This window comes from Cottoperca gobio, chromosome 9, assembly GCF_900634415.1.
Source record: "Cottoperca gobio chromosome 9, fCotGob3.1, whole genome shotgun sequence".
In the NCBI taxonomy this organism is placed as follows: domain Eukaryota; kingdom Metazoa; phylum Chordata; class Actinopteri; order Perciformes; family Bovichtidae; genus Cottoperca; species Cottoperca gobio.
Genome location: NC_041363.1, coordinates 17,064,846 through 17,184,498, shown reverse-complemented (window position 1 = coordinate 17,184,498; position 119,653 = coordinate 17,064,846). Strand labels below are relative to the sequence as shown.

Here is a 119,653-nt window from a genome sequence, read left to right as displayed (position 1 = left end):
GGGAGGCACTGCAGATACCCAGTATTAGCATAAATATAATTAAAGCAGCAAAAGCAAAAGTACTAATTTAAAGGAATTGTCAATTTCAGAATCACATATATTATATTACTCCACTCGGCCCAACAGTGATGCATTAATTCACATCAATGTTGCAGCTTGTAGAGGTCAGGTTTATATGCTCGGTATTTTAACATAATAATAATACATCATAATTTGTTAGTTGCTTTATATTTTGCACTAATAATCTGAATCTGCAAAGTGAAACTAAAATGGCCAAATAAATGCAGTGGAGTAAAAAGTACAATATGAAAACATGACAAATATAAGATTTGTCATCTCCGTCTTGTAATTATGGTTTAGGGTGCCATGGATAACACAGACATAAATTAGCCTATACACTAACACTACCACATTTACAGTTATTTTTCTTCAATTGATCAAGTAAACTGATAATAAGGTGGGGAAGTTGTAAGAAGACGTTTCAAAGCCTAATATCTCCAAACCTGGCCAAATTAAACCAAACTGACACCATTGAAGGTATTACGTAAGAAATATGTTTAAGTAAAATGACCCTTTAATTCCTACCATTATCCGTCCTATGGAATATGTAAGGGAATGCAGATGTCAATTTCATAGTTTTCTTTACTCCCAAAACTCTAATATAGCCGACGTTGACATAACATAACACGAGTTGCAAAACAAACAAGTCGGCCTCTGAAGGTACTAAGGCAAAAGCCAATTACTTTTTACGATTTAATGCTAATTTGATAAACAAAGTTAACGTACGTAACCAACGGTCTCTGCTTACGTTAATGTTACACTTGCTGTTAGCTAAACACCATCTTTCATCAAATTAGTAGTTTACTATACAAATAGGTTTTATCACTATCATTTATGAGTGTTTGATGTTGTAATACTCTATTCAGCCACACAAGGCTGAAGTGCTCCACTATCTCATGGGGGTTGATGGAAAGGGGGTTGATACAGTTTGGAAAGCACAGAATCTAAATAAAGAAACAGCGTTGGAGTGAACGCTGACGTTACAAGGTCAGTATCATGTAATCTAATATGTATCAGGTGACTACTAGCACCGTGTATTTTTTGGTGTATTTCCTTTGAGGGTTATGGTCGCTGAAAACAACATTATTTAATTACAAACAAGCGTGTAAAGAGCAACATTTGACCGTCTGCAGTAAGCCAACAGTCTGAACAGTTTGTGCTATTTTAAGCCTGGCAGCTATGTTGGACCCACAGCTTCATGTTGAACTAAAGGGGTAGAACAGGTGTGCAAGGCTGTGTGGTGCAAAAGCATCAAGGCTGTTAAGGGTTGTGAACATATAATGAAATGTAATGTAGTGAACATTATTTAAGGCCTTGTCACACATATCCGTATGGCATAAACGTATGCTGGCGTATATGAAAATGTGTTATTGAGTCCAACTTTTCATCATCTGAAAAGTGTAAATATACAGATATGCATGTCTAACCTATTGATAGCGTATCACTTACTTATACAAAATGTATCAGACGAATACCCAACAAATGCATAACGTATACAAAAATATGGCGTATACAAAATATCGGCAATACGCTGGTGTACGTTGATATAAGGTAAGGTATAAGTAGTATTCGTTAAGAGCATGCTGTGCTACGCTGGGGTGCGTTGTTGAACGCTGATGTTTTGAGCATGTTCAAAATTACCGGACGTACCCAACGTGTGCTTCATAAGATATGCAGACGTTACACATAAGTTACATTACGTTAGACATACGTGAATACGGAATACGTACGTAAATACTTACCTACGTAAATATAGTACGTAAATACCTACGTGAATACAGTACGTGACTACGTTAGAGGTGCGTTAGATATAGGCTACGTCGGCTGACGGTGAACCCTACAGCCAACTTATTGATAACGAGTGGATAACCTATTCGTAACCTATGTTAAGCTTATCCCTGACGACGGAGTAACTTATTAAACGTGTTTCTACAGTACAGCTAGCGTTCAGCTAGCGCTTTGGGAGCTTATTGGGGTTTGAATATAGTATATAGGGTCCCTGTGAGTAGCTCATCCTCACTTCTTCACAGCACGTCTTGATGAATACATCAACCCATCATCAGAGAGCATGCAGGATGCTGAGAGGCTGCGACAAGAGTACATTCTAGCCGTTCTCCAGCATCAGCATGACGTGAACCAAATGACACTTTTCCAGCTGCGTTGGCCAGACGCTCTGATACGTTTTGTATAAGTAAGTGATATGCTATCAATGGGTTTGACATACCTATAATAATTCGTTATGTATTCGTTATGTATACATCAGCTACAACACCGCTGTGGAAAAGTTGGACGTATTTGGACACTGACAAATCTTTTGCTACTTTTCATATATGCCGGCATATGTTTCTGCCATACGGAACTGTGTGACAGGGCCGTATGTCTGGCGTGTTCGGCGTATCGTCTGCGTCCTTCAAACTATCACAACTTACCCTTAATTTATATCAACGTATTGCCGATATTTTGTATACACCAGTATACGTTTCTGCCATACGGATATGTGTGACAGGGCCTTTAGGTAAATATATCTTCTAAAAAAGTACTAAAACCAGTGATACCTGTGTATTCTCTTGTTGTTTAAAGTTGCCAGGTGTTGTGGTAATGATTTCTAATATGATTTGGATGAAATGTTTGCCATGTGTTTAGGTGTTTAGGTGGTAAAATAACCAAATAATCAAATCTATGTATTTTTATTCCCTATATTTTCTCTCCTATATTACCTATTGTTCTCTTTATGTTTCTTTCCCTGGTTCCTCTTTGCAGGGCAAAGATGAAGCTGACTCTGTTTTGTCTGTCGCTTCTTTTGGTTCATATACATTTTTTGCTGGCCAAAAAAACAGGAGGGTTTCATGGGAAAATAAATCTCTTTAAGAAGACCCCCAAAGCAGATAATCGAGACTCCAAGTCCAAGGGGGGAATCCTCAAACAGCCAAAACAACCTGAAAAATTCAACCAAGGAGGCTACCCTCAACAACCAAGCCGACCAGGAGGCTACCCTAACCAAGGAGGCTATCCTAACCAAGGAGGCTACCCTAACCAAGGAGGCTACCCTCAACAACCAAGCCGACCAGGAGGCTACCCTAACCAAGGAGGCTATCCTAACCAAGGAGGCTATCCTAACCAAGGAGGCTACCCTAACCAAGGAGGCTACCCTAACCAAGGAGGCTACCCTAACCAAGGAGGCTATCCTAACCAAGGAGGCTATCCTAACCAAGGAGGCTATCCTAACCAAGGAGGCTACCCTCAACAACCAAGCCGACCAGGAGGCTACCCTAACCAAGGAGGCTATCCTAACCAAGGAGGCTACCCTAACCAAGGAGGCTACCCTCAGCAACCAGGATACCCATCTGGGGGCTATCCAGCTGGAGGTTACCCAGCACAGGGCCCCCCATATGGTGGAGGTTATGGTAGTCATCCAGGTGGATACATGAATTACAACCCAAACAACAAAGTCCTGAGCCCTCAATATGGTGGCAGTTTTGGATATGGGGGCCATGGTGCTGCTGGCGGCTCTCCCTTTTCTCACTCAGTTCAGTCAATGGGCATGTATCCCTCTGATAGATCCAGAGGGTTTGGGCGCAGTGCGGCGATGGCAGCAGCTGGAGGGGCTATGGCAGGGATGGCCCTGGGCTACGGACTAGGAAGGTTCCCCCGTCCTCCCTTCCACTTCCACAACCCCCAGGAGGAGCAATACTACAACAACTACATGTACAGGAAATATGGTGCCAAGTCTACTGATACCAATGACTACAGCAGAGACTACCTGTACAGCCAACCCCCTGAAACCTATGATAGCTTCATGGACTCCTGCATGAAGAGAACAGACCTTCTGCTTGCGGAGAATAAAAAGCCGAACAACAAACCAGCTGTTGTCCCCGCAAGTACAACTACAACTAACACAACTACAACTACCTCAACTACTTCTGTAAATATCACAATTATTGCTGACCCGTACTCTGCCGTTGACAGCAACACAACAAAGATTAACAGCACCGCAGCAGGAAACTCCTCAACCTCTGCCCCTTCAACTCCACACCCTCTCAATAAGTCTGAAGACAATTCTGTGCCTCCAGCTGCACAGGCTCTCAGAAAAGCTGCTACTGATGGTGATGATGAGGATGATGATACAGTCAGCATTGTGGAGATCGGCTATCCGGCACTGATTGATCAGATGAAAACCAGGAGATGTGTTGAGCTGTACATGGTCTACTCTGAAAAGTACTTGCAGAAAAAGACGGAGCTTGGCACCACCGGTAGGGTGCAGGGACTGAAGATGGGCTCGCAAGGTCTATTAGCTGTGGTCATTAGTACGACACTGATGCTATTGAATAGCAACATGCTGATGCTGCTGCACTGAGACATTCATTGGCAGTTAAAGTGATGAAGAAATATAGATATGAGGTGTACAACAAAGAATGTGATAATGATTGTTTCAAGTAAGGTACTTATCCATAGTTGGTGTACTACTTAAAGTAGATTGCGGTCGATACGCACGTGGTCGACATTTTTAGATGGGCCTTTCTTTTCGGTGGCTAAAATACGTTAAGCTGACGGCCCCGTCCACAGTAGTACATAGCTTTGTTCCCATGACCGTACGCTTGTCTGTTTCTCCAAACAGGGGGCGTGCTGACCGCCATCTACTGTAAGTAGTAAACTGACTATATTTAAGTACCTCATACAACCTCACTTCTAAAGATCTGAACTACCCCTTTAAGTAAACAGTGTGGCTCTAGGGATGAAAGTATATATATTACTATTTTTAAACATATAGCCTATACTTGCCTCCCTCTTCCTGTCTATCCAATATTTTGGTAGCTTGTGTTTGCAGTGTAAGATCTCTGATTTACTAATTACATCTGATGCACTGGAAGTGAAATCCATTTATTTTTCTCTGTTTAAATACCATTATTGTCCGGTGTTGGTGATAAGAGTAGTAAAACAATATATTCATAAGAAAATGTGCCATTATTACTTACTAGGAAAGCCAACATAATCACAATATATAACTGATAAATTAACTGGATTAAGGGTTTTTACTGTCATGGCTGCTTTTTATTTTATAGAAACAGGTGGTCATGGGTTCACAGAATTATTCCTCACAGAAAGTTTTTAATGTAGGACTTTCAATGCCAGCAGGTGGTGTCGGCTGTATTCAAGAATATATTAATGTACCGAGCTGCTTTGGGTCCTGAAAGCAACCACAACCTCCCAGAGATCAGCTTCCTCTATTAAAACTCTTTTGCACTCTCTGCTTTTAGGACAAAAACATAATGCTGATAACCAGTTGAACAGCAAGTGGCTAAAATATATAATGTAGTCTGTATGATGCCAGTAGGTCTCCTTTCACAATTTATATTAAAAATGAATAAATTAAACTGATATTTTGTCTAATCAGATTATAAATGCATTTTAGGTTTAGCAGCATTATTTTTTTGACGTAAGTATGTGAAACTATCACTGGTATGACAAAGGTAACCGTGGTGAATATACGACCTAAAAAAACAACCTTTAATATGTGTCAATAGATAGAAACATCAAAAATAAACAGAAAAGGGAAATTGACAGGGGTATTTTATTCCGCAAACTACCTTTTTTTTCAACTTCAAACTTAGGCAGACAAATAGGGCATGTATGATTGAGTCACTGTATACTTAGATATTAGTGCCTTTTAGTGGTGGAAGAAGTGTTAAGATATTTTATTTAAATAAAGTAGTAATGCCACAATTCTACCACCATATCGCAATAAAATAAAAGAATATTACAAGTAAATGCACCATATAAAAGTACAGAGGTATTATCAGCACCTAATAACCTCAAGTACACATTATACAGAATGTCTCATCTCTATCTCTGTCATACATTAACATGTAAGTAGTATTTTAATGTTTAATCTGAATCCAAGGGTAATTTCCTCCCCTATCATACTGCCTTGCATCATATTTTGAAAGCATGCCCTATTTGTTGACTTAAGTATTTCTAATTACAAATAACAAAAAGTTCAATGTGAAGGGTCACATTTAATGTACTTTTTTTCTATCATGTTGAGTCAGTGTGAATAAATGTAATAACTTACAAACAAAATTATGTTTCCTTTGTTGTGGAAATGTACCTATAAGCACTCAGAAATAAAACACACAAAGCATTTGACGAGTTTGAAGCAATGATATATTTAAGAAATATAATGCGCATTACATTCTCAAGAGAGGAGCCAGGAAATATTGACCACTCTCTCCACAAGTTACAGAAGTCATTCACTATTTATGCTTACAGCAAAACTTACACCTCTTTACAAGATTTATTGTTCAGGTGGCCTTAGGTTTTCCACCAACCTATATGGTTATGGCACATGTTGCAAACTCATCATTATATCTAGGGACGGCCCAAGGATTTTGGTGGCCATAAACAAGATATTTTTTTGTGGCCAAGGGCTTTCCACAAGTATACAGAGCAGCCAACCAGTGGGAAAAAGTAGCTAGCTAGTGGGGAGAAAATTGCTGTCCGTAGAAGCTCAAATTTGGTGGCCTCTAGCACATAGTAATGCCACTATTCAATCATATACACTGATCTGAATATTTTCTTATTTGAATGAGTTGCCTACCCGATTGTAAACATGTAGTGAATTATTGTAGCTGATAATTAGTCTTCTTGTGCGTATTAGCCCTCACAAAATAAAGACCTAAAATATGTATTTTGGATTACTATTATAATAATAATAATAATAATAATAACAATACTAATAATACTAATAATACTACTACTAATAATAATAATAATAATAATAATAATAATAATAATAATTATTATATATATATTATTATTATTATTATTATTATTATTATTATTATTATATTATTGGATTACTTTGGTTATGGGAGCAAAATAGGCCAAAATTGACCAATGCATGAAAAATGTTTTTGCCTGTAGTACTTGAGTAAATGTTCTTAATTTCCACCTCTGGTACCATTCATTAAGTGTTGCCTACACGTGTAGGTCCATACTGTTTGTCTAGGTGTGGTGTTTTTCTGTATGAAGTGGACATCATCACAGGGTTGAGGATGCTGGGAAATGTGTCAAGTGAAACCCCGCCCCCATTTTCTGTTTCTATGCGACCCACTTCTCTCTTGAAGTGTTACGTCATATGGAAGCATCCAGTTTCCTAGAGACGTTCGAAGTCCATCAACACTTCGGTGCTGAACACGACCCGGGACGCTGAGGCAGAATAACACGGAGAAAAACACCCAAACAGTCACCACTCAAGGCAAGTCTGGTCCTTTAATTTAGAGTAACCATATCATCTCCGTTTTTATGCTGCTTTGGGGGATTAAATGCCCATTGTTTTTACCTCACGCAACCTACTGTCTGTAATAAAACCGTAGTTCAGCGCTATGACAGTGTTTAGCTAAATTACACTCGATATTTGACGCCATGTTGTAACGGAATAAAAGCAGTGGCAGCAGGCAGGCCACATTAAAGTGAATGCACTGTCAACACAAGGCCAGTAGTATTGTCTGTCTAGAGTAGGCTATATATTTATAAATAATATAGTTCGTGTCTGGATTGCTTTATTCGGAGCTGTCTTTTGACATTTTCTGGAGCACAATGTTTATTGTTGCATCATTATGCAATCATCATCCACATTTGTTATTGTGTCCTGCCACTGCCACGCCTCTTTCCTAGCCATACTGAATGTTTTCAGTGGTGGAGGAAGTATTCAGATAGTAAAAGTACTAACACTACAAGCCCTGCATTCAAAATCTCCCTTGAGTTAAAGTATAATCAGGGAAATGTGAGCTAGTAGCCTATTAAAACTAGAAAATATCCCATGTGACTGTTATACTTTCGCATTTTATATCGTTAGATTATTTCTCATGCATCAATGTAAAAGTAGTATTTTACTGTTGTAGTTGGTTGAGTTGGAGCTTGTTTTGAACTATCCTCTAATTATTATTTTCATTATGAATTAATCGGCTGCTTATTACATTTCTTCATTAAATTCATTGATTATTTTTCTTTTAGTCGACTAATCTTTTTTCCATCTGTATTGGTATAAATTGTTGGGTAGTTTATAACCAAATATATATGTTTGTAAACTCTTCATATGTTCTGTGTGCAAAGATTTGTAAAGTGGCTAAAGCTGTCAGATATATGTGGTGGAGTAAAAAGTGCAATATTGCTTCCGCCATGTAGTGAAGAAAATACTCAATTACAAGTACTCAAGTACTTCTTTTTACTTAACCATAGCCTAATATTTGAGTTATTGTAATTAGATACGTTCCACCACTGCTGGTTTCCCTTCAGAGAGAGTAATATATAAGTATATAATAAGTCATTATTTTCAGTCATGAAAAGTCAAATCGTTAGGGTAAAATGTTATGAATTAAGGCTGAAATTAACTGGCAAATATATTGATTTATCATTGAATTGACCAAAGAAAAACATAAATGTTGACATTATCTCATAATTTTGACTTGTCTAACTCATAATTCTTATTTTGCATCTCTTTATTACAAGAACCTTTTCCCATGAGATCCTTATTTCAGCCAACGCTAATCAATGCAGCTGTTGTATATTGCCTTGCTATGAAAACAGCTTGAGTTTACTTGGTACCACTCCGGTTGAAAGCAAACACTGAAACTGCAAGAGCCATTCATAAACTTAATGCTTGTGTTTGATAATCCAGGACGGTGTGGACTGACAACAGATTACACTATGAGTTTAACTGTCAGATAATACAAGGGCTTTAAAGACGCCATGATGGGCTTTTTCTTATTGATGGAAAAAAATTAGCTCGTTAAAGGCCCTGTCACACATATCTGTATGACAGAAACGTATGCTGGCGTATACGAAATATTGGCAATACCTTGATATATATTAAGGGTAAGTCCAAATACGTCCAACTTTTCATTGGATCGGAAAAGTGTAAATATACAGATATGCATGTCTAACATATTGATAGCGTATCACTTACTTATACAAAATGTATCAGACGAATACCCAACGAATGCATAACGTATACAGAAATATGGCGTATACAAAATATCGCCAACATGCTGGTTTACGTTGATATAAGGTAAGGTATAAGTAGTATTCATTAAGAGCAGGCGGTGTTGCGCTGGGGTGCGTTGTTGAACGCTGATGTTTTGAGCATGTTCAAAGTTACCGGACGTATCCGACGTGTGCTTCATAAGTTATGCAGACGTTACACATAAGTTACGTGACGTTAGACATACGTGAATACGGAATACGTACGTGAATACTTACCTACGTAAATACAGTACGTGAATACTTACCTACTTAAATATAGTACGTAAATACCTACGTGAATACGTTAGAGGTACGTTAGTTATAGGCTACGTCGGCTGACGGTGAACCCTACAGCCAGTGTATTGATAATGAGTGGATAACCTATTCCTACCCTATGTTAAGATGATGCCTGACGACGGAGTAACTTATTAAACGTGTTTCTACAGTACAGCTAGCGTTCAGCATTCTAGCCGTTCTCCAGCATCAGCATGACGTGAACCAGATGGCACTTTTCCAGCTCTGTTGGGCAGACGCTCTGATCACAACTTACCCTTAATTTATATCAACCTATTGCCGATATTTCGTATACGCCAGCATACGTTTCTGTCATACGGATATGTGTGACAGGGCCTTAATCAACAAAAAAATTGTTGCAGCCCTAATAAAATTCTCGAACGTGATGTATGTCATTTTATATAATGATTTTGAGATATAGTAGATCATAGATGCAAGAGATACTGATGATAACGATGTGAAAATCATCTAAAACCAAAACATCTAAAATGACTAAATCAGTCCTGCTCACTGATTTGCAACATTGCCAACATTTGCCCTTAAATCCAGAAATATTGAAGCGATAGCTACTATGGTATAAACAGTAAAAACCTCAGACGTTTGACAGATCAAATATAGTTAAAATGCTATAGGCCTACTCCATTCATATCACCACTGGCAGGCAGTCACTGTTTACTGTGATGACACAGTCACCTGTGGTTTCCTGGCACAGCCTCGCAACATGCACACGTACATAAGGAAGTTACAGTATTCTTTCCATCATGTTATATAAGTCTATAAAATAATATAATATCTTTTTTAAATGGCGATTGTTCCCCTTTTAGTTCATAGCTCACTGTGCCATTTCAAGTCAACCTGGATACCTATTTTAGACTCACAGCTCTGTGTTGAAACCATGTAGTGAACCAGGTGGGAAAGTCTGTGCAAGGTTGCTCAATGAAACTGGTGTTAGGTGCATGTTCTCTTGTACGTCAAAGTGAGGTGAAACTCAAGGATTCCACCGTTTCTAGAAAGACAAGACTAAAGACTATTTAATGGTAGGGTATACTAGTAGCCTCAATTTACTCTTGATTTTGTTTGTTGACATTTTACCTTTTGTCCTTTGGGGGTGCTTTGTTGTAGGAAATTACAGGTTTCTACCACACCCTCACACTTTTGTCAAACAATCATTAAAAAGGGTTCAATTATAAAACCCAAGTATTATTACCTCATATTTCCTTCACCTGCTTCTCTTCTTAATTTCCCTTTTCTCTCCCCGACGCTCCCTACAGGGTGAAGATGAAGCTGAATTCATTATCAGTTTTGTGTCTGTCGCTTCTTTTGTTTCATTTTTCACTTGCCAAGAAAGGAGGCAGCTTTAGTAAAGGCTTCGGCTCAAAGAGGACCTCCACATCTAACCGAGGCAGCACCAACACTAAGAGTAATCCGGGCAACAAAAATAACCAGGGTTCCAACCCTCAGGGTGGATACCCCAGACAGCCTGGACAACCCAATCAGGGAGGGTACCATAACCAGTATCCAGCACGGGGTTCCCCATACGGAGGAGGGTATGGTGGCCAAGGTGGTTATGGAGGTGGCTACATCAACCAAAACCCAAACAACAAAGTCCTGAGCCCTCAATATGGTGGCAGTTTTGGATATGGGGGCCGTGGTGCTGCGGGCGGCTCTCCCTTTTCTCACTCAGTTCAGTCAATGGGCATGTATCCCTCTGATAGATCCAGAGGGTTTGGGCGCAGTGCGGTGATGGCAGTAGCTGGAGGGGCTATGGCAGGGATGGCCCTGGGCTACGGACTTGGAAGGTTCCCCCGTCCTCCCTTCCAATTCCACAACCCCCAGGAGGAGCAATACTACAACAACTACATGTACAGGAAATATGGTGCCAAGTCTACTGATACCAATGACTACAGCAGAGACTACGTGTACAGCCAACGCCCTGAAACCTATGATAGCTACATGGACTCCTGCATGAAGAGAACAGACCTTCTGTCTGCAGAGAATAAAAAACCGAACAACAAACCAGCTGTTGTCACCTCAGACCCAGACTCTGGCACAGGAAGCAACACAACGGAGACCAACAGCACCGCAGCAGAAAACTCCTCAACCTCTGCCCCTTCAACTCCACGCCCTCTAAACCAGCCTGTAGCTAATCCAGCACCTTCGGCTTCACAGGTTCTCAGCAGTGCTGAAGACGATGATACAGTCAGCATTCTGGAGATCGGCTACCCGGCACTGATTGATCAGATAAAGGCCAGGAGATGCTTGGAGCTGTACATGCTCTACTCTGAAAAGTACTTGAAAAAACTGAACAGTGGGGTGCAGGGACTGGAGATGGGCTGGCAAGGGCTTTTAGCTGTGGTCACCAGTGCTACACTGATGCTACTGAACAGCAACATGCTAATGCTGCTGCACTGAGGACTTCATTGATGTTAAAGTGATGGAGAATGTTAAGTAAAGGGGTGGAAAATGATTAGGCAGAGAGAAACCTCTGACCTCTTTAGGACTTTCTTTATTGTGTGCGGATTTCTACTTTGAAATCTTTCTTAATATTAAGGCATTACCTCCTCATGCATGTGCTTGACTGGCACCACACAGCTGGCACATAGTAGGGATGTCCCAACCCGATTTTAAAGATCGGTATTGGGGCTAATCAAGACATTTTTCAACTGTCCGGTATCAGCTATGTTGTGCCAGATCCTATCCTTTTTTTTTTACGTCAGCTTTCACGCAGGTGTTTTTACTCAAGTGCACAAGTGCAGCCGTCATCATCGCTCCAACTCTCCGCTCTCTCCTCTGTGTGTGTTAGAGCAGGGGCTGAGCCCCGCCCGTGGCGAAACACCACAGATACAGCAAAACGCAGAATGAGACTGTTTATGTCAGGGGTGCCCAAAAGGTCGAGGGTAGTGCGAGTAGATCATGCACCGTCCAAAAAATTAATATATATTCCCCCAACGGAACCCCGCGCCCCCTGAAATTCAAGTTTTAGGGACACACACCTACAGTCAGAGACAGAGCGGAGGAAAGGAGAGGAGTGAACTAGGCACCCCCCGTCGCAGCATTTTTTAATACAGGTAGATCACTGTGACCTGGTCATTTCAAAAGTAGCTCATAAACGAAAAAACTGTAGGCACCCCTGGTTTATGTTATTTACCTAATTTATGTGCACTCCTTTCACTCCAGCTCTCATGCGTTTTACTGTCATGTATGTTGCACGCTGTTTCACCGCAGGCGGGGCCCCACCCTGCTTGCATGGACACGGCAAGCGCAACAAAAGCCCTGCGGGCAAAAAGCCAATAAGGGTCATTTGGTAATCTCATACGCACACAAAATGTCAAGAAGATAAAAATAAACACTCAACGAAATACAGTTATTCAGGTAACTCAGGCGAAGGCTGCACTAAAGCAACAAACACTGAAGGGCACTTTTAAAAGGAGAGAGGAACTTCAAAAAGATTACAGAGAGGATTTGTTATTTAATACTTTGTTATTTTGTAAAAAAATAAATAAAATAAAATCAGGATTAGCTTGGATGCAGGGAATGTTTTTCTTAATGCCTTGCAGCGCTATTAAATTGTGAAGCATGTATACATTTGATTGTTTTTTAATAACTTTTATGTACGTATGTAAGTGTGCACTGTGCAGCTGTATTATCTAGGAAAATAGAACAATTGGACCGGGACTTGGTAGATACTTCTATTTTCCACATACTCAATATTAAATCACTCAGACTTGATCATGACATCACTAGCACACAGCATTGCATCTCTGAACTGTTTTAAAGTAAAGGAGGGGAAAAGGTTAGAGGAGAGAGCCAGTGTTGGAACGAAATGCACTTCCGGTTTCCTCTTCTGAAAGAGAAAGTGGCCATTAACGGTACTTTGATACTCCAAACTATTGATGGGGCAGAAATTTGGTCCATTAATGTCCATTTAGAGTTAATTGAACACACTCTCTAGCCATTACAGATACAATTACAACAACAAGTGATAAAAACCTCCACCATCCACCCATAGAAATAATGAGTGGCACTATCACTGACTCATCTTTGTGTGTTCGTGATGTTTGTTAGAAAAAATGTTTTAAACTAAATGTATTTTGTCTCATAGGAATAAGCATCTGGGACAGTTAGTTTGCACCTGTGGGGCTGCTACTTGCTCTGTCATGGTGACGTAACTGATTTGTAACCATGGACATGCGCTTTTAAAGTGTGATATGATTATATTAATTCCAGGGATGTTGATGTTGGAGGACTGTCTGATGTCAAGGATAGTTAAAAGAGTTGGAAAATCAGTGAATATTTATCTAAAACTATCAATTTATACTGAACTTTAACTTGTCTATTATTCTATTAGTCTATTATTACAACTATCTGTGCTTTAGACTGAGAAGTTTGACACTATGAGCATGACTGAGTATTTGTAATGAATCATATCTACTCACTTCTTCGTAGCTTACAACACAAATGGTCTTTTATTATATCAGGTCCATTGAAATACAGAAACTCAAACCAAGAAGACTGACTTTTCTATGTGTACTGCTCTTTGTACAGTGTGTTGTGTATTTCAGATTTATACACATTTCTTCTTTCTCCCTTCTATTGAATGTTTTGCTTCCCTCTTCTTTCTCTGGGTAGCTTGTATTTGCAGAAGTGCTCTTAAAGTGTAAAAACCTCTGATGTACTAATCCTGAGCTGAATTCTTCTCCAAATGTTACTGAATGTTATCTTGCATTATCTGCTGAGGCTGCATATCAAGATATGTACAATACAATACATAAGATTTATCCAATACTCACAATACAATCTGATCATAGAAGCTGATTACTTAAAAAAAAACTCTCTGGAGGTCTAAAATCTCTGATTCCTGCTTCATAAATGTGAATATTTGCATATAAGTAATCGTTAGTCGTCTTTATATACTTTCTGGGCAGTTTAATCTATAGCAATACGTTGTATTCTATAAAACCATCATATGTTTGTAGCAACGCTGATTAAATAGTTTATGTAGCTTAAAAAGGAGGAGAATTTTCTCAACACATAAAGGAACACGTAACCCTTATCAAGGGGGGGAAATCCAAATTAAAATCCTCAGATGTGGAGATGCATGTTCATTGTACAGGAAGTAAAAAGTACAATATTTACCTCTGAGATGTAGTGAAGTATATTGAGAAAGTAGCATAAAATGGAAATACTCAAGCATAATACAAGTACCTTAAATTTGTACTTGAGTAAATGTACTTAGTTACATTCCAGTGTCGTCATGACAACTAAAACCAGGTTATTGACATTTTAGCGACAATCACTAAACTATAATTACAACAAACTCTTTTTCTTTGTTTGACTATAGAAACGTTTGACCAAAAACCTCACTGTGTACCTTTAATGTGTTGTTATGTGTATGCTATGTCATCGTGTGGCTTTGAATGTATTTAAGAATGCACATGTACCGCTTTTAAAGACATGTTTGCCTTTTACTGTGAGGGATCACATTTAATGTGCTGCTGGAGCTTCTACTGAATACTGAGGGTTGACTCGCACGTTTGGCTTGTCTTGTCAAATAAAACATAAACTTTACTGATGTACATTTTTGGATATTTGTTTTCTGACTTTTATAATTGGGTGTAGAAGGAGTGCAGGTGATGTTTTGACTGAAAACAAGCTTTTATGGGGATCAATATGATGATATAATTCATGGATTGAGATCAAATGATTTGCTGTCTGATAAGAACCATTACAAAAGGGGGCACTTCCATCTGAATTTAGATTTTCGGAAACATTGTGTTTACTGGAAACTAATACACAGACACAGTAAAAATATCAAGTCTGTTGTAGCAACATCTAGAACTACATGAGGGCTTTGTGAACTGTTCTTTCTGGTTCAGGTCTCAGCTTGTAATGAAGCATGATTACTGAATGTGAAATGTCCAGAGAACACTGCTGGATGTTAGAAGAGTAGAAAGCAAACACAAGCACTGGTGTAATTTGATCAGCTACATGTAGCTGAGACTGAAGTCTGCAGGCTGTTAAATGTTAGCTGAGTCACGCAGCACAGCCCCCCAGGGTTTCCATATGTTGATTAAATAACAGGCTTAATGCAATTGGAATATTTTAATACACAGTGTTGATGGAGATTAAATAACTGGACTTCAGTTTTCTGTTTTTCTGTCTGTCTGTCTAATGACTTTGGTGATCCTGTAACTTTTTGCTCTAGCGCCACCATGAGGTTCATATTTACGGTTAACTTCAGGATGGAATATCATGATTTAGTTTAGACTTCATGCGTCCCTCAGGATAAATCGTTATCACTTTGGTGATTCTCAGTTTTTTCGTCTTTCTCCATCACCAGGTCAAATTATTTTTTGGTTTTGCATGTACTGCAGTGATACATTTTATTTCAGTTTTTCTCAAAACAAACTCTCGGTCCAGTTGCTTTTTTTCGGGAGCTCTCATGTATCACCAGTTCAGGAAATTGTAGCTGTAAACTTCCAATATTCTGAGCACCTTTTAGGACGTCCTGTCCATGCTCATGCAAAGAATGAATTTAAAACATCATTCTTAATGTTGGAAACATCAGTTGACACAACAATGTGCAGATTAAAGACCATGAGATATGGTTAAAAGCTCCAGAACAAGAAAGGCGATGGGGCTTGTGTTGAGATGTCTCCTGCTGTTTAGTCAAGAATTAAAGCTCAAAACTATTAGTTTTCCTAAAAGTCTAATCTTGTTGCAGCTACTTACAAATGTGTATATATTTTCTTAGGTATCTCAACATGTCTCTTCTCACAATAAAATTCAACACAAATGTTTGTTCTAAGTTATTTTTTATTTTATTTTTAATAATAAACATGGAAGCACATTTAGCTTTTTTACATAAAACTTTAATTAGATTAAATATACAAATACAAGCTATGTACTGAAAATGTAACACTCCCAATAAGCAAAAAAAAAAGTCTAAAATGTTAACTGACGAATGGCATTATCATATGAAGTGTATAGCTGCTCTTAAACTCTGGTCTTCACATGACTTCCTGAGGTAGACTCACTAATTACACATCTAATTTATTCCTGGGCTGTCTCCACAGATTCCTTATGGAGAAAACATATTGATCAAAACAACAATCAACAAAAGTATAAAAAGACTGGCCACTTAGAGGAGAAATGTGAGCGTGGAAAACATTTGCGTATGACTATCTCACATATTTCTACAGGAAGTGGTTTGTTCATCAGTACACCTGCAGACCGCAGCCTGGTGTCACACGGACATGCTGTTGAGGTTAAATGGATTACATTCCTGTCCTCGTGGAGGGTCACTGAACTGAAGTGCAGGGAAAACAAATTGGCCAAAGCTTTTCATTATTCAAGGGGTCATATTTAAAAGGTGACATCAGACTTTAAACCAAAAGCAGTTCCGTCTCCTGTCAGGTAACTTGTTGTTGTTTTCAGTCAGGGTTTGTTTGTATGCGTTTGGCTCCCTGCTCTGTGTCCTCTACATGACTGCCACCCAGTGGCCCATCAGCAGGGACATCAGGGAGCCGATGACGACGATGATGCTGTTGTAGATGGGGCCGCTGGATGCTCCAGTGTAGTACTCCATATCTCCAGAGCCCTCTTGCTCGTAGCCAGGCCTGGGGCCGTAGCCACCACCAGCTCCATATCCCCCTCTATACCCCCCTCCATATCCTCCATACCCCCCTCCATACCCCCCTCCATATCCTCCGTACCCTCCTCCATACCCTCCTCCATACCCAGGGCGGCTCAAAGCAGACCCGATCACTGCTCCTCCTATGGCCCCCGCTGCAGCTGCCCCGGCTACTTTCCCTGCACTGGAGCCGCTGCTCTGCACCGGTCTGTAGGCATGGCCGCCACCCCCGCCCCAGCCGCGGCTGGAGCCTCCACCTCGGTTAAATCCACCTCCAAAACCTCCAAAACCACGACCACGCCGGGCCTCAGAGCTGGGCAGCAGTGTGGCGAGCAGCAGCAGGGAGAGGGCCACTGTGAGGGGGTTCTTCTGCAGGCCAGACATCATTTTGTATCCTGTAAAAATAAGAGAAAGGAAACATTCTTACCAATGTTGGAAAGTAACTATGTCCATTTACACAAGTACTGTAATTAAGTAAAGTTTTTGGTGTTCTTTATTTAAATATTTCCTTTTTATGCTTCTTTATACTTCTATTCTATTATTACATCTTAAGCTACCCTGCAGTATCTAAAGTGATTAACACATTAATACATCAACATCTATAATCCAATATTAAAATGTATATTATTCTGCATTTACCTTTACATTTGGCACTCAAGTATATTTTAATACCAATACTTTTGTACTTCCACTTAAATCCTATTTTGAATGCATGTATTTTACTTGTAATAGTGTATTTGTACACTGTGGTATTACTACTTTTACTTCTTAAGTAAATTACTTAAGAGTACTTCCTCCACCACTGATTATTAGATTATCTGAATATGTTTCTGTTCTTTTAGTTTGTTAGTTAGTTGCATGCACTGAAGTTATCATATGATTCTGGACTCTCCAGCTCTTCAGTCATGGAGGAAGTTATTGTTTTGTGTCTTTTTGTCTTTATTGATAGTTAAGAAGCTACACTGGAAATGGAGAGAGAGGTTGACATGATTGAAATGGTGCATACTATGGAAACACTTTAGTGAATGTACTTGGTTATATACACAGTGCTCATAAACAGACTGACGAGATGTTCTCATTGCAGCTTTAGTCCTGCTGCGTGTTACGTACGTAAATTAAGAGCCGTACAGGTCACGGCTGCTAATCCAGCTTTGAGAAAGACATTTTACACAAGCAGCGTCACACAGTTTAACACTGCCGCTGACGTGGGATCAGATAACTTTCCATTCATCAGGATCTACTGTACGAGAAGCATTCTGGATCTGGATCTGGAAATAAAAGTTTCCTCAACATTTACCCCTAACTCTTATCTGACAGGAAGAATACAATAAAACTTTAGAGCAGCACAAGAAACAAAAAGAAAGAAGTAAATAATACAAATTAAATAAGAACTGATGACATTAAAAAGCTATATGCATAAGGTATGCATTTAAATACCTTACTATATAAAAAAATATAAAACAATAGTGCAAATATTTGTAAAGAAGAAATCCAGTAGTGCATGCCATGTGTGCATTATTTATAGTGCAAGAATAAATAATAAATACAATGTACAGTATGACATATCAAAGTATAATGTTACATATTAGAGAACATTTGTGCAGAATATGTAATATAAACACTATACAATAGTAATAGATTACTGTATAATTTACTTTACAGTGGTTTAATTTTATTCTTCTTTATACTTCTACTCCACTTCAGAAGGAAATATTGTACTTTTTACTCCATTACATTTATTTAACAGCTGTAGTTACTTTTAGGTAATATACATAATATAATATATTTAATATGCATATAAAATATAAAATATATGATCAGTTTGTAAAACATGATGCATTATTGTGGATTAAAGTACCCAATAGTATATTAGGCTGTTAAATTGGCAAACTCCACTAAAGTTATACATTAATACTTTGAATCAATAATAATGGTCCAATAATGTAATAATATAACTGGAGCTATTCTGCATCAGGAGTACTTTTACTTTTCATTCAGGTACATTTGAGTTTAATGCAGGGCTTTCACTTGTAATGGAGTATTTCTATAGAGCAGTACTTACGTAAACAGTCTCAATGCGTCTCCCAGCAGTGAGCAACATGAGGTTATTTGCTCTGTCGTCAACAAACGATACACAGTCTAATCTGTGTCCTTTTAAGAGACGAGTCGAGCTATAATTACACTGGGTCACTTAGTTTGAGAATAATCCCATCAATGACTCCCAGATTACATCTACAGCAGCACTGACTCACCAACAAAGAAGATAAAACATTTAATTATGAATCTCGAGCGTTTTATTACTTTCCAGAGATAGGCCGAGAGGAGCAGCAGAGGAAAAAAATCACTTAGAAAAACAACTGAGGAAAATAAGCAGTATTCAGATCCTTTACATTGGTAAGTAGAAATACCATGGCCCAAAAATAATTCAAGTGAAAGTCCTGAATTTAAAATGTCACTTAAGTAAAACATACTGAAGTATTATCAGGGAAATGTAGTTCAAATATCAGAAGTGCTAATGCATTTTATTTGTTTTTGTTGACTGTAAAGTCACCTTTCATAAATTGTAGTTATTTATTTACTTTTTATTTTATTTATGTGGGTTTTGTTTTTATTTTAGTATTATTATGTTGTATTTTATATGATGCCATATTTGTTGTAATTGGGGAGTGTTCTTATAAGTATGCATAACGTGTTAAATGTATAAAATCAATAATCATGTTTAAAATATTATATATATATATATTATATAATATAATATATATCAAATATATATATATATATATATATATAAATATAAAATATATATTATATAATATATATATATAAAAAAAAAATATATATATATAAAATATATATTATATAATATAATATATATTTATATATATAATATATATTGTATCATATATATATATATATATATATATATATATATATATATATATATATATATATATATATATATATATATATATATATATATATATATACACAAGATATATTATTCTGTTTTTATCACCAATAAAAACTTTGTATTATTGTTCTGGTCCATGGAACCAATTTAAAGAAGTGTGTATACTCTGGGTAGATTAGTAGTATAGTAGGCCTACTGCATCTTTTCCTCTGAAGTGCAGTAGAAGCATAAAATGGAAATACTCAAAGTACAAGTACCTCAAAATTGTACTTAAGTACGGTACTTGAGTAAATGTACTTAAACAAACTGAAAACATTGTTCAAACCTGCTGAACTCAAAAGAAACATTTTCATACCAGTAGTTAGTTAATACCATACCATTAACTAAGAAACAATAAGAATAAACAATCTCACCTGTTGAGTGGCTGTTTGGGACGGAAACGAAGATGACGTTTCTCTTCCAACAGTAAAAACCACACAGTCTGTGTTTGCAGCTCGGACTCTGACAGTAAATATGTTTCAGGGTTAGTCTGTTATCCTCCAGACTACAATCTCCATCAGGTGGAGCGGATCACCTGCTCATTGGCTGTGTGAGCAGTAAGCTGCCGACATCAGACATAAATACCTGAGTGTGTACTTGTTTCTATTTTTGTCTGAATTATTTAACCAGACCACTTAACGAACTCTCCCGAAGCTTCGATTTATGTTATATATATCATCTGTCATTTCATATAATACAAGATTTAAATCTTTTAGAATATAAAGTGACAGATAATATATACATTACATTATATAACATGCCGGGCCTTTCACCCACTGACCTGAACGAGACTGCAGCAGATAAATACAGTACATTTCTATCTTTTTTTCTCAAGATAACTTTTATTTATTAAATAACAATCATTGTACGAAAAAAAACCTACATTTTCCAAGTAGTGGCATGAGTTCTTAACATCTTACAGATCATTATTTTGTAAAAGACATAATACAAAAGCAGGCAGTCACTAACAATAACACACACACACACACACACACACACACACACACACACACGGTTGTTAAGAGATATCAGGCAGACAAGCAAAGCGCTGTACATTTGGAGGCAAATTGTGCTTTGAAATGCTCATTCATACATTTACAACATTCTTCCAACAAAGATGTAGATCGGTATAATTCACAGTCTTGTGGGATTTCACTCGTGTCCACCCGTGAATATTTTTGTTCAGTTAGTCGAACCCGACAGGAGTCATCGTGTGACGAATTATTTTGTTGTTCATCGACCGGACAGTATTTTACTGTGCTTTTTAAAACCTCAACATGACTTCTTCTTGTCATCTTACATAAGGCAGGAATGCAAGTGAGAACAATACATCAGAAAGCAAAACTCCTTTCTTTTATTTTAAATAAACAAAAAGGAGCAGTGTGTAGGATTTTGTGGCATCCAGCAGAGAGGTTGCAGATAGCAACTAACTGAATGAATATCCCCAAAGCGTTTAAGAGGACAGTGGCCTTCAGGTACAGCAGAATAAAGGGCATCTTTCTACATCGTTACTACGGTAGAAACATGGCGGACTCTGTGGCAGAGGACCCGCTCCCTATGCAGATATAAAGTAATAAAAACATATTTATGAATATTATGTTCCATTTCTGCCAATGAATCTCACTAAATCCTACACATTGATGCTTTGAAGGAATAGTTTTGGGAAATATTCGATTTCTTACTGAAGCTACAGCGAGCAGCCAATTAGCTTAGCTTAGCACAAAGATTGAAAATGGGGGGAAACAACTATCCTGGCTCAGTCCAAAGGTAACACAACCAACCAGTATCTCTAAAGCTAAATAATTAAAACTTTATTCCCCGTTTGTTTATTCTTTACAAAAACCGAAGAGTAAAATAACAAATTGCTGTTTTACAGTCGGTTATGTGCCAAAATATGTCCGGACCAAGAAATAGTCCGGCAGGGTTCCTGCATTTTAAGGCAAGTTAGATTTAGGACTTTAAGACCAATTTTACAATAACCAAAATGAAAGAAAAAAAACATCTATTACTTCGGGAGACTGTTGCGCAAATACTTATTATAACATATAACACTTCTACTACTACAACTACCTCATGTCGTTGCTAGCTAGCAGACTCTGAATCTGCTCCGAGTATTAAAATAGATGTTACCAATTGATGAGGTTTTAACATTTAGGACATTATAATACAAATTAAGGCTTTTTATGTATCTGCGGAAACCCCGTTGTAAATCTACAACTTGTTGTTTTTACACTTTGTTTTAGTACGGATTAAATAATAATTAAGTGTTCGTTATCGAGCTTTACAGGTGATGCTAGGTGGATTTTATTACCTTCGGACAGAGCCAGGCTAGCTTTTCTTCCTGTTTCCAGTCTTTGTGCTATGCTAAGCTAATCATCTAACTATCTTTAAGAAAACCTTTCACCATAATGTCAAACTATTCCTTTAACCTCAAACATAAATTGTCGTTAACATTCAGTTTGAATGCCTGCAGAAAAACAGACTCTAGGTCACAACATAACCAGATTATCTGTTCACACGACCTTCAATAATCCTTGCAGTGAACTTCTCAGCGGAGATGAAATGGAGAGGGTCAATGCAATCACACATTATTCAACAAATTCTCAAACAGCGAGCAACATAAAAGGCACGCAGCAGGTCGGTTTCACATCAACTGTGTGGTCTGATGTTGTTCTATTTTCCGGTAAAAGAGAATTTTCTACAGGGCAATAACTTCATAAACTAGATCAAAGTTGTGTCTTTGTGCTTGGAGAAAACTTTTAACAGGCACTTTATTAAGATCAAATTATATGATATTTGTGCTTTAAATTTGTGTGCATCAGTTTGCAATCTGAAGGGTAAACAGAAGACACGACATCCGTCATTCTGCAAAATACTGCAGTGCAAAAAGGTTAAAATTACTGAGGAGTAGAGGACTGCGTTTCTGTGTGCACTGTATGCGATGACAACGAGAAAAGGTGATTGTGTGTAAAGACTATTGCTGAAATGCTGCCACTTAACATGCACATTAATACAGCATGTTAAAGGTTCGTCTGTATGTTGATTGATTGGATGATTTAAAGAAAAGAGTCCATGCAGAGGCAGGAGTCCAGGAGGAGCAGGATAATCGCTGAAACACATACATTGGGGTTGTTGTCATCTGATTCTTGGTCACTCTTTCTCCCAGTTGGGTGGAGGATGTGGTACTTTTGACAGTTTGATGAACAGATCACATACACGTCGGCCCCTCTGGGAGACCACCGAGCTGCTTCTCAATTATACACCGCAGGTACGTATATCTGCAAGTACAAGCAGACAGATGCAGATCGACAAGAATTGAGTGTCTGTGAGGGGAAGATACATCGGTTGTGGGTAAACAAAAACAGTATTCCATTAAAAGTATTGTTACTTTATAATCATCTTGTCAAGTAGTGACATTATGCAGATGCAGTTTATTACACAAGTAAAAAAGTATACAGTATATGCAATATAACGCGGTACATCCCACCACTGCATTTAATAATAATTACAATGCTATACTCATGTTGTGGCAAAACAGTAGATTTTATGTAGTATTTTCTTGTACCTTCTCCTGAGTTTTTGCACTTCTCTGTCCTCCTCCTCTTTCAGTTTGGTGATGAAACTCTGCAGGACAGGCATTTCAAACTTGATATACTGCGCCACCTGGTGGAAGGGAGGGCAAATATAATGACAAAGCACAAAAAAAGAGAGACCTATGTGAGGTAAAAAAAAAAAAAAGGACGTGGGAGACACAGAGGAGAAGAGTAAGACGTGTTCATATCTTTGTATCTCTGTTACAATGAACGTGGTGACTTACGTCATATGTGACTTCTTCTCCAAGGTCTTCTTCCATGAGGAAAACCTTGCAGACCTGCTCACATGGACCCTGCATTACTCTCAGCACCAGAGGAAAGTCACTTCGCTTCAGTTTCACACGCTCTGAAACATCCCACAAAAGGTATCGGTTAACAGAACAGAAATACCTAATTATATATACGTATATAAAACACAAACACACACACACTCACACTCACACACACACACACACACACACACACACACACACACACACACACACACACACTCACCTCCACTTGTATGGACGAGGTAGAGCGCAAAATCATCTGGGCTGTTTTCAATCTTAAACTTATTGAGGAGAACTCGCAGCACCTGAGGCGTCCTCATGCAGCTGTTGATCCGAACATTAGTCACGGAGCCAAAAGAAGGAGTAAACACTGATGTCTGAGAAAAACAAAAACATACATTTAGTTTCATTCATTTATGTGTGTACATAAATACAAATTGCTGCCAAATCCAGCATCTTTTTAAAAGTAGCTCATAAACTCTCTGAAACTAACGAACATGTGCATTATCTGCACACATTTTCTTTACTCTCTAGGGATGCAATCACTGGCATCACCTTATGGTTGTAGAAGTGTCCGTTGATGGAGAAGCGATGGCGTCGAATCTTCCTCTGGTCACTCGGTGACCGCCGCTGGCCGCGTCTTAAGACGCCGGCATCGCTCTTCGTTCTGAGGAGCTGAGCGGAGCTCTCACTGTCCTCTGTCCAATTAACAATCATTATATAAGATTATCAGTTATATTTCAGCGTCTTTAATATTAAATAAAACATGTTGACTTGCCTTTAAATTAAGCAGTGGTGAACAAAGTACTTTGATACTTGTGAAAGTACCACAGTGTAAAAATATTTACAGTACCAAAATTAAAAGTACTCATTCTGCAGAACGTATACATCGTATTAATGATGCAGTAATGTGTTCATCACTTTTAATGTTGCAGCTGTTATAGGGGAGCCTAACTTCAACAACTTTTTAAACTTATATATAAATTGATTTATATTTTGTATGAATAATCTGAATCTGCAAAGTAACTGATGTCAAATAAAGGTAGTGGAGTAAAAGCACAATATAGGGTAGTATAAAATGGAAATACTCAAGAAAAGAACAAGTACCTGGACAAATTGTACTTAGTAAGTAAAGTAAAGTACTTGAGTAGATGTAGTTACTTTTCCTGAGAGAAAGACATTTGCGAGCTTGCAATCTTTTTAAAACAGGTGTTATGTTCAAATGGTGGATATCCTCGCACTGACATCATGACAGTACACATCACATGCACACAACTGGAAACAACATCTGTATTTCTAATGATGAAGCAGGTTTGAGACCTTTTATACATTACACATCACCATTTTCTTATGCAAACCTTATAATCTAATAATTTATGTTTTCATTTCAACTAGTGGAATTAGACAATATACTCCTTTAAGGGTACAAGCTAAATATACGGCTTTAATTCCTTCCTCACGCAAAGTTGCCATTTTGGAGATGAGGTTTCCACCCAACAGTGATGTTTATATAAAGGGTTAATTAGAGATTTGGTGCACAGTCTTTTTTTAAAGCTAAGTCAATTTGATTTTAATGATGTAATGCAACGTTTATTTTATTGTCTTTGTGACTGACGAGCCAACACAAATAAAACAGGTGAAACAGTCTTATTTATTAATTCAGTTGCCTTGTGGTTGATGTATGATCTTGTTCACTGAAAGGGAGTGATATACAGTAAGTTAACATTTTTATACTGAAATAAATAAATAATAAAGCCAATTACCTTCTGCCTGTTCTTCCATCTCCCCGTCGTCCTCTGGTTGGCTGTCAGGTGCCGTCACTTCCACTATGGGCGGGTTCTGCTGTGTCGTCTGTTGACCATCTGTGCTGTTGGGGGAACTTCAAACAGGAAACAATAGAAAGTTCAACAAACACTTCCAGTCTCTCACACACACACATACACACACACACACACACACACACGCACACACGCACACACGCACACACGCACACACTTCAATGTTTGTTGCTATTTTCTTGATTTTATGAATGGTACCTTTTTCTTTGTAGTCTCATTACTTGACGCTTTGGCAATATTGTCTTTGCTTAGTGATGTAGTTACTTGTTACTTTAAAGTTAACAGCCTTTCTCATGAAGTGTTGATGTTATTTTGTCCCCAACTGTCAGCTGCATGCCCGTGAGCTCTGTTATTCCTGTAACAAGAATAGCTTCTTCTGATGAATGTGATTACAGAGCTGAAATGGGGCTTCAAGCCTATTGACACAAATTGATCTGTGGTAGCTTGGGGCAAAATCCAACACTGAGCCAGAGACGTGGGTTAACAGGTTCACTTTTATCTATGGAGCGTTGCCAAAAAGATTTAGCAAACTGTGGAAATCAATTAATTTGACTTGACTTAATATTTCCTCAGACAAACTAGGGACCTAATCGATATCTGCTGTGTATCACCATTTCCGGTCAGCGAGGTGTAACTGGATGTGTCAGGACCTCTTACCCTTGACTGTCCAGATTGCAACCCGAGTGCCAGGACGTAGAGGAGGGGGGCGGTCGGATTCGCTCGTGGTCATCCTGCATCTGAAGCCTGATTGGTCGCCGCAGGCCCCAGAAGATATTCAACAAGCCCTCGACGATCAGCTCCCCCTCTTCCTGTTGAGAGAGAGGAGCTGTGGTAAATGCGCACACACACACACACACACACACACACAATGGATCTTTATTACCCCTTTGGGATACAGCGTATAATGGGAAGGGTATATTAAATTGCAAATTACAGAAAGTAAAAAGGGAGACAGGAAGGAGACAGACGGTGAAGAGGACTACTGTTGAAAAGGAGGCTAAAACACTAAAATAAGAACGCACACACACACACACACACACACACACACACACACACACACACACACACACACACACACACACACACACACACACACACACACACACACACACACACACACACACACACACACACACACACACACACACCTCTCTGTGTCTGAGCTGCAGATTTTGTCCTTCATAGTAGAGGTTGTACGTCTTGAGATGTGAGAGGACTGTTGCCCTGGAGACAAGAGATGTTGAATCACGGAGGAGGAAATGCTGCATGTTTTTGGCTCACTAACTCTAACAAGTCATGTATACTTCACGTTACATTTCACAAAGCATCAGTCGGTTAAGGTTGATGTCCTGCTGTCAAGGCAGCCTTTGAAATAAAGAAGATCTACTTATAGAGACTTGAAAAATTATAAAAAAAAAAAAAAAAGGTAATTCTGTTTGAAAAGAAATCGCAAAAGGTACTATGTTGGCTTTTAATAAAGTTTCAAGTGTTTCAATTAATTTATATAGCACTTTGAAAAGCAAAGTGCTTCACAAAGACAGGCATATAATTATAAAAGCATAAAGACATATGTGCATTGTGGAAATAAAACAAGATTAAAAAATGTTTTTTAAAACAATTTCAAACGTAGGGGATCAGATAAAAAGAGAGAAACAGGTTGAACACTTTTAAAAGCCAGATAATTAAAGTGGGTCTTATGGTTTTGGTGAGATTTTTAGACAGAGAACACTGTATCCTTTACAACAGGAATATTTGGGGATTTTTAAAGCTCTTGGCTGTTTTAAAGTGTCTTGTAAGCCTACAGTATATTTACAGTATACAGTATATGGGCTGGGCACCATGTGGTATTTACTTATACTTCAGTCAAATAAAGTACATACTTAAATCAATCAATAAATGTATGCATGCTTGAAAACTGGTTAACAGCGTAAAGTAAAGTATTCACAAGTTTGCTTTATTATTAACATGATAAACATTCTGAAACCTGTAAAACCAGCAGAGTGGTGCTTTAAAATACCTATTTCAGTTATTTTAAACTACAGACTGAATGTTTAAACATACACATACCAAAGGTCAACATTTATATGCAGGAGTTTGTATACATGTGTGAGAAACAGCAAGCTTTTTAATCCTTACTTCCTGATGAACTTGTTCTCTCCAATCTGAACCCCGTACTCTGTATTATCCATTCTCAGTCAGCATGAGAGGAGCTGAGAGACAAAGAAGCAACACAGACGAGTTAAAACATTTTCATTCATCTGGTTCAGTCTCATGACTCCTCATGACCAGCAGCGAGCAACAGACACAAAGTCAAGAAGCCTGGAGAGGAGGAGGAGGAGGTAAAGCTCCACATAGTAAACAATAACATCCGATCATAACTAGTTTCCTGTCAATGTATTTCCTTCCAACTCAGTTAACGTTAAACCGCCTCTACACAATCAAAACATCTGGTGTGTGATGGAGTAAGACAGCTGCTCTGCTCTCTCTTCCTCCTCTTTCCTACAATATATCTTTTCTTTCCTGCCCTTTAATTCTCTCCTCATGCACACATGCATGCAGCTGTTTTAAATGGCACTCAGCCATCGGCCCGTAAAGTTTCCCTTCCCTCTTTGCTGAATGTCTGTGTCTGTGTGTGTGTGTGTGTGTGTGTGTGTGTGTGTGTGTGTGTGTGTGTGTGTGTGTGTGTGTGTGTGTGTGTGTGTGTCAGCAGAGGAGGCAGGCCAGATGCCCCCGGAAGGAGATGAACAGGTGTAGGACACATGTGCCACTCGCACCGCCAAACCATCTCAGCAGCTTAAACATTTATCTCACAGAAAACTATCATATGCATTTATCCATTATGTTTATATCTAAACACACAGTATGTACAGTCTATCTGTAGCATAAATTAAATAATTGAGTAAAGATTTTAATGACCCATCCAAGAGGATTCATCTCAAACTATTTTCTGGAATGAATCTTGTTTTCTGTCTCTCTGTTTTGAAGGATGTTATGTTATGTTTCAGATTTCGTAGAGCTTTTTAAGAGTAACATTTAAGCACCTTTTACGCCCTTTCAAGGTACCTCAACAAAAAAATAAAATGTTAAAGTCCCATGTCAAACTCAAACTCACCCTGTTTAACTTTCAATTCAAATCCTGGTGTTTGCAAGTTTAGCTCCTAAACTACAAATAATTAACATTCTTGTGGACCATGTTTGAATGTAGGCTTTGCATTTATAGATTATTATTTTTTTATCTATGGATGGAAATGTCTGTCCACCACTTCGGTTCAGACTGAAATATCAGATAAATTATTAAATGGAGCACCATGAATGACATTTTTAGTGAAATATCTCAAAAACTACTAGAAGGAATGGTACGACCTTTTGTTGAGACGTCGACTGGTCCGTGGATAGCATATACTAATCAATTTGCCGATGACCTCCAGCGACCTTTCCTTGAGTACCATCATCAGGTCAAAGTTTAATAGTACTTTGGATTATGACTCAAGCAGGCTTAGCTAAAATAGCGACTCTAACATCAACTTCTTAGCATTATTGTTTTGAGCATGTTAGCGTTTAGCTGTAGAGTAGACTCTTAGTTTTGTGAGTCACTCATCTGGTGTTGGAATAATCGGAAAAGCGAGTTCCCGACTGGGAAAATTCATGTGAACTCAAGAACTCAACACAAGAACAACTTGGCTCAAAACATGGCGTAAAACTTAAGTCTGCTGTGTAATCCATCACAAGTTAACATCAAGTCTGCATTCATTTTTATATTATTAATGTTACAGTTTAAGTGCAGAACACAGTTAGTTCCTCTTTAACATATCAACCAACTAAAAGTTAGAGACAGACATACTGCCATAAAAACATGGCCTAAATATCAGTTACAAGACTAGAAGTGATCTTACCGTAGTGAAGACTGTGTGATGTTTTCAGTCACCAGAAAGAGGGAACTGCAGATGTAGAGACAGAGACGGAGACAGAGACAGACAGAGACAGAGAGAGAGAGAGAGGAAGGTCAAGGCAGGAAGACTCTGTATATCTTGTCAGGTATTAGCAGTTTTGTCACTCTGGTGTCGTCTTCAAACGTCTCTTTCTTGAGAGTTTGACAGCGAATACACGAATAGGAAGAAGTGGGGGCGTTTAAAGGAAGTGCTCCCCTTCCGTTAAATCACTTCCTCCTTTGCGCAGTCAGACACACAGGAAACTGACACTCGCCCTGACATGGCCCAAAACTTCCTCAATTCAAGCAGCTCAGATGAATTACCATGCACACCCAAACAAAGAGTTCACACACAACACACACACGCACACACGCACTGTAAAGAGCTATTCAAAACCTGCCAAGCAGAGTTATGTAGCAGCTTTTAACACACAGTGCCGATATAATAATCCGAGCCTGTCAATCTCTGAAATAAATGTGTTCAGTTATTGTGGACAAATTAAATATTAAACACCAATCAGCCCAGCCCCCTGCCAAGGTCTATTAATATTTCAGCACTTATATTAGCCCTGTCAAGTGCTCAAGATCTCAACCATTCAGCTACACAATGGAAATCATTAGTCTTTAATAACGCCGCTGTGGTCAAGGGCGATTGTGCTCGTAGTGGGTGATGCCAGCGGTCGGAGATGTGGGCGTCTGTCAAACCAAGACAATATTGTAATTGTGCGCACAAGACCAACGTGAACTAACTTCTCATCTGATAACGTCGATCCTTTCCTGATGTCACCTCAGGAAATAAAGATCAAATCAGACATCTAACCTTTAGCTGTAAAATACATTGTGGTAAACATTTTTTAAACAGTCTAAAAAAGGCAAACTATGCAATAAATCATGAAATATCTGATGAAAGAATAAGCAAATAAGACCATGAATCTGACCAGACTTTTGATGCCAATACTTTGTGCTACAAAAAAAACAAAAAAGTATTGACTTTCAATACCGAGTTCCAGGAACGTAACCAGAGTTTTAGAGATACTGAGGTCATGTTTCAAAATCCATTCAATAAAATCTCAATTAAACATTTTTTTTTATTCAGTTAACTGTTCTGTTATATTTCCTCAACATCAAGGTCTAAATGTTTTTTGGTCTGGTGGAAACACACTGAATCCTTCAGTGTATTTTGTTGGCCTAAATGGACACACATTTCAATATATTCAGTCAAAACAATAATGGAAGTAGCCTGAAAAATACCACATCTGAGTTTCAAATTGAAGAAGGCAGGTTCTGAGGACCTTCGTTTTCTAAATGGTAGCTACAGCCCTGTCCAGAGAAAAAGGTAAGTAAGAAATTCTTCTACTCATTTGACATCATAAGCACATTACTTATCATGCGTTTGTAGGATGCCCTCTTACAAACCTAGTTTGGATTGGAAATATTGCCTCAAAGCACCACCAGTTACCCTAAATGTTCCTTAATTTAAGGCTTAAATCAAGGAAAACATACAATTTACGTAGCTTTCATAAATCAACAGCAACACATAAACTTCTACCTTAACATTTGTACTCCATGTTCAGCATCTTCTCAAGATTAAAGCCTTTAAATTGATCTTTTTTTCTTTTTGTTTAACCAAAACAGTTCCAGACCAGTGATAGCTGTTTGTCCTGTTATAACCAGAGGACCTCATCTTTGTGAAAATTATCTGTGTGTCATGTAGACTGAAGAAAGCCACCGTTGTCTCCGCTTTTTGTTTTGAAGCCAACAGCAGCATAAAAATGCAGCCAGACTGACCCACAGCTGACCCAGTCCTGTTTCAGATCAGGGAGCTCTTCTTCTCAAAATGTGGATCTCATTGACTTCCTTAATCCCCCTGTGCCTCATTACAACTTCAGACAATTCTCAGCCTCCATCCTCCCTTCTTTCTCTTAAAATGTATTTACATTTTTCTGATAAGGGGATTCTTTCCTCTCCTGCTGTCTGTCTGGACTGTTTTTCCCATTCAGTTTTCTCCTCAGTCTCCTTTGTGATTCCCTTGTGAAAGACTACAAACCATGCTATTAAAACTCATGACCACAACTTCCTGACTCCCCGCCTCCCCTCCACTCTCTCGCTCTCTCTTTCATTGACACACATGCACGCTTGTTTTCTGCCCTCTTGCCCTGTTGCCTCTGAACCTCCTCTGTCAAAGTCTCTGGCTGAACTGGGCGATGAATAGCTCCAAGTCACCCCCACCACCTCCACATTACTACTGCTTTGCCTCACTATTGTCACCATTGTCATAGCAACACCAAAAACATCTGAGCTCCAGAAACTAGTGCATAACACTGAGCCAAAAATAGTGTGCGTGTCTCTCCTGCTCCTCGTTAGACATACTGGGGTTGTCGAAGAACGTTGCAAGAATCTAAATATGGCTTCCTGATTCTCCAGATTAAGCTGGAACAGTTTGAGCTCCTTTGTTGAGCTGCAACGATTAAAAAGAAGAAATGTATCTGCAGTTATTTTGATAATCGATCAATCCTCATTCCGATAATTTTTCAAAGCCAGAACGGCTAAATATTCACTGGTTCCAGCTAGTTTACTGGAACTAAATGATTGCAGTCTCGGATAAGATTCCTTCAGTGTTCACCCTTCAGAAGGTTTTTACTAGAAGCCAAATTATCCACAGAGGTCTCCTCCTCTCTGAAACAAACAGACCTGGTGAGTAAAACCGGTAAAAACACTAAATAAAGCAGTTTCACAGGTAAAATTAGTGTTTCCCCAGTGGACACAGGACAGAGGGGCTGCAAGCTAAAGCTAAAAACGTGAATTAAGACTGGATAAAAACTCAATTTATGACAGCTTCTGGCAGACAAACAACGTTGACACATGCTTAAAGGGGATACAATCCAAACGGACCGTTACCTTGATTCAAGTTATTGATTTCTCAATGGTTGGAAATATTTGGGATAATGTAAGTACGCAACTCAACAAAATATATAAACATAGGTCTAGTTGTTTTAAGACATTTTAATATGTAAAGGTTACATACTATTATACCTTTAAATGTGAATATTCTCTGGATTTGTAGTCTTATATGATGCTAAACTGAATATCTTCAGGTTTTGGATATTTTGGTTGAACAAAACAAGACATTTTAGGACGTCAATATGGGCTCTTTTTTGCTGTCCATTGCAGCCCTAGTTGACTGGAATGCTTCATTAAAGATTAAGAGTACTCAGTTACTCGTGTATTACCTCCACCTACCTAAAGCTAATGCAGTCTAATACAACAGCCCTGCAAAGAATCCTACCTATAATGTTCAGTTTATGATTTAGGGGTGTTAATTCAACTTCATAATCATTTGGAGACTGATTGTGTTGCAATTGTGTTGCTTTTAATACTTTGTCCTCGACATTGCAGGTAAACTAAACTACCATACAGATTAAGACCTCTCCAAGACAGTTTCAACACAGACTGAGCAGTATAACCTTCATGGAGGCAGGGCTGTTGTAGTACTGTAGTACTGGCAGTGTACATTACAAGCCAGAATATTTTTCACTTTCTGTCTCGCCAGCCTTAAGCGAGCTGAGAGGAATCTATTGCTTGTTATGTAACCTGGTTTAATAACACACAGCTGTATACACACTCCCTGCTGGAAACCAAAGTGATAATAACGGAGTTCGTCATTTTCTGCTCAATTTTTAGACTTCAGTGCTCGGTGCATGCCTTTTATCACTGCATGTGATTTAAACTCACCACACACGCCTTATACTCGTGATATATCAGTCCATACATGTGTCGCATGTGCTTTTATAAAATAAGTAAATGTCGCTATTTTGCATTTAATGTCGTGAAAACATTTTTTAAGTCTTCTTTTAGAACAAACGTTCACGCTATCAAACTACACGTCGCCACATCGACGCACAGACAGCATCACGATAACTGAGCTACAGCGACGGTGCGGTCTGATTCTTGCCGACTTTAGGAGATCGTATCTCGGCTTACCAAACCCGGTGGATGCTGGCTCTCCGGTTCTCCTCTTCCACCTCCTCCTCCCGTCTGTCCTCTGCTCGCCCGATACGGCTGAACTATGCGTTAACGGTAAACTCCTCGGTCAACTCGCTCGCTCTCTCGCCGTTGGAAACAATCACTGGGGCGCGTGCATCCAGAAGGAGGAGAGCGCGAGAGGTCCATCTGCTGTGGCGGAGCTCGCGGCAGAGGAGCGTCGGGGCGGCAGTGAGCCAATCAGAGCGCGGCCCTGACGCCCCTTTGTTCGCGCTGCGTGCGGAGATCAATGAACATGAAAACAATGGGACTGCCGAGCATGCGCACACCGACAGTCTGAATAAAACTACAAATGTTTTTTTAAAGTCCCATGTCAAACTCTTGACCTTTAAAAAAATCTAATAAAAAAAAGTTCAGTATTGAAATGCGTCAAAATGTTGATTTGCTGTCTGTTACATAAATCAAACATTTGATTGCCATAGTTTTTTAATATTCTTTGGAGGAACAAAAAAAAAATTTGAACAGTTATTTTGTCATTTCCAAATTCCAAATTTCTAATTTTCTTTTTCTTAATTTTATTCTTTATTTGTATAGCACCTTTCATACAAGAATTGCAGCCCAAAGTGCTTCACAGCAAAAACATAACAATTAGTACAAGATTAGACAGAATAAGAGCATTTACAGTACAATAATCACAGTGTTGATGTAAATGAGTCTGAAGTACCATTATAAAAATAGCAGAATTAAAATAGTATGAAATAACAGATAAAATAACAGATTTAAAATAGTATAAAATAACATTGGCACACCATTCTTGTAAATGTTTTAAACTATCATAGCCATATTTTGAAAGTATGAGATCAACAATGGTCCCCTGTGGCCCTTCAACTGGTTTACTCCCTTTGCTACCCATTATTTACATTTACAGTGTCAACCTCTTTATTGACCTTTTAACGTATAAAACACAGACGTCTCCGTGAGTCCAGATTCTTTTGGCAAAATCTTGGTCAAAGCCCGCTTCATAAACAAACCCCTGTTTGTTAAGTTTTATGAAACCTATCGGTTAAAGCCAGTTTTTCTCCAATATATTCTTTAATCTTTCACTTTTCCACAAATTGTGTAAAGAACATGTAAACACATTTATCAGAGAAACGTCCTCTTGTTCCTGTGGTAAAACAGTCTATTTGATCTCAAGTTTTTGAAAAATAAACACTCTGAAAATGTATCCTTGTTACCTTTACACATTCAATGTTAAACCAGTAATAATTCACCATTAAAAGGCTAAAGTAAAGAGATATACAATATCACTATTAAAAGGCTAAAGTAAAAAGATATAAAATATCACTATTAAAAGGCAAAGATAAAAAGATATAAAATATCACTATTAAAAGGCTAAAGTAAAGAGATATAAAATATCCCCTTTTAAAGGCTAAAGTAAAAAGATATGTCTTTCAGCTTACTTTTGAAGATATTGAGCGAGCTTGCCTCCCTAATGTCTGCAGGTAAAGTGTTCCATAGCTTTGGTGCATAATTGCAAAAGGCTGCATCCCCAATTTCCTTTTGGATGTTTCTGGGAACAGTTAATAAACCAGTAGTGGATGATCGCAATGTTCTTGGGGGCACAGAGTTGGCAGTGTAACTTGGTGCGGTTCTGTTTAGGGTTTTGTATACAAGAAGGAGGGCTTAGATCTGAGTCTATGATAACACCAAGACTTGTAACTTCAGGTTTAATCAAAGGAGTAAGTTTCCCCATGTTATTCTGCATCATCTTGCTTTTTGTTACAGGACCTACTAGTAGGATTTCAGTTTTGTTCTCACTTAATTTTAAGAAATTATTGCTCATCCATTTATTTATTGCTGACAGACAGGTGGTGATGGAGTTAATAGCTGTAGTATCATTTGGTTCAGCAGAGATGTACAGTTGTGTGTCATCCGCGTAGCTATGGAAGCACACATTGTGTTCTCTAATGATGTCCCCCAGTGGTAGCATGTATAGGGAGAACAGTAATGGACCGAGGCAGCTCCCTTGTGGAACTCCAAAGTGGGCATCATGCTTCTCTGACACATGATCTCCAAGCCTGACAAAATACTTTCTCCCTTTGATATATGTACCAACCAACTTTTCAAGACAATTAATTAGGATGTCATGGTCGATCGTGTCAAATGCTGCACTTAGGTCTAGTAGGATAAGAATTGAGACCTTGTTTGTATCAGAGTTTAGTCTGAGGTCACTAGTTATTTTAGTCAGAGCAGTTTCGGTACTGATGGCATGCTCTGAAGCCTGATTGAAATTCCTCCAGGATGTTGTTTTCTTTAAGAAAGGAGTTTATTTGGACCAAGACTATTTTTTCTAGTATTTTGCTGATGAATGGAAGGTTAGATATTGACCTATAGTCGGTCAGCGTATTACTGTCTAGGTTAGGTTTCTTTAGCAAGGGTTTTATAACGGCTGTTTTGAAGACGTCTGGGAAGATGCCCGTTAGAAGAGACGTGTTTATAACATTTAGGACGTGACTTGAAATGCTGTCGAATATCCGCTTAAAGAATGCTGTAGGTATCGGGTCAACACAAGAGGTGGAGGAGTTACATTCATCACAGTTTTATGAAGCTCAGTTAATGTGATGCAGGTGAATGTTCCCATGGTTACATCACAATGTTTGCAGATGTTCTCTGTGTGTGCATCATAAGTGATGCTGCCTCTGATTGAAGTTATTTTATTATTGAGGAACAATGCGAGTTCTTCACACTTTGATGCAGAGGACTGTGGAGGGGTGGGGGCCGTGTTCAGTAGTTGGTTAATAGTCGAGAATAGTATTCTAGAATTTCCAACATTCTCTGAGATAATCTTAGAAGTCATCCTTTCTTGCCAGCTGCATTGCTTTACCATAGGCAGCCATGGATTCTTTGTAGATATCAGTTATTAATCACTTAATTAGATATTAATCACTAATTCAACAGATATTCAGTATGGTATTCAGCAGAAACCATGTGGCATTGTAGCCCATGGGAAGTTCATGCATTTACTAAAACCACCTACTGACTTACACTCTGAGAATTGTGTCCAGTATCAGTAGAAATAATACATTTCTTAAAACTAGATTTTGCACAAGGATCCCCTTGTCAAGAGAGGGGCTCCAGATTAGGTAAAAAGGCAGGACCCATCTCAAGGCCCTTACTGCTTTAGTTAATATAGTGCATTAGTAGTGCATATTCCCAAACAAGATTACAATTAATTACATCAACACACTAATGCCATTAATTTTAGTCATAGTTATTTTATATACGAAAAGGTACATTTACAGCTATTTATAAAATTAAAAACATTGTTGGCTACCTGAATCATGTCCTCAAACAGGGTTACACTGCAACGTGTGACCCGTTTAGAAATGCTATATTGGTGGGGAAAATGCTTCTACAATGGTTTATAGCTGTAATCACAGGTTAGGAAACTGCTGGAAAACTCTGACAAAGCTTTAATATTGACAGAAGAAGCTGGTGGTTAGTGTGTAAATATTTCTTTACAGCACATAATATTGATATTTACTATTCACAATAGTTAAATCAAACGGTCACAAAACCAGACCGGCTACATGTTTAACTTTTATTACCAATAAAGACAAAAGACTGCATTGATTCAGTAACATCTTGTTAAATATTTTTAGGAACATAGAATAAAACATTTTGTTGCTACCATTAGTTTACACAATTTCTCAATTTTAGCAAACTTTACTCCATTAAATATACATATTGTTTTTACATCTATTTAAAGTTTCTCATCGTGACCTTTAATTTTTACTGGTAATGTGTTAACATGGACAGAAAGCAATGTTAGAGTAAAAAAATATAATATGAAAAAGTCCTAACAAAACACACGAAAGAATTCCACCAAACCACAGATTCAAAATAGGATCAAAATGTATTTACTTTTAAAATAAAAAGTACAACAAAATGGTGCATTTTCCAGCATGAATTAAGATTAAAAGTTATGATTTGTTTCTTACAAATATCGGTTTGCAAAAACATAAAAATAATGTATAAAAAAAACCCAAAAACATAAAACACTTATTACACAAAAGTATATTATTTAGGTCGCACCCCCTTCAAAATAACTGAAAGGGATGGATGTCTTTGTGTTTCACACCTTATGGCCACCTTCTTAAGAGCTGTTGGTGAAACTGACGTGTATGAGATTCAAGGAAGCGTCTGTGCTTATGAAATCCAAAGTGTTTTACTTTAACAACCGTGAGAGAAATAAGTCAAATAAAATCTGGAGGGTAAAAGCTCAAAACAAGAGGAAGTTGCCTGTAGGCAAAACGATTTCCAATGTTAATCTAGCCGTTAAGTGAGAAGGCAGGTTCACTCAGCTGACAACGACCAACAGTATCTTAATAAGGTGGCCAGCCAGTGTCCTGCATCCAGAAACGTCAACAGTAAGAATTCCCGGGGAGAAAACCAGGTACAGTAAACTTGAGGACACCAATACAATTTTACTGCAGGACTGAAGGGTTAAACAGAATGTGTGTGTGTGTGTGTGTGTGTGTGTAGAGGATGTGATGGGAGAAGTGATGGTTGCATGAACATCTGAAACAGAAAGTTCACACATTGTGCATGTGATTTTTATGTGTGCATGCAATGATCTAAAGAATCACTACAAAAGGTTCCAAAAACTGTCAAACCACCTCCATTGTCTCTCCTTTCTAAGAGAAGGAGCAGGAGGATGCGACTGCTCTCTGACCTCTAACTTGATCAGAACCTGCTCCTGCAGCGAGGTCACGCAGCGTGGGCGAGGAAGCCAGAAGCATCAGCTGGTGTGCTAATAACAAATGGCTGATTTTAACTACCACCCGATAACGCTGCATCCAATCTACAGCCATCCAGCTGCCAGTCCTGAGCACAGCACACATTTAGATGATGATGGTGAGGTTTTAGATTTACAGTTTCTGCACACATCATTGGTCACTAGTCGAGCCTCTTTTGTGACTTCAGCACTCCTTTTGTTTCTCCATCATTTGGTCATACATCACAGAAAAATCTAATATTTAGTGAAACAAACATTTAAATCATCATTTCCAAACACTCTGCCACACATCAGTTTCTGTGACTGGAATTTTAGCTATGGTTACCTGTTTTTATCTAACTTTATTACATACTGCATTTTCAAAGTTTTAACTGAAAATGGTACCTCCCCTGTTTGAATACAGGGGCTGTGTTGGAAATCGAATACTAACATAAATTTCTACTAAGTATAACATACTTATGAGTATGTAGTGCATTCCAACTGCATAGTATGTGGCTTTTGTGTACGAGAGAAATAATGCATTGGGTCATGAGTCATTTTTTGGTAACATCCAAATAAAGTATGTGATATACAGTACACGGGTCACTGCCAGTATAGTACTACAGGCTAGCTAAAAGACATCTAGCAAAGTAGAACAGCAGAGCGGAGCAGCACAGTCTGTGGAAATATAAGAGATTTTAACTTTGTCCCATTTTTTATCAAACCCGGCAGACAGCAGACATCTGTAAGATCACAAAAATACCTTTGAAGATGCAACCCACCCATGGCTGGATAACAGGTAAAAAAATATGTTAAGAGTTTTTCCACCAACATTTGCATTATGTGACCGAATGAGATTATCATACTGAGTGCCGAGGTCATAACTGGGGCTACAGCTGACCACGCTATCATACACAAAAGGCCCAAACATTTTCAATCATCAGCCCCTTGTCTTCAGGTCATCAAACAAAACAACGTTCATACTTTATTAAACTAGTGAAATTTTAGGGTTTCATGTCAGTGAGTATTACTCACTCTGACACCCTGATGTTCTTGGCACCATTACATGTGCAAACAGTACTTGTAGCAAAAAGGCCCTGATTATGAAATTTGACTTAACTATCCAGTTCCAACAAGTGTTTTTCTCTTTTTAAAACAACATAATATAAATGGAATGAAATAGAAGCAGCTTACATTGGAAAACATCTTTAGAAAAAGATGCTGTCCCCAGCTGAGCTTCTAAAAGCACCACTGTAGCTGAGGGCGGTCCATCGGCATTGATCGTTACAGGGCATGGACAAGTAAACTAATAAATATACTTTCAACACTGTGCAAAAGACACATAGACCTGCTTCAAGCAATCATTAAACATCAACTTTCTGCTCTTAAATAAATAAATAGCTTTAACAAAAGAGATTTTTTTAAAAGCGAGGAAATTTGGGATGAAAATTTCAAACACATTTTTTAAGTTTCTTAATAACTACAAATGCCAATGCTTAAAGAAACGTTTTGGTATGTGGTAACAGATCAATCAGCAGAAATAAAAAATAAAATAATCTTTAGCTTTTTGGTTTAGTAAAAAACTAAATATTTAGTAGCTGTTATTTTTCTCATTGTGCTACTTTTTGATCATTTAAGATAATATTGTTGCAAAATTGCTTTTTTCCCCAATTAGAAACACTAGAGGCACACAGTGTGGTCAAATTAGAGACTCCCTCTTCAGGATTAATGAGTTAAAGGCTGCTGATTCTCTGAAACTTTCAGTTACTCAGCTAAATGTGCCGCCACAGCCTGAACCACAACAGACATGAACAGTTACAAACATCAGCAGTTAATTAAAGTGAGATAAGAGTGGGAGGCCGAGGATGGGAGGAGGAGGAATGTAAGGGAATTAATCAACATTCTTAAATAAGTTAAAACTGTTAATGACATCTGCATCATCTGTGAGTCAATCCAGAGAAGAAAAATAAATAAACTCTCTCTAAGCCCTCTTATTACATTTAAATTCTCCATATGCAAACAAAACCACTGGTACAATTATGTACAGGCTAACTGAATGTACTGATGTAAAGTGGGTTTGGATAGTGCCAGGGGTGCATCATTTATGTGCAAGTCCTACATTAACTTTACTGCTAAAAGCAGAGCACACCTGTGAGAGAAGATCCAAAGTATTTTATATTCTTTAGTAATAATACGAGTGTTTATGTTCACAGGTGCCTCTGACAAGGCAACATGTCTGTTACTGTGTGCCATTAATGTAACTGCTGACATCACGGCAGCAGAGGTGTTATTATTATTTTAAAAAGTTTGTTTTGTTTTGTGTGTGCCTTCCTGTGTTAAAGAGGACATAAAATAAGCAAATTAACGTTACTAAATAAAAAATAAATGTTGTTCCATAATTGAGTAAAACAAGTTTAGGGTGCGTTTAGTCTTGCTAGTAACTTGCATAATACTGACACATTAGAGAGATGTAAAATGGTATGTTGGAGATATTGTGAATAATAGCGCTCGACTACCTCAGAAAAATGTGAGGGGATGAGAGTTTCTTTAGCGCGAGATGAGCGGACAGGAAGTGCTGAGTAAGGGGTCTCTGAGGAGTTTTACTGAAGAAATGGGGGCACGAGCTGCAGAGTGACCTTCTGCTTTTGAACTCAGTAGGCAGATAGTGCAAAAATAAAAAAATCACAATCAATTTGCATGGCTAAGGGCAGCTGACACACCACTTCTATCTGCATGACCCTGACGTGCATTGTAGCGCTCAAGCTAGTTTTGGTGAGGCTGTTGGTGTGTGAGCACGTGTGTGTCTCTAATGTAGTTGCATAACAAGTTTAGAGGCTAATGATTCATTACAGAAATCTTGCATAATCCTCGATTGACATAATCAATTCTACCGAGTTTTCGGTAGAATATGTTTTGTAATATTGGGCAGTACAAGTTAGCACATGATCATCATCAAACATTCAGCTTCGATTGTTTGACATCCATTTTTCTCTTTATGGATTAAAGTGCAAATAAATTATTGCACAAACCCGTTCTCTTGCTGCATACACACATGCACACACGCCAATTAACCTCTGCATGGTGACATCTTTTACAGCATGCTGTGACTTGCTATAGCATGCTTAAAATAGCATAGTGGAAAGTGGGAAAAAGACTGACACAAGCTAAAGAAAACACATACTGAGGGGGGTGCATCACACACACAATCCAGAATCCTGCATGTCTTCGCTTCTGTCCTCCACTCTCCCATCCATTTATTCTAGTGTACCATCCTTTGCTCCCCAGATTTAGCCACATTTAAGATTTTGCAGCATCAGCCCGTTGGCTATACCCCACTCTCCCCCAGTGCTGTGACTGCCTCCCCTTCCATTCCTCCCCCCTTCACCACATCCCCATGTCCCGTTCTGCTCCTGCATGTTTCCCGTAGCCTCCCCCACTGATAGCCTTGGAAGGTGGGGCTGATGGGGAAGTACTTAAAGACGTCGTGTCTGCGGATAAAGTCCATTCCAAACGGCAGATCATACGATCTCATCCCTTCCAGTTCTGCTGCACTGAGACCAGCGCCACGTTTCATCTTCTTGATGCCTCGTTCTTCTGGGGTACCTGAGGAGAAAAGGAAGACAGATATAATCATAGTCTTGAGATCGAATATATAACCGCTCCAGCATTATCTGTCTTTATACCTACACCTGTACCTGTTAGCGAGGCACAGCTATGATTTTCTTCCTTGAAAATGTTTTGTGCACTCGTTACAAGTGTTAATTTCATCAACAAAAGCTATGACTATACTACCTAATAAATGTGTTCCTCAATTACCCTTTTGTTCCATGGCTAAGACAAGACGGCACCGACATCATTAAACAAACTGTGACCATATCAACATGCAATATTGTTGAAGATAAAAGTCAGGAGGACTCAGAGTAACTTACTTTTTAAAATTGAAATGTAACAATGACAACACAGACAAAAATGCCCAGCTAAAACTTGACTAGATAAAAACAGGATGAGGTTGACTTAATGATAAAAACTGTCAAACATCATCAGTTTGACACGTGGGAAAAATGTGTATTAAACACCTTACCAGGGATAGTATTGTCCAAAATGAAGGCGACCGAACCGCCGACAAACATTGCAGTGGTGAGGAGCACGTTCAACACTTGGTCAACCCCAACTATGCCTGAGAAAGATAAAAGAGACAGGGGATCAGTAACAGACTTTAATATGTCTAAGTTTCAGTAATTTATCGGTTCCAGAAACGCTTTACAAACGGACTTTGTGAATCTGTAACGGTCCTCATTTCAGTCATGTTAGTATGTTCAGTAAATTAATTCCCTTAGACCAGTTTTTTATTTTATTTTTGCCCAGAGTAAGAATAAAGTGGCCACTGAGTGTATACATCACTTCTGTGATTGTCTAAAAGTCGAAAGCGATGCCAGACAGATTCTTATTGTACTTTGCCTTTAAATGCACAAACGGGTTGTTAACGACTGAACATGTTAAACAAAAGTAACTTGTCTATGTTACTCCTGTTCATCACTAATGATGAATAAGAGGTCCACTGCAAGGACAGAGACTCTTTTTTACGAATTTCAGCTGCCCCCCCCCCCTCCACTCACCGGTGACCAGTGGGTTCTGTTTGAGGTAGCTCGGCAGCATCAGACCGAAGAAGATGGAGAAACCCAGAACAAAGAGGTTCCTGGAGGAGTTAAGGTCGACAAACTGCAGGTTGGAGAGTCCCACCGCTGTGATCATACCAAACAGGGTGCAGAACAGAGCTCCCAGGACGGGGTCGGGCAGAGAGGCAAACAGGGCGCTGAATTTACCCACGAGCCCCAGCAGCAGCATCATGGCGGCTCCATACTGAATCACACGTCTGCTGCCCACCTGGAAGACCAATCAGAGATCAGAGGGAGCTAAGGGAAAGAAAGTCAGGGCGAGCTACAAATACTTGATTTACCAATTATAATACACCATTCATTTTATAGCACATGCTTATTGTTGTTAGGACGCTACACATTTACATAGGACATAATATACAGTAGTGGAACTCAACAGCTGAATAAACTAATTAAATATCATTATGTATCATGATGGTGTTTAGGTGCGTCTCAAAGTCCTCCTCAAAGCAGATAAAAAGCAAATCAAGTGTCAGTGCAGGTGTGTGTTACCTTTGTGATTCCCAGGACACCTATATTTGGACTGGAGGAGGTGGAGCCATTTCCTGTCCCAAAAAGACCATCAAGCACACAGGAAATACCTTCTACAAATATCCCCCTAAAGAGACAGCAGAAAAAAACAACACAATTAAGGTACCTTTCAGTAACTTCACAAACAAGCTGAAATATTAGAGCGAATGAAGAAGAACAGAAACAAGATAAGCTGAAGGGTTACCTATTGATGGCGTGGATGGGAGGTGGTGGAGCACAAGAGAGACGTGCGCAGGCGTAGTAATCTCCGATCGATTCAATGATGCTGGCCACAACAGCACTCATCATGCCGATCACACCGGCAAGTGTTACAGTCGGAATGCCCCACTGGACTGTCGAGGTAAAAACACAGAGTGGGTCAGAGCTGAGAAACAGCAAAGACATCTTTAAAAGTTACACTTTTGTTTAGTTTGTCAATTTTATACTTTTCAGTTAAATTTCTAAATTAGTTCGGTTCGATTGGTGTGATTTGCACAAATATTATCTGCCTCTCCCGAAGCTATTTATACATCATTCTGTAGGCAACATAACAATTCCACTTTATGTACTATTCATTGGTTTCTGGCCATAATGTACATTGTTACATTACTGTATATACCATAGTTACAAAATGTGTGCTGTACATCTAATATAAATAGTTTTCACTTCTGTGTTTATGAATTAAGAAAAGGTGACGTGGAAGTAACTGTGTGCAAATACAGAAACGATAATAAATCTAATCTATTTCTTAAAACTGTGATTCCTATTCCTCACTACCTGACTGATTAATGCAACCAAAACCTCTCCACCCCATGGCTACCTGCAAGCTGCGTCCACCACAGTTTATGGATCCGAGGAATAGCATCAACAATCATTTCCAACAGCCCCTTGTTCCTCCTCACAAACACACTTACAGGGGTATGGGATCTTAAACCACGGTGCAGCTTTGAGGATTCCTTGACGTGCGTCTGTGCGGGCGTGGTAGCCGTACTTGTCTACTTCCGGCGGGAAAACGTCAGTCACAGTGAAAATGAAACACATCAGCCATGACACCATGATGGCCATGATGATCTGGGTGAAAAAAAAGAAAAGAAAAAAAGCATAAATTCACATTAAAGATAAAGTGAAACAAATACAACAGTTCACCAAACTCTAATCCTGCATCCTTGTCAGGTATGTCTTGATACATGCCTAATATGTCCCCCAAAATATATGTTCTGTAAAAGAATTTGCAAAAGTAATAAGCAATGTCAAAATGTGATGAAGAAAATATTATGTTTGTTAATAAAACAGACTAATGGATAAAGTTCATGTGTTATTTGAACGAGTAAACACTCTCTACACTCTCTTTCATGAGCTCTCTCGATGTTCCATATGGGAGCGGCTGCTGAGTCAAGTGTTACACCTAGTGGTAAAATTAGGTATACTGTGTTTGGTTTAATATCAAACTGGTTTGAAACAGTTTACACAGGCCTGAGTTTACAGCACACATATTTTGTTTCACTGGGAAATACGTCAAATTACAGACAATAAAGATGCTTTAACTTCCATTCCACTGTGACTTTAAACTGTAATTATTATTCTTTATTTAACATATTTTAACTCTCAGAGACAATAAGTCAAGTTCAGAACGGGTTTAAAAGTGTTGCCAGTTTACAGGGCTACGTCCACTTTAACATTCTTACATGGATCAGGGTCCCTACACCTTTCCAAAGTCAGAGTCACCTTACAACTGTGGTGAATTACATATTTATGGATAGATGGATGGGTGAAGGTATAAATAAAAACTGATAGGTAACTTGTTGTTGATGTGAATTGAAGAGATTTTATATGTTTTATATTTCACCAGCAGAGGGCAGGAAAAGACTGGTTTACACGCTGTACGTAGGCTCGCAGAGGGAAAAACACCTAACCTCCCAGGGAGCATGAAATGAGCTCTGTTGAATACATTGTGACTCAGATGGTAACGCAGTTAGCGGTGGAGGCAGGAGGGCAGAAAGAAACCGCGGTTAATTCATTAAATAGAGAATATTTACTTATAAAAATGTTTGCGCAAAAGGCAACAAGCTGAAGTATGTTTGAACTTTTAGGAAAAGAGTGTGTACTTACAGGAAACATTTTGAAGACCTGCAGCCTGTAGGAAGTCCAGCCTTTCTTGGCCTTGTAGACCGGCAGAGGGAAGTGGACGTCTCTGGCATACTGAGAGAAGAGCAGCACCAAGAAGATAGTCCTACAGAGAGAAACAATCTTCCTCAGTTTCAGTTACTTGTAATTTTCTCGACTGTATATTCTCCGGTGAGAGAGTTAATCCTGTACAAACATGCTCCATTTCCTGCCGTATACGTCCTACTCAGACCCCAGAGGCTTCAAAGCCAATCAATTATCCTAACTGCCAGAGAAGAAGCAAATCAGTGGCAATTACAGGCACATATCCTCCGTCCCTGTGGAGCAAAAGTAGGAGGCTTCCTGCTACAGCGTAAACAGCCGTGACACAGCAAGAACTGATGTCACAGCCCATGAATATCATAGCTTTGAAGTGAATCTTCCCCAATGAGTCAATCCTCTGCGTCTTCAGTCTTTACATGATCCAGTATGTTCTTTGCTTAAGTAAAAAGAAGTATATTTATGTCTTCTTCTTATCACCTTATCTTTAGGTGGGGTTCAAGAAAGTTTATTTAGCTGTAAAGCAGTTAAGTGAATGAGCTACAAAGTATGTACAGTACTCATATTTGTACAAAAGCTTAAGAGGATATTCAAAACTAAATCTTTTGAGTATGAAACATGAGACTGTAAAAAATAGATATCAGTTTCCTTATGAACAGAGAACAATGGTTTTTTGACAGTTTGAGTTTCAGTGGTTTCCAAGGGTGACAGAAAACAATATATTCATAGAAACCTGTAAGTGGATTTCAGGTTGAGGGTTACTGTAAAGATTTCTTTACGCGAGAGTCTGAACTTACAGCATAGCAATGCCCCAGTGTCTTCCAGCTCGCTCCCCCGCGGCCTGGAATCCAGACAGGCCGATGAGGGTCACGGTGGGGGTGATGGTCAGAGGCCCGATGTATTTCAGCAGGAGCCCGGGCAGACCCAGCGCTCCGATACACACCTCGACTAGAGACGACACGATGATAGCCCCTTGGATCTGACAGAACACGGACATTTTAGAGATTTAACGAAGAGTTAACGAAAGACATGTTTTAGAAATGATGAATCGTAAAAGAAAAAAAGGGAGGGAATATATCAGATTTTTGGCAAAGAAATGATGAAACAGAATGTTAAAACTACCGACTTAAACACTGCTGCAGTTTTAAATGATGTTCCCTTTGAATCAACTGAAGCCCATGAAGCACAGGTGCAGCTCAGAGGGACATACGATGATGTTGACTGAAGCAACTGAAAGTAGATTTAATTTAACACTTAAATCTAAATTTGGTTTGGCTTATTTGAAAGCTATTGTTCTGCACTTAAATGATCGTACCTATTTGAAGCTTGAAGCTTGAAGCTACTTGCAAGATTCTTGCTGTTCGGAGTTGTATTTGGACAAAAGCGTCAGCTAAATGAACTTAATGCAATGTAAATAAATACACCCTGCCTTGCTTGAAATAAGGGCTTACTCTAATGTCAAAACAAATAATTACATTTGATTAAATATAATATTATGTTTATTAAGCTTCAGACAAAATGAGCAGTGGCACTAAATCACACAGTAAAGCCCACATGTGTGTGTGATGGAGCTCAGCTCTGATTAATAACATCGTACGTTTGCTTTGGAGTAACTAATCAGCACCTCTGATTACCAATTTCCTGAAATAAATCGTATTTATGGCCAACCTTTTTTATTTTATTCCTTAGCCAAATAACGGGAAATCAAATCAATGAAGCCTTTTGTTTGCATCATGGTTAGAGGAGATTACATAAAATATAACCCTGTTAGTCCTGTCTTCATCCTTCTTCGTGTTCTCTTTGGCCACTTTTTATCACCTGCACGTTCCTCCTGCCCTCAGCCCATCGGCGTCCCATACAACAATTTGATTCGGCTTGATTGAGTTAAGTCTTATTCATGAGTCGTATAAAAAACGATTACTCAACTGGCTCACGCAAACGGAAAAAGGTTAATTCAAATTAACAGCTTCGGTCACGAAAACCAAAACCTGAAGCCATATGCTGACAGTGATGTTGCCATTTAGAAAAGACAGCTTTATTACTCAAGTGGAGATTTGTTTTTGGCTTCACACACTTAAAAACTTCCTTTGCCATGGGTTAGAATATAATAAGAATTTATTTTATATATATATAGCTACAAAAACATCCATTACTATCTCTGCCAGGCGTAAAAATGATGAAAATGTTGTTTTGAGCCTCTCAAATATGGAGATGTCCTGCTTTTCTGTTTTATATCATATTAAACTGAATATCTTTAGTAAAAAACAAGACATCACCTTGGACTTTGAGAAAATGTTTCACTATTTTCTTACATTTTATAGACCAAACGATTAATTGAGAAAATCATCAGCACATTAATCAATAATGAATATAGACGTAGTTACAGCCCTATCTCTGAAGAAAGGGATTGTTGTATGCATCATGTATCACTATTGCTTAGCAAATGACAAACTGACCAGAGCACCGACTACAATGGAGCGCGTCTTCTCATGCTGTTACTAGTTACTAACACAGTGTATGTAACCTGCATATTGTCTCCCCTTCATTCCACTGTCATGCACACACACTAGACACACAGCCTGCCCTGCACTCCCTGTTCCCCACCTACATGACCTCAGACACACCTGGTGGAGATCTGCCCTCTACTGAGTGCACTTTTATAGTTTAACTATAGTCAAGTAAAAATTTCCATAAGGAGTTATTATAATTAAGCTGAATAACATCTTACGCTTATATAGACATTGAATTCAGTTTCCTTCATTCATCAAACAAACTACCTTTCCACAAGAACATGTTTTATAGCAATTTAATCACATCTATCTATCTATTTCTCTTGGTTTCAAGCTCCCCCCCCGCTCCCTTAATATCCACCTTTCAAGTCTTTCATTGCCTCACCTCTCGTATCCTTGGGTGCCAGATGTGTTCTGTGTTGAGGAGCTCTGTGCTGTTGAATAGTGGAACCTCTAATCCTGGAAAAAGACAGATGAAAAATTACAAAACCTAATTAGATTAGTACTTATGTACAACATTAGCTGCATCTCTTGAAATGTGTATGAGAAGTGTTCTATAAATAAAGTTTATTATTGAAACACACACACACACACACACACACACACACACACACACACACACACACACACACACACACACACACACAGAATGGTGGTCTTATTCTCTAGATCAAAAGCTTTCTGACTGACCGCACTCAGAGTTTTATTGAATGGAGTCTGCTCAGACGAGCTTGTTTTAAACACTACGGCACCACAAAGCTTTGTGCCGTCACCACTGCTGTTTTCAATTTACACAAATGAAATGACTACAGCAGTAATGTCAAGCTTTTCAAATATGCTGATGAGATGGCTCTTGTTGGTCTTTTCCTGAAAGACAATGTTGTATATGAGGCTTATTTCAGCAAGGTCACTGAACTTCAGGACTGGTGTCACACAAGTGAACAGGAATTTGATGTGGCCAAAACAAAAGAAAGTATCATACAAACCCAAGGGCCAGTTGGAAAATATGATAAAAGTATTTCATTCCCTATGCCATACAGACATTGAACAAAAGATGACTGCATTAGGGAAAACTTGTTATGTTAGGATGTGCTCTCTTTATTATGAATGTAACTTGCTTTGCTACTACATGCTTATTTGCAGTATTGTATACTGTATATTAGTACGTTTTAATGGTGTGTTGTGTTATGTGTATTGTATGCACCTGTGCTGTACATGGAGATGCCAAAGACAAATTTCTACCGAGGTGGACAAAAAAAGTCTATCCATCCATCCTGCTTCTAGCAGAGGAGCATATCAAGCATCTCTAAATTCACTCCACTGATATCTTCCATGATTGGAAAAGGAATCCATACTTCTATAAATAAATTAGATTTTTAAAGTTCTAGTTTTCCCTTAATAGAATAGGTAATCATTTTCTAAGGATATACATGCAGTCAGTTCTCTTAGCCATTCACCAATACTGTTTCTATTTACATTTGTCCATGATGGTGCTATCATCCGTTTCACCTGAAACAAACAGATCTAAAAAGATTTGTTCTTTCTTCCTTACATCATATTCTTTTGGATAACAACTCAATAAGGAAATATTGCGCTCAGTAGTTAATTGTATTGATAAAATCTCTACCGTTACCTGTGTTATTACACTTCCATTTGTCCAGTGACAGGATGGCTCTGGCTGGTGCGAGGAAGGCGAAAGCGCTGGCCTGGAACAAAGGCAACCTAAACAACGAAAAAGCACAGTTTAAAAATAACATTACAAACGTGAATAATCACATACATTTACAACACAAGGAGTGTCAAAAATGAAAAAAAAGCAAGGTTTTCTTTTTGTGTAGAGTCACCGGTTGACAGCATTTAAGGTACAAGTCATCATTGTGGGATACAGAGTTCATGCTATTATGTAGAGCATGAGAATCCCCTTGGTTGTTTGTTAGATAATATAAGATCAATTAAACACATGATGCGGAAGTAAGATTAGTTATTATTGGCACATATTTCCCTACTTCACCCATTTTCTTCCTCTTTCCCTCAAGCCATACAGTACCATGTTCAACTACGCGCTACAGTGTGGCTGACCTTTGCACATCACAACTCTAATTAGTGGTGATTACAGTAAAGGGTATCAAAAAATCTGATTAGAGACAAAACTGAATAAATACATTTTAATGACATTAGTGGAAATGCCAAGGACATAAATACAAAGGTGTGAAAAGACAAAGTGACAGAGGACATTTATTTTCTTAAGAAAGAGGAAGTGAACACACAGAATAAAATTAGAGTTAGTAGTACAGCTGCAGGAGCGATACGATTGAAAGCACTTCAGACACTTATTCATAATGTCTGATGTAATATAAGTTTGTTGTATTTGTTTTGTTGTTTGGTTAAATGTTGGGTTTTGTTATGCATGTGAAACAGTGTACGTCTTGGGCTGCAAGACAAATATCCTGATAATAAAGTGAAATCAAATGAAAACACCAGGAAAGCTTGTGATTATACTGGGCAGATGTTATTTCAGTAAAACTAAAAAAGGAAAATATGGAAAAGCATTTTGGGGTTGTTTTTTTGGATCGATCTCTCTTGGCATAATGACTCATCAAACCACAATGCATTTCCCCCTACATCCATCTCTTCTACAAGTTTTTGGCTCTTGATTGACCACTTGTGATCAGATTTAAATGTTAAATATGCAAATGAAAGGTATGGTAAACATCAGTTGCTAAAAATGTAATAGAAAGGCACCTTCTGTGTCAACCCCAACGCAGCACTTCCTCTAAGAGGAGAGTTCAATAACACTTATGTTGAAACCAAGACCAGACTCTGCTGTGTCTTTGTTTGTCAGCGCGAGCGAGCGAGCGAGAGAGAGAGAGAGATAGAGAGAGAGAGAGATAGAGCGATAGAGAGATAGAGACTACATTTTGACTTTACAGCCATCACGCCCTCTGCCACTGTTTTCTGTAGGCTTCGCTGAACAAAAAATGTCCCTGTTGTTTCTATGACAACGCAAATATTAGGCATCAACTACAATCTTTATATTAACAAAGGTTAGCAGAAAATCTGTCTAGATAACAATTTATATTTCAGTTGCTGTTTTCTAGCATTATTTATAAATATTATACTATTATACTATATTATACTACTATACTATCACCAACCTGACACAAAACTCTGAGCTGGCTGTGCCGCGCATCAACTAAGTAAAAGCTATAGTAACATAGCACACATGTTGGCACTTACATTTGTGTCTCATTAAAACAGTCATAAACAAAGTACTGTCCAACTTTATCTGTTGACATGTTGCTACGGTGTTTGTATGTGCAAAATAATGCATAATGCATTGTGACCGTACCGTACTGTTACAGTGAACGATCAGTATGTCGTACTGGACAGTCTGTGCTCTGTTGACGTTGGTATGTGGACAGAAATTGAGACATATATTTGTTCCTTATTTGCACACTGGGAAAGTAGCTAACTAAAGCCTGCTTAGACCCCTGACCTAATCTCAAGCAACATTAAGTCATGTGGAATGTTGTTATACACGTCCAAAAGGAGGACGAAGGGAAGTGTGTTTGAGAAAAATGTAAAAAGAATGCATTGCACCATATCAGATGCGTTTGCATCCTAGTGAGGAAAACAAATGTCATGTATCAAATATCCAGTACTTTTCCACAAGGCATTTATTTTTTTGAGTAAGAAATATATATATATATATATATATATATATATGTGTTAAAAAGAACATCAAGTATCTGTCTGGGTTTGTGTCTGAATAAGATGATTTGACCGGAGCAGCAGCTATTGCTGTGGGAGCAATAATGGGCACTCAGAATCTGCCACGACGTGATTAAAATGACTCATTACAAAAATAGAACGAGAGTTAACCTAACTGAACTCCCTTTATTATGAAAGAAAAATAACATGCCGACATGAACTTTCATTAAATCACAGCGCCAAGCGATGGGATAATATCCAAGGCAACAGATTTTGTCTCATGTCAATTTTATTGGCAAGTCTTGGGACTGATAACCATCAGGATTTAATTAGGTAAATCACTGATTACAAAACAAAAAACAGATCACATTACATTTGTTTGACAGCATAAAACTAAAATTGGCAGCAACAGATTCCAGTTACTGGATGAAGAGGTGTGAAGACTAACGAACACCTTGAGGGCAGGGCGAGGCGAGCGCTGAGAGGGAAATAAAACAGAAGAAGGACGGTGGTACGTGTGTACGCTGAATAGGAGGTGAAAGATATGAATGTATTTTCAAAAACCAAACAGGTGCCTTCGTTTAACCCAGGGTCTGCAACCCGCAGCTCAGGAGCCACATGCGGCTCTTTAACCCCTTTGTAGTGGCTCCCTGTAGTTTTGACATAAAAAACGTGGAACTAAATATTTGTTTGTATGTATTTTTTTTTTATTGTTTAAAAGCCAAAGAAATGAACACCACCACCGCGTGGATGAAAACACACTGTAAACAGACATAATTAAAAACAAACTGGCCTATTTTTTCACGTTTACTCTTTATAAGCTATTAGGCTGCAGCTATACATTTTTTTATTTCAAAGTGGGATACTTTTTTTATTCATAAATGCAACAAATATAGTATAACTATATATATATACAACTTATAAGCTGTTTATGTTGTGCGGCTCCAGACAAATCTTATTTGGTGGAAGAGGTGGCAAAATGGCTCTTATGATAGTAAAGGTTGCCGACCCCTGGTTTAACCGAATGTAATAAATCTGGGAAGAACTGGGTTAAATGAACTATTCCTGACATGTGCATACTGCTGAAAGCAGGGACTTCCCTCTTAGATAATAGGCCACCAACAAAGACATGTGACTGTGTGTTTGATCGACTAAAGCTTGTCCAGAAGTGACGCAAGAGCTGAACTACATGTAGGCCACTCCTCTGGTCTTCAGAAAATACAAGCTACTTCTGGGGAGTTCACTTTCCTCTCTTACAAAAGAGAAACTGCAGTCACATGAATGAAAGAAGGACCTTAAACTCATCACTCTCTGAGTTGATAACCATTTAAAGTCCTTGTTTCATACAGTTGCTATAGAATTAAAAACAATCCTTTAGAAAAGTCAGAAACATAATATATCCCTGCAAAATATATTTCATGATTTATTTTCAATACAAATGTATATTAAAAACGGACTGTTCTGAAATTATGGGAACCTACCATGACACACACACACACGAAGAGGAAGGATGGCAAAAGAGGAACTTCATGTCGACAATGACTCTTGTCTTTAAGTGGTTCTTAGAGATGAGAGGGAGAAGAAAGGGGGGAGGGGGAATAAAAAGGGAGGAGGTGAGGAAGTGAAAGCTTCACCTGGGTTACAAGGCCTTCTTGATTTTAAGGGGTGTAAGATTTTCTTTCTTTCTTTTTTTAAATATACAGTTGGCCTATATGTCTGGATTTCATTGTTTATGTGAAGAACACTAAATGGAGTTCTTATTTTTAAAGTTTAGATTATTATTATGTCAATAAACAGATTTAAAAACGATATAAAAGGATAAGGGCTCGGTGAAGACCTGAACACAAGAATATAAAATTCACAGAACCTTCCCTCGCTGCTGAACAGCGTCGTCCTGCATTAGAAAAGTAAGCCGTTAAAAGAACCAAAGAGCTAATAGAACAATGGCCAAGCTTCATGGAGAAGAAAACACTGAATTTAAATTAAAAAACAGGAAAACTCATCTCTGATGCAATATTCAAGGAAATAATCTGCTCAAACTTCATCCAAATCACTCGTTTTATAAAAACTTCCTGTAGGTTATTACATTCACTATTGGATTAATTGTACAGTTTATCAGTTGGTCTGAATTGTTATGTATTGAATATAATATGAAGTATCCATAAAATATGTCACTTAGTCAGGAGTCGTCAGGGGTAGGAAAGAAAAGGGGTCCTTAAGAAGAAAGGTTAGATTAGGCTAAAGGTTAATTATCCAATTTCACTTAATTAGTCCAGAAGAAAATTATTTAGCTGCTGCAAATAATTTGCCATGGTTGCGCGTCTGTGCCTGCAATGTAGTGACTGGCTAGACTGACTAGTAATTAAATACTCTTCCACATCAGTAGGTGCCGCAATAATGACCTTGTTAATTTAAGACAATAGAATTGGTTATGAGCACAAAAGGTGTCGGAGACAAGCAGTACAACAGCGATGGATAAATATTTGAAAAGGAAAAATGAAGACTCAGAACTGGGCCCTGGACAAAATTCTAACCCAGATAAAGAGCGTAATATGAGTAGTGGTCAAACGAAAGCAAAAACGGTGAGCTTGAGCCAAAAGTTATCTTTTGTTTGGATTAGAGCCATGGTCCCAAGCAAGCTTAAACGCCATCTCCAAACGAAACACCCGTCACTTCAAACACAGACTAATTTTTTATTGAAAAAAAAGGGTTAGGGTTAGAACAAGGAACAGGCAAAGCTAGCTACTCAGTAGCTGAACTCTTAGCCAAATCAAAAAAGCCACACACTGTGGCAGAGACATTAATACTACCTGCCTGCAAAGCCATTGTAAATGAGATGCTCGGCTCTGACGCGGTTAAAGAAGTAGCCAAAGTCCCTCTCTCAGATTACACAATTGCCAAACGTATTGATGACATGTCTGCAGACATCGAAAAGGTTGTTTTGGAAAAGATACGCATCAGTGGGAAATAAACAGGCCCAGGTTTCACACTGAGTGTCATTGTAAATGTGTCACTTTGTAACATTTTTGGATGGTGGTGTGCCGCAGGGCTTTTTTAATATCAATAATGTGCCTTAGAGCAGTGGTCCCCAACCACCGGTCCGCGGTCATAAACAATTACTGATGGCCACCACATCAACACATACGAGTGCACCGAGAGCGTCATACTTAGTGACTAACCGTGTCGCTAAGAGAAGAAACCTTTTACTATTGGTGAAGAATTTATACCCCTATATTGGACCGGCTCGTTGCAGAGACACAAGCTCAGGGCTCCCACTAATTCAGCGTAATGGTGAGTTTTTATGCACTTATATTTGGTTTTATGCCGGCCGTATCATTTTATTTCGTCATATTTACCCCCGGTCCGCGAACATATTGTCTTACATGAAACCGGTCCGTGGCATAAAAAAGGTTGGGGACCGCTGCCTTAGAGTATGTGTATAGGTATGACTACATACGTGCTGTATGACTTGGAGGTCTGTTTGTTATTCAGGAAAGCATTTTCCTAAGAAATGCGAGACAGTATTGTTAGTGTACCTGCAGCCCAGCGTGGTCTGTAGCAGGGTGGTGATCCCCACACAGAAGAAGATGGTGCCAATGAGCTGACTGGTGGCCCACTGATCGAAGCCGACGCACATCGCCTCAGCTAGGAGGAACGGCACGGCGATAGTTCCACTGAAACATGTCAAGTAGTGCTGCAAGACAAGAAGCCACAGAGTCAGCATGTATACGTATATACGTGTGTTTGAAGGTCCATACTTAAGGACACTGATTGTATACTCAGCACAAAAACACCATAGAAAACAATCTTTTAAGATGTTCGCAAAATACATTAGTATAATACCCCCATTTATGTGGAACTGTTAGTTGTCAAAAACATAAAAATCCCACACATTTGACTAAAAATTGGCCATAAATTCCTGTGTGATGTTTGATGCAGATTTGTCAGTGTCCTCTAGACATACACTCATACATCTAATGTGTGTCATAACTGTCTTCAGGTGAAGCAGTATTATGTTTATTTACTGACAACTGAATCCATCTGCAAATGTGTTTTCCCCCCAATATTACAATAACAAATTTGGAGGCTTGTGCAGCCTTAGTAGGACTATTAGTATTTATTTTCCTATATTCAAGATATTTTCAGTAATGACTACAAGACTAAAGTACAGTCAGAAATATTGTACTTTGTGATATATTGTGGTCAAACACTGAGGACATTACCCACTGAACCTCCAACATGACGACTATTGTGAGCAAAATCCTATTTTTGTGTCTAGCCCCCAGTTGCGTAATTAGTATTGTGGACAGTCGGATGAAAAATACTGCACTGAGATGACAAGTACAACCACAGTGAAGGATATGACGCACCCTGATTATACAGGACAAGTGTGAGTTCATGTTTTTCAGCTCATACTGTGAGACACTTCTAGTTTAAAGAAAATATTTTGATAATATACACTGAGAAAAAGTAGTTCCGTTTGTACATTTACCTGTAAGCCCAAGAACACACACAGATACCAGGGTGGGGTGTCTTCAATAGTATAGATCATGTCCATCCTCCGTGCGTCAATACTGTCTGTGCTGTCCAACGTCTCAGACATTGAGCTCTACACAGACACGTACAAACAAAGAAACATGAATGAAATCTTCCCAATTCATAACTTTTTTGATATGTTTACTTTGTCCTGTAATTTTGTGTAATTAGTAGAATTTTTTCATAGAAAAGTATATGAAAATAACTGGCGATGTTGCGAACAGTATGTCTCAGCAGGTATGTGGAAAGCTGACATTTTGAATGATAAGATAAAAAAAAGAAAAGTGAAAGAACAAAACTGTGTGAAAGAAAACTAAACACATGACTTCATTCTCTCAACAAAGGAAAATGCACAGTCACAGTGACAAGGAAAGAACAGAACAGAGGGAAGCGAACACGGAGACGGTTTGATGAGTCTGTGCTGAGCAGAGGTTTGTGCGTCTTGGTTTTAAATACAAAGAATCAGGTAAATAGTGAAACATGCCAATAGACTTTTCCAACACTTTATTTTAAGAGCTGCATTCAAGCATATATTGTAGCCAACACCAAATGTTTATTAGTTGAACTCAAACTATAAATCTTAGTAGTATCAAAAATGTAATTTATACAAGGATATGGACTTTAAAAACTAAACGAACACATTAGTTATAAACATAGAAATAGAGTTTGATTTCATGAGAATCTAAAGGACAATACCTTCTTAATAATATTTATGTTTTCTGGAATAGCCATTTGTTAATTTAACTTAAATGTTTTTTAAACACTTTGTAAGATTGAAAAACAAACAACAGACAACTAATCACAGGCTCCCACACTGATGCACCCAAATATATATATGAATAATAGCAGGTGACAAAAACATTGTCAGAGTAGCAAATAACCTAAACACAAGGGAGGGGTTCACAGGAAACCATGCAGCATGTAATCCGGTACTTTTTTTTATACGATTGTTTATCTATTAATTGTTCATTCTTCTCAAAGTTATATTTAGTTGCTGATGATGTAAACTGACCATTTCCTACTGCTGCTGAACTGGCAAAACACAAAGTTACTTTTATTGTGGTGCAGCCACAGGAAAAGCAATGCGTTAGCGCCGACTGCAATTATTCATCACAAATGTATCTACAAAAACAAGACTGCAGATCAGTTTTACTTCTTTGAAGGAGCAGTCACATGGAGCCGTTCGATGGAGAGTTGTGCTCTGTAGTTGGGTGGAAAACTACTCTGACCTGTTTTTAATAACATGTACAGATGCACTGTAAACATACACAGCAGCCGCACTTCTGTTGCATGTTCAACAGAGACGGTGTTTAAGTTTGTGTTTGCTATAGTGCCAAACCACACTTATTGTTACTAAGGTAAAAACGGGTTATAACTCACTCTGACTGAAATCTGAAGGATTACATCATTAAGAATGCCGGGGAAAGGTGAGGAAGGAAAAGCAAAGCCATTGAAACTGTGAATACGAGTGATTAGTAAGCTTTTTGAACCATGTGAATATGTGTCAGTCTGCTTAAATAAACGATTATTTGGGCGTAAACTAGCACTTTGGCTGATCAATAAAAACACATTAGGATTGTGTGTTTCGCGTCTCCTATTTTTCTTCTCGAGTTACCTTTTCTGCTCCTTGATTATCTTTTGTGTAGATGGCCATTAGCTCTGTGTTCTCAGTATCCTGGTCTCCACTGGCACCGCCCACGCCGTTTACCACCACCTTAACACACACACACACACACACACACACACACACACACACAATTTAGACTTTTCTCCTTTCATAAGAACATTTTATGAAGCAATCATTATTACATTCTGTCAAAGGAGACGATTGATGACGCTTGAAGCGTTAACAGAAGAGATGTCAGTTCCTGTCTGTGCAATATACCATGTGAAAAGTAAGTCAAGTGTAATTAACAGCTGAACAAACTAGAATAACGCTCTTCCATCAACTGCTACCACTCCGTTAATACTGTGTGGGAAGTGGTTTCTACAGCCCAGATTTTACTGTACAGTCCTGAGATACCTTCCAAAAACAGTTCAGGGAGAGGACAGACTTTTAATTCCTCTTTTCCACATGTAAACATACTGTGCTGTGTCTACATGCTAAATCCCACAGATTAAACACTTAGCAGTCTGATATACATATCTAACAATAATAAGTCTAAAACCTAAGGGTTATACAGGAAAACAATCCCTTTGTGTTCTACCAGAAAATGACCCAAGAGAAGCCATGTGACAAACAGAACTGAGGTTATTTTGCAGGCTTCATTGTCAGTCACATCTCTGTGGAAAGTTTTGTCTTCATTTTATTCTGTGGTGGAAGAAGTGTTCAGATTCCTTGGTTAAACCTGCATTAACTGATTATTTGGGCATGGGGGTATAGGGCCAAATTGTCCTACTGTGGGTTAATTTGAGCTTTTTGATGAAAACCGCTGCTGTTTAGACTAAAAATGAAGCTGTTGAGAGCAGTAACACTGAACCAAAACAGTAAAGTGGGAAAAACAATGAGCTGAAAGACACTGATAAGCTACATAGAGCTGAGGGAGGGGTGTTGAGTCCCTGTGGGTTCATCACCACGAGCATCACACTACAAAGTCACTTGAGCCATTGTTAAGAACAGTCCCTTTTCACAAATAAGCAGAACATGTGTAAAAACAATTACCTAGTTAATTTCCAATGCTGGATTTAAAAAACGTTATGATAAAGCATAAGTCTGTGCCTGTTTTATGAATGAGTCACAGATACATTGCTAATGTTGTCATTTTGCCTTTTCACCTACATGAAGCACTCGCCTGGTGCCAAGAGGACAAACAAAAGGAAATTGATGTGCTGAATGGGAACAATATGCATCAACTGACAAAGTACAGTTTGTGTGAGTTCACGAGGAAACGCGCACACATTCCAAGCAAAACCCAATGCCAACTGTAATAGCAATTTAAATGTCTACTGTTTTAATTATATAAGTTTCCTATGTTAAACAAGCCAGCTGCCATTTGATGCTAACATAGAAGTGCCGGTCATGTTAATACAAGACAGACGCATCCTGATTAGACTGAACTAACAAAAGACAGGACACACCCAAATGTTTTAACCTGTGTAGCATCCTGATCAAAACAAAAGACAGGACACACCCAAATCTTGATCAAACTATTTAACATACTGAGACAGAATATTGAGTGTATCACCCAATACTCTGTTTACATAACTATTACCTTACAAGCATCAAAGGGCAGTTTGGCTCGCCCCCCTGTGTTTTTCCATCACTTCGCCTCCAAACCAAATTGTATAAAATGCCTATGTGTCTTCTTCCAACCTGTGCCCTTCCATAGACTACTCTGTATTCTGTGAAACTGGTACCTATTTGTGGCCGCAAATAAATGCACAAAGACAACTCTGTCTCTATCACCATTTATTTGATTTTATATACATCTCTCCAGAGTAAAGCAGGAAAACTTCCACAACACAACTCAAGAGTGTGAGAAAAAGAAAGAGGAAAGAAAATATTAGGTTGCGGGCAAGGTGATCAAACCCTGTTTTTGTCATCAGTTTAATTATACGAGCTTGTCTTAGGCATGTTCCTGATGTTTTATAATATTATAAAAACAGGACATTAAACACGTTTGATTACCGGAATAGGGTAGAAATCGGCACCATGCTTGCTCTCCTCTTCAAATCTTCCTGCCTCACTGCTGCTGTCCATCGACTTAGAGGTGGTATTCTTCCCCACGCCCATCCTTGTGTCTTCGATGTCCTCCTCCTCTGTCCCTTCTTTGTCTCGCTCAGGTGTGAATGCTGCAGATGAATCCTTCAGTCCGATTACATCGTCCAGGACGGCCTCATCTGCTTGAAAAAAAAAAAAGACAGATAAACAGAGAGATTAATATCTTGATTTATAACTTTAAGGGTTCTAATATCCTAACTTCACTGTGAAGGTCTCATCACAGAGAGCCCGAGAGGCTGCCAGGCCCCTCTTCTTGATGATTAGAAACTTATCTCAAGTCTCTTGTTGTTGTCTATTTTGGATGACATAAGTATGTTAACGGCAACCATTTATCAAAGAAGAAAAGAAATAGATATGTTGCATAAAAGAGTGAAACATGAACACTTGTTTGATGGAGGAGGAACATAGTGATCGGAGTTGAGAGGTGATGAAAAAGGAGCCGGAGGCAGAGAGAGAGTGGATTTGATTGTTTAAGCAGGTGTGGAGCAGCATAGTCTAATTCCTGGTGTATGAACCTGTTGGTTTTGTGGTTGCTTAACAGATAATGAAAGCTCAGTACTACTGTAGGTGATTAACCGATGTAGAGCTGAAACATCTCATCAAATAATTAGATAATTATTAATCGTGCAAGTGATTTTTCAAACAACATTGTCAATAAGTAACCGACTCTAGCTTCCCACCTCTGGGGATCAGTGTTTTTTTTTTATATATATCTTATGTTATATTAAACTGAATGTCCCTATTAGTCAGACAAAACTAACATTCTGAAGACATTAACTAGGCCTTTAAGAAATTATGATGGTCATTATATCTGATATTTTATAGACGTAACAATTTATTTAAGAAATTAATCTGCAGATTAATCGCTAATGAAAGTAATTGTTGGTGGCAGTTTAACAAATGCTCAACAAATTAATTGATAAATACTAAATTGCTTTTGAAAAAAAAAGGTACAATTTCTACAGTTCAGTTCAATTCCATGTTGCGAACAGGTCTGACAGACACACAAGGAGAGGGGAAGGCAAACACACACAGGCGAGATTATGCAAGGAGTTAAGAGAAAGAGTAAAACATGAACACGTGTTTGATGGAGAGGAAGAACAGAGTGATCAGATTTGAGAGATGATGAAGAAAGAGCAGGAGGCAGAGAGGGAGGGATGGAGCAGTATTGTTTAATTCCTGGTGTCAACTTTTGTGTTTTGTGTCAAACAAACCTCAAGTTATGTCGTGCGGTTCTACACCTGGCTTTTAGCAGGGCCTTTTATTCAATGTATCATTAACTGCCACATATTTACTGTATTAGAACCAAAAGTATAAGAACGTAAACGGTTGACAAGATCTCAGTGTTGAGAGCTGACACTCAGCTACCTGCTTAACCAAAAACACACATTCACATACACATAAGTGGAATACACTGTTTTACTACATTGACAGCACTTAATGCTAAAAAGGTGAACATTTACTTGGTGCACTAAGTTATGTCTATGTTGACTTAATTATCTTTTTTTTTTTTTTTTCTGGCCAAGCAAATAAATATATTTGTCAAAAAAGCAAACCAACTAATCTCTGACAAGAAAATTGCAGGATGGTTTGGTGTACATTATGTGTAAAGAATGAATCGAGCATTGTAAATGAAAGGATAAGGCACTAGATCATCAGGGCCGACTGACGGGTTCATTTGAGAAGTAGTGTTGGAAGAGTTATAAGCCTAGGCTTATAAGCCTTCAAATGTTGACCTAAGCCTTTAAATAAATAGTCTTAGACAGTTGAAGAGTGAACTAAGGATCCAGCTTCCATCATACCCCTGGACACCGATGCACATCTGTTCATTATATAAAAAGGTAATTTCATTTCAGTCATTACTTAGAAATCAAGCAAACCAACACTATACTTTTTGATGATAAAAAAACATTGCTTTTGTATTACAGCACTGTAACTAATTAACTAACGTTTGCTAGAACTTTCTTTCCCCCCATTTTTCATTATATGTGCGTTAAGAGGCTGATGGTAGGAGTGTGACATCCTTTGCTTTTCATACTCTGATGATTTATGCTAAATATATTTTTCTTGTAGAGGGCTTGTGTCTACAACAGATGAAAACATATAGGTATATTGGCCAAAACCCAAACAACCATATATACTGTACATAAAAAAGTCCCTTACCTTACCTCATAGGTTTCTTCAATGCATGTAAAAAAATATAGTGACGAGTCATTGTTTTTGTCAAACAGCAAGAGCTGTAATTTTAAGCACAACTTAATTATCAACAACTTCTTGACGAGCTATAATGAAGTTGACAACAAAGTTTAATCTGCGACCATTGACTTTGTTAGCCATTAACCCTGCATGGTAAAAGAAAGTACCAATATAGGCTTGAGATTCATTTACACTACACCGTAATTGCAATTTTAACTATAAAAAGGCTATGATACCTAGGCATACCTAGTGTCATATTCCCTTTTCAAAAGTAATTTTAAAAAATGTATCCCAAAATATCTTTTCCCACCCAGCCAGTCTCCCTGCTTGCAGTGTAAAATGTTGGGATAGGTGTAATACCTAGCTGACACATCCCATCACTCCTGTCAAGCTGGGCAGCTGGGAGCATCTGTGTGGAAGGGGCAAGAGATAGGGTAAAGAAGGAGGTAGAAGAAGAAGAAGAAGAAGAAGAAGAAGAAGAAGAAGAAGAAGAAGAAGAAGAAGAAGAAGAAGAAGAAGAAGAAGAAGAAAGAAGAAGAAGAAAGAAGAAAGAAGAAAGAAGAAGAAAGAGGTAGAAGAAGAAGGAGGGCAAGAGAAGAAGAGAAAGAGAAGGGGAAGGAGGCAAAGGGGTCAAGGATAAGGAGGAGGGTGGTGAGACATAAGTTAATTTGACAGACATCATTTAATCACAAGCAAAGGTTAGTGTGTAGTGTGACCAAGGTGTTGATTATAACTCAGATTCTTAGGTGAAATAATATCAGTTAAAATGTTTCAATAAGAAGACAGTTAGAAATGATTGCCCAATCTTCAATAAAGCTGAATAATCTTTTTTCAATGTCATGTGATGACACAAATCATCACAAAGTAAGTATTTCAAGTAAGTTTCTGACCAATGAATACAGCACATAGTACATGATTGAGCTCAGTGCTGCCTCGCCTGTGGCTCTGTCAGCACTGTGAGTCAGTTGGGAGATGTGGAGAGTGACAGAAAGTATCCCAGCAGCCACTGGGTGATTGAAACCCTGATGAGGCATGTACTAACACCAGACGCCATGCTACTGCTACTGTCGTCCAAGAGACAGAAACACCCTCCTCGACTCGTCACTGTGTTTCCTGTCTGATGGTGTTGACTGGGAATATGCACACAAGTGAGAAAATAAGAGACACAGGGAACTGGTGCGAGAGAACTGAAACTCAGCTTATGTGATTATGTAACAGAGAGGAAATCTGCAGTTTCATAAACATTAAATAACTATTTTACAAGTTGACGTATAAAAAGGATAAAAGCACAAAACAAAAGTAACAAAGACAACTGTGGTGGTCATTTTAAATCATCCCAGAACAAGCAGGCTGGTGGACAGAGTTACGGGCTGGATCTATAACCATGGTAACCTGATCTGTGGATCCTGTGCAGGCTTGTGCCGCATTTGTGTTGCCGATTTCATCTCTAGTGCCAAATTTGTGTGCCCGTGGGTCATACATGCGTGTGTCTGTGTGTATGAATTGCATCCTCTCCAGACGCTTGTCTGTCAGTGCAGCCATACATTCTGGACTATTTACCAAATTTGTGAATTTCTTTTCAAACTTGTTCAAATTCAAGAATTCCCACCCAGTCTGCACTAAGTCCCTTGAAAATGCAACTTTACAGTTATAGAGCCTTTTTAAGGATTTTATTCACAATATGAAGAAAAAAAGCACCTTAATAAAAGGGCTACAACTAATGAGTCATTTGATTATATATTGTCAAAGAATTGTGATCCCGTCCCAATGCCTCATGAAATCCAAGATGATACCTTGCTAGTTTTTTTTTATCAAATGATACTCCGTTTACAATGACATAAAGAAAGGAAGGCTGGAAATCATCATATTTGCAGAGTAACACCTAGTTAATATTTGACATTTTTGCTTTTAAAATGACTAAAAGGATTATTCTATTATCAGAATAAAGAACGCAAATGCCTTTTCATTGTTACTTTGAATAATTCGCTTTGACAACGAACAATAGAGGCATCTGGCATTTGCTGTATTATTTAAACAGGTTATTACTACAAAATTTGACTAGTTGCCATCCTGTTAAGTTTACAATAAATGAATAAACCCATCATCGCACATCATTTCACAGCTGCCGTGAAACTATTTGAACTGATATTTCAGTGCCTCTACTTTGGTTTATATCAAGACATGCATGTGTGGGTTGTTTGCAGCTATGTTCTTGAACATACAACGACAGGCGACACTTTGCATGACCGGTAACACGCGAGAGGTTCATGTTTCCCCATGAGGAGGCGTAAAGGGGGGATTGTAAAACGCCTGCAAGGTCATGTTTACATTGGTCAACTTCCTGTCAGTGAAGCAGAGGTGAATGAAGATAAGACTTTGTCTCTAAAACACAGTTAAAGAGGCAGCAGGCTGACTAGCTGTAAAGGTTTCAACACTGAGACGTGTTAAGACTTAAAGCTATGTTCTACTTACTGTTCAAACTAAGGATTATTTTCACTATCAATTCATCTTTAGTCTATAAAAAAGACCCTTTACAATTCCCATGACCCAAGGTGATATATTCATATTAAATTTATACTAATATAAAAAACTGAAAGAAAGGAGAAAATACTAACACAGAAACAGCACTTGTGTTGAGAAGTGACTTTAATACAATTGTTGATTCATTTTCTGGTGATGGACTTTTTTCTTCTTCTTCTAAAATGTTCAATTACTACTTTATAATGCTCTTAATGATTACCCCCTTCATACAGGGGTTGAATGTTTCTGTTTTTAATGTACCCACACAGTTCATTTAAAAGAGCCTTTCTTTCAGGGTCAGTATTGCATTTCAAAAGGTTGAAGCCTTGTTTGTTTAAGTGGTTTACTTTTCATGCTTTTTATGTATTTTAATGTTTTTTGTGTATCTCCTACCCTTTTACTGATTTACTGTGAGTCATGCAGTCATTTCCATCAACCCCAGCAGGGATATTTAAGACTAAAGACATCCATTGTTGCTTGAAGTTGATGAAATCCTTTAAGCCTACCTGAGCCGAGTCAGACTCCTGCCATTGCTCGCAGTAGGGAAACTAGCTTCATTTGCTTGTACAGTAACTGTGTGGATCGATGACCTTCATTCAGCCCCTCAGCAGTTTCATAATCATCAGCTAAAAACTGTTAGCTGAGCTGAGGTTGTCTGGAAAAACTGGGTTGTGGTTAAACAGTTCAGTAAACAGACTGTAGTACTGCCGATGTAAGATACTTAATGTATGTAGTAGAGATCTGTAACTACAGATCGTGCTGATTCTTCTGAAAGGCAGAACAGAACAAATGAGATGTCATTGCTACATCCTGACATCTATTCAACTATACTGATATGCCAAAAAAAGATGGAGAGGCCAGAGGGGAGTTCCACTCGCCTAACTCATCTTGATTGGATTATTTTCATTATCGATTAATCTGCAGATTATTTTCTTTAATAAAAATCGTAAAATGTAAGGCAAAAGTGAAAGATTCTGATCATAGTTTCCTTAGTTTTGTCTGACCAACACATGAAACTTTAAGATATTAAGTTTAGGATCGTTTTGCTTGACAAATGACTTGGTTGCAGATAGTTGCAGATGTGGGGGGTGGCCATTTAATCCCCATGTCTTTCATAACACACACACAAATTGAAGATAAGAAAGGCACAATGTGTAGCCGCTAACAGAAAAACTGTCTTTATTTTGCAACAAAAGTAATATACCAATAAACATCTGCAAAGAAAAAAGAAAAGTAAATGTTATGTCAGGGCATAATATTCAGAACCACAACCTGCTAAATTCTTACCATTTACCACCCCCACCCACACGGCACAGCATGACCCAGCACTACGGTGTAATCTTAGTCACATGCTAGCAGAAGCAAACAGAGCCAAGAATCCAGTTCTGTGACCCAGTTCACCTCACTGTGCCTGGGCCGACATCCCAACAGGTGCTCCTCTGTATCCATTTAGCTCACTGAAAGTCAGGGGGACTAAGAGGAGCTACGTGGAAAGGTTGAAAAGCTAGTTTTCCAAATAACGACATTGAGACAGTTACTAGATTTACATTACTAAACTTGTTATTGTTAGCATTATATAATTTCTCACACATTATGTTCACTGTTCAAGCTAAATTTAACTGCAGATAAACTTCTTTCTTTTGCATTTGTGCAACTTTCCAGTAAATGGGGAAGAACATATTTATCAGCCTGTTAACAGATTGATCTACAGGCACCAACTAATGTATGAACAGGAAGAAGCACAGCTCAGTAGCTGTAACTTTTAGGATTCATAGATTACAAAAGTAGCACTGATGGACCACACACAGTACCCTGTAAATTATATGTTGGCTAATATACAAAATAAATGGGTGCCGAACCAACAATTATGAGATAAAAATCAAAACAAAGGAAAGATGGGTGGTACACAGATAGTCCTAATGCAAATACTATTTAATGGCAATAGTATTTAGTTTAACCATTTCAACTACAAGGTCTTGAGTTTGGAAGTATAAGTAAAAATTAAGTAAAATAAAAATTAAGATAAACGTATTGGTCAAAATAGTCAAGAGAACATTTATTTGAAACTATTTTTGATAATTAATCCCTTCAGTAATTTTTCAATCAAAAATCTCAAGCATACGATATACTAAATAGAATTTATTTGAGGACAAAACAAGGAATTTGAAGACTAGGCAATTTTTACATTTTATAGACAAAGCAATTAATTCACCAATGAATTGAGAAACTCATCAGCAAACTCTTGATCCACATTCCTCATCTGTTGCTAGTATCTTTCCATCAGATATCCTTGTTTGATTCAGAGAACAAACAAATCTAAACTCACAAAACCCACGTGCCACTCAACCTGTACTTGGGATTTATAAAGAGGATGCACGCTAGTACTTTCGAAACAGCAAAATAGTATCAAAGCAGCTGCGCCAAACAGCCGATGACGTTGCTTTCCGTTTCAGATTTTCCACCATCACGCTAGTCTACAAAAGAAACATTCACCACAGGTCTAAATGTACTTAAAGGCCTGTAAAAAAAAGACCAGATATAAGTGGTCACACAGGATTTAGATCCTCATGTTGTTGCATCATCAACTTCCGTACAGACTGGAAGCAACCTTACATCCAGCACCTGAACAGTCTGGCACCACCTAGGGATGTCAACTGTGAGTACAGGCCTTTACATCACAACTACACCTCCGAGGTCCTCTCCGTCAAATACATCCAACACATCTTACCAAATACCATTTTTAATGCTTTTATGCTTGTTTTGGCATTGCATCGTGAGCTACTGGCTGTTCCTTGTAAACCTTCTTTGAACACTCATCGAATAAAAAATATTATTTTCCTTTGCTTGAGTGAAAGAGTGATTCAGCAGGATACTAAATAGTACTTTTTACTGCAACGGCTTCACAATGATTTACCTCTGAATAAATAAAGTGCACTTATCTTCTCTCATCTAAATCTAGAGTTAAAAAAACCAGCTCTTCCACAGTTGTTTAGATTTAAAGCTCAATGTTCTGCACCAATACTGTCCTTACATATTGCTGGTTGTCTTGGTTGACAACATGAAGTAGAATTAAAATCAAGCTGACAAAGTATTAAAAATAAACCACTGGTGGAGAGGGACTGGCACAAGCTTTGGTCTTGCTCTTACAAATCAATACAAGATTGAATTTACCAGTCCTGAGTCTTATGCAAACTGCAGGCACATATGCAATTCAAAATACTCAGCATGCAAGAATAGTGTTGTGGACACAGATTGTACTGCCACAAATAACACTCCACAGGTGCTTAAAAACTCTACATTTCATTGAAAAAGAAACTCACTAAACGTAGCACAGAGGTTTCATTTAAACATAAATAAATACAAGATGGCCACCTGTGGATAGGACATAAAAATACACTGCCGAACACTCATCGCCAAGCCTTTTTCAGACCCTGAGGATATTTTCAGACTAGTGTCAGGTTCAAGTTTGCTTTTATTGTCCCAGTAAACACAAAATTGTCTTGGATTAACTGATAGAAACACGTGTGACCTACATGCCTAAAACCAATCACTAAACAGTAAGAACCATCCTAATAAGTTTAACTGATAGAGGGACAAATTAATGTATGGAACAATTGTGCTTACACAATGGGTCAATAAACCAGAACTCACTGGCTCATACTCAGAGACTCATTCTCAACACATGAGAAGAGTCAGATACATTCCTACAGACTAATAGTCCACTTGGGGTGACAGGCTGTCATTGGCAACAGGTCTATGATCATCAATTGATGCGGGGTCACACACAATGTCCTGAGTTTTCTGGACATTGGCGTACAAATGATGGTCATCACACCAGTATGAAAACATGTCACAATTTATAGCTGCCAATGTCAGAATTGCTGAAGAGTAAAAACAGAAGCAACATTTATAGCATAAAGAACAACTTTATTGTGGCCTTTAAAGCTATGTTAATAGTATAAAAAACAACTTACTGTGGCCTAAATAAGGCTTATCATGCTTGACCTGGTAATAAAAAAGGGTTGGTGTTACAATAAAGTTGTTCTTTATAATGTAAAATGTGTTGCTGTAGTTTTTACCTCCTCAACTGTTTTTGTTCTCCATGAACCTTGGAAACAATTTACAAAGTACAAAAGTACAAACATGTGATAAGGACAATACCTCACCATCCAGTTTAAATGAAGGCCATTTAAAAGCTATGCTACAAATATAAGTTTGGGGTAGAGTAGTTAGTGTAAAATAGAAACATGTTTAGCCTTGACTGGTTGAAGTGGTCAGTCTAAATTATGTGTCTGTGTTGCATAATAACGCTGCTACACTGTTTTGTTCTAACTCTCAGGACAGCTAGTAAGCTAGCCCCAGATGGTACAGAGTCCCAGAAGGTTCATATGGCACAAGAATGTAAGAGACATATTTGGGCCCAGAGCCACGGACTGATTAAAAGACAAGCAGCTAGATTTTGAAATCAATTCAATCTCATCTGAGTGAGATCATTCAGATTTCCGAAGTGGTGTAATGTGGTTTAATTCCACGTTTTAGTCAGGACCCTGGTAGAAGCGTTCCGAATTCATTGGAGTTGCAAAAGAGCTTTTTGAAAGCCGTGTGAACAGACCAATGCAGTTGTTCAATCTATTGGAAATAGGTGGCATTACGCTGTTAAAGTTATCCATTTGATCCGGCTATTGACACAGTGGACGTGTCATCTGGATATTTCACATACTTTTTAACCACCTGACATTTGCATTACATCCAATGATACATACTCTATTATAGTGTCAGCTCTCTGTAGTAGTTCTGCTGGCTAGATTATCTTTATCATTATACTGCTCTGTATTTATTCTGTATTCCTGTGTGTCCTGTTCTGTTTTGTATGTGTCGTATAAGCTACTGGATGCCGGTCGAATAACGTATCTATCCATCTATCAATCTATGTAGTGCTGCTTGGTAGCTGTAGTTTCTTTTCTACCTTACAGAGTCTGATTTAATCAAATGATACAGGGAGATGCAAATTGGTGATGCATGTTATGGTGTGTTATAAAGTCATAATAAAGCCCTCATATGTAGTTATAAACATTGAGGCGTATGGCCTTCGCGCCATAAAGATAAGTAATGTTTTGTATTGATTTTTTTTTTACAATGTTTTGTCGTGTTCAAGGGGTAAAGAGTGAGGAATCGGGCCTTCCGTTTCACGGTCACACTTCAACATCAGCAGACAGACCGACACACGGTCACAAAGTCGTCTAGCTACGTTAACGTTACATCTCTAACCGTTACTCGTTATCTGTTGCCAGCTAGAGCTCTACGGTTAGCACAATGCTGGAGTTGCTACATGTCCCGCTTCCCAACACATCCACATGTACACTGAGTTTCTCATGAGATTAAAAATGGCACGTTTTGTCCTCACCTGCCTGATGAAAGAGTAGCCGGAGCTCACTTCCCTTCTCGGCTAACGTTACGTCCGTTGGCTCTTCCCCGTGGTTTGTGTTGTTGGAGCGCACGATGAGGAGGGGGGATACAGATAGCATACACTTGTAGCTGGAGGATAACCCAAGCCGAACAGACTCTGGTGAAGAGATGGAACCGTGTTCAAGCCCGGTTCTTCCAAAACGAGCTCCTTCTCTTCCACTAACCGGTTTTTAAACAGCTGCTGCTCATGGTGAGATTTCGCCTTTCATAAAGCCACTGGGTTGACGTTCGTCCTCACGCATGCCCACATCCATCCGTGACGTAAAGTGCCTTCCTCTCGCCCCGCCTGAACTGTACCTCAGCCAATCAGAGGTGGTTAAGCGGTGACGCAACCCTCCCTCCCCATGTGAGGATCTTCAATGACAGTGCTTTTACCGGATTTTGTAATAATATTTCTTGCATAAGGTTCGTTTTTGAACAGTTACTTAACCAGCACGTTCACCACCTCCTAAAACGTTCATTTGGGAGTTGTTCCGCCATCCACTGTGGTGCCTGATGCATTCCTCCAAACTGCCATCTAACGGTCGTTTGTTCGCATTTACACTTAATAATTACCCTTACAAAACCCAGATAACGTTGTATAACAACCTCTAAACCAGAACTTAGAGAAGCATTTGCTATGTGGTAAGGTTGTACATGTTTGTAGCTTGTTTTCAATCTTGTTCTCTACCTGTGTTTGTATTTTGTTGTTTGCACCTAATGTTAATTCATTCATTCTTTTGTTTTGGATCGGGGAAACACAATTGTGTTTTATAAAGAGAGATGACAATAAAGTATCTCTCTCTCATCTTCTCTTTTAGTAGTATTAAAGAAAAGGTTATCAATTATTTGAGCGTTACAGGAGTTGACATTTTTATAAAACATGGCATTTGGCACTGGTATTTTGAGATATGCCATCCATAATAAACACATCAGGGGTTAATGGGATTGCTGAACCCCAGACTTCCATAACCCGAACCAAGAACGGTCTTACTAAAGTACATTACCATATACAATGTAGGAAATTCCTCACTTGTATTCTACCTTACAGCACATATTAGTATAGTATTAGTATGGTAGTGTTAAGACTATAGTCCTTTAATAAAATACAAGATTTATTGTTAAAGCAGTATTAATACAATTTTTGAGCACTTTGGTTTTCAGGAACAGAAGAACAAGCTGACACTAGTTGTTGGCATGGTGTGTTATCAAACATTTGCATGGTGACAAACTGCCACAAAAGGAGCAACAACAAATAAACTGTGAGCCCAATGACTATGTGTTTGCTTCAGTTAGTCATAATTAATTAGTTAATTTACTTTAAACATTATTATTTTTTAAACAATATAAACCAAAATATTAAATGTTGTTAAATCAGATTTTAAACTACGGCAAGGGGCCTCAAAATTAAGTAACAATACAAGTGTTGCCTCAAAAGTTCAATGTGTAAGAAATGCCAGACTTTATACTTAAACCATTAAAACAACTAACATTATCAACATAATGTGAAGAGGTAACAGTGTTGATTTCATGTCAAAGACGTCTATGCGTTGTGTTGATATAGGTATTCAACTAAAATGTAAAGAGGTCCAGTTAGAGAAAATGTCCTCTGGATGAGGTCCGTGCGACAGACATTTAAATAAAATGTAAACACGTAGAGAATAAATCCAATATGGCGGCCCTTGTGGAGTTGGTGCTCCCTTTTCTAGTCTTGCCACCCCAGCATACATTGCGATTCCAGCGGAAGCCCGAAACTCCGATTCGTCTATACAGAAATTAGCATGCTAACTGACTAGTGCCGGCCCGTCCAGTCTAGGAGGCGATAGTGAGCCACTGTAGCGGCAGAAGTACAGCTGCGTGACTCGGGCAGACTCAGGCCTTGTCAACATTACATCTATGATCCCTGCACATTTTGATAGTAGATTTGATTCAATCCAAAGTGGCAGCAAAGAGAAAGTTGCACCCTTGCCTTTTTCTCACTGCTGCCAGGAGGCTGATTCGGCGGCGGCTGAGTGACGGATAGATCCTCTGTTAGCAGTCAGCAGATAGCACTGATTTACCCGACTCTTTCTAATCATTGCACAGCTTAGATCCAGCGCTCCATCAGCCCGCTGTGACTTCTGGTGCTGGGATATTTGCCAGCCGAATCCAAGCTGCCAGAGCCGCTCCAAGCTCCCCTCCCGGGAATCAGTCCTATGTCAGCGTGGAGGACGAACCAAAAAAACTACTTTGTCTCTGCCGCTCAGACCCAATCCAACATACAAACTATCAAAACTCAACGTTACATGGATCGTACATCCCCCAATGCCAGAGAGATGTATAGCTGTATAACACAATACACAATATAAAGAACACACTATAATACTCTGAAACTTAGAATACAACAAATATGACAAACTACTACAACTAAAGTATAAACAGAATAATACTGAAGTTGTTTTCTTAATAACTGATGGTTTTGATGATTGTTGAATTTAGATTGTATGCACCCAGCAGTAGAGGGGAAATACTACCCCCTATGTATTTGGAGCAGGTGGCTCAGAACTACACATTGAAACATTAAGGCCCTTTTAATTTCAGCTTACATTGTGCTCAAGTAGTAAATACAGAATTTAAATGACCACAAACTAATTGCCACACAGTTAACCTGGAGCCTTCGGGCTCCCTACAGATCAGGGACCCGAGGGCGGTTTAATGCTTTGCACGTTTGGTCATTTATTTTGCATTTGATCAATATATCTATATCTATAGATATAGATACAGTGTAGTGACTAAGTTACCACAGTTCACGTAAAATTAATTCCCCGATTACCTACATAACATGATTCTCTGAGTGGCCTGGTTAACAGCTGCAACAGGATAGTCCCCCAGAAAACCCAGGACACACATGAACCTTTGATCTTGGTAAAGTCAACAATACAATAGGGCTTCAACACATAAGGAGCTGCAGCAGCTCTGTACAATGCAGCAGGGATTGATAGAGTAGCTCACAAGAGTAAAAGGAGACGCATGTGAATAAAATGTCCACTACAGAGGACAAGTCAATGGGCTGGGTCTCAGGAGGTTTTAATATAGTATAAGTATAAACCGATTGATGTTGTCAATCAACATATCAATAGCTCTGGTGCTCATTCTTGCGTGTAACCCCTCCTCCTGTGTTGCCATTCTCCCTGATGGGAAAGAGGCTGTAAAGAGTTCCTTAAATAGTGCATTGTCCATCCATCCATCCATCGTCTACCGCTTATCCGGGATCAGGTCGCGGGGGCAGCAGCTCCAGTAAGGAACCCCAATCTTCCCTTCTCCGGGCCACATCCTCCAGCTCCGACTGGGGGATCCTGAGGCGTTCCCAGGCCAGTGAGGAGATATAATCTCTCCACCGAGTCCTGGGTCTTCCCCGGGGTCTCCTCCCAGCTGGACGTGCCTGGAACACCTCCCTAGGGAGGCGCCCAGGTGGCATCCGTACTAGATGCCCGAACCACCTCAACTGGCTCCTTTCAACGTAAAGGAGCAGCGGCTCTACTCCGAGTCTCTCACGGATGGCTGAGCTTCTCACCCTATCTCTAAGGGAGACGCCAGCCACCCGTCTGAGAAAACCCATTTCGGCCGCTTGTACCCGTGGTCTCGTTCTTTCGGTCATGACCCAGCCTTCATGACCATAGGTGAGGGTAGGAACAAAGATCGACCGGTAGATTGAGAGCTTTGCCTTCTGGCTCAGCTCTCTTTTCGTCACAACGGTGCGGTAAAGTGACTGTAATACCGCCCCCGCTGCTCCGATTCTCCGGCCAATCTCTCGCTCCATTGTCCCCTCACTCGCGAACAAGACCCCGAGGTACTTGAACTCCTTCACTTGGGGTAATGGCTCATTCCCTACCCGGAGTAGGCAATCCACCGGTTTCCTGCTGAGAGCCATGGCCTCAGATTTGGAGGTGCTGATCCTCATCCCAACCGCTGCACACTCGGCTGCGAACCGATCCAGTGACTGTTGAAGGTCACAGACCGATGATGCCATAAGGACCACATCATCTGCAAAGAGCAGCGATGAGATCCTCAGGTCACCGAACTGCAACCCCTCTCCTCCACGACTACGCCTCGATATCCTGTCCATGAAAATCCCGAACAGGATTGGTGATAAAGCGCAGCCCTGGCGGAGGCCAACATTCACGGGAAACGAGTCCGACTTACTGCCGAGTATCCGGACACAACTCTCGCTTTGGGCGTACAGGGATTGGATGGCCCTCAAAAGTGACCCCCTCACCCCATACTCCCGCAGCACCTCCCACAGTATCACCCGGGGGACCCGGTCATACGCCTTCTCCAGATCCACAAAACACATGTAGACCGGATGGGCGTACTCCCAGGCCCCCTCCAGGATCCTTGCGAGAGTGAAGAGTTGGTCCGTTGTTCCATGACCAGGACGGAATCCGCATTGTTCCTCTTCAATCAGAGGTTCGACTACCGTCCGAACCCTCCTTTCCAGTACCTTGGAGTAGACCTTACCAGGGAGGCTGAGAAGTGTGATACCCCTGTAGTTGGTTTATTGATTTTGGTTTTACATTTTATTTAACCTTTATTTAACCAGGAGGGTCACTTTGAGATGAAGAATCTCTTTTTCAAGAGAGACCTGGCCACGACAGGCAACAACATAAACACAATTATAAAAGCACAAAAAGAGACAAAAATGAAAAGAAACAAAAATCAAGCATAGGAAACTCACATTTCAAAAGAGAAAATTAAAAGAGTAATAAACAGGTAAATAAAAAAATATCGACATCCAAAGGAATCAGCTTCTAATTCTTTGATTTTGGATTCAAACGTATTTAACGAGATCAATTAGTTCAGTTTCAAGTCTTTTTTGCAACATATTTCATGCCGAGGGTGCAAAATGCACAAATACCCTTTTTACAATGTCAGTACGGGCATTTGGGACAGAAAGCATTATGATGCTTTAGTGAGCTATTCATATTCTAGTCTTGAGTCTTGACCCTGTGACGAGTAGTGACATGCTTTGATTTGACTGAAAGTAAATTTGAGTAAATCTTTGATAATTATATATTTGCTTATTTTATTTATTGGTTATAAGGCTGTTGTAAGCCCATAGTTGTCAGTTTCACCAAAAACTTCACAGACTACACTGGTTAGTTGTATTACTGTTCTTTAATGATCCGTCTTATCGGACAACTTAAAAATTCAGACTTTCTTTTTTTTGGGGAACTTATATCTTACATCCAAGGGGGTAACTTTGGTTTGAGAAGTGGAGGGGATTCAAAAGTAGGGGTCTGCGGGTCCTCCACCAGAAAAATGTTTTCTATTTGAATCCCATTTCCTGCATTTCTACAAACATTTAGGGACTATGGTGATAATTAATCCAAGAAAAAATTAAGTCGGCCTTAATAATAATAATAATAATAATAATAATAATAATAATAATAATAATAATAATAATAATAATAATAATAATAAATTGTATTTGTAAAGCGCCTTTCAAAGCTAAAATAAATCTCAAGGCGGTAAAATGCAGGACAACAACAAAACAACAACAACAGACATAAGAGGTTACGGAAATGTTTTTTTGAAGAGAAAGGTTTTTAGTTCCTTTTTGAAGGAGTCGGTGGTCTGTGGAGCCCTCAGGTGTTCTGGGAGGGAATTCCACAGGTGAGGACCGGCTGAGCAGAAGGCCCGATCGCCCATGGTGCGTAGCTTGGTCCTGGGGGGGTGGAGCAAAGTTTTTTAGAGGAGTGGAGGTTGTGTGTGGAGGTTTGTTGAGGGAGGAGTTCCTTGAGGTAATGAGACAGGAAGCCAGTGGAGGGAGTGGAGACTGGGTGTGATTTGGTTATATTTTCGCACCCTCATCAGGATCCTAGCGGCGGTGTTTTGAATATATTGGAGCTTTTGAAGGCTCCCGCTTGGAATCCCGATGAGGAGAGCGTTGCAGTAGTCCAACCTTGAGGAGACAAAGGCGTGGACGAGTTGTTCAGCATCTGACAGGGAGAGTGTGGGGCGGAGTTTTGCAATGTTCCTGAGGTGGTAGAAGGAGGTCTTGCACAGATGTTTGATGTGGGTTTCAAAGGTCAGATGAGGGTCAAATCTTACACCTAGGTTGGTGACTGATGGTGACAGGGGTATGTTTTGGCCAGAAAAAGTGATGTGGGTTATGGGGGAAGACTGGACCTGGTGTGGGGTGCCAACTAAAATAGCCTCTGTTTTTGAGCTATTTAGTTTAGGAAATTTTCTTTCATCCAATCCTTTATCTCCTCAAGGCAGGTGTTTAATGATGTTGATGTTGATGACGATGATGATGAAGATGTCGACAGTGGGGCTTGCATGTGGCATCGGGTCGAGAGTGGGCCGAGAATGATAAATTCTGTCAGAAATAATATTACTAAAATATGTATAAGAAAAAGCTGTCTTACTTACTTTAATATAGGGGACGTTAGCCAAGACTGGAGAGAATCATTTTATAAAGTTAAAAATGTTCACAATTAATGTTTTGTGTGTGATTTAAATAAAAATATTATGAGATTTAATTTCCATTTAGATTTTTTTCTTCTTTTATTTATGGTCATATAACTATTGATACAAAATACACAGGCAAAACAATGTTGATAAGCTGGAGCCATATCTCAATCACGTTGGTTGGTTGTATCATTTTTAGTGTAGCCTACTTCACTTTTAATTCTTTAATTCAAACTGTATTCACTTCTTATCATGTAGACGTCTTCCTCTCATTATCAACAAAATCACCTCACTACAGCACATACTGTACCTGCTGCAGCTGATGTGCCGGTAAATGCCGGTAGCATCAAGCTAGCAAATCCGGCATTAGCCGAACATCAACGTGTGTAGACAGAAAGTATGATTATCCTGAGCTCATTTACTGATTCTTTCTTTTCACCCTTTAGAGTAATCTGCTGCTGCTGTTGGCGTTTAATTTTTGTTGTGTGCCACAACCCGGTACCTGCTCATCATCATTCAGTGAGCCGTTTTTTTTATTTTCTTGTCGCGTGCGCACGCGTCCACAGAGGCTGGCTGTGTATCCTGCTCCTCTGTGGCGATGACGGCTTGCAGTTAACAAATTATAATAAATACATTTGAGGGGGGGGGGGGGGGGGGGGGGGGGGGACACATACAGGATTTGGAAGTCCCCAGTGGAAATGACCTCCATGCCTACATCTATCTATGGGTCATTCCAGAATTGGAGGACAGTTTAGACATCAACACTTTTAAAAAATGAACCTTTTATTTTATTATTTTTTGTTAAACCATCAAAAAAAGTGATTTGGCCAGCTAAGGCAGGGGTCGGGAACCTATGGCTCGCGAGCCATATATGGCTCTTTCGATAACGCGATATGGCTCGCAGACAATTTTGAGCTGACATTTTTTAACTTAACAAGTAATAAATAATTATACTGTGCCATTTTAAAGTAAAACATTTAGCAGCGGATTTGTTTTTAGTTCTCCCCTCTCCTTTCCTCCGCTGTGTGTGTGTGTGTGCGTGTGTAGGGGGCGGAGCCCCGCCCGTCGCGAGACTGCGCAAAGCAAGCAGTAGACCGGGGGGTCAAACTCATTCACAGAGGGCCAACATTAAAAACTGGGACTACGTCGAGGGCCAAACACGGTCCACATGTATTGAACAGGGTACACATAAAGTGCAAAAAGATATGGAACATATTTAAGTCAACTGCAAACGGATTGTTGAGCAGTTCAATTAAAATATCTGAGCTGCAAAGTCGGCAAATGGTCTCAGTTGATCAGCAGAATGCTGTCGGGAACACAGCGGTGGAGATTTTTGTCAGTGTTTGGAAACACGTAGTGACCAAAGTTTCCTTCTGCATCAGAGTCTCCCACAGGCAGCTTGGCTTATAAAGCTCTCACTGCATCAAACATGTCCGTGATCACACGGCCCTGAAGCTGCAGGTTTAACAGTGAGATGCTTCGTTATGTCGCACAAACAGGCCAGCTCACATCGTCCCAGAGATCTGTGGTGCGTTTCCCTTTGCTTCCAAAAACTTTCATTCCATTCACATATTTAGATTATTCCTCAAATGTCTTTTCCCGTGGTTGTGCCATGCATTGATGTAATTACCAAAACTGGCGGGCCAGTTATGACAGACATATGACATTTTCTCGCGGGCCGGATATAATTGCCTTGAGTTTGACACCCGTGCAGTAAACACTGAAACGTGCACATAAATGAGATAAATAACGTAAGCGTTTAGTTTATTTAATAAAAGAGCTCCTGTTCAATGCAACACTGATACCTCTATTAGTACTCGGAGACGTGTTATTCTTAAAAAATGCATGCATAAAGTTGCATTCAAATTTATATATTTTTATATATGGCTCTCAAGGAAATACATAAAAAAAATATTTGGCTTTTATGGCTCTCCCAGCCAAAAAGGTTCCCGACCCCTGAGCTAAGGCATCAAATGTACACTTTTTATTAGATGTTTTATTTGTTGTGTTCCATGTTTTGTGCAACCCTGTGACACATACTCATTATGCAGAAAAATGTATTTAAAAAATGTCCTCTGTGTCATTTCAGTTTTTTCACTTCCTCTGCCAAGCTAAAAAGGTTTCGGTAACAGGGTTGCGCACATGTTGTGGGACACACTTTCAGTGTAAAATTACTGTTATTTAAAAAGGTTTATGATTTAACAAATTGATTTTACCAATATAAGAGACATATAGCAATAGAATAATACCAAAAAAGTAAATAAAAACCCTATTTTAAATGTTATATTTGACATGCAAGTTGGTCACCAAGAAGCTGGGACAAGAGAAAAATGCTATTTGATATTTTAAATAATATTTTGAAACAACTTTTTCTGCAACTTTATATACATTTTGTCTCAAGACAAGTATATCTAACACAACAAGTGCATGGTTTAGCTTTTAGGGCATGGACTATTAGATTTTTTATATGTGGGACATGAAATGTCCTCCAATTCTGGAATGACCCCTATAATGCATCAGTCCCATCAAATAAACTTCAGTTTCAAAAAGCTCAAGTTATTCTAAAAAAGATGTAATATGTAATGCATCCACATTTGAAGCTATTAGGATACTTTGAGAGGCTGATAAATGAAAACACAGTTTTTGGCCTGGGGCCGAATGGGTTAAAGTTACTCTTGTTAGTTTACTTAATGTTTGTTCACCCACAATGTTTGCTGCCTCGTCCTCTGAATGCAGAAGAGAAATGTAGTAAAAAGAACAAGTCGCAGCTGTTGACAGCATCTTTAATTAACCAACATCACAAAGGTCCTACTGTACTGAACATAATACTGTGGCACTTAAGAGTCAGCATGCTCGTAGATACTGAAGAACCAAGATAAAGCCTTAATTCAGCATAAGAACACACTTTTAACCGTCTTTAACAGTTTTGTTACCGTACACTCACTTTTCCAATCTGACCAGCTGAACAAAATCTTCCAAAATACAAAAATGAAAAATTATTTGAATAATCTGTGAAGAACTGCTAATAAACATGATGTTAAACAGAGATTTTCTAAAACAATTATTCAGTTCTGGTCCTGCTCCATCACCCAGTGCAGCACAGATGAGACCAATACAAGGTAGGATATATATCTATCTATAACTATTAACTATACATATATACATACACACCAGTGGTGTATTAGGTGCAGGTATCTACAGTGCCTTTACTTCAGGCGCATATAATACATAATCATAAAAGTGTAGTGCAAGCTAATTTCACATTTGATAACAAACATGCTTCAGATCATTTCTCTTTTTTTCTTTTTTCTTTGTCATTTTTATTCTCTTAGTTCACATCATCAGGTGCTTTAAAAACTCTTGTGGAAACAGCAGGTTTGTGTGTGTGTGTGTGTGTGTGTGTGTGTGTGTGTGTGTGTGTGTGTGTGTGTGTGTGTGTGCGTGTGTGTGGGTGTGTGTGTGTGTGTGGGTGTGTGTGTGTGTGTGTATGTGTGTGTGTAAAAGAGAAACAGTGTGTGCGTGTGTTTGAGAGAGAGACAAGGAGTATTAGTGAAGCTTGTATCCTTGTGTGCTAAAGGTCAGAGGATTATTATTGTAAGCTTTTCCGTTCTTTGTCGATTCCTTTTGTCTGACCATAAAAACACAGGGAGCGCTTCTGTTTCTTCATTTAGGACACGTAAAACACATTGGACAGAAGGGTCATTTTTACCCAGGAAGCTCTTCTCTTCTTCTGTCTTTAGCAGTCTTTTTTAATCCAGAAGCAGTTTACAAGATGCAGCTATAGGAGCGAGAGAAATACAAAAAAAACATCTAGTTCCTGTGTCTTTACAGTACCTACATTATGTGCCAGGGTGAGTTTGAGGTGTGGGTCAGGTGGGCGTGCTTTGTTTTTGTGTTTTGTGCAGGTGGGTGTCCTTATATCACATTCTCAAACAGCTGCATGGAGTTCATGATGTTCTCGTCCTGGAAAATCAAGAAGAAAAACATTTGTCACCAGAAGTTAAGGTTTGAAATTTTAGACATAATACTAGTGTTCACAGATCCCTGACCTTCTGTACAGTATTTATGTTGATAAGTAACTTTGATTTTTTTTTGTCTGTCTGTCTGTCTGTCTGTCTGTCTGTCTGTATGTCTGTCTGTGTGTCTGTCTGTGTGTGTGTCTGTCTGTCTGTCTGTCTGTCTGTCTGTCTGTGTGTGGGTGTCTGTCTGTCTGTCTGGTGTGTGGACAGTCACCTTCTGACAGGTCTCAATGAACTCTTCAATGGTCACAACACCATCTCGGTTTTTATCCATTTTCTGTTGGAAAAATACAAAGAGAAAGGAAACATTAGAGACAACAAGTAAAAGGTACTTTGTTAAGATCCCAAAATAGGTGTTTTGATTTTTGTGTATTATGAACCTGGAAGAACTTGTCCACGTGTTCAGAGGGCGCTTCATCTCGCACACAGGGGTAGGTGTATCTGCCCATCATGTCGTAGATTGACTTCATAATCGCCAGCATCTCCTAAAGAGAAGAAGGCAGAAGCAAAGTGCAAGAGTTAAAACAACTTTTTATTTTTTCTAAAATGTACTATTTAGCTTTATAACATTTTAAATAAATTCACTTCACAAACAAGGACTAAACTAGTTTAAACACGGGATCTCTCACAAAAGATGCAGCACAATCAGAAAGCGTAGAGTAATTTCAAAAAGCCAGGATGTAATAGTACAATGCACTATTTCCTAGGTTTTGTCAAAATGTCAGAGATGTCACAAACCTCTTTGGTGATGTAGCCGTCCTTATTAATATCGTAGAGATTGAAGGCCCAGTTGAGCTTCTCAGTGACTGAACCTCTGAGCAACACCGACAGGCCGATGACGAAGTCCTCAAAGTGGATTGAACCGTTTCTGTCGATGTCAAATGCGTTGAACAGGAAGTGAGCGTAGGTGGTTGCATCTGTGCGCAAAAGCAGTCAGAGTAAGAGATTTAGTGTGCTGTAAGTACTGTTTCTCAAGATTGACATGAATGTCAGATTTTCATGTAACTAAGAAAATCTACTAAAGAACAGTTCTTCAGTACATTTTTGAGGTACTTAAGTAAAGGATCGATATACTTCCGAACCATTTCAAATGGTGTCAGCCTATTAAAAAGGCGATATCACCTGACTTACACCTTTGCTCCAGTCGTAATTACCAGGGTCACTAGAGGTCGGTGTCGTCTTCTTGTTTTCTTTCTTTCAGCAAACAACCGTGTGAATAAATGATAACCTGTGCAGTCGGCTCTTTCTGACATTCATCTATCAGGCTGATAACCACGGATAACACCCATTTAAAAGGCTGATAACATTTGAACCGGGTGCCTTACACCACTGTCATGATCTAACATACTTTTTAATGTACTAATTCAATCCTTCTTTTTTTAATGGTAATTCTTGCAAGACAATTATGAAATAAAATATAAATCTGGGACACAGAAAAATTAAAGACCCTGTTGCTCTCCCAAATATTTCACCCTCCCCCTTCTCCACCTCCTTCCTCATAATTTTCGCACAGTCCCTAATAGGAAAGGACAAGAAAGGAGAGATTGTTTTTAAACGTCTAACCTCCTTGGGGAAAGAACTGAGAATAGATGGTCTTGAATGTCTCCTCATCAACCAGCCCACTGGGACACTCCTGCTCAAAAGAGGAAGAAAAAAAAAGATGTATAAAGAATAATTCAAGTCTATATAAAGCATAGTATTGGTGGTAAAGCAATGAAGACCGTCTCTGCAGCCGGCAGCAAGACGTACGTTCTTGAAGCCTCGATAAAGGGACTGAAGCTCCTTCCTTGTGAACTTGGTCTGAGTCTGCAGCTGGTCCAGACCCTCCGGCTGGTGACGCACTGTCGACAGCTCCAAGTCACTGTCGCTGCTGTCTGTGGGAGAAAGAGATAGACAGAAAAGGGGATGGAGAGACCAACAGGAAGAGATGTAAAGGGGGAAAGATGGAGTGAAACAGAGGGAGGATGCGGCAGACATTGAGTGTGTGGATGCAGATCAACATTCGGGGTTGGGGTGGGATCACACATTCAACAGAGAAGCATTTGTTATAGAGCAGGTGGGGAAGACGTGCCAGTGTAAGAGAGAGATTTAACAAAAAACTGTGGAGGAGTAAATGGAAGGGGAACGAGGGAGTGAAATAAGAAGAGGAGGTACTTTCTTTGTGGTGGAAATGTCACCAAACATTTTGATCTGTATGTTTTTTGTTGTTTTTAACTGCAGAAAATCTGAATTTGAGAAATTCAATCAAAGTTTTACTCACAGAGCAAATAACATTATTAGTTACCAGTTCACACACAACAAGAGAAAGCACTGCACGACTGGGAAAAGATAAAACTTTCCAAGAAGGGGAGGGAAAGAAGACCTTTTCTCTAAGTTGGTTGCTTATCTACCGTTACTATACTCACCATCTTTAGACAGAGAGAACAGAGGGGGAGGAGGAGGAGGGGTGTTGAAACCAAGATGGAGTGAAAGAGAGTAAATGGAGAACAGTGAGAGAGAGATAGTAAGAGGAGGAAAAAACAAAGAAAACAAGTCAGATCAGACAATGAGAGGTTTACACGCTGAGCGGCACAGAAGAGAAGACTCGAGTTATATTCTGATAAAACGTCCAGCAGAGCAGTGAGAGCAGTTCTGTGAAACATTAACCAAAACCACAGCAGGGGGAGCCTAAACTCTTGTGCAATATTGGATCATGTAGAGATCAGTGGGAAGGAGAAAGCAGGAGACGACCTCTAACCTCCTTTACCAGATGATGTGTAAAATCAAAAGTTGGTTTCCCATGTTGCTTTATTCCAAACAAATTATAGTCTGATCTCAAATGTATTAAGTGATGACTGAACAGCATTTTGCCTGGGAGCCTTAAAGTTTATTCATTCAAGTTTGCCATAAAAATCTAATCTCACACAAGCTCCCAGAACTTTCAACCCCATCAATGGAGGATGGCATGTTTTAAAGCTCTGGAGAAAAGCTGGTAAGTGAACCTTGAGATAAGATTTTTCATTGAGAGGATTTGTCTTTGGGTCAAAAGTTTTAATTTGATGTCTTTGGCATAATGTTATGTAATGTCAGGTACATTTATTATAATTAAACAGCCTTTTAAAGTTTCAGGTCAGGTATGTCGATTGTACTCCATATGATCTCTTTTACTCTTCGCTCTTAACGGTCATATATTAGCATGTTATATTTAGCCTTGTCCGTTAGCTACACAACAGTTACACTTGTGTGTAAATGTATTCATGTGTAAATCTCCACTTCGTAAACACAGAACTAGGCTAAGTTTGAAGTTATAAACAACGGGCTCCTGGTGCTGTAAATACTCACCAAACGTGTATTCATGCCGAGCTGAAAATAGTCCCCAACAAATGCACTCTTTACTCCTGTTTGACTAACATTTTTTAGATTTACATCTGGAAAGATGGCTGAGATCTACAGACAGGGAAAGTCAAGAAGTGAGAGGAGTATATTTTCATGGGATTTGCTGCCACTAACAAATTGTCAAATACCAGCCCTTTTAGTTTTCCCATAACAGCCTTTGACATGATCCCAAATAAACAAAAAAAAGTCTTTATTGTTTAAACCCTTTGTATATCACAACTACTACTCCTCTCATGAACTACAACCTCCCAGACTTGCATCAAACAACATTCACAAATATCTACAAGTGGATAAAAGTAGAACAAATGTAACTCCAGCCTCCTCGCTGCATGCTCTCCTCCTCGTCGTCGCTGCAACTCTCCGAGGTAGTCTCACCGGTCTCAGTAATGTCGATGAGGCCCAGCAGGTGCATCAGTTTGAGGAACATGATCACCAGGCAGACGATGCCAACAGTCTGGAGTCCCTCCGTCTCCCACCTCACACTCATCTTCCCCTCTTCTTCTTCTTCTATCTTCCCCTCCACGGTCCTTCTCTTTCCTTTCCCTCTTTTACTACATAATTGGACTTTCTATACACCTTTTCGTTCAGTCCATCTGTCTCTTTCGGTCTCTCTCTCCCTTTGCACTTATTTTCTTTCTCCTCCCGTCTCTAAAAAAGTGTCACTCACTCATCACTCTTTTTCTGTCACAATCTTTTTTCCTTACTCCATTTAGCTCGGCCTTTTTAATTGACTCTCGTTTTCTTCCCCCTCGTGCTCCACCCACTCTAATGGATCTTTCAGGAGATTCTCCAACACTAAGTACAGGGTCTGAAAGTCCAACTCCTTTAATAAGGGCAAGAGAATTTGAATATTGCTGTAAAAAATACCTCTAAAGAGAGAGAGATAAAAATAATCCCTCCCAAAAATTTGGACTACATCGTTAATCCATAGGAAATCCAATCAGATTGAGAGAAAGATCAGATACTCTCACGTCACACATGCAGGTTGTTTTGGCACAGCTGGCTTGGGATTCTCTAGTTGGTGACAAAACTCTGGTCAAATAAAAAACGACATCCAACATCCTCCACTAGCTGAATGACTGATGCTCTGCAGCTTCCTCCTCTCTCCCCTCCCTCCATCTCACATCTTATTTTCTGCTAATTAACCTGTGAACCTCCGAGGAACAAGCTGCATTTATACCTTTTTCATCAAAAAAACTAATAAATGATAGCAACGCATTATATACAGAAGCTTTTAATGGACAAAACTAACAAAGATTTGTATTTTCTATATGTATTTTTTCTAAATGTGACACACAAAACAATTTGCTTTAAGGAACCAGAAAAGGTGGAGATAAAAAGCTCAACATGTGTCCTGAATCCCATTTTCCCAGTCAGCGCTGTGATCCACTTTCTAATTGTTCCCGTCTCTCCTGGGGTCCATAACACAGATTCAATACTGTGTCACACACTCATACTCATTTAATAAATGCTCCCTCTAGTGGAGACCAGTGAAACATCAGGAACAGAGACTAGTTTATTTGTCTGTCTATTCACAATTAAGGTCCTTTGCTTGGTGCATATGTCCTATATGAGACATAATCACCCTCTCATTCAATATGTGAAGTATTTATCCAATCTAAAAACTGTACCAGTAAAAAAGACTGATAAATTATAGACAAACAGACATACTTAACTACTTAAAATCATGTTTAGTTTAATTTATAGAGAGCCGATATCTCTGGGATGTTATATTTGCATTTTAATTACTTTATATTATGCACGGTTAACCTGTAATAATACATTATCATTTATTAATTGACTTATATTTCATATTATTATTATTATTATTATTATTATTATTATTATTAGTATTACATCTGAATCTGTAGCTAATAAATAAAGCTTTTAAATAAATGTAGTGGAGTAAGAAGTACAATATTTGCCTCAAAAATGTTGCAAAGTAGAAGTATGAAGTAGCATAAAGTAGAAATACTGAAGTAAAGTTCATCAAAATTGTACTAGGTGGACAAAGTACTCAGATCTTTTACTTAAGTAAAACACTGTAGAAATAAATACATTTTAATTATATACATATATATATATATATATATATATATATATATATATATATATACATATACACATATATATATATATATATATATATATATATATATATATATATATATATATATATATATATAATACACACATACATGCATATACAGTATATATATATATACTGTAGGGGGAGCTATTATTTCCACTATACATTCTGCTGGGTAGCTTGTGAATTTCACCAAGGGATCAATAAAGTTTGGTCTTAACCAAATAAAATACATGATCAATTATTTGTTTATTATATTTTGTATAATTAATATTACTTCAAAGTAACTAAAGCTTCTCAGATAGATGTGTAAAAAGTTCAATATTCCTCTCTGAAATGTAGCAGGAAATGGAAATACTCAAGTAAAGTACAAGTATCCAAAGTTTCACTCAAGTACAATTCCGCCAGAGGTTGAATGATTCATCCGACAAACATGGAAATGAGCCACAAGTAAATTAATGAAAATACTCATTCCCTTCATATCTCTTATACAGTATATCGATGTTACTCACTACTCAAATGTCCTGCACGAGAGCATCAAATGCAGAGTAAAAATACCAGATGTTGTTATCAGAGCACCTCAGAATACATCTCCACAGACAAAGCTACCTCTGGCATCAGATGTCTTCCCAAAATAGGACCAAGTTGGATTGAGCCCAAAATCGACATCAGAGCGGGCCGGACTGAGACAACAACAGATCATTAAACTTGATTTTTTAAACACATGCACACATGTGAACACACACACATCTTTGAGTGCTGATGATATAAATAATGCATCAATAAGCTACCTGATTGGACTGCTAAATGATAAAGGACGTCTAATGTGCTGCTGATGCTAAATGTGGAAAATCTGTGCCTCAAAGATCCCTCCAAACGTTGTTATTATATATAAAACTAATCTTGAACAATGTTTTGCATTTTTAGTGGAGGTGGACGTAAAAGACTTTGCCTTAATGGACAGTAAACTACTTTTAATGTCTTCAATTGTCTGGTTTTATTGTATTTATGTTTTCTTTTAATGCTATTATGCCGCCCTGCTGCACAGAGCGAAATTAGGAAAGTTACACGGAACGCATCTTAGACCACTAGACCGGCAGGAGACACAAAAAAGTTTTTAAACTGATCTAGTGGAAGTCTGACAATCAAGACTTCATGATGAGTAAACATTAAGTCAATAAATCAATAAGACGGTCGACTAACAACTAACTGGCAATTATGTTGATAATAAGTTAATTGTTTAAGTATTTTTTCTGCCAACCTTGTATGGTTTCAGCTTCTTAAATGTGAGACTTTGACTACTTTCCCTTGTTTTACATTATAAAATGAATATATTTGGGTTTAGGACCGTTGATGAGACAAAAAAATATATTTTATGAGAAAGAAGAAATGTTGATATTCCCAATATCTTAGGACATGACCTCAGTGTCCTCGGGTTACAGGTGAATTAACAAGAAACCTCACAAATTGACTGCAGAACTGAATCAGCACCACAACGAGAGTCTCGATAACAACCGTGATCACCACAGAGCTGATATTTATATTGCGTTTATTTCTAACCAAAGCTGATCAACTTGTAATTTCTGAAAAGTGCCACGGCCTCATGAGTTACTTTTCACCCATTTTAATGAAGGAGAACACTTGAGAGACAAAAGATGTAAAATATCTTCTGCCAAATAATTAGAATGACGATGAGAAGACGCTGAAGAGGAGGTAATGACGCTGCAGTTGGTAAAATAGTCTCACTGGGAGGTGATAAACTAATGAAGTGGCAGGAAACCGTATTGAAGACACATGATGAGAACTTTGGAGACTACTGCGATACGGCCGGTGTCCTTCAAGGTCCTGGAGGAGTACTTCAAGCTCCATATTTAGGCGGCCTCAGAGAAAGCCTGTTCGATACTTCATGTATAATTGATGTGAAGTAATGCTAAACCGGGGTGTAGGTCCTGCCACAGAGGGAGGAGGCGGAGGAGGAGGAATATAAGGTTGGAGGGATTGAGCGGAGTGATAAATTATGAAAAGGACATTACTGGTGTTTTTGTTGAATTTATGACTTATGATGCAGAGCTATGTGAGAAGCACTAATGTGTCGACTGGAGCCTTCCTGCTGTAATTGTCTTGGCACACTGACTGCAGGGCACTCTGACTGGCTGGCCTTCAGCCCAAAACTCTAATCAGAGGGAACAGCAGCTTTCAAAGAGCAGCATCTGATGTCTCTTTCACTGTCCCAAATGTACACTGGCTATTGGCCCTTCAAGGGTTTTTGGTATTTCTCTTTGTAGGCAAAATAAAACATTAAACTATTAGCCTTTTCCCACTCTGGTAGATTTGCTGATAGACCAGAAGTTCCAAAAAAATGTAAATTGATTTCCTTTAAATAACTCATGCTACTCTAGCTATACTATAATGTTGTTTAGATATATTTGTTTATTTTTACTTTATTACATAGTAGAGAGCTGACAGGGAATGAGAGGACAGAACAAGGACAGAAGTAACTACATTGAGATTACATTCACAAATCCCTTGGCCACTCTTTATTTATTTATTTTAGTCATTTAATTTAGCAGGGACGATGTGAAAAGCAAGAATTTTCAAACGTTGTCCCTGTTGGCCATGTGTTAAATTAGCCATTAAAGCATTTAAACTCGGAAGCCCCATCTCTGTTTTATTTATTACTCTTATATTGTGTGTATTTTATGACTCGCTTTTGTCTTTTAGTGTGAAGCACTTTGTGACGTATGATCTACTCAGTGTAACATAAATAAACTGTAGTAAAGGAGGCAATGTTAGATTAATTACATTTATTTTATTTAAAGTCACTAAATGTATACTCAGGTATTATTATACACCAGAAAATCTCTAGAAAATGTGACTCATGGATGAAGTGACTTTTAGAAATGAAAGAAACAAGTAATTAAGCACTGAAAGAGGCGGGCCTCTCCTTGGGTATATTCAAACAAGAATCTGGGCTTGTATTGGCTTTAAAAGTATAAAGAAAATAATCTAAAATCAATTATCAACTAAAATAAACAGCCTTGGGTTGCCCCCATAATAATATGATTTATTTTAAGCAGTTTATCTGTTAGCAGATAGAAGTGTGTATTCATGTATTTGTCAACAACTATAACTCCTGTGGAGGCTGGTGTATAAAGAAATGATGAATAACAAGATAGTAAAACCTCAGTTTTAAAATGTGTCTTCATTGCAGACTTAATTATTAATAATATTAATAAACACTTGAAAATGTCCTTATATCTGCGTATACAGCAGGTAGGGGGGTTAAAAGGAAGTGGTGAGTCACAGCCAGTAGACGGGCCTCAGATGGGCCCTTACCTTCAAATGAGGACATGGGCTCCAAGATGCCAAACTGCTTGAGAACTGCCATGAAAAGGATGATGACCACGCCGATGGCAAACAGCTCCATGCCCTGGATCCCCATGACTTCAGGACAGGGGGAGTCCACTCAGGGCCAAGCCTGCACGAGAAGGCCTGGCCCTGGGGAGAGAGGAGAGGAAGCCTGGGCCGGCCCGAGCACCGCCGGGCGGGCGAGTCAACAACAAGTGTTTTCAACAGAGGTTGGTGGGTGACGACATGGGTTTGTTTCCAGGCCCAGGAGCCCGCATGAGAAGCAGGCCAAGCAGGCTGTACGAAGGCTGCTCTAATGTCAACACCGATGCTGAAGTGGAAAATATGTGGAAACCGACATATATGGAAAACCTCCCTCTCTAGACCGATGAGGGGAAATGGGGGTTGTGTCAAAAGCCATTTATTACGGTGCATTAAAGGAGACGTTTAGAGTCACTTTCCAGACTTTCCTCCTGCACGCACTCTCAGGAGCTCAGACTGGCAAAATCACAAGTTACTGCTCACCCTCTTAATCCAAACAGCTATTATCAGTCCTCATGTCATAGTTCACACTCGTGAATCACATCGTGGTTTTAGATGAAAATGTCTTTTGGGAAAAAAAACAATTTGGTGCATACTACTGACTTATTGAAATATAGAACAGGAGATGCCAAAGTCTTCTCATCTTCCATGCCATAAAACGACAAAACATCATTAGCAATCATAAATAAATTACCCCATTATGTGCACCGACCACACGAGCAACAAACAGACATACTGTAGAAACTCTTTATCTGCAAGTAGAGGACAATCTTACTTTGTGGTCTTAGCGGCTTCCGCTCACCATATTCAGGATGAGATAATATTTTAAAACTGACCTGTCAGTCAAAATACACAAATCAGTTTTTCTTGCAAAGTGAAAAGTGGCTGCACTGTCCAAATGACCCCCAAAATGGATAAAAGCATCTACTTATGCAACAAAATAAACCCTAATTCTGTCAGTAATCCACTTAACACCTTTCAGCACAGACTTAATTTGATCGTAAATAGTTAAAGTTAGGTTTGACGTTGCTGTCCCGTCTGATTCAGTCCACTTCACTGTTTGTCCAAATCCAGGTCCAGATATGGAATAGTATGGCCCTGGAGAGAAGGCACTTAGAGCAGCAGCAGCAGAGTCCAGGAAGGGAAATCCTGAGAAACTGAGAGGAGCTGTGGGGAATGAAACCTCCCCCGGTGTCTACCTCCTCCACACATATTTTTCCATCACTCCCCTCTCTCTGCAGCTTCCTGAATTTATCTGTTGCTGCTTCAAGTTGCAACTTTTCCTCCCTCGACTCACTTAGTCAGTGCACACTCCGGCTGAGGTTTAAAACTGAAGTGCACTGTCCACCCTAAACTCATCCTCTCCTTTGTGTGGTCTCTCCTTACTCCTTCTTACTCCTCCTTTTTCTCCATCTATCCATCTGATTCGCCTTTGTGCCCAGGAGCTTTACACCGCCTCCTCCTCTTCCCTCCATCCCCTCTGTCATTCCATAACTTTGGCCAACCGCAGACTTTCTCTCCCCCTCTGCTTGACTCCCTCTTTCCTGCTTCAAAGTGTCCCTCCTTTCGCCACCACATCCAGTTCTTTAGGGGCGGGTTGAGAAATGTTTGAATGGGGGGCGGACAGCGGCACAGCCTTAAAGACGAGGGACACGTTTGTAAAATGAGCAAAAATATGCTCACATTTAAAGCCCTGGTTAGTAACTGTGATGAAATGATTGCCAAATAAACAACTTTAAATATAATATATATTAAATATATTTATTATATATAATATGAAATCATATCAGTTAATAGCTGCCATGGACATTATGAGACACAGACACAGAGCAAAGCCCCCAGACTGAAAGAGACAGTTTTGTGTCACTTGGTGGTTGCTTTGCAAACAGAGATAAAATAGCGGGGACACCCCACCTCCACTCACCTCAACTACTTTTTCTCTGTGAAGAAGAACCTGAATATTATAAATGTATTATTATACTATTAATGTCTCAACATATTTGTGATTCCTGGAATATGTGTAACAGTTAGTTATAGATAACATAAAGAAATATGATGTGGTGACTGTGTGTTCAGCAGGTCAGAAGAGGATAACTGATGACTCTGCACTTCCTAATGCAACACAATAAGATGGGGAATGGAGGTGTGTGTAGGTGTGTGTGTGTGTGTGTGTGTGTGTGTGTGTGTGTGTGTGTGTGTGTGTGTGTGTGTGTGTTTGTGTGTGTGTGTGTGTGTGTGTGTGCGTGTGTGTGTGTGTGTTAATGTATTGACTTGGATGGAGATAGGAAACACAGATGGGAGGCCGGAGTGAGAGAGATCAATATGTTTGTGGTGAGGTGGTGGTGGAGCTCACCCCTCTTTTTTTCTCTGCTTCTTACACTTGACACAAACGTCTAAATCAACCATAAATAATAACATCACAAATATTTTTTCAGTCTCTACAGTAACTATTCTTTAATAAGTGAATCTGTGGTTTTCTATCTGTACAGTGGATGAAGGTCAAGTTTACATTTCAGTTACCACTGACATCCACACACAACGCACCATGCATGTAGGTAATATGTGATGCATTAAGGGTTGTTTTTGGGTCTATTTATGTGCATTTAAGTTTGCTTCCTTGTATATTGATGCTAGTGTAGTGAGTGTGTACGGTCTATTCTTGTGTGGGTGTGAGCGTGATCATTCCTCTAAGCAGGCCATTAAGACACTAACAGGTTTTTTAAAAGGTAGGCTTGGCGCTGCCTGCTGACACAACAGTCAGTAAAGAGGGAGAGAGGATGAGACTGTTTCCTCTCAGTCAGACACATCAGTAAGATCACCTCAGTCTTCACCACAGCCTGAGAGGATGAGGGTTGAGGTATTCGTAAGATAATAAATGAGAAATTACTACTTCAATTAATTGCAGCTTCTACAACGATACAATATTCACACATATTTAAAATTAATGCAGCTAAAAGCTTGATCTTTGTTTATTTAAAGTGGCAATAGACAACTTTTCAACCCCTCCCCACAAGCGTTTCCAAGCGGTATTATTGTTGGTGCCACTGTTGCAAAGACAACCAGGTCGCTATCCCGTTTTCCTCAGAGCCTACTACGAGCGACAAATTTAGCAACTTATTCAGACCAGCAGAGAAAAAGCAAGAATTATATTCAAATGTATTATATTGTAATTCACAGGGTCCCTCCCTCTCCTCCCTCACTGCAACAGCACGACCACTAAGCGCTATGCAAATGAACAAATGAATGCGAGACAACGTCACTATTATGCAAATTAGGTATGACGTCATCTGCCGACTCTGGAAGCTTGTTTTAGCTGCTTTCATTGGAAAAGAGTTTGCAACACTGCGCAGGACACATCGCATTTTGTCTTCCTCGGCTTTGTGTCGTTAATCGAGCCTTCGTTTTACCGTGAGATCGTACCCGGTGGCAGACAGAATTGCTTAGTGAATGCGAGGCTGATAGGGAACCAAACTAAACGTTGATGATGTCATTATTCTATGATATTACATTGTGCAATCATCATTTACTTCATAATGATAAGTTCAAGCTAAAAACTTGTCTATTATCACTTTAAATAAAAGCTGCAATTCCACCATGGAAATGTGATCCATCACAAGTAAAAGTCCTGCATTCAAAATTCCACCTAAAATAACTTAAGTAGTAGCAACAAAATGTGCTTAGAGTATCAAAGTTAAAATACTGGATTACGCCTTGATGGCAGTAATGGCATCTCACGAGCCCATTGTCAGTAGATCAAAAGGTAGTTTGGGATATTTATTTATTCCTTTATTTTCTATGTCTACACCATGTTGTTTTTGTTTAGATTTAGATTTACTTGCTGCCATATACCAACATTTTCTTTTAAATCAAAAAAGCTTAAATGCAAATAATAATTATTATTATTTATTATGAAATTATTTATTATATTATTATTATGGAGCATTGCATTGTTATGTAAGAATCCTTTAAATGTTGCAGCTTATTTTATTTATTTTTAAGTATTGTTAAGGTTCATAAAAATGATCTTATTCACACAGTGATCTGACAGTATCACATATATTCTGTATCATATTCTGTTTTTTTATGGCTGCACCATTTTCTTAAATGGAAATATTCTAGATGATTTTATAAATATTTCTGATGTATTTGGTGTCTTTGGAAACTTTGGGCTCTTCACTAGAATTTAAAATATAGTTTTATAGGTTTTGCTAAACTTCAGATAAACAACATGAATTCATAATGATTGAACGATTGAGTAGTTTAATCTATAACAATGTACCAATACTTTATAAACTTACTACATGTTTTACATACAAAAACTGATTCTGAAGCGTAACAAGTAAAACAGCTGCCAAATAAATGAAGTGGACAAAGTACAACATTTTAAATGTAGTGGAGTAAAGCCATATAAAATGTCAATGAATCAAACGGTACAAGTACCTCAACATTGCACTTAACTACAGCAAATGTACTTCGTTATAGTGGAGAAGTAATGTGTTTAATGTTCACAGTTAGTGGGAACAGTGATCCATCATGAGTGAACTGACAATGAAAAAAACAGAAACTAATTTCCATTACAGCGGAAAGGATTTTATAGATCTGACACACTGTTTGACTATGAAGTGATCTCTGCGACGTTTAGAGCAAAAACAAGACACAACTGCTCACTTATCACCAAAGACACGACCAAACTCCAAGAAAACAAGACTCCTGTATATTACCGCTTTGATAAGAAGAAGAAAGAGTGAAGAAAAGAGACAAAGGAGAGAGTGAAGGAGTGAAAAAAAGTGTGAATGAAGACACAGATAATAATGCGGAAGGTGAAACCATACGAGAGCCTACCTGAGCGATGGTACCTGGCTGCACTGTGGCCGCAGTGAGAGAGGCAGCTGGGTCGAGAGAGTCGCCTCCTGGCCTCCACAGAAAGAGCGGCCATCACAGCTCCCATAATGCAGCTGAACTACCGCAACTATCAGGCTGCTCTGAAATACTTTGAATACCGCTGAGTTCCCTGGATTCGTCCAGACAAGATCCAGACTTTAAAAGACTTTAATAGGCGTGAATGCGTCGATCAATGCAAACAGTGTGCTATAAAATCTGACTCTAAGAATCTCATTTTAGAGCAAAGCTTGAAAGTCTGACTCTCACTCTCATGTGCCGACAAAGACAACTGCCTGGTAATGTGGAACAGGTGACAGGTGAGAGAGTTTTCCCCTGTGTGTGTGCATGTGCATTTGTCAGAGGTCACATTTGAAAATCTGTTTGAGCTCGTGACACCACATCACAGTGAAAGATGAAAAAACGAGGATGGATCAAAGATGAGAGCTTCTGACCTTTCACATCACACACATCCACATTTATTTTTTTATAAAATCTGTCTGTCTCACTTCCTTCCTCTGGTCTGATCGTGCTGCACATAAAAGCATGACTATATGAGTCCTATACACTGTACCACTCTCTCTGTTATACAAATAACTACAAGTCAGCCTCTATTATCTCACTGCAGGCAATCATGTGTCAAGTGTAGGATGGGCGATATGCTTATCTCCTGATTCGATACTATCATGATACTTCGTAGCAAGATGCTGAATTGATATGTATTGCGATTTGCTATTTTAATTTATTGCGATTTCTGTTGACTTTTGTTAACACTGGGAAAAAGATGAATCATACACTTTTTAGAGACTGATGCATATTACCAAAAACAATGACAAAAAATCACATGACTTTTATTTCAGCAGCATCATATACTGCATACAAAGTGGTAAATAATGTCCCTGCTCACCAAGTTAGTGCCATAAGAAAAACAAGGTGAAAAAAAGATGTTAGTGCAGTGTGGGTGGGCAATATGGATAAAATACTTGATTACATTATTTGTAATTTTATGTCACAGTATGAATATATATTGTGATTTCTTTTAAACAAAGAAAGTTATGTTTACATTCTTCAGGAAGTTACAACTCCAGGCCAAGAAATAGCTGAGCTCATAAAACTATGTGCTGTATTTTCACTATGTTATTTGTAGGAATTAAACAAACTAGACTGACTGACTGTGTAGTTAGCTTCAGACAGAGCCAGGCTAAATGTCCCCCCTGTTTCCAGTCTCTGTGATAAGCTTAGCTAACTGACTGTACATTTATATTTAGTTGACTTCAGCACTGCTTTAAGAAAGAGTTGATGGAGAAAATAATCAAACAATTTTGGGTCATTCAAATGAATAACATAACTGACAAATAAAGGTATAGTGCCCTCCAGAATTATTGGCACCCCTTTAGTAAAAATGAGCAAAACAGGCTGTAAAATGTCTTTTATTGTTTATCGTCTTGGCCTTTCATTCAAAATATTCACAAAAATTTTCAGTGTGTGAGTTTATCTTGACTTCCTGATAAACATTAAGCAGATTGCGTTTTACGAATTACCTCGAGGGCCGGATCAAATGGTCTCGCGGGCCGTATACGGCCCGGAGGCCAGAGGTTCCCCACCCCTGCTTTAATAGTTGACATTCAATTCTTAGATAAGAATGTCTTTGGTTGTGATGTTTTAATATGTTAACCAAACTGTTCCTCTTCTTCTTTTATATGTTATCAACGTGGCATAAAACCATATGTTGTCTGTATTGAATATTCAGTGTATTTGTAGTCCTTCCCAGGGGTTTATTCACTTTTTAAAAACAGTGTCTGGTCTGATTGAGGGTGGTGAAGTCTGTGAAGCTCTTTGAGTCTGTTCACGTCACGTCCTGTGTGTGAATCCATACAAATAACCTGAACCTGAAGCCTCAAGTCAAAATACTTTGTGTTCAGTTGTGTGAGTTTATCTTGACTTCCTGATAAACATTAAGCAGATTGCACATATTAAGTGACAGTGACAAAACACAATCAAGTGAATCTTTGGTCATAGTGAAGGAATCTTTATGAATGTTGTGATGGCAACATGTTAGCCTCAGCTAGCATAATGGTTAGCAAATCAACAATCACAAAACTGCTGGAATAAAATGGCCTCACAGATGAAGCTCCAACACAATTGTGTGGCATTTTTGGAGTATATAAAAAAATGTCCTTTAATATTTTATTGGTCACAGATCTGGAAAACATTGGCAGATGACATGTCAGAGACATGTTCCTAAATTTCTTCATAGTTTTAGCCCTTTTGTAAGTTTTCAAGTGTAGGCATATACTGACCTTTACTGTGAATACAGGTTTGTCAAAAGTCAGATTTTGCTGTAGCCTTTTATACCTTGGCATCTATTCCTAATGTCTAAATAAATAGGAAACTGTGTGTATTTGATAATCATGGGCAATTTTACAAATCAGTGAGCAGTATTGATTTTTATTATATGTTTGCACCAGTGTGATGTTGTATAGTGCCCTCCAGAATTATTGGCACCCCTTTAGTAAAAATGTGCTAAAATCTGACCATTTCACTGAAGTAAAATTATTGAAAGAAAAAAAGAAAATTGACTTTAAATAAATATTTTTCTCCAAAACATGTGTGCCACAATTATTATTATTATTATAACCGGGCGTTGCATCACCTTAACATAGTCAAGTACAACAGAGTTATATTAATATTTACGAAGCATTTATAATCAATAAATCCGCATTTCCCTATTTTTGTTCACCCTTTCGTTGTGGAGCTCTGTTTCCCTGCGCACTTGTTCGTTGAGCTATAGATCCACTCGGGTGTCCCCAAAGGTTTTCAAAAGCACCGTTGCTTGTAAGTGCCCAGCCGTGCTTTGGTGTCTCGTTGCTGCCTTGATTAGACAACTCAAGTTTCCAAACACCAAATTGATCAGTTGTAAATAGCAGGCATTCCCAGCAGTACAATGTGCAGTGCCTCTCGCAGGCTGTGAGCCGGGGGTACCGCTCGTAGTTAGTGATTTGAAAGTGGCGAACAAACCCTGTGATAGTCTCGCTAGCATCGGGGTTGGCCGTTCTCTTCTCATGATATCTAGCTTTTCTTGAAAAGTTTGTCTTGAAAATGGCGTTGTAATTATATCTGCGACCAAATTGATCTCTTCTCCTCCTTCAGCCATTGTGGGTTGAAAGAAAACAGCTTCAGCTCGTTCAAGTTCAGTTTGCAGAGAAGGCCTTGCTGGCCCTGAGGGCCCACCACTGGTAACATACAAACATGGAAAGATAGATAGGTAGACCACCACACCAATAACAGACTATTCCACCACTGCTATTTACAATACTCACTTTTTATAATTTGTGCAATTATCACTGCCATGTGCAATATTCACTTTATTTTCTATCAACCACTTGGTATTATTGTTTACTGCCTTTTTACTTCATATGTTCTTTTGCTGTGACAAGATACATTTCCCCGTTGTGGGACTAATAAAGGATTGTTTTCTGATAAAACGGAAAGAAACATGGATAAAAAAAGTTGCTTTTTTGCACAGCGTAAAAGAAAGGTGAAATGAATGGGCTGTGTCTTAAAAAAATGTAAAATTGTTTTAAAAGAAATTCAAATAATTAGTACGGCCCTCGAAGGATGTTGTAAAAAAAATGGCCCTTGATAGGAAAAAGGTTCCCCACCCCTGTACTAAAGGAATAGTTCAACAATTTGTAAAATCTTCACTTTCTTCTTGATTCCACTCTCATGTCTGATCGGTGAACATGAAGCTACAGCTAGCAGCGGGTTAGCCTGGCTCTGTAGAAAGGTGACTTCTAAACCTCCCGCATTATATCTGTAGAAATGGCAGATTGTGTTAACTTTGGACAGAGCCAGGTTGTTTCTCTGTTTCCACCACAGAAAGAAAGCACAGTGTTGTTAATTGTATTAATGTAAAAATATCTTTCCTTTGATTGTGGTCACTGGGTGATTCCCTGCTGTGTGAGGATAATGGAGTCTGTCTTTATTTCCCACATATCCTGTTTGTAGTTACCACTGGTAGGTGGTTATTCTGTTTTTAACAATCCACGACTCGCATTGACAGTAAAGCCTTATGATGTAAATGGTTCATTTATTCCTGGATTAGACACTCTAAAGAGACGCCGGAGGTGTGTCTGAGTGTTTACCAGTGCCGCCTGCAAAACAACAAATTACATTTGTTTTCCCCTTTGTAATCAAAATGTGGAACTGAAACTCCTCTCCTTTATTAGTAAATTGTAAAATGTACATCAAGGTACATGGAAAGAACTTAAACTTTATTATTTTCCAAAAGGAAACTTAAGTTAAGACATTTAACACTGTAGACCACTTGTATGTGTATAAAAGTAATGTAAAATAGATAAAGCTAAAACAGGTATTTATTTGGTTTCTATATCACAATTTATTTTAATTTAATGGCTCTGAAAAAACTTAAAATCAATTCTTGCAAGTGTTTTAATAGAACCTTTCCTATAGACAAAATGATTTATAACCAACAGTGTAAGGTCATTATTATTGATAGGCTTTAGCTCTGTTTTAGGCTGTAGTTTTAATGTCTCCATTATTTAATCAATGTTGTTGCTGCATGACACACTGCAAACAAGCAGTATTAGTTGGCTATAAAATGTAAAATATATAATAAAGAAAATGCCCAATATCATTCCCCAGAGCTGAAAGCAACATCATTAAAAACAACTATAAACTATAAAACTTGTTCAAAATCTGCCACTGTATACTTTTCTATCATATTAACATAAACATGCTGAATTCAAACACAATTCACTTTTAACAACCCAGATCAATAAGAAATGTTTTATCTTTTTCAACAATTTAACTGTTTTTCCCGATGAGATAAAATGTGAATGCCCTGCATGTCGCCCTGCAACAGATGACGTACTTTAGAGCTGCAACAATTAGTCGTTTGAGAGAAAATGAAAAGGCAACAGATAGATTGTAAAAGATAGTGATTTTTCAAGAAGAAATTTGTGGATTTCTTTCATCTCTCAAACATGAATATTTTCTGGTTTTCTTACTCTTCTATGAATACTATAGTTCCCCAGCAGCAGTGCAATATCCTCTTTACCCACAAGAGGACACTGGACACCATACAAAACCCAGCAGAGCAGAAAAGCAGCTCAGAGAGGAAAGAGAAGGAAATAAAACACAAGGTACTCAGCTGCTGCTGCTATTTGTCACATCAGTTTCTGCATTTTACAGGGAGATTATTAATGGGAAACAACCAATATATGGATAAAACAAGAAACCACAAAGAAATATATGTAATGATGCCATGTAATCATGTACATAAGAGAATATCTGCATGGTGAGTGCATGTGTGTCCTAATGCACAGAGCCTGCTGATCAAACAGTGAGCCAAACACACTATAGATAGCTGATTGTACCCTCCATGTCTTCTTAATGCTCACATCTTCCCCAACAACCTTCTCCAAGGACCGAAGATAAACACTTTTTGTTAGCTCTCCAAACTCAGTAAACAACACCACAGACATTTACTATTTTCAGAAATATAACATTGGTCATCAGGGGGAAAGAAGGCTGTTCCCACTCCTGCTATCTCTGCCCCTCAACTGCCCGATATGTTCCAATTAAAACCAAACCCAGTCTCACTTCTCTATGAGATAATCTCCTTTTCATAAAACCATCTCAGCCAGGCAGGTTCAAAGCCAACCGTAGCTGTGTAATTAAAACAGTGGCTTCTTAATCAAAGCTTATTTTTTTCCTCTCCCTCCTTTTGGTTGTTGCTTTACTCCTCTCATTTCTCCTTATCCAACACCCTAATATCTCTCATGTTCTCCCTCTAAGATAGAAGGTACACTCAGGTTTAGGTAATGGATCAGTGGAGACCTGAACCAAAGAGGGCTGTTTTACCTCTGCAGAGAACATTCATCATCAAGTCCTGTCTCTGAAGAGGACGTGTAAACTACACTGTACCCCAAGGTGTCTTCACCTGTCTGCACAAACTTTAGGAGAATCTGGGACAGAGCAAACAGCAGGGTATCAAAGACTGAATGGGACTGATGATCAACATTAAAAAAATGAAAAGAAAGGGAAGAAAGGAATGAGTGTGGATGAAGAGAAAACAGCGGGGATGAAGGATACCGAGTGCCTATTCAGCCGGCTGTGGCTTGATGAGGCGACTTGTTCGTTGGATGGAAGGACGCAGGAGGAGGACAGAGGATAGACTTACGTCTAATCAATGATGAACGGAAGGACACGCAGACTCAAACTCAAGAAGGACAGACTGGGGGAAAGATGAACAGAACAGTAATGATTTTGGAAAAGGTTCCACTGATCAGTCCAATCTATATAAAGGTTTACTTTCACAATGTTCAAAATGAATTCAAAAATACATTTGATAAAAAACAAATGAGGAAGCACCTTTTGAATATGAATCAAAACACAAATAAGTCAAGACACACAGTTTCCTAAGGCACAAATATGATCCTTATAATAGATACATGATTAAAAATCGTATCGACCGATCTCCCACGGGGTCAAACAGTCGGAAGTGGATTAAGGACACGTTTCACTTCCCACTTGCCGGGTCTATTGCTGGGGTCCCAAAGTGTCAAATTTGGTGCAATTTGGAAACGCCACGTTCAATATCAAAAAACTTTGAATAACAAACAGCGCTCTTTGCAGCAGCGAGGTCTTTGGGGCGGGGCTTCAGAGCTCTGCAGAGTCCAACATGTCGTCTGACAGCGACTCATTGACTACCGTTTACTTTTACTGCCGGCGCTGCATAACTAAAGTTACAAACAGACTCTTCTTCACTTCCCTGGAGTCATCACCAGCAGATAGCTTTTTGGAAGCAAAATCGAAGCAGAGTGTATTTCATCGTGTTCTCACCGTGAGTAATTGGCAGATTAGGGCGGATTTAGTGATTTGGGCCTCCAGGCAAACACTGTCTTGTTTTACTTTTCACACTTTCTCTAACTGGGAATGTTGATAGAGGCAATTGTAGGAGAAGTACTCAAAACCTTTTTTTAATCTATGAACTAATAATAAAACTATTAATACCGCACAGTTAAAGTCCTGCATTCAAATTTTTACTTCAAGTGAAAAGTGAAAAAAGAGACATTATCAGCAGAATCTGTTTAAGGTGGCACTTTCAATTCTAATATTATGCTAAACAGTTTAATGAATAATAATGCATCATATTTCATTGTTTTATTTTGTAAAATAGTCAAATCTGGAACATAACTACTAACATTTCTTTGTCAGGTAAATGTATTAGCACAATGTTTGCCTCTGAAGTAGCAGTACACAATAAGTACATTTGAGTTGCATATTTTGTAAGTGCTTTTGGAGCTTTTTGTTATTCAGTCTCGTGTTTTTCATCAGTGTTTCTGGTCGTGCGTTGTGACTTGGGTGCAGTGTTGAATGGGAAATTGTTTGGATGAGCGATTCTCGACAAAGCTGGAAGCAGCACTACCACCGAGCATTCAGCCCGTTCCAAACAGACATGTTTGAGTAAAAAAGAGTAAAGGTCCTCCACTTTAAAGTAGCAGCTAAATGTACTTAAAGTATTAAAAGTAAAAGTATTAAAAGTAAAAGTGCTACTACTAGTTTAGTGCAGTTGTTACCAGCTGAGGGGTCGGGCTCCTGCAGAGGGGCACAAGATAAATCTGAGGTGTTTAACGAGGTCGGAATGAAAAAACAAAAAATCAAAGTTCTGTCTCTTTCGTGTAACTGCTAACAACGTATATACATGTGAAACGTGACAGAGTACAAACTAAACACCATTTCTTTGTAAGGAGGGTCGGAGGTTTGATCCCCAAACCCTGCAGTCAGCATGTCAAAGTGTCTTTGGGCAAGATACTGAGCCCCAAATTGCTCCTGATGGCCAACTGTGTGTGAGTGTGTGAATGGTTATCACTGCTGATGTGCACCTTGTATGGTAGCCACTGACTCTAATGGGTGAATGCTGACATGTGTTGTAAAGCTTTGAGTTATCACAAAGATTGGAAAAGTGCTATATGAAAGCAGTCCATTTACAAGCTTAACATGTTTTTTAATGTACACTCTTAATTTGAAAAGTAACTGTAGTGTATATACATTTAGTAAAGTAAAAAGTACAACATTTCCCTCTGAATTTAAGTGGAGTAGAAGTATAAAGTAGCATAACACTCTATACTGATTTAATATTCAAAGACTTTGTCACAGATAATAGTAATGAAAACATATCCATACAGATTTTCTTGAAACTTGTAAATTGACACAATCTTGTTATTTCAACAACATTTCTATCGATACCATCTGTTTAACTTTGGTTTTAGGAAGCAGAGAAAACATTCAGCGACCGAATAAAGGAGCAAAAATACCTTGAACTAGCGTCCCAGTGATGAAGCCAAAGAAGCAGCGCAGCAACTTAATGAGCTCCTTTTCACATTCTGCCTTCCATGCATTCATCCTCTAAACTTTGACCACCTGGACCAAAGATTATAAAATCAATTAAAAAAAACAGGGAGTCTCGCAAGATAAAACCTGCCAAAACATCCAAAAGAAGAAAGACGCTCTATGTTCAGTCACTAAATTGGACACATTTTAAAGTGTGCACTCAAAAACTTGCAGAAGAGGTAACTATTCTCCCAGAGGATGTTTCCTTGGTCCTTTTCCCTTTAGATAACACTCTAAAGCTCCTTTTTAAACTGGTGTCCCAGTTTGCTTACAGGTGATGTTCACTCCCTCCTCCTCCTCCTCTTCTTCTTCTCTCCTCTACCCTTGTTGCCTCAGGAGGAGGTGAACTGAATCGCATGAAGTTGTGTCCGTCCTGAAGCTCGGGTCACTGTCGTTTCATGTGATCGACTCTGACAAACCACAACACGCATCACTGACACCTGTTGACGCTCCTCCTGTTTCAGCCTTCTTAAGGTCACCGTTCATCTCACTTTCTCTGACAGACAAAAGTCATACAGAGAGAAGAAGAAACTGCTGTTGAAATATTTGAGTTGTGAAGAAACCTAATCTCACTTCACTAATTCCTTTGTCTCTCTTCCATATCTAATCCTACTCATATTACACTTTTCATATCATGGTCATTCATGTTGCTTCTCTTCCGTCTCATGGCCTCATTATCTGAGTCTTCTTCTGTGGTGTGGGAGCTTTTCAGAGATTAAAATTAAAATGTCTTTGTATTTCCTGAAAAACTTCACTTCTCTATCTAGATCAGATAGTACAAGCACTTTGTGGGCTTCTGGGTTAGAAGTTTCTAACTAACTAAATAACGAAATAACTATTTTGATAATCTATTTATTGTTTAAGTCATTTGTCAAGCAAAAATAACAAACGTCTACGGTTTCTACCTTCTAAAATGTAGACAAGCTGTTTTCCTTTTTTAAATCACTGTAAAATGAATATTTTTGGGCTTTAAAGATTTCACCTTGTGCTGTGAAAAATAGTATATATAACATTTTATAGAATGAACCAGTGATTTCCAATCAGGGGTGCGTGGAAAGATTGTGGAGGAGCTCAGCTAAAATATAAAATTCTGATTTGGTGAAAACACACAAATAGTATTATATATTGGTGTAATGTTAACTTTTTATCAACCATCCGACTACAAAAACACTTTCCAACAGCTTGAGACAGTTGTAACGCTTGAATACTACTTGCTGTAACTGAGAGTGGGGAAACTAGTTTGCAAGCGAGCAGACAAGTCAAAATAGATAGTACTAGTAGCACACATGCAAACTCAAATGTTCAATGTGTAAGGTATGCCAGAAATGTAAACTTAAAGCATTTAAACAATGTGTTGCAGAGATACAGAATCTACTGAAATTTGCAGTCTATCTGACTAGTTTTGCTCCGTCCAGTCGGTAATACCACTTGTTCCAAAAACAAAAAGAAAACAAAGCAAGTGGGACTTGACATGATCAAATTTGATTAATCGGAAAAATAACTGACTAAATGATTATACAAATAATGAATAGTTGCACAGCTGGTCAGAATAAGACCCATGGACGGCCTGACCTGCAGACTTCTCCTTCTGTTATAAACACCAGCAACCTCCCTGCACATTTTATTCTCCACAAGCGGCCAGCTGTACTGCTTCATGTCCAGCAGTCTCTCAAACTAGGCTCGCTGTCTCCAGCTCTCCACGTTTAAACCACAGCAACAGCCTCGACACCTCTCTCTCTCCACGTATCTACATCCTCATCTCTCTGCTACTATTTTTAGCTGCTGGCCATTACCAAGATGAGGGCTTGCCCACCGATAATACTGAATCTTTCTTCCCTCTGCAGCGCTGAGATGAAATAGGAGGAGAGGAGACACCTACCCTATATCCTGTGTGTGTGTGTGTGTGTGTGTGTGTGTGTGTGTGTGTGTGTGTGTGTGTGTGTGTGTGTGTGTGTGTGTGTGTGTGTGATAAAAAGGATTGCTTTAGGCAGGTCTTATACGATTGGATCTATCTCTCACATTTCAGTGACCTGTTAGAGTACCATTACATGAGGCTGAGCTGGCCTCAGTCCTGAAGACGAGACACAATCACACACCTCCACCTCATTTGGTTTAATTAAATCTCACTGGAGGTAAGGTTTGCTTTTTCATGAATATGGCCTTTATTTAAACCCTAAAAACAGTTTTTAGATCCAAAACAAGGCATCTGTTCTCTTCTCTGAACACAAAATTAGCTTCAAGGAAGTTAGGAGAAGACAGAGGGTAGGATAGGACAAGAGGAGGCAGGGAGGAAAGCAAGAAGTAGGGGAATACATAAGGAGGTAGAGAGGGAAAAGAGAGGGAAATAAGCTGTTTTGTGTCATAAGTGATAACTCATAAGTATAAATATGAGAAGAGGCTGACATAAAAGTAGATGATAACCGCGACCTCTGTGGATTAAACTACAACTTTATACTAGCATATAACAATGCTGAGAGCTTTGTAGATAGCTTGTACTTTCATTCAAAAACACTTCACATGTCTCCCTTCAGGCAAGACATTAATTGTGCACAATTACAGCTGGACCACTGGGTGGAGCACTGACACTAAGTCCATGAACAAACCAGGACTGGAGTCCAGTCTGAGTGGATCCAGCAAGGTAAGTGAAACATTCAGGAAGGTCTTTAAGGTCTTCTATTTTTCCATATGTGCATGTACAGGGAAGGAAATAATTATTTGATCCCTTGCCGATTTTGTAAGTTTGCCCACTTATAAAGAAATGAACAATCTATCATTTTAATGGTAGGTGTATTTTAACAGTGAAAGAGAAAATCCAGAAATGTACATCATATAAAAGACCACTCCATCACCTTAATGTGCTTCTTCTTTAGCCACTCCTTTGTTGTCTTGGCTGTATGTTCTGGGTCATTGTCGTGTTGGAAGACACATCCATGACCCATTTTCAGTGTCCTGGCTGATGGAAGGAGGTTATTGGACAAGACTTTACGGTACATGGCCCCGTCCATTCTCCCCTCGATGTGGTGAAGTCGTCCTGTCCCCTTAGCAGAGAAACATCCCCAAAGCATAATGTTTCCACCTCCATGCTTGACGGTGGAGATGGTGTTCTTGGGGTTATAGTCAGCATTTCTCTTCCTCCAAACACGGCGTGTCGAGTTGATGCCAACAATCTCAATGCTGGTCTCATCTGACCACATCACCTTCTCCCAAGCCTTCTCTGCATTCAGATGTTCATTGGAAGCTTCAGACCGGCATGTACTTGTGCCTTTTGGAGCAGGGGGACCTTGCGGGCGCTGCAGGATTTTAATCCATTACGGCGTAGTGTGTTACTAATAGTTTTCTTGGTGACTGTGGTCCCAGCTGCCTTGAGATCATTAACACGTTCCTCCCATGTAGTTCTTGGCTGATCCCTCACCTTTCTCATGATCATCGATACCCCACGAGAAGAGATCTTGCGTGGAGCCCCAGGTGATTGATGATCATTTTGTGTTTCTTCCATTTTCTAATAATCGCACCAACAGTTGTCTCCTTCTCACCAGCTGCTTGCTGATGGTCTTGAAGCCCATTCCAGCCTTGTGCAGGTCTACAGTCTTGTCCCTGATGTCCTTAGACAGCTCTTTGGTCTTTCCCATGGTGGAGAGGTTGGAATCTGATTGATTGATGTCTTTTATACAGGTCAATATTAGGAGTACTTTCTTAAAGAGAAAGGACTTATCTAACCGGTCTGTCGGAGCCAGAATTCATGTTGGTTGCAAGGGGATCAAATACTTATTTCACACCATTAAATGCAAATCAATTTATATCTTTTATATGATGTACATTTCTGGATTTTCTTTTTGATATTCTGTCTCTCACTGTTAGAATACACCTACCATTAAATGTATAGACTGTTCATTTCTTTGTAAGTGGGCAAACTTACAAAATCGGCAAAGGGATCAAATAATTATTTCCTTCACTGTATATGTGCACATGTGAGAGGCAGAAATGATCAGAGGCATGTAATGCAGTGTTACTCATTGCGCGGCTCGCCAAGCTTTAATTGGTGGCTGGCGTGGCAGTGGGCTAAATAAAGAGGTGATATATATGATTATGGAGTCAATACAGATATTTCATAAAAACAAGCAGGGCTATTACATACAACCCATTAAAACACTGAAAGTGTCTGCTCTATTATCCTACAAATAATACAAATAATTGATAATAATAATAATTGATAAAAGATGCAAATATAGAAACAAGATATTTAAACTTGCTCAGCCGGAACACTGACTCACTGCGGAGTTGCCAGTTTTGGCGGTCTATCAGCGCTACAATGGTGAATGTGCTCTTGGACGGGTAGATACGTGGTGGGCTAGTATAGAAATAAATAAACTTAAGCTCATTAAAAATGTGTTAACTTAAGCATGCTTATGAATATGGACATTTGCTAAAACAATATTTATATCCGTGAATTGGAACATTTAAATTGGAGGATACTACGACCAACCTGGCACTTCATACTCGTGTTAGCTTGGCTCCGGTCGACTCGTTTCACCATTACATGCTAGTTAGCGCGTGTTTCTACAGACGCAAAATGGATCAATTTCTTATTAAAATAGTTCCACACCAGGTGGACAGAAACAAAGCGTGACAAACGAGGAACATTAAGATTTGTCTTTGGAGCATCAAACCACCGCCAATCGAGAGGAAGATGCTGGAGATGTGGTTTGTGGACAGACAACAGCTGCTCCCGTTAAAAAAAGAAAGAAAGGTACGAGCTGTACAAGACGAGCATAGGACATTTCAAGACAAGTGGACAGAGGAATTGTTATTTGTCCTCCACGAGTCGAACCCTTCGTGCTTAATGTGCAAACAGACCTGCTCTGGTTTCAAGAGAAGTCATTTGGAGCCGCGTTTCCAAACGACGCATCCAAAATTCAACGAAACTTACGCACCTGGAAGAGAAATTAGTACAAAATAAATAAAATAGAGCAGCTTTCTTCTCTTTCTGGACAACAAAGGCTCGTACACAGGACAACTAATACAGCTGAACGATTAACTGAGGCATCTTTTGAGATGGATGGATTTTGGCTCGGGCAAAAAAACCTTCTCAGACTCAAACATTGTGAAACACATGCTCTTTGGCTTCTGCAGAAATATTGTTTGCAGAGTTTGACAACATCATCCCAGTATTAAAATAATCCTGCTTTTAATGAATGCATTGTTTGGCTGCATTGCATATTGTATGTTCTGGGTGTGATGACAGATTAATAAGCAGACGTACTTTTTATGACTGGATACCTTTTCACACTTTGCGGTAAAAGTGTGTCTCTGATTGACTTTGTCCAATCAATGTGGCTCTCACGTAAAATAGTGAAGACCACTGATGTAGAGAATAATGATGGTGAACTGAGACATTTGATAAATGAGCGTATGCAACTAAATGATCTCCAGGTACTTGAACCTGAGGTCACCTACTTGGCACAATGAGTTCGCCGGGCCTACAAGGACCTTAGGAGGCCTGCAGAGGTCCATCCAATCAATTCATCAATCAATTCAAACACTGTTAGTCACAGCTGTTGTGCATTCACCGCATTGTCAGTCTCACCAACACATCACTTTGTCCCTCTCTCTCTCACCTTTGTCCTGTGGCTGTGTACTGGCGATGATCCATTTAACCAGGCAGCACTTCATCAGAGCTTTCCGAGAGAACCGCGGCTTCTGCCACTTCCCAGAATCCTTCCCTCTGCCCGGCGCAGGCTCGACACCATTAGCGTCTCCCAGCAGGCTGCCGTCAACCACCTTGCCATCCGCCTGGAGCAACAGGGGAGGTAGAGAGGGAGTTCAGGTCGATATGGAAATTAAACAAACCAGGCTGAGATCTTTAAATTAAACAGGAGATTAATCATGTGTCTGGAAATATGATTAGCCTCTGATCTGAAAATGTTTCAGGAAAACTTTAAAGAGGTTCAACAAGAGTTCAGTTCAGCACATCTTATGAGATTTATGAGTTTTATATTATCCAAGTTTTTGACTGTTGTTGCATGACCAGGGAGTACAAACACGCAGACAGAAAGATATATATATATATATATATATATATATATATATACTTACATAAACTCCTGACATATATTTCCATCTGACAAAGTACAACATTGACATAATATCACTTTATAAAGTTGATTCAGTGAACTTGTTTAGCTTAGTAGTTACATAGTTATTATTTACAGATCCAGAAGAAACATAATAATATTATCATTCATGTGGATTTGTGTTTATGTCCAATATTCAAACTCTTTTAGTTTTGTTTCTCTATCAACTCATATCTGGTTCTTTAGCTGCTAAATTCTCCACAATTTTTACCAGCTAACTTTGTTTGCCATCTGGTGGAGAGCAAGTCATGTCCAGTTACCTTGTCACAGAAAACAGCTCCCTGCTGATGAGAGCAGTGAGAGTGAACCAACACCGTAAACATGTGGGCCAGAAAACCAAAACAATGAGCTGAAAGACACAAAAATGCTCCAAACACCAGCAGCTAAAATAGGTGAGGAGAACTGCAGAGCTGGATTCTCTGTCCGTTTTTGGAATGAATGACCTCATTCACGATATATGTAGCCGTTTTAATTAATGTCAACATATTTATTAGAGCAACTTTGAGTGTTTACTGGATTGTTTTGGATTGCATTTATATAAGATCCAATGTTTATCAACCCCTAAAGATGTACTAAATTACAGATGCTTTAATTGATGCAACTGAGAATAATGACTTAATTTGACTCATTTACTCCTTTTTCTTTTATTGCTAGTGATGTGATTATTCCTTTCTATGAATTAAAAAAAAAATAGCCATCCATTCATCATTAACTAATTATCATTAATAAAGTGAGTATTACAAGCCAGCATCATGAAGTTGTTGTCACCATATGGTCTTGAAAATCTTCTAATAAGGACGGCTGCAACTACAGCAGCTCACAACAATCCACTAACACTGAGCGGATACAGGAAGAGTGAACATCTTTAGTTTAGTTTTAGAGAAAAAACATCTACAAATGTTCAAATCTGTGATGGACAGTAAAGAGTTTTTCTTGGGAAGCCTAAAGACTTAAACTTTGACATCAGCTTTCTGAGAAATCAGGGTGGAGGTGAGGTTACTTTAATATTTCTGAGTTAAGCACTGTCACATCTTGAAATATCTTCTCTTCAGGTTTAATTTCAGATGAATTAAAAGTCTGTTCCTGTTCATTTTCATATTGAGCTCCAATTTATCAATGTGACTCTTACTATGCAGGACCAATCCCCCTCCAGCTCATTTATATTCACCATTCATCCTCTTTCATCCATGGAGATAAACTTGTATTTAAAGTTTCTTTTGCTCTAATATATTTTTTAATTTCTGCAATTCTTCATATTTTCGCATCCTTGCAGTTTGTTTAACAGCAAACACTGATGTGATCTGATTTAGCGAGAATTTCTCTTCTTAAATTCTCAAGAAGCTTTATTAAGCTGCTCCTGCAAAACACACAGAAAACACAGACACACAGACACACAGACACACACACACACACACACACACACACACACACACACACACACACACACACACACACACACACACACACGTGTACACTGGAACAAGTGTGGGGAGGAAGATGAAAGAGTTGAATACAGAACAAACAGTAGCTCTGTTTACTGTGGGGAGAAAAAGGAAAGCAAAGGATGACAGTGGGAGAAGAGGAGGAGAAAGGGAGGGAGATGGGAGGAGAGAGAACACACACACACACACATACACACACAACATACAGATGATTCTAAACGGCTATTTGATCCCATCGGAGTCTGACCATGCAAATCTCTTACTTTAAGGTTATGAGAGAGAATGAGGAAGAGAAAAGAGAGAGAGAGAGCGAGAGAGAGAGAGAGAGAGAGAGAGAGAGAGATGTGGGGAGGTCTGCTCGTGTTCCTGGAAGAACTGAAGTCAATTAGCATAATGAATACATGAATACTGGCCTATCTGAGAAGAAGAGCAAAGGACGGCCAGAGGACAGGGGGATGGAGGATGGGAAGATGGAGGCGATGAAGATATGAAAGCACTTTGCTGGGGAGTACATTTACATGGCTATTTATGTGCATCTTCCACATGAAGAGATGGATAAAATGTGCTAAAGATGAGAGAGGAAAAGGCGGGGGAAAAGGAGACTCTGAGGAGTGAACATCTGCATAGAAACACACAGAGTCAAACTCGAGTAATGACGTAATGACAACACACGGAAATGGAAAGAACAATTTCAATCCATCCCAACATTTGGAGAGGGACAGAGGAGTAAATATGACAAAAAGCCTCAGCGGTGACTTTCGCTAATAAATTAGAAAGACATTTTTTTCAAATGTGGCTTTTCAGTGGAAGTCACATATTGAAAGAGGAGACAGACAGACGCAGTGTAAGCAAAAGAAGATTCAGCACTACGTTTGTTGATTATCCATGGACCGCTGGACACACAGACATAGTCACAATCAGAAGCCATGCACGCACACACACACACACACACACACACACTTTTGACTAATATTTTTCATCTTATGTTCCCTCTTAACGCTTCAGCTAGCTTTGTCCTGGGGCAGCACTTCCCTCTTGTAACTTTGGCACAACACACACACAAACACACATACACACATCCTATAAGGCAGAGCATATACCTATAATGCTCAAAGTGAACACAGAGCAGCGACATGGTGCATATCGCTATGCTTTGCTATAAATTATTAAATATATGTTGCTGTTGGTTTAATGTATGTTGGTTTACATAAAGGGTAAACTGGCCTCATTACATGAAACGTCTTCTCACTGTTGGCCCACTGTATCTAACAGAGCAACTATATGGAACAATTAAAAATACAAGTAAATAAGAACCTCTGGACATCTATTGCTAAAACATAAAAGTAAACTTCAATGGCATTGGGGCTGTATCTAAATACAGTAACCACAGCCTGCTGCATTTACTGAGTTCCATTTTCTGCTACTTTATACTTATACATATAATTGCAAAGTGAAATATTGTACTTTTTATGTTGATGTCAATACGTGTGTACTTTCACTCAAATACAATTGTGAATGCAGGACTTTTACTTGTTATTTGAGTATTTCTGCACATTGGTATTGCTACTTTTACTTTAGTAAAAGATTTGAGTATCCACTACTGCCCAGAGAAAACAGACTTCTGCCACCAACAGCAAGAGAGCCAAAATAAAACACAAATACTAGGGTTCAAAAGACCAATCCAAAATTACTTAATCTGACATCTTCATGGAAGCCGCAGAATATGTCAGAGCCGGAGAGAAAACCAGCGGGATAAGACATGAAAGTGCACTGAGCTTCAAAATCTGATTTATCTGATTTAATCTCTTTTCTTCTTATTCCAGTCTATTGTTAAACAATATCACATCTCCTCATATATATTATTTTCTTTTTTTCAAGCAGTATTAATCCATTTTGGCCGCCTGTGGGCAGCAGCACAAGCTGTAAACACAACACTGACGTATTGTCACCATGTAAAGTTGTTTTGTTAGCAAACAATAACTATTTACACATCCAGCAAACACAGACCAACATTTATCGTTCATGTGGAGTCGTGTTTCTGGCCACCTGGCGAATGTAAATCTAATCTTGGCTCTCTTGTAGCTCTGTTTTTGGTCTCCACCATCTCCTGAGAGAAATATCTCGCTCTTCAGCCAGTAAATGCTTCACTATGTTCACTAGCTCGTCTGCCGTTTGAGGACTGAATATGTAGTGTACATGTGGTTTTTAGATTTTATGCTGCTGTGGCTGAAAACAACTTTATTAAAGCAGTGAAGGTGAATCAAAATGATGTTACAGGCTGGAAAAATCAAAGCAACAAGCTAAAAGTATTGACACATGGAACTTTAATTACTGTTTGTATTTTTCTCTCACTACAGCGGCCTTTATATTATTGTAAATCCTTTCTTGTATTCCTTGTTTCTTACATCCTCGTAATACCAGAGTGGGCTGGATGAGACGGGCACATCGATGGAGGTAGAGAAGGAAGAGGAAGAGTGATGCAAAGGGAATAGAGAGCGAGAACTGAAGTCTGCTAATGTCAAATTAGCGGATGGGAGTTTCCATTAATAAGTTATATGTGATTAACATTCTGCCAGGCCACAGCAGAGATACAGCATGTTCTGCTATAATGTCCCAGATCACACATGTACTCTGAGTTGTTATCAGCATGACTCAAACTCAGCCAGCAGAGGTTCATTTGTTCTGCCTGACTGCGTCTTCAAGGTCACAATTGGCTTCAAATCAAGCCGTTCCAGGGGGAATCCTGGAGACAAAGAGGATGTATAAAAAACGATAACCTCTCTTTCGCATGACATCTGTAATTTTTAGAGATAACAAGAGACTATGAACACTGTCCAGAATACATCTATACCTGATTGAGTTAGATCTTCAATGTGAAAGTTACACTGCTTACTGATTGTACACAAGTTTGGTTAAGTTTTGGCACAACAATGACTTGGTTATGGTTAGGAAAATATTGTTGTTTGGGTTAAAATAACTGATAAGATTAGGGGACTTCCATCATCATGTTTATGATAATAATCACATGATTAAAGTAAGGAAGGATCGAGGTGGTTATAAGAAACCAACGTTGGAAATGGTAAACATATATCTTTGACCAGAATTAAAATTAGAATTTGTATTTATCTATTTTTCACATAAGTTTTTGGGCTTAACATTTTTGCCAATTTTTTTTTATTTTAACAAATTTATATTAATCAAAGTAAGATATTAGAGACAAATATAGTTTTAGTATTGGTACCAAAACTCAAGCATTGTAATTTAAGATTGACATTCAAAGAACAATAAAATACATTTTTGCTATTTAGCTAAATGACTACCTGAATGTTTGTACTGTTTTCTTTGCGAATAAATAAAGAGAAAATAGATTAAAGTTAAGAAATGTGTTAGCTTAATGGATGTGGGCATTTCTTGGAACCGGATTCATAAAACAACAGCCAAGCTTTGCTGAGAGAGTTGGTTGTTTACAGTCTCTGCATTCAAAGAGGGGAATATCACAATCTTTCTACAGTTTTATCATAAAGTAGTTATTGTCTAGCAGATTTATATTCTATCCTCACGAGGACATCTGAAGTGCAGAAATGCAAAAATAACCATGGGAACTTATGAGACCACACAGCATCCACAACACATGATGTGAATTCACAGCAGACACATAAAAGCAGACACAAGGGCACAGACTATAAATACACAGAGACCTAAACGCACACATGGAAACAAATATACCTTACATCTGTCACACACACAACAACCACCCACATACCCATGCTGCAGTTCAGTGATACCGCATGCAGGGTACAAAAGACCCTGAGAACTGGCATCCCAACAAACCTGGGTTCAATTAGGTGCAGAATTGATCGTCTGCTAAACCCCTCCCTGTACAATCACTGCCAAACACAGATTAGCAACCATAACTAGTCAAAACGTGTGTGTGAAGCTTTGGATTTGTCCACCTGTTGAACCAGTGTGCATGTGACCGCAGCACGAGCGACACGTATATAGAGAGTTTGTGAGTGTGGTGTCTTTTTGAGCCGTTCCAAACACAAAAACACACGAGCAGAAGTGTAACATTGTGTTTGTCTGCTTTAAAGGGACAGTGAGTGTGTAGGACTTGGTGACATCCAGCGTTGCAGTTGCAGATTGCAACCAACTGAACACCCCTCTGTTCACCCCTCCCTTTACAAGGCAGAGGTAACGAGCCATCCTTACCATAACACTACTTTAGGAATAACTCAATTCAGGTGACGTCTGGCGTTAGCGCAGTTTTACATGTGTGAGAACTATCGTGGCGTTCAGGTAGCGTAAAAACGGGAAAAGCCCTCTCTAGTGCCAGAGTTTCTGTTTGTCCGTGCTGAGCTACTGTAGAGACATGGCAGTGTCACATTGAGGACTCCGTGGAGGAGGTTGCTGTTTAGCATCACCTTACTGTCTGCCATTGCTGTTGTTGATTCTGGCACATGCTCATTACACAAAGCAACAATGGGCTCAAGGAGATGATGTCATTGTTTGCCAAACGCTCCGTTTTACGTGTCCACAGATACAAAGTAACCACAGTTTTGAAAACCCTCCATTTTAGTGACCTAAAACTCCTTTTTAATCAAAATCAACCATTCATATTATTATTTAGAGTTTCTCTTCACTCTGGATGTCTGCTTAAATCTGTTCATCTCCTCACCTCCTCATTGCCTTCAATTTATTTCACAGTCACCCTCCTCTCTAATGTCACCTGTCACCAGGCTACTCTCAAGGTGAAATACTAACTGGGATTCAAACACAAGGGAGGTATAGTCAGCCCGTGTGAGTGTGAGAGAGTGTGTTTTTGTGTGCACAGCCTATGTAGAGAAATGAGACGAGCAGGCAGGAGGAAGAGGAGTGACAAGGACTGACAGCACTCGCTCACAAATCCTACCACCCGGGATTTCCTGCAGAGGAGCCGAGATGGACTCAAATCTCCAAGCGGCATGAGAACATGAGAACATGAGATTCACTGAGAGTTAGCTCATTTTGTTGCCATTGTGTGTTAACATATAACTTGGATAATATTAGTTCTAAAGTAAGTTTGAATAAAGTCATACCTAGAGATATAAAAAGAAAACGTTGAGTTCTTCTACAAAAGATAACCGATATGAAATCAGTTTCTTATGACGAGATGCTACCCTGCATGTGAAAACATTTATAACAGAAAACCTGGAGTCTTACCAGGCCGCGAAGGACTAACATTAAAATAGTAATTGTTGCATTTATTGAACTCAAGCCTTCAAAACAGCAGTCTACAAACCAATGGGTGACCGGTGGCTATGTCCACTTCTTATATAGTCTATGCTCGTGTCTGTCTGGAATGAAGGCGGAAGTAGAGTAATGTTGTTTTAGAGCCACACAACCTCGTAGGTGTGAAAGTGTAAGTGGTTAAAAGGAGTGTGTGACTTGGACACAGGAGACAGCAATTCCTTTCATTTCATTTTCTACCGACAATCTTTAAATCATGACCTTTAAATAATGTTTCCCTTCACCTTAACCAAAAAGCTTTTCTAACCAAAACCATGATTTTCTTTTTGTTTCTGTGACTAAACCTGAACAAACATTAACTCTAGCAGATCTTTTTCTGTTTGATTTTCAGTCTCGTGTTAACTTAACAACTGTTACACTAGAAAATACTGTCTGTTCTGGACACTTTGTAAGACAACTTGTTTTCCTTGTAATGCCATTTGTCTTAATAAATCAAATAAAAAAACTCAACAACGAAAACACAGAAGACAAAAAGTGAAGCTGAAGTGAAGTCATTTAATCGCTGGACCACAGAAGAAGCTTCGCAGGTGGCAGTTGGAGCCCTGACTGATGAACTTGTAATAGTGCCAGCTTCTGTTTTCAGTTTGTTACATTAAAACGCAGAAAAGAGCCGAACTGTAGCCTTCACCGACAGTTGAACAAATATTTATATTACATGTTCTTAAGATGTGCTTCTGCTTAGTGCGGCTCTTTACTAGAGCCTGCTGCAAGACAATATGCGAAACTGATGGTCGAGGGCTGATACTATTTGTGTCCTGACTGCTTGAGCCTCTCAGTATGGCTGTCAGTGTGAATCAGTGTGACTGTGGGAGGACAGCACATCCATATGGACCACATGCTGTTTGTACGTGTGTGTGTGTGTGTGTGTGTGTGTGTGTGTGTGTGTGTGTGTGTGTGTGTGTGTGTGTAGCCGTCGGCCTGTCTGGTGTAGTGTCACTGTAGTGTGCAGCTTAACTGTGTGTGACTGTTTTGATTGACCTGCTGCTCTGTGGAAGACTGAAACGTCAGGCTATTAAAGGAAAAGTCCAGCATAAAACACGTATTATGTCACAGGGAAACAGCAGTTAAAGCGTCTTTTATCTTCAGCACAGTTCTGAGAGGGGTTTAAATCCTTCAGCATAAAGGATGGGCAACTGTCGGCTGGACAGAATACATAATCTCTTACGTTAGAACCAAATACCGAACACAAACAAAACTGACCATTTGAGACTGTCCTTTCAAAAAAGAATTACTTGTGGGACAAGATACATTCGACTTTATGAAGAGAGAATATGTTAGAGCTCTGATCTCACTGAAAATTACTCTGAATGAGCAAAAAAAAGTATTGCTCAAACAACATGAATAAATGACTAAATGTATTGATCAGTCATTCTTCTGCAAAAAATAAACTCAAGTGAGTCACACACTAAAACATCAGGCACCCAGGTGCCTCACAGCGTGATTTAATTCAAACACTGCATGTCAATATTCAGAAAGAGAAACAACTAAATGTTGGAGGAGAGGTGCTGCTGCAGTCAAAGTGTGACAGATGGCAAACTGCTGGTAATAATGGCTTCTGTGTACTTATGTTTGCTGGTACTCGTGTTAAACATTTATATACATGGAACAGAGGGACAGGCCCTTTTAAAAACCCAAAACAAATTTGAGCTCAAACGATCATCAGAAAATAAATCGTAACAGTGCTTAGTTCTTGTTTCTCAAACGTTAGTCTTTTTGATATTATATTGAATATTTTCGAATGTCAAAGTGGTGGTTGGACTAAACAAGCAACTTATAGACAGGATAATCAGGATATTATGATGAGCATTTCTTTTAACCATTTTCTAAAATGTTATAGGTCAACGATCAATCGACTAATTTATAAAATAAACAGAAGATTAGAGCGTCAACTATTAGTGTATTAATCGATCAACAGAAAATGTATCTGCAACTGATAATTGTTTTGTACAGGCAAACTAAGTATCCAAATATAAAAACAATTCATTTTAAAATGTCCCCACCAGATTTGGACATGATAAGACATTTTTCTGAATTTGCTGACAATGTGTGCACCAAACAATTCATTGCTTGTATCGAGAAAATAGTCTGTAGATTAAAAATAATGAAAACAATCATTTGAATAATATACTTTGAAGGCATTACTAACAAGCACACGTGACATGATGAATTAAAGATGTGAATTTTTTTTAAAACAAGTGCACATGTATGCAAAAAAGGCATCCACGGACACACTGAAGCCTGCGTACCTCAGCTCTCCACCTGGTTATGTTGATTGATCGACCAATTTACTGACGAACAGGTTGAACGAGTGACTGATGATGAGCCTCATCACAGAGAAGCTCTGCACCCAATTGCAATTTCACCACTAAGAGCTGAGTTTGTGTGTGTGTGTAGGAAGAGACCATTTGTTCCACTTGTTGTCTGACATGATCATGAATTTACATTTTTCTTCTGTCAGTGATCTTATGTTTTAAATCTGTGAAAAGTGAGATTCAACAAATTAAACACAGGTTGCAGCTTCCAGGTGCAACCATGCTGAAAGGAGCTGACATCCTTCCTTTAAAAAAAAAAAAAAAGGACTTGCATGTGCAGGAAGATGTTTTCCTTGTTTTCCAGACTACCATGAAAAACATTTATAGAGGATGAAACTCAACCAGAAACATATAATTCATGGAGCTTTAATGAGCTTTGCAAGGGCTGGAAGTCACTTCAGGGAGGCTGGGTTTTCACTTTACAGTCTATTACCTCGGATTTAAACTCAGAGGCTTGTTGTTGCTGAGGCCTGGTCCGCTAAATAGTTTTTTAGCCAGTGGCAGACAAACAGAGGCAGAATTGCTAAAACAATCTCCCTCCTTTTCTTAGAATTGAGGATTTAAGGCAGGCTGTGCGGATTTGAAGCCGGATTTGAAGACGGATTTGAAGCCACGCGTGAATTACTTGGATCCGCACGCGGTCTCTCCTTGTCACACACAATAACAAGAATATCAAGGATAAACCCCACATGCTAAACATTGACGGAGGGAGAGGGAGAGAGGGAGGAAAAGTGGTGGTGGAAGAAGACGTGATGCTAAGTGACACTTGCTGGAAGCCGTCTGCGGGAAGCGTCTCCACAGCTTCCAGCAGGGACGCAATTACATAACTTCAGTCCGAAACTCAGCTTTCAAGAGCAAAAGTGGGACCAAATAAGCCGCAGGGGTCCGTAGAGGATTTAAAAAGAACAGGATATAAATATCAATATCGCCAACAAGTAGCTTGTCGAGCTGATCCATTTAACTTAAGACGCGGTTTTGATTTTGATTTTGACACATGCAAAAACAAATCAGCTTTTCAACGTTTTTCTTACGTCGGGTAATGCTTGAAAAGGGATAGTATTTGTGATTTACCTGCATGTTGTCTTGTGTTGTAACGGCGACACTGGTGGCTGGTTTCTACCCGAGTGTGTGTCCTCTCTGCGCGGACCCTCAACCTCCAACTGCCGCTCCGCTGGATGCGAAGGAATGCACACGCGCGCACACACACGCACACGAGTGAGTGTGGGGTGGGGGCAGGGGGATGCGAGGGGTGCAGCCAGAGAGGAAACAAGCGGACCTTCATCTTTCACAGCCTAACATGATGTAACGGCAAAATCAACAGGCTGGCAGCGGATTTGATCTACTAACCCATCAACCTAAAACATTACATGCAGGAGGGGAACATCTCGGTAGCACTTTATAATAAGGGTACAAAACCATATAGCTATGCTTAAATTATGCTTTTACAAAAATTTATTAAATAATAAATACATTAGTATACAGTATGCTAAGTGCATTATTAGGTTCTGATTAACAGCCCTCTAAT

General features: G+C 38.9%; 6 protein-coding genes across 13 annotated transcripts; 2 read left to right on the top strand and 4 right to left on the bottom strand.

Moving 5' to 3' along the window:
• Window positions 1-957: 957 nt before the first annotated feature.
• LOC115014089 (interleukin enhancer-binding factor 3-like) lies at window positions 958-6,208 on the top strand. Of its 2 annotated transcripts, XM_029440737.1 has the most exons (3): window positions 958-1,047; window positions 2,821-3,101; window positions 3,378-6,208. In XM_029440737.1, the coding sequence occupies exons 2-3, from the start codon at window positions 2,828-2,830 to the stop codon at window positions 4,412-4,414; spliced, it is 1,311 nt and encodes a 436-aa protein (XP_029296597.1). In that variant the 5' UTR covers window positions 958-1,047; window positions 2,821-2,827; the 3' UTR covers window positions 4,415-6,208. The 2 variants fall into 2 exon arrangements, with proteins under 2 accessions (XP_029296597.1, XP_029296596.1); XM_029440736.1 differs by having other exon boundaries at window positions 2,821-6,208.
• Window positions 6,209-7,186: 978 nt separating this feature from the next.
• Window positions 7,187-14,951, top strand: LOC115013415 (uncharacterized). Its single transcript, XM_029439708.1, has 2 exons — window positions 7,187-7,315; window positions 10,647-14,951. Exon 2 carries the CDS (start codon window positions 10,654-10,656, stop codon window positions 11,785-11,787), a length of 1,134 nt encoding a protein of 377 aa, XP_029295568.1. The 5' UTR covers window positions 7,187-7,315; window positions 10,647-10,653; the 3' UTR covers window positions 11,788-14,951.
• A 1,904-nt stretch (window positions 14,952-16,855) lies between these two features.
• prnpa (prion protein a (Kanno blood group)) lies at window positions 16,856-17,395 on the bottom strand. Its single transcript, XM_029440263.1, has one exon. It carries the CDS (start codon window positions 17,393-17,395, stop codon window positions 16,856-16,858), a length of 540 nt encoding a protein of 179 aa, XP_029296123.1.
• A 3,383-nt stretch (window positions 17,396-20,778) lies between these two features.
• On the bottom strand, window positions 20,779-33,824 carry rassf2b (Ras association domain family member 2b). The gene is made up of 11 exons (XM_029440332.1): window positions 33,571-33,824; window positions 29,555-29,599; window positions 27,798-27,871; window positions 26,810-26,885; window positions 26,319-26,470; window positions 25,587-25,702; window positions 24,379-24,521; window positions 24,047-24,200; window positions 23,776-23,897; window positions 23,524-23,621; window positions 20,779-23,236 (listed from the first exon to the last, which is right to left on the bottom strand). Exons 3-11 carry the CDS (start codon window positions 27,848-27,850, stop codon window positions 23,167-23,169), a joined length of 984 nt encoding a protein of 327 aa, XP_029296192.1. The 5' UTR covers window positions 27,851-27,871; window positions 29,555-29,599; window positions 33,571-33,824; the 3' UTR covers window positions 20,779-23,166.
• A 3,375-nt stretch (window positions 33,825-37,199) lies between these two features.
• slc23a2 (solute carrier family 23 member 2) lies at window positions 37,200-70,581 on the bottom strand. 3 transcript variants are annotated; one of them, XM_029439493.1, is made up of 16 exons: window positions 70,295-70,407; window positions 62,731-62,779; window positions 60,082-60,296; window positions 58,069-58,167; window positions 56,410-56,526; window positions 55,454-55,611; window positions 49,840-49,928; window positions 48,592-48,665; window positions 46,494-46,675; window positions 45,643-45,763; window positions 44,448-44,604; window positions 43,739-43,886; window positions 43,516-43,621; window positions 42,964-43,231; window positions 42,429-42,524; window positions 37,200-41,950 (listed from the first exon to the last, which is right to left on the bottom strand). In XM_029439493.1, exons 2-16 carry the CDS (start codon window positions 62,777-62,779, stop codon window positions 41,673-41,675), a joined length of 2,157 nt encoding a protein of 718 aa, XP_029295353.1. In that variant the 5' UTR covers window positions 70,295-70,407; the 3' UTR covers window positions 37,200-41,672. The 3 variants fall into 3 exon arrangements, with proteins under 3 accessions (XP_029295353.1, XP_029295351.1, XP_029295352.1); XM_029439491.1 differs by lacking the exon at window positions 62,731-62,779 and having other exon boundaries at window positions 70,295-70,581; XM_029439492.1 differs by lacking the exon at window positions 62,731-62,779 and having other exon boundaries at window positions 60,082-60,293; window positions 70,295-70,581.
• An 8,973-nt stretch (window positions 70,582-79,554) lies between these two features.
• On the bottom strand, window positions 79,555-119,312 carry kcnip3b (Kv channel interacting protein 3b, calsenilin). Of its 5 annotated transcripts, XM_029439612.1 has the most exons (9): window positions 119,200-119,312; window positions 108,573-108,747; window positions 102,814-102,816; window positions 82,557-82,681; window positions 82,371-82,440; window positions 81,546-81,724; window positions 81,188-81,292; window positions 81,022-81,084; window positions 79,555-80,751 (listed from the first exon to the last, which is right to left on the bottom strand). In XM_029439612.1, exons 1-9 carry the CDS (start codon window positions 119,203-119,205, stop codon window positions 80,704-80,706), a joined length of 774 nt encoding a protein of 257 aa, XP_029295472.1. In that variant the 5' UTR covers window positions 119,206-119,312; the 3' UTR covers window positions 79,555-80,703. The 5 variants fall into 5 exon arrangements, with proteins under 5 accessions (XP_029295472.1, XP_029295473.1, XP_029295474.1 ...); XM_029439613.1 differs by lacking the exon at window positions 102,814-102,816 and having other exon boundaries at window positions 80,675-80,751; XM_029439614.1 differs by lacking the exons at window positions 102,814-102,816; window positions 108,573-108,747; window positions 119,200-119,312 and adding exons at window positions 83,213-83,215; window positions 94,504-94,840 and having other exon boundaries at window positions 80,675-80,751.
• Between the last annotated feature and the right edge of the window lie 341 nt (window positions 119,313-119,653).

Coding starts and splice junctions, on each gene's coding strand:
- LOC115014089 (XM_029440736.1), top strand. CDS start 2,828: ATGAAGCTGACTCTGTTTTGTCTGTCGCTTCTTTTGGTTCATATACAT.
- LOC115013415 (XM_029439708.1), top strand. CDS start 10,654: ATGAAGCTGAATTCATTATCAGTTTTGTGTCTGTCGCTTCTTTTGTTT.
- prnpa (XM_029440263.1), bottom strand. CDS start 17,395: ATGATGTCTGGCCTGCAGAAGAACCCCCTCACAGTGGCCCTCTCCCTG.
- rassf2b (XM_029440332.1), bottom strand. CDS start 27,850: ATGGATAATACAGAGTACGGGGTTCAGATTGGAGAGAACAAGTTCATC. Junction 23,622..23,775: donor GAGAAGAAGTCACATATGAC/GTAAGTCACCAC, acceptor CCCTTCCACCAG/GTGGCGCAGTATATCAAGTT. Junction 23,237..23,523: donor GTGCAAAAACTCAGGAGAAG/GTACAAGAAAAT, acceptor TTGTACTTGCAG/ATATACGTACCTGCGGTGTA.
- slc23a2 (XM_029439491.1), bottom strand. CDS start 70,415: ATGCTATCTGTATCCCCCCTCCTCATCGTGCGCTCCAACAACACAAAC. Junction 60,297..70,294: donor GCTACTCTTTCATCAGGCAG/GTGAGGACAAAA, acceptor TTTTTTTTCAAG/CAGATGAGGCCGTCCTGGAC. Junction 58,168..60,081: donor CCGATTTCTACCCTATTCCG/GTAATCAAACGT, acceptor GTGTGTGTTAAG/GTGGTGGTAAACGGCGTGGG.
- kcnip3b (XM_029439612.1), bottom strand. Junction 82,441..82,556: donor TTTATCGAGGCTTCAAGAAC/GTACGTCTTGCT, acceptor TCTTTTGAGCAG/GAGTGTCCCAGTGGGCTGGT. Junction 81,293..81,545: donor ACGGCTACATCACCAAAGAG/GTTTGTGACATC, acceptor TCTTCTCTTTAG/GAGATGCTGGCGATTATGAA.